Raw genomic sequence first — 144,179 nt, forward strand, 5'->3', positions numbered from 1 at the left:
CAAGGTTTCCTGTTTTTATTAACAGCATGGCTGCCCAGTCCTGACTTTTTTGTCTTAAATTCCTTCTTAAGGGAATCTGCCAACTTACCTATAGTTAATTCGAACCAAGGAATTCCTGCTTTAGATTGGATTTCTTCAGTTGGGGTCGACTGCTGGATTAGTTTGAACTTTTCCATATGTTCATCCGATATACAGGTTGTTAATCGTTTGGGATATTCCACATGGACCTGTAGAGCCCTCTCTCTGTTTTTGCATCTCGGTATGTATAATTCAACCTTCAAAGGGAAGTGGTCAATACCTGTCATTTTCATCACCTCAAAACTTTTAATTAGATCAAAACACCAGACCTGGCAAAACACATAGTCAATTGGACAAAATTGCTGGTCCCTCACAAAAGTCCTTCCCGCTGGCCTGTCTGTCTGAAATCTCCCATTTGCACATACCATGCCCAGGGACCCCATTAGCTGCGTGAATACCTTGGCCTGCTGTGAGAGCTCCCACCTTGGAAAGATTGCTACTTCAATATTATGGGATTCTAACAGTTCTTTATACCAACTACCCACCGTTCTGGGATCTAATCTATGGTTAAAATCACCTACCACCAATACTAAGTCCTTCGGTTGCTTAACACTAATGGACTTAAGTCTTCTTTCAGTTTACCCAAATTCTCCTTGTATTCGTGGTCCTTTCCCTTCTGTATACATACATTTATGATGCATATTCCCTCATAGCGGGGATCTACCTTCTGCAGTAAAATTCTGCAACCTAGTGCCCACTCACTAAGTAATTTTATCACTCACTCACTCACTCACTCACTCACCAACTCTCACACTTCATACAATCAACATACCCTTTTATGAAATACAACATTGCAATGGTTTAAATGGCTTACAGCCAAAATATAGTCTTTATTAAGTTGCTTTATAGACCGAAAAATTGAAAAAAAGTCAGTAATTGGAAGTTTGGAAATGCATTCACACAAAGGTAAGAAGAACTTATCTGGCAAAAGATATGAGGACTGTGCAACGTCTAACTACAGCAAGCTAAGTAATCAGACATGGTTAGCATGTATTGTTAATGGATAATGTTCATTTGGAAACCAGATACTGTCTTGTGTTCATCTCTGGTCTTAGGAATATGATGTATATTTTGGGAGCAAATATGCAGAACATAACGCCAGCACCAGAGGATAAGATGGCAAAAATCTCAACAGCTACTAGGAATTTTCCTTTTGTGCTGAGATAAGCTGGGATAAAAGAGAGCCAGACGCTGACAAACACCAGCATGCTGAAGGTGATAAACTTAGCTTCATTGAAGCTGTCAGGCAAATTCCGGGCTAAGAAAGCAACCACAAAACATATACAAGCCAATAGTCCCATGAAGGCCAACATGCAGTAGAACATCACAATAGAGCCTTCATTACATTCTGCTATCATCTTCCCATTTGTAGCCTTGGTGTTAAATTGAGGGAAGGGGGGTGATGTCCATAACCAGATGGTTCCAATTGATGACTGGACTGAACAAGAGACCAAGACAATAGAATAGGAAGCCTTGGAGCCAACCCATCTCCTTAAGGTACTGTTCGGTTTGGTGGCCTTGAAAGCAATGACCACTGTGATTGTTTTGGCCAATACACAGGAAACACAGAGGGAGAATGAAATTCCAAAGATCACCTGACGGAGCATGCAGGCCACAAGCATGGGTTGCCCAATAAAGATAAGGGCACAGAGGAAACACAGCATGAGGAAGACAAGTAGAAGGTAGCTGAGCTGAAGGTTGTTGGCTTTCACCACTGGAGTATTGCGATACTTTATGACAACACACAAGACCCAAACGGCAGTGAGGAAAAAGAAGACAGAGGTCAAAACTAAAAAAAATCCCAGCGGTTCCTCGAAGGAAAGGAATTCAATCTCCTTTGGGATGCAGCGATCTCTTTTCACGCTCGACCAGTATTCCTCTGGGCACTTCATACATTCTAAAGAATCTGAAGAAGACAAAGAATGTTTTATTTTCTTGATGCATTTAACGCCATTCATGACCTTAAATTAGTAAGGGCTTATAATCAGAAACAGTAGGCACAGTTTAAAACATTTTAATTTGGAAAGGACTTTGGAAGTTGTTTCGAATGTAGCAGAGCAGTGCAACGTTCCAGGTACATTATCTGACTTCACTTTGCCTTCATTGCAATAGTCTCTGCTCACTTGGCAGATGGGCGGTCCAACCCCACCCCCCCCAACTTTCAATTAAATGTCTTCCTCCATAACATCCATATGTTTGAGGAAATTCTACCAGTTGATTTGTCTCTTTAGGTAGTATCTCTTTAAGTAAGTGGGTTATTTTCCATTTCTGCAAAATTCTAAATCAGGTCAGAAGAGACTTGAGTTCCTGTTTGTCTAGTATGTTCTAGTAAAGTAAATGAACGATTATGCCATCATCTCAGGTTCTGATGTCAGTCGTGAGCCAAATCATATCCATTAAGTCTTGTGTCAAACATGTGGTTCAGGGAGCTCTCATTAATATAGCTCAGGCACTTATTCTTTGCCTTCTTGTGTGCCCAATCACATAATTTATCACTTCGAAGTAAAGCTTTTGTTTTCTCCAACCCTGACAAAAATAATTTGTTTCAAGGCTAATGTATTTAGAGTGATGTGAACATGTTTTGAATATATTTATAAAATTGCACACTGTAGTGTTTCCATCACAGGCAACAATAAAAATTGAGAAACACTTTAAGGTTGTGTTTATATATATATATTTTTAAGTTTTTGAAAACCTTTATTTGTGTAGATGGTTGCATACAAATACAGGCCTACTACCCAGAGGCTGGCCACAAAACAAACTGGAAAGCACCAATATCATTAAAAAGTACGGAGTGGTTGCGCAATACTACACAATGCTGCAAGTCCGCAATGCTAACTGAGTGGAACCACTCGGCACAGGATCAGAGAAGGTTCATTTTTTATATTAAGAGATTAAAGGATCGGTTGTATAATAGGCGTCCTGGCGCACATGGCGGGGAACAGAACCAGCAACATTATAATAGGGAATCCGTAAATCTGTCATAAGAAAAGTCCAAAGCGTGCAAGCCATAGATGCCCTTGCAATTCTTCTTCAGTAGTGTCCACCCGTTACCTCATGTGCCCAAAGACAAGCAGAACATCACTCTCATAACAGTCAAAACCATCAGAGAGATGGATAAAGTTGCAATCGCTATACAGCCCAACCCGGAAAGTAAAAGAAAACAAAAAAAAAACTATAAAAAAGGAAAAGGGGGACTCAACGTTACTGTACCCGCCCCACGGCGATAATGGCGATCAACAATCCAGACAGCAAACTTTCCTAGGGGCGGGGCGGCTAGGTCAGGATGAGCAGAACCTAAAAGTACCATATTATGTAGGAATACCCAATCCTCCCCCCCCCCCCAGTCACTCACCCCGCGGGAATCACGCACAGACATGGAGACCCAAGAAAAGGACACAAAAGAGCCATAGAAACAAATAACTATCTAATAGACCCTCTTCCACCCGCCCCACCCTGCACCCCTGCAGAAGGCTATGGCCTACCCCTCCCAGCAGCGTGCCTGTCGCCCTAAACATGAACCCAAAATATAGAATGAGATAATATAGGGAAAGGGAAAGAAAACAGATAAAAAGGGAAAAAGGAAAACCAGGGGGGAGGATACCATGCAACAGGGCGCACGGCCACCACCCCCCGCCCATACAAACAATTAGTGCAGCCCAAAACGAAACTGGCAAGTTTTCAGGTAGCCATACATATTAAGGATTCGACAAATTATCACAATTTGGGGCAGTCCAGAACTCCGTGCACCGAACAGCAGTCCTTCGGATTAAGAACCGGGCTCACCCCAGTCCTTTCTTAGCTATCGCCACGATGTATGTCGAAGTAGCGGGCATAAAACAAAGCGGTGAGAAAAGGCCGTGGAACAGCCGCTGAACGGCCATTGGAAGCAACCCATGAGATCTCAACCGCCGATGGTAGTGCAAAAGTTGTTCACGGCAGTCATGTACACCAGTGTCAATGATCACCAGCAAATCTTCCCGCATGTGAACCAAGACATCGCTTCCCCCATCAAAATGCGGGAAACAAACAGCAACCACCTCGGGCCCATCCGCATCTCTGAGGGATGGCCCGGGAGTAATGGCGGGCACCACATTGTCTTGCACACAAGAATCTCGGGCCAAGGTCATTTGCCAAATCTGCAGCGCTCGTAGGACGTCGCCAATCGTGGGTTCGCGCCCTCCAGTGCAGGCCCCAGCACAGTGCAGAGGTACAGCATCGACATCCCGGGGCGCTCCACGGCATACGGCATCAGCCACCATTTTGCGAGTTCAGCGCCGTCCCCTCGGAACCAAGTCCTGGGGTGGGCTCACAGGCAGGGCTCCTGCGGGATCCCCCTCAAGCACCAAAACAGCACCCTCGATGCAGAAACGAGAACCACCAAAAGAGGAGGGATCCGCCAGCGCCACCGCTCCGCTGGAGCCACTCTCCGCCACCGAGCGATGGGGTTCGGAATGGCCGGGCAAGGCAACAAAGGGGGGAGCCACCAACACGGCGTCCCCCACACACAACTTGCCACACCTCACCTCTGGAACACCGGACGGTAGTCCCAGGCGCGTTCAGTTGCCTCCGGCCTTTCCGCACAACGGCATCTTCCGGCCGGCCTCCATCCTCCACCCGTGGCCGCCACCGGCACCGTCTCGCCGGCCACTCGCTGAAGGCAAGGCCCTGGTCTTCACCCCACGGAGGCCGCACTTCCCGAGAGGACGCCGCTGCGGAACCACTGAACGCCGGATCCACCAGGGCGGGTGGTAAGTATCAGCAGACCTTCATCTGTAAAATGTTATCGTTTTTGGACAGGATGGGCGGCAGGATAGATGAGTTTGGGCAGGGAGGCCGGCGGAGCCGAGCTACCGTGCGGCCATCACGATGTCGAGCTTCCAAAATCCAAGGTTGTGTTTATATTAATCTCAATAGTTATATCTCCACCGAGGATGTGGTTCCATATCTGGCTACTTTGTGAGTGGTTGTCAGAGAAATCCCCTGAAAACATAGCGTCAAATTTAATTGTTGGCAGACGAAGAAATGTCTCTTACACATTTAGCAGGCTTAAACTATTCCGCATGCCAAATTTAGAAATTTTTTAAATGACCACCAAGTCAGGAGGTCATTTCTGAAGCATTGACAGGAACTGAAGTCACAGCGGTTCCTGTCAATGCTGTTTAAAATTTGGTACATGGCTCAGTCAACATGATGGTGTTCTGCACCAAACTGTTTCCTAATTAATTTTCAAAAACAGGATTTCCTTTTTAAAAAGAAAAAAACAACGATATATTTTTAATACGTAATTCCTTATTAGAAAGGAGTGGCAATATCATGTTTTATATCTTTGGAACTGTAATGATGAATCCTCTTTACTGGTAAAGTTGGATTTAACGTTACTATTTTAGAAATTCCACTTTTAGAAAGTGGACATTCCTCTGCTCTTACAGTTCTGTGTGCCTGTAGCCTTTTCTTCAATACACGCCTGGGCTGGGTGATAGATACACTTTGTGCATACCTTCTAGACAGCCACATACACAGGAATGTTATGTGTGTCTGAGAACTCATCTGCATTCTATTGGCTCTTCCTGAACAGGAAGGGAATGAGGGGCTGACACGTCGTACACCTGAATAATTGATGTCCTGTCGCTACACAAAGAGCTTTTTAACCCCCCCACAGATAGCTGGCAGGACTGTGAAGAAAGGATTTCTGATAATTTCAATGACTCTCCTTTGGAGTCACCCCCACTTTAAAGGCACAACTGGGTATAAGAGATAGGTCTATGACTCCACAATCAGACACCACTGGAACATAAAATGCTGTCAGTGGAACTGCTGTGCTGCATCATGGAATGATACTATACTGTACTGCTGGCCAAGAAGGACTGCTTTGCTTTTGTACTGCCCTGCTGCCTACTTTTCTAAGGAGAGCTGGACCCTGATTTCCAAGGGATTGTTGGCTTGCCTCCTGCTATTAAGACTGAGGGAAATCAAAGTCTCTACCCCTGTGCCTGGTTCACTGGGAGTGGACTAGATATTTGCACCAGCAAATCGAGGCATCTCCTGGCAGCTGGAGGCGGCAACCAACACATTGACCCTGTTGCAGGGGCATAAATTGGCTCATTGCACTTGAGGCCAGAGCAGTACCGCCGAGACCACCGCACCAACCAGCATATTGCCACCACCACAGAAGGAGACTCCTAACATCCCTTCGAAAAGTGTGGAGAAATTGTTGGACAGACCGAGTCACCCCTGAGATCACTGCATCGCTGCTGCAGCAGTTTACAGAGATTGCGGCATCCCTCAACTGCTTGGAGAAACTCAGGGTTTCAGTCTCTGAAGCTTAGCATTGGCTTCAATGGTTGCCTTAGGAAACCAACGCATCATCATCAACATGTGCGAATCATCGACACATCCCTCAACTGCAGGAGTTCCTTCGATGCATCTACTGATGCACCAACCCCGCATTTCGTGTTTGAAACCAGGATCAAGATACTCTTGTGTGTTTTGCTGTTCGCCCTATGTGGGAAGGGTATGCCCAGACGTGGGTCCCGTGCTCAGTAAGCCACTGGAGTCAAGCTATCCTGGCTGAAGAGGGGTGAAACCCCAAAACCGGTCCGAGGATGCTTGATTCCGGTCCAGGGAAGACATGGCTTGGCAGTTCGGTCTGGACTGTTCCCATGAGGCACAGGGTCAAGACTGATTTGCATATGGCCATGTCTGAACTGGGGTGGCTTGGTGAGAAAAATAACGAAGAATGAAACCCAGATCTGTGAATGGGGGTGAATGTTTTGCCAATGTGCAATATTCCGTCCATCATCTTGTGGGCCCTAAACTGGCAGGTAGACTGGGCCTGTTAAAAGTAGAAAAGGAGATTTTGTCTAGCTGTCACTTTTGATGCTGTCTCAACTTCAACAGACTCAAACCAATTATTGATTAGATTGGCCTTTGTATATATTAGCCATGATTCTTTGCTTTTTTTTACATAACTTTTATCTTTTGTTTCTACTCAGAAAAAAGGCAAAACACTATCAATTGTTTTTGTATTTACAAGCAAACTTAATAAATAGTTGTGACAATTCTTCCTGAATGACAAATCTCAACAGGATGTCAGCAGCTCCCCTTGTTCAAAAGGAATGCCGGCTCTCGCCGGAGGCGGGGAGTTGGCAGGGACTGCAGGGGCATTGCAGCTCCCCTGTAGTCCCCAACGTTGAGGCCAGGCCCCAGGGGATGGGGCCACTGGGCCCCTCCTTTTTAATTAATTATTTAAATAATACATTTTTAAAACTGGAAAACCGGCCCCAGGGGATGGGGTTCCTGGGGCCATAATTGGCCTGAGGAGGGGCCAAGCGGCCCCCCTCTAAATATAAGGCTGGCCAGGCCCTGGGGGATGGGGTCACCGGGGCCAGAAGAGGCCTTGGGAAGGGGGTCCACACCTCCCCCTCCCGTATTAATAATAAAAAATAAAAAACGGAATGGGGTCCCCGGTGCTGAAAACGGCCTTACCGTTTTTTTTTTTTAAGGGTCAGGCCCTGGGGGGTGGAGTACCCAGGGCCCACAAAATATTAAGACAATTTTTCTCTAACAAAAACACTAAAAAAAGAACAGTCGGCATCTTGCCGGAAGCTCCGCCTCCTCCCTGCACCACTCTGCAAACGCGCCAGGCATTCTAAGTTGGGGGATTAAGTCCCCTTGAATCCTTTGAGTCCCTGGGGGCCAACTAGCACACCAGGTACCTCCAATAAAACCCACACAGTGGGATTGCTGAGATGTCGTCAGAGGCCACGCCCCTTTTTTGCTGATAGGGCGAAGAGGCCCTCTTGTGTCTTGAGGACTTCAAGACTAAAGTGGACTTCATCTCCTGGGCAGCAGTGCGCCAGGAGGCATGTTTGCATAGTGGTGTAAAAATGGGGCGTGGCCTCGGACCACTCTCAGCAATTCAGCTGTGTGGAGCTTACTGGAAGTACCTGGTGGGCTAGTTGGCCGCCACAGATTCTCAGGATTCAAGGGGACTTAATTCCCCAACCCAGAAGGCGCCAGGAGCCGTGTTTGCAGAGTTGTGGAGAAAGGGGGCATAGCCTGTGTCCACCTACCAGCTATCCCACTATCTGGGGCACACTGGAGGTATAAGGTAGGCTAGTTGGCCCCTAAGGCCCCCCAGAAGCGAAGGGGACTTTAATCCCCAATCAAGAAGTTTGTTTGCATAGTGGGGAAAGAAGGTGTGGCCTGCTATGATAACTTAGCAATCCTGCTGTGTGGGACTTACTGGAGGAAACAGGAGGGGTAGTTGGCCCCCAAGGTTGACCTTGGGGGCCAACTACCCCTCCTGTTGCCTCCAGTAAGTCCCACAAAGTGGGATTGCTAAGAGGTCTTTGGAGGCCATGCTCACCTTTCTCCACCACTCTGCAAATGCACCTCCTGGCACAGTACTGGTTGAGGGATGAAGTCCAGTTTACTCTTGAGGGACTTTGGCGGATAAGTAACCCCTCCTGGTACCTCCTGTAAGTCCTACGCAGCGGAATTCCTGAGCGCTGGTCAGAGGCCCAGGCAACTTTCTACACCCCTCTGCAAACGCGACTACTACCTTATAGTTAGAAATTAGCATTAAAAAAATCTTTGATATTCATTGAAAAAAATCAGAGGTTTCAGGGACATTATAGTTAGTAATTAGCATTTAAAAAAAACTTAGAAATTCACTGAAAAAACCATAGGTTTCAGGGACGTTATAGTTAGAAATTAGAATTTAAAAAACCTTGGAAATTGACTGAAAAAACCACAGGATTTCAAATACAAAGGATATGGACCAAATACTGGAATGCTCTGAGAAAGGATCCAGATATTGGAGACGAGTTAGGTGAACCTCCACTAATAACATTTAGAAAAGCACTATCATTATCAGACACCTTGGTCAACAGTCATTTCGTATCAAGAAAACCTGATTCCTGGCTGCATACCTTGCAAAAGCGATTTGGAAAATATTACAGCTGCAAGGCATGCAAAATAGTTAGGAACTTGAAGTCCATCTGTGACCATCGTGGCAAACAATGTAACATTGATGACACGATAACCTGTTTATCGATATATGTGGTGTACCTACTCGAGTGCTTTTGTGGGAAGAGATACATAGGCAGCACTATTTGCCCTTTGAAAAAGTGAATCTTGGAGCACATAAGAGCGACTCAAAATAAAGATCCAACATATGCAATTGCTAAGCACATGCTACCTCATGAAGGAAAAACATGGCTAGATATGAACTACTCCGGACTAGCCACAGTATCACCGCATGAGAGGGGAGGCAATAGGATGTTGAAACTGAGACGCTTAGAGTCCAAACTTATCATAAGATTCAAGACAAAGATCCCATTGGGTCTCAATGGGGACGAAGAAATGTATATTCATCTCTAAGAACCCTGTTAAAGTAATTATGTCAGGAATAAGTTGTTCATTGTTTGATAACAGAGAAAAGAATTGTCCGAGTAGTACCGTGCTTGATGTAAATAGGAATGCTCACTGGTGTTAAAAGAAGCTAAGAACTATAGAGTGTTTGCTAATGATATATTAAGTTGGTAACATTGTGTTTTGGAGAAAGAAAAATTGTGTACATTTACAGGTTTTGATTTAGGTACTTTACCTAGGACATGACAAATGGGCACTTAACCTGAACCAACAGCTCTATGAATTCCGAGCTTGGACACTAAGTCCAGCAACAGTCAGTGCAATGCCCAACTTGTGGGCTGGTCAACATATTTTATCAACTGATGATAACGGCCGAAACAGAAAAATAGTGAATGTGACTAAACGCTAGTACTGTGATAAAAATCAAATAGTAATTTAATTATGAGTGGATTGTAACAAATGGTTTAAAAATTATATTCCTGATATTGAATACGCCTGTTGTTATCAGCTTTATTCATATGCAGAATCACAATGACCAACACAAAAAATAATTTTATTATGTATAAAAACTGCAGATCGCACAATGCCTCTCTATCGGTGGAGTGGTGATCATGTATTTAAATGAGAAAGTGAAAAGGGACAATGTGTACTACCGCGAACAAGACCGTGATGGTTGAAACGCGTAGGAGGAGGAGAGAGTTGGATTGATTTAATAAAACACTTGAAATCTCAAACAAGAGTGCTGCAAATTCTCTTTGATGATCAATATATATGTGTGTGTGTGTGTGTGTGTGTGTGTGTGTGTGTGTGGGTGTGTGTGTGTGTGTGTGTATTAAGCATTCTGCTCGTGTTCAAGTACAGAAACGGCACTCCACAGAGGTCTATAGTGATTTATTTTCAAGAAAATGAAATATATATGTATATTCACCAAAAAAACTAATGGTTACAGAGGCATTATAGTTAGGTCAGATTTCACTCTTATAAAAGCAGTGGAATTCAGCAGTAATAGTTACAAGCTAACTATAACTTATGCCCCCGCAATGCACTGCTTATGACGTCACATATTACATCACTCATGGCCTGGTAAGTGACATCATTGATGACATCACTGATGACTTCTCAAATGACATCACTGATTTTGCATGAATGAAATCTGAGCCTAACAGTAATGTACCTGTAACCTTTGTTTTTTTCAGTACATTTCTATGGTTTTTAAAATGTTATATAGTAAGTAAATGTTCTCTGTAGCTTTTGATTTTATTAGTGAATAACCACAGATTTTTTATTTTCATATCCTCCTGTAAGTTGTAAGTGCTGAGAGTGATTATATGACAGTATGTATTAGTGTGTTAGCGGGTGTGTGACTACGTGTGTGACTGTTTGATTATGTGCGTGAATGGGAGCGTTTTTGTTTAAATATATGTATAATTAAGCACATAGGTGTAAGTGGATTTGTAATGAGTTGTTTTAAATGCTACTCAATATGTTTTTAAAAAACAGTGTATTGTAAATTGTGTAAAGTGTAATGCAAGTTATTTTTTTAAATAAAAAATTAGGAGTTGTGTACCTTTTTTACATTAGTTTAAAGAAATAAGTATAGTTTTAGTAAAAATAAATAGTATAATATGTAAGATAATTTAGTATAAATAAAAATGTGATATATTTTACGGAATCACAGTCCACGCGCTACGGAGCAGCCATGGGGTTGCACATTCTATGTGACACAAGAATAAAATGATTTGATAGGTTGAACAGCCTTCCATCGTCCAGATCCACCCTTTTTTCTTCTGTATTTGGGCGTAGCTGTAAATAGTCACACTTAGTGAGAGAGCATCCATTATGCAGTGGTTCCAGTCTTTTTTTGCTTGCTTCACATCACCATGTCAGCTTCAGGAGACTTCCAGCAGTGTGAGGAAGACAATATGCAGGAGCAGGATGGAGAACCTCGCAAGAAGAAAAAATAAAGTGTCATCCGGGAGTTTTTTTACAATTCCAGAGGGCCAAAAAAAAGTAAATGTGCAGAAAGTCACTTGCACAGTGTGTGAAAACATCTTCTCATGTGGCTCAGAACAAAAATTACTCATGTGGTACATCATCGATTTACAAGTACTTAAGCGCCATGCAAAGCACTCGGTTTGCCAGACCAGAGATGGGGAGAATAAAAGAGCAGGACGGGGTGAAAGGTGCTGGAGATGGTCAGGCTAAAACATATAGTCAAGGAGGACAATGTCTCAACATGCTTCTAACTTTGCCTGACTTTGCAAAGGTTGGACTGTTCTGTCCACAGAGCACGTTGTTGCAAAGATGCTGGCGACTATCAACAGTCACCGTTGTTAAATCTTTTTTTGCCTGTTAAAGCAAATTTTTTATGTGCCTGCTTTTGTTTTATTCTTGAAGAAAAACAATAAAAACACCACAAAAACTTCAAAATGTTTAGAAAAATACAAAAAAATTACAAAATAGTTAAACAAGAAAACTGTTCTTCTAGAACAGCCTTTTCTGGTGGGTTAAAGAAAGAAAATGACTTGTTAAACATATGTTTGTAACAAGGTGTACTGTTTCTGTGAGTAACTATATTTGTTATTCTGTATGTGTGAGTGTAAGTGGTTCTATGGATGTGTGAGGGAGTATGGATTCTTACATGAGTGAGCGACTGTTAGAGTGTCAATATATGTTTGTGAGAGTGTATGTGTAGCTCTATTAATAGGTGAATGAATATTGACTGTTTCTTGAATAAATGAGTACTGGTTTCAGTAATTGTATGACTGAGTCACAAGTGCATAAGTGAGTATATTAATGTGTGAATAGTGAATAAGTGGATATATCAACAAATGCTAGAGTGTGTGCATATATGCATGAGTGAGAGAGTGTAAGAGTAGATGTTGTATAAGTTAGGGAGTGCATGTGTTATTGGTTGCATGTGTGTTACCAAGGTGACAAACTGAATGTGTGAGTGACTGGCTATGTGAGTGAGTATATGAGGGTATAGGTGGATGTTTATGTTTCAGTATGGATGAGTGTGTGGGTAGGTGTTAGTGGCTGTATTGCTGTGTGAATGGTGTGTAAGTGGCACTATGAAAAGATACATTTGGTGAGACTGATTGTATGGTGAGTAACCGGGTGTGTAAATGTATTGTATGGGTAAGTGACTGATGCTTTGAGTGGGAATTTGGTTAAGTGAGTTGGTGTGTGAGTGGTTGTACTGGAGAGTATGTTTGAATGGGTGTATGGGTGAGTGAGTGGATGTGTGACAACTTGTATGGATGTGTCAATGGGTATGTAAAAGTTGTGTGAGTGTGTGGATGTGCGAATTAATGTATGATTGGCTGCATAGATGAGTGGGAGGTTGTCTTGAAAGTCTATACGGATGATTGAGTGGGTGTGTGAATATTTGCATATGTGAATAAGTGGGTCTGTGAGTAGCTGTATAGGTGACTATATACTTTTGTGAACGGCTAATAGTGTGAATGAGTGGTTTCATGAATATCTAAATGGTTTAGTGACTGACTGTGTAAGAGGTATGAGTTAGTAAGTGGTGTGTGAGTTGGTGTACCGACAAGTGACTGGATGTATGAGTAGTTAAATGGATCTGTCAATGGGTATGTGAGTTGTTGTGTGGGTTTGTCATTGGGTGTGCGCGACGTTGTAAGGGGTGTGAGTTGGTGTGTGAATGGTTCTGTGGATGATGTCATGAGTAGTTTTTGAGATGATATGAGTGATGTCATTCGTGATATTATAACTGAGTATATGTGTCTGATTGCCTCTTGCGTGTATTAGTCAATAATCAGTTATTTAGCAGACTGTGTTACTATTTGCATTAGTGGTAGATCCATAAGAGTTGTGTCTGTACATTTGAGTCAATGTTTCAATCATTGTGACACTGTGTCGGGATGTATCAGTAGGTAACCCTTTTCTATGTGCTTATATGAGTTTTAAATCAGGGTGGGAGAGTGGATGTATAACTGAGTATATGGGTCCAGAAGTTTAAGTTACTGAAATGTCTAACTACATGTGTTAGCTTTTATGCACATAGGAATACACCCTATGATTTAGGTACAGACTACCTTAGATGTGACTTGTGAGTAGTAGAGCAGGAGGTTAAAGCTTGTGAAGGAGTTTTAAATACCAAGTCCAACTAGCAGCACAACTGGATGCACAGCCTGAAGTGTACCAGGCTTGACACATATTTAAAGGGCTACTTCTCTGGGTGGTTCACTTTGTAGTGTCAGTTCTTTTCTAGATATCTGAATGAGTATTTAGGTCCCTGTGTGAGGGGCTATCTTTCTATATGTAAAGAAGTTTCTTAGTACATCACTGGCTCTGTTTGTGCCTGTATGGCTCTGGAAATCTATATGTAAGGGCTGGCATGGATTGTCTCTTGGGGGTGTCAGTCACTAATGGTTTATTTAAGTGTATGTCTACCTGCCTCCATTAGTGCTAGATACATAGGAGTTGTGTCTGTGCATGTAAGGGAATTTTTAAAAGCTTGTAACACTGTTTGAGGGGTTGTATTAGTGGCTCTCTGCTTTTACACGTGCTTATATAGGATGCAGATGAGAGTGGGAGAGTGGATGTATAAGTCAGTATATGGGCCTGTAATTGTGGATGTAACTCACTGAAATTTCTAACTACAGGTGTCAGCTTTTATGTAGACCCTATGGCCTACCTACTGCCTATTTTAGGGATAGGTTATATGCAGAAAAAGATTAGGTTAAGGCTTGTAAAGGTGTTTTAAATATGAAGTCGGCCTACAGTAGAACTGGATAGAGAAATGATTGTGTAGCAGGCCTCAGACATGTTAGAAGGTTACTTCTCTGTATGGCTGAGTTGGTAGTGTGAGTTATTGTTAACCATTTGAGTTGATGAATCAGTCCCTATCTGGGAGTGTGCTCCCATTTGCAACTTACTTTTTTGGTACATCAGTGGCTCTCTTTGTGACTGTATGCATCTGTAAATGTATAACTAAGCGATGGGATGAATTCCTTCTTGGGTCTGTTACTTGGTGTTGTGTAAACTAATTTTATGTGCATCTGCCTTCATTTTTAGTAGATAGACAGGATTTGAGCCTGTGTGTGTCAGTGAATGTTTAGATACTTCTGAAACTGGAGGTGGATTAGTGATCTCTACTTTTGCACATGCTTCTATAAGATGCAAATGAGGTTGAGAGAGCGGATGTATAGTAGAGCATATTGGCCTGTAAGTGTGCATGTAGGTTACTGAAAGTTGTACGTATAATATATATATATATTAGCTTTTATATATGTAGGAGTATAACTTATAGCCTACATGATACCTGCCTTAAAGATAACTTATATGTGAGAGAAGAGCAGCTTAACTTATAAAGTATCACCATTTCTAATTAATAAATCTATGGTAGAATATGTGTTTTCAGGTATGTTAGAGTGTTGCACTGTAGCCACTATTAAAAACAAACATATATTAAAATACTTTTGTATGTGATTTTCAAAACAAAGCATTATAACAATACATTTTTGTTAAACACTGCAATGTAATGTGATACAATGTCTCTTTCCCTTTTTTACTGTTTTCAGCTTTCATACTAGTTCACCATACACAGTGCTCTGTATGTAGCATCATATTCGAACAGTGACAAAAAAACAATCGTATGGATTGTACAAAAAAAAAACAGAAGTGCACAGTACATCTTTGTAAATATTCATTACTATGCTTTACACTCGCTACAATTTCCAAAGGCATTTTTGATTTTAATTGAAGGTTTCTATAAGTTTGTTCAGTTGTTCCAGTTTTAACATTTAATTTCACAGTGTTAAATATAAATGATATATGAACTCCTTTGCAGAACATAAAAGGGCTGTTATATAGTAGAGTAATGTTTAAGAACATCACCCCAACAGACCAAATGATGTCCTTAAAACTTTGGTTGAAGAAACAAGAGGTAAGAATTTTTTTGTTTGGAAGGCAATTTAGCTTTGAATTTTAAGGTTGCCATCATTGCAATCTGTCTAACCACTGTTACTCTTTAAAAAAGACAGTGTAGTGTCCAGATGTTATATTAGCTCTTCATGAAAAATAATAGCCACTGCTCTGTAAGTTCTTCCAGAAATTGATATTTGTCCTGCTTTGAAGTTTGTAGTTTCGGTTTCTAATTTTAATCCATCTGGTCTATATCATTGTAGCATTAATATAAGGTATTTTCCACTTCTTTGTATTTGCAACGTAGAGATTACCTCTGATCTACAATTTGGGCAGGTCATATTTTGATGTTTTGTTTTAATCAATTTGTCAAAAGACACTGTTTTGAAATCTGGTAGTGTTAGTATAGGATTCACTCAGTATTTACTTCAGTAGTAATCAATATTTACTTCTTCTAAAATTTCAAGCATGACCAACATACATTCTTGTGTGTCTTGTTGTATGTTGAGACTAAATACTACTGAGTATCCAAAAGATCTTGAATGCCTGAAGTAGAATGTATTTAACTTCTGTCATTGAATACACGTTGGGTTAATGCTACATTGCAGAACAGAACCTTTTTTCATGTTGTTTATCATTAACAAGATGTGGTAACTGAAACACTACATTTAGAACCAAATTTTCATAGCAGTTGATACCCGATCTATTTTCCAACTGGAGTCATACAATATTTCCCTCAATTTCCACTTTTCTATTTTTAGCTTTTTTTGCTTGTTATGGTTTCCTTTCATTTGTTGGACTTCAGTTGACTATTTTGTATGCTTCCGTTTTGGACATATCATTGTTTCCCATAAATAGGATATTTACCTAAATTAGGAGCATATAGACTTCTTAACAGATTGTAATCTCTTACACAACTTTCATCGGCACTAACTTTTTTCTCATCAAATTCCTTTAAGTACAAACCAGACAATGTTCTTACTCGATACAATGCAACATGTTATTCCTTCTTTAAACAAACTACTACAGATATTCACAAAAACTAATTCTATACTTAAACGTTGAGATTTGTGGACAGTTACAGCATGAGCTAGGGACACTGGAAACTGCTGTCATCGGACATACAAGTCCTATACAAGCAAAAAAAGTACAACACAATGCCCAATCTGCTTTACCCCATCAATCCAAATATATTTTACAACCCAGAATTCTATCTGATCCCTGTTTTGAAAATTAAAAAATCAATTACTTTTCCCATAGCACCATTAGGTAATCCATCCTCTACATTCAAAGTACTCCACAAAATAACTACACAATTTACACATGTATAAACACTTTTCTAAACCTGAAGTCTTTTATACATAATTTTCCAAATAATCCAATTTTGTTTGCAGTTTTCAGTTAGTAGTATTGTTACTCCCTGGGGTTTCATTTTGTTGATAGCTGTAATCTCCAAAATATGCTGTTTTTCCGATTTTAGTAGTTCTTCATTAAAGTTGGAACAATTTTGTAGTGTAGGCATTAAACAAACTATGGACTTGTCTTCTGCAATGAAATTATGCATTATTTGTGTTGGTGTGTTGTGAGACCAAAACAGTTTCTTGATTAGTCGCCTTTCCAAAGCTTGTTTACCATCTTTTGTCAACACCCCTTTAGAATATCTCCATATTCCACATCAGATGCTTGACGCATATTCTTCACTAGTTTCTTGTATTCAAAGTTCAGCCAAAAATTTGCATTGCCAATGCTTCCCAAAAAATTCCTTGTTTCATTATGTAGAAGTGTGTTAAAACAGGTTGTCCTTTTACATGAGTAAGTTACAGTAGGTCTCCAAACCCAATTAAATGATTTCGTCCAAACAGCATGTCACACTCTGTTTTTAAAATCTGTTGCAGTCTCAAGTGTACAAAGGCAAGCATTAAGTTTGAGACCATGCTCACGTCATGAATAATGAAGACCTTCAGTTTCTACATTACTCTTGACACTTCATGGCAAGCTTCTCCAGATAATTTCTGGTATTCCAGTTTATTATTATGTTCAGCGGGTGGCATAAGTAGCTGATGTAAAGTAATTCCTTTAATGTTGTGTGCTGCTAATCCAGTTGGTGCTATTACCACAGAAGATAAATTTGATCCTGCAAGTGCTGAGTAGATAACTGATAAGAACTTTAAGAAACGTTTGCCTGTTCCAGCTTGACCACTGATGTAGAATAGAATAGGTTTAAATGATGAGCATTGCCATTCTCTCTTCTCGTGTATAAATCCATTTTGTATTTTCTCTTTTACTTCCATAAATATTTCTTTCTGTTCAGTGCTTAGTTGTCCTAACTGTTCAAAATCAATAGTACCCTGTTTTGCATGTTCCCATGGATTTTCCACTCCATTCATGGCTATTGCGCCTTCTTTCTCAATAATTGGTAGACCAAGAGGATCTTGAGTCAGTGGTTCAGTATTTTGGCTACTTTGTAAACTTTCTTTAGTTATTTCAATTTCAGCTGCAATGATTTCTTCTTGTACAATCTCATCATTTAACTTTTTCAAATAGATAGGAAAGATTGAACACTGAATACTGTCTTTTATAGCATTGAAAGAATCTTCGTAGCAGTCATAATCTCCAAGTAAATTCTGTTTCAGCGCATCAAGGCTTGAAGAGTTGTAGAAGTGCTAAATAGAAAAATTCTCTCTCATCAAGAGTTTGGCAACTGAGTTTTCTATAGTTAATAAGATTTCCTTTGGCATGTTTGTCCAAACACCTGTCACATGCAATTACTGCAAACTTTTCTTCATGTATGTTTTCTGTTACATTCCGTTTGTACCTGTAGTTTTGGAGCACATCATACAGGCACAAACTCCTTCATGGATAGTATGTATCCAACATATTTGTTTTGCCAATATTAGTACTTCGGGCTGAAACTCTGCATTGTTGGATAAGACTTCAACACTCTGCTCCATGTGCTGGTTTTACCTAGCTTACCCAAACGATTCCTCTTGACTTTGAGAACAAAGTGGCTGAGGTCAACCGATCCGAGCACTCATAGGATCCTATCTCTCTATGGGAAAACATCATCTAGCTGAAGCTGTACAATTTCTTCCTGAGATTCTTTTCCGTAGAAATCTCCTCTCACATATCTTTCATCTCTTCACAATTGAATTGTCTGCAACAAACTGAATATCCATATGCGCATTCTACATTTTCAAAATGACTGGATTATAGTCATTAATATACTTTGAAGTTTCTGTTCTCCTTAGGTTGTATGTGTTTTTGGGTAATTTCCGAGTTGCTGTAAGTCTTACTGCTGAGAAGTAGCTGTTTACCCTTCCTTGTGAAATGACAGATCATGGGAATTTAAATTGTCATTTTGTATAAGATTTACCTTTGTATCTGTATATTCGACTGCCGTATTTTCCACATCTATGACTTTGAAAATGTAAAACTTGTTGTTTCAAGCTGTTTTCACCACCATCTTTCGGGATTGCACATGTGACATACTGTTCAATTAAAGACAGGACAGCCTCATCAATATCTGTCCCAAATTTTGCTGCATCCTTCATCCATAATAGCATATGTATAGGAGGAGTACCTCTAGCTTGGTCCTCTTTTTGCCAAAAGAAATCAATTACTTTTCCAATAGGTGGATTTGTTTTGCTGCAGATAAAAGACATCATAGCTTGAAACCTATGGTTAAAATATCTGTAAACTCTGGCGGGATCAAAGGAACAAAGTTCTCCAGCTGTCTTGACTTCGATGCTCTTTATATTTGAATTTGCTTCTTGCACGAATTCAAGCAGCTCATCCCATGCATACTCCGCACAACTGAGTGTTAGAAAGCAAGCAGGTGTACCTGGGTTACTTAACATGCATTTGAGTTCACCATGACGGTGATAACAACAGGTCGAAGGAAATCTTCTCTATCGTTAACGAACTATCTAATGCAGAGAGAGTCCTACCTAAACCCACACCTACCCAAGATCTCTGTGACTCTCTGAATAACTAGTTTGTGGAAAAAATCTCTAACATTAAAGCTAGTATCCCAATATCCAGCCCCATTGAGACGCCCCTCACTATGATAAGGAATCCTTTTACCTTGGATCACTTTCCACCCATTTGTACCCAGTCCTTCCTGGACTTGTTGTCCAGAATTAAATCTGGCTCCCCCATGGACTGTTGCCCACCTCATATATTAAAAGATACCCTCTCCGCCTTGCCGTGTGCCATCATGACCTTCCTGAATAAGTCCCTCTCACAGGGCCATGTCCCTAAAGCATTCACAGACCAAGCGGGATTCCGTCCCGCTCATAGTACGGAGACAGTGATTTTAGCAGTACGGGAAGCCTTACGAGATAAAGCTGACAGAGGCACTCCTCAGGCCCTGGTGCTTTTAGATCTTTCGGCCGCATTTGACACAGTCGATCACAACGTTTTGATGGACCGTGTCAGGCAGGCCGCCATCCAGGGCTAAGCCTTCAGCTGGATTAGCTCTTTTCTCGAAGGCCGTACTCAAGCGGTACGCTTAGCCCCATTCACTGCACCCAAGCTAACTACTGCATGTGGGGTCCCACAGGGATCATCACTATCCTCCATCTGTTTAATCTGTACCTCTTACCTCGGTTTCAGTCCCTGAAGGAACGGAGGGTGACCACCTTCAACTATGCCGATGACTTACAGTTAACATTCACCATAGATAACTCCCTTAACTCAGTCCTGGAATTCCAGTCTACATTACTCCATATTTGCCATTGGATGGACCAAAACTATTTAAAACTCAATCCAGGCAAGACCAAACTAGTTCTGACAGGGAGCAGTCAGATCTTCTGGGGCCCACACTACTGGCCTGCGGAACTTGGATTTCCCCCCGAACCCTCTACCACTGTCAAGAGCCTAAGGGTCACCATAAACAACGACCTATCATTAAGATCTCAAGTTGGTGCAGTGGTCTCAACCTGTTTCTTTCAGTTACGAAAAATTAGAAAGATCAGCCGCCTACTCACTCATGCATTGCTGATACAGGTCGTGATAGCCACAGTACTATCACACTTAGACTACGCCAACTCAATCTACCTAGCATGCCACTTTTCCTAATCAAGCGACTTCATATGGTTCAGTACCAAGCAGCGAGACTAATCCACCAGCAACCCAATAAATTATCATCAACACTGTGGTATACACTGAAAATGATTAGGAAACTAATATCCTATATCCCTCTGGATTCAAGGAAACCAGTGGTTACCACATTAGCCTTATCGAGACTTGACTATGGGAATGCCTTGTTTGCCGGTAATTGCAAACAAAACAGATGATGGACCGAATGTGGATCAATGTCACACATTCAACCCAGTCAAAAGATCTGGGCTCAAATCCATCGTTTTTTTGCACTCCACACCACCCTGGGTTAGACAATGGCGATATGCAAATCAGCTCTGACCCTGTGCCCCATGGAACAGTCCAGTCCGAACTACAAAAGCCATGTCCTTCCCAGAACGGAATCAAGCATCCGAGCGTTTGCCGGTATGCAGACCCAGCATTTGGCGAAACTGCAACGCCTGCAAAATTCAGCAGCTAGGCTGCTACTAAACATCCCAAGGTCTGAACGCATGTCTCATCACCTGAAATCTCTACACTGGCTCCCCATAGCGAAAAAGGATTACATTTAAATCACTATGCCTAACATTTAAGGTGCTACAAGGCTCTGGATCTCTCTTTCTCAGAACACACCTGAAACCGTATGTTCCAACAAGAGAATTGCGCTCATCCCAAGCCAAACTAATTCAGGTTCCCTGCTTCAAACAAGTGAGGTGGGGTGGCAGACGTTTCTTACTACATGCTGCTAAGAATTGGAATCAACTCCCCCAGATCATTAAAAATTCTACCTCCTTGCTGTCTTTTAGAAAAATGACAAAAACCTGGCTTTTTAACTAACAATAATCCATTCCTCCATTAGCACCGCTCCCGTGTCCTCTGATTAGCGCTAAGACGCCCACGGGCATATGCGCGCTTTATAAAACTACAAATCAAATCAAATCAAATCAGATGCCAATCTGCCAGACCTCTTTTAAAAAAACTACAATGGCTCCATATCTCCCAACGCACAGCATTTAAGACGGGATGCCTAATCTTTAAGTCTATACATAGTCGGAGCCCCACATTTATTAACTGCCATCAAGGTACACCGCCTCCCGCAACCTGCGCTCAGTACACCTCCAGCTACTGACCACCCCTGCCTTCAAGTTACAACGTCAGGGAAGGTGTAGGTTCGCATCCCTCTCCCAGGCCCTGGCCTTGCTTTACTGAATAACTCTCTGAGTCAGGGCTGCATACCACAGGCCATCAAAGAGGCCACTGTGATCTCCCTCTAGAAGAAACCTGGGGCAGACCCCAAAACTCTGTCTAACTACCGCCCAATTTCAATGCTCCCTTATTTAGCCAAGGTACTTGAGGCCCACGTGGCTAAATGCCCATCCAACTTCCTAGAACCAGGTACTCTGACCCTCATCAAGCGGGCTTTAGTCCTGCCACTCCACAGAAACAGTAATTACAGCTGTTCTGGATTCCCTTCGGGAGAAGGCTGATAAAGGCATTCCCCAGGCCTTGGTGCTAATAGATCTGTTGACCCCCTTTGACACAGTCGACCATGGGATTCTGGCGGACCGTGTCAAGGATGCTGGCATTCAGGGCACTGCTCTTGGTTGGATCTGTTCCTTCTTAGCAGATCGCTCCCAGGCAGTCTGTCTGGGTCAGTTTATGGCCCCCAAGGTGAAAACTATGTGTGTGGTACCACAGGACTCCTTTCTTTCCCCACACTTGTTCAACCTTTACCTTTTGCTACTGATTAAGTCTTTAAAGTAAAGGAATGTGGTCACTTTTAACTACGCTGATGACCTCCAACTGCTTTTCACGATCGATAACTCACCTCAATCAATCTCCGACTTCCAGTCCACCATGCGATATATCTGCTATTGGATGAACTGTAATCATCTGAAACTGAATCCAGGAAAAACTGAATTGGTTCTGACGTGTGGCAACAAGAATCCCTGGGGCCCACACTATTGGCCTAATGAGCTAGGTCTCCCTTCTATTCCCTCTACTTCGGCTAAGAGCCTTGGGGTCATTATATCCCATGATCTATCCTTGAAATCACAGGTAGGCTCAGTGATCTCCTCCTGCTTTTTCCAGCTACGCAGGATCATAAAATTAAGTATGTTACTTACCCAAGCAGCTCTAATACAAGTTGTGATAGCCATGGTCCTCTCTCACATTGACTACTCCAATGCAATCTACCTTGGACTCCCTAACGGTCCCTCAAAGCACCTGCAGATGGTTCAAAACCAGGCAGCTAGACTGATTCACCATCAACCTAGATGGCATCAGGCTTCCCCTCTCATAAAGAAGCTGCATTGGCTTCCCATTCACAGCGCTGTGCCTTTAAAGTTGGTTGTCTATTATTCAAATCTCTTCACGGCCACGGCCCAGGTTTAGTAAATAGCCTTATATCACGCTATTCCCCATCATGCAACCTTCGCTCAGCCCATCTCCAACTCCTGACAATCCCCGCTTTTAAACTGAAGCGACTAGGGGGTTGTAGGTTTGCTATTTTGGCCCCAAGATTCTGGAATTCGATTCCTTTGGAAATCAGGTCTAGCACTAATTTACTGAAATTCAGAAAATCTCTTAAAACTTGGCTTTATACTCAGGCCTTTGAATAAACTGTGACCTTCCCAGTTACAGCCTCTCCTAGAATCAGCGCCATAAAGCCAACCGGTGTACGAGCGCTTTAGAAAACCTTTTTAACATTAACATTAACATCCCTGGCCCCAAGACTGTGGAATTATTTCCAGCTGGAGATTTGGTTATGTACTGATCTTCTGAGTTTCAGGAAAATGGCTGTTTGTACAGGCTCACGAATAACTCCACCCAATGGTCCCGGCATACTCTAGAGGTAGCGACATGAAACCTTTTGGTGTACGAGTGCTGTATACATTTTTTATAACATAACATTGGTGCCTCGTTGTCATGCAACCACATTGATTTGGCTACATTCCAAATTTTCATCCCTTCCTTGAACTTTGTCCATGAATTCTCTTGCAGAAAGATTTTGTAGATGAAGTCCTGTTTTCAATATATGTTTCACCACATATGAAAGTCCAGAAAAATCACTGTCAAACAGAAGATGAAATATATAGAGAATGTACTGCTGAGATCTTGGATCTTCTGAGTACAATCTTGTTGACCAGTATTCAGATGCTGGGATCTGTACAGGTCGGTCATCAAATCATCCGCCTTGTCCAGTGGGGAGCAGTTGTGGAAAACAGCAAACTTCTTAAAAACATTCCTATGTACTCATGGGAACTCCTTTTGCTTCTTCCATTAGAAATAATTCAATGGTATCACCAATTACTTCTTTTGAATGCAGAAGATGAATGCTGTAATTTTCATAAGTCTCCTCTGATCTGGATTTATCCACTTTTTCAATTTGCCCACTTCCTATAGATATGTTGTATATTCAAGAACATCAACATTTTTATAATAAACATCATTTTGTACCAGGTATAATGTTGCATTTCTAACTTTACTAATATATACTAAATCTTGACAGATTAATTTTATTCTTTATAGGAACAACATTTACCAAAAGAACCAGTGAATCATGATCCTCTCTGTCTGAACCAATAGTTTTAATACTCTGTTTGAATCCTAAAGGTAAGCACACAACTCTTTAGTTAAGGCCTTTTTGTAAGTCAGTTGGTGGGAGCTTCCCTGTCTTAGGCTCCATACGAAATATGTACTGGAATGGGAATAAAGATTGGATTCGAAAAGACTCAAACATTTAAATCTGTTAGTTCCTGAGGAATAGGTACCAACTCTAAGTTGTTATGTACTGCTTTACATGGCATTTTGTTTTCTTCTAATTTGTTGTAACTGTAGTCTCATATAAATTGGTTGTCAAGTAGTTATAAATAAATAAACTTTAAATTGTTGCCAATCAACGCTTTTAATATAAATCAACATTCCTAGTTTGACTATTGTAGTCAGTGCGTTGACATCAAATAAAAACACAGTTTGGTTTTTCAGAGGAAACTGTGCTAAACTTTGCGATCTCCTCTACAAAGTTATCAATAGTAATCTCTCTGTCCTGTTCCACTACACCTGCAGATATCTAGTCACCAGTTTCCTACGCCCCTGTTCAGGATCAAAAAAGTGAAACTGAACATCACCACAAACTTTTTGTATGTCGGCTACCATGCAAATGAGCTGTATTAATTTCTCCTAAATATAGTGCAGGGATTTTTACATAGTAAAGTCTCTTAACTGACTTTCATACTTCAGAGTAGTGAACCGCTAACATTCTAAAATGATGAAAGGTGTTTTGGCACACTTTCCTTGATAGACAAGCGAGAAAATGTCCCTTAAAGTTACTATACTTTAGAGTTTACATGGATCTAAAAATAGCAATCTTCTGTTTGATACTTCTATATGGAAATCACGTAAAAAATATGCAAATATCAATTGGTTCTTGCCAGATACTACAGATAGTACTACAATCCACTTATACACAGGAGCCTGCCTATGTCTTCCCTGTACTTCTTCAGCTATTACTTCCTCAACATTTCTAGGAACCATCTCCTCTTTTGGAATGGGACTAATATCCTTGACCTCATAACATTGAGCAGTTGTTTCAACGTCATGCACTGTGTTCTCTTGTAAATAGCTTTCTTCATTAAAGAAAGTCTCAGTGCTGGAAGTTTGCTTCCATTCATCGGTAAAGATGTTACAAAAGTTTCTTCTATTAACAAGCCTTTTTACTGGCTTTTCTTCTTCATAGACAGTACTATTTTACCCAGTATTTTCATTCTGTTCATTATTAAGATAAACAGTTTTCATACTAACGTATATGCTTTATCTACTATAATTTCTATGTGTTGCTTTTGCTTATAGGCTTATAGGCTGCTGATCTTCTTTTATACTGCTTTATGTTTTTACTAAATTTTGTATTACCCTAAGTATTACCCTAAGTCTAAACATTTTCTACTTATATCTTTGTACTGTTTATGCCTTGCTGTTAGACCACTTGCTATTTTACCATTCTTTGTAGATTGAAGTGAACATGAGCTATTCCTTTTAATTTCTGACTTGATATCAAAGTTGTCTTTTTCTTCTCATCATTTACCGAATGTTTCATTTTTTTTTATACTGTTTTAAGAAACTGATTAGTTCTCTTACCAGTAGATTTTTGTTTCTCCCAGAATATTGTGTCCATCATACATTTTTTCTTTTGAGTCTCGCTGAAGTAGTACTGTTTTTGTACTCTTCTCTTCCATTTCCTTCTTGTCATCTTTAAGTCTTTGTTTCAAGTGAACTAGATATCTGAAAAGAAAATAGAATTTCAATACTATGTTCTGTAATGAAATCAACTAAAATTATAGATATAACATTATTTTACTATTTTATACCTTTGTGGTGCTATAGCCTATTTACAGCTTATTTTACGAATCATTTGTATATACTCCATAAAAGGTTTTGAGTTTACAAAGAATTAAGAATGTGAAGACGGGTTAGCAGTAAAACTGTACTCATAGAGATCTAATAGTAAAAGTTATGTTTAAAAGGTTAGTTATCTGGACAATTTATGGGAATGTCCAATTGCTTCCATTAGTAGTAGATACATAACTGTTTTGTCTGTGCATATGACTGAATGTGTAGATGCTTGTGTCATAGTAGTTCTGCCCTTTCACAAGTGCTTAAATGAGATTCAACTCAAAGCAGAACACTGAATCTATAAGTCAACATATGCGCCTGAAAGTGTGCATGTTGCTGGCTGAAACGTCTAACTACACCTCTATGATTTTATGCACATAGCAGTTTAGCCTATGGCCTAGCTACAGGCTACCTTAGGGGTGACCTTTGAGTAGTACGGCAGCAGGTAAAGGCTTCTCAAGGGGTTTTAAATACAAATATGGTCTAGAAGTAGAAGTGCATGCACAGGTCAAGTGTACTAGGCTTGAGACATGTTGAAAGGGCTACTTGTCTGGATGGTTCACTTGGTAGTGTCAGAGCTTTACTACTTGTCTTCAATAAATGTCTTAGTTCCTAGATAGGTTTTTTTCTAAATGTAGTAAAGTCTCTTAGTACATTGCGTGCTCTATTTGTGACTGTTGGGCTCTGTAAATGTATTTGTAAGGGTTGCTTGGATTGTTTCTCGGGTGTGTCACTCATTAATGAGTTATTTAAGTAAGTGCCACTGCCTCCATTAGCGCTATGTACATAAGAATTGTGTCTGTGCATGGGAGTTAAGGTTTAGATGCGTGAAACACTTTCTGAGAGGATGTCTTTGTAGCTTATATGTGATTGTACTCAATGTAGAATACTGGATGTATAGGTCAGCATATGAGCCTGAAAGTGTGCATGTTCCTCTCATAAACCCCTTACTACATGTCTTTGGTTTTATCCGCAGAGCAGTTTCTCTTTGGGCTAGCTACAGGCTACTTTGGAGGTGGCTTTTAAGTAGTAGAACAGCAGGTTAAGGCTTGTGAAACAGTTTTAAATAGCAAGCCGGCCTCTCAGTAGTAGAACAGCAGCTCAAGACCTGTCAAGGGGTTTTAAATATCACGACAGTCTAACAGTGCAACTGATTGCACAGGCTCAAGTATACCAGGCCTGAGACAAGTTTGAAGGGCTACTTCTCTGGATGGTTCATTTGCTAGTGCCAGTCCTTTACTAGCTATCTGAAGGAGTGTTTCAGTCCCCTTGTAGGGGGTCTGTTTCTATATGTAAGTAAGTTTTTTACTACATTGCAGGCTCTGTTTGTGACTGTATGCCTCTGTAAATATATATGTAAGGACTGGCATTGATTGTTTCTTTTTTTTTAATTGAGTGTCTCACTGCTTCCATTAGTGCTAGATACATAAGTGTTGTGTCTGTGCATGTGAGTGAAGGTGTAGATGCTTGAAACACTGTGTGAGAGGATGTATGAGTAGCTCTACCCTTTCATATTTGCTTACATAAGATTGTCCTCAAAATAGAACACTGGATGTAAAAGTCAGCATATGCGTCTGAAAGTGTGTACGTACCTCTAACCACATGTCTTTGCTTTTATGCACATAGTAGTTTACCCTATGGCCTAGCTACAGGCTACCTTAGTGGTGACGTTTAAGTAGTAACACAGCAGGTTAGGGCTTGTGAAGCAGTTTTAAATACCAAGTCGACCTAGCAGTAGAACTGAATGCACAGGCTCAAATGTACGAAGCTTGAGGAATAGGACACTTTACCCTGCACACTTTTACTCCGCGTCCCATTACCCCACAGTTTTTACAATGCTAAATCTTTTACAGCGCAGGGCTTTACAATGCAATCCATTACAACGCATTCCCCATTACAACGCAATTTACTATTCTAACTCCCCCGGGGCATTACTTTGGGGAATGCGTTGTAATAGCTTGCGGTGTAAAGCCCTGCATTATAAAAGATTTTGCGGTGTAAAAAATGTGGGGTAATGGCACATGAAGTAACACATGCGGGGAAATGATGTTTCCCGGCCTGAGACATGCAAGCAGTAACGCTTCATACACATGCACTATATTACCAGATCCTACTATAAGTACCCGCTAAAGTACAACTTTACAAATAAATTAAATATATCAATTGCAGATAAGGTACCCAAACTATGTTTAGGACATAAAAGTATTCACTAAACCATTTACAAACTTTTCAATCATCTAATTCGCAATACACAATTGAGAACAGACGTTTTATTGCTGCTGACTCTTTCATTATACAAATGCCTATCTATGATTGTCGTCACTTGTATATATCAATCACTTGTCAAATAGTCGACTAGTTCCACATCCACTTCACTTCATCTATAAACAAACATTTCAAATAATTTACATGTATTTCATACATTATATAACTAGTATTTAAAATCTTGTACTTTAAAAGTATCACTTATAATAGTCTATGTATATATGTGTGTGTGTGTGTGTATATACATATATATACATTATGGGTCTTTTCATTATTAACATACCTATTAATTTGCTTTGTCGATTCTTAAATATTTGCAATGTTTCACTTCAGATTTCTCCTCCGAGAAAATGATTAGTATCTCTCTCTGGAAAAAAGAACCAGTAATGGCAATTTTTCCCTCTTCTTCCACTGATACTCATATACTTAGCAAATAAAAACATTCCGTTCATTCTTTCCAATTGTTTTACTACTTTTCATTGCTCAGTTTTTTTAAACCTTTATTGCCCTCTTGATAAAAAGCCAAATCTGATAGTGCCTGTGGGTGGAGTCGCAACTCTATCACGACGCCCTGCACGCCCCCGTGTAACTCCGCTATGGAGTTATAACTCTGTACGGAAGTCTGTTACAGCATTTACAATAATAATAGTACGTTTTTTTTATTGCATTTCCGATCTAGTCACAGCAGTGAGTTAGAAAATGTATTTTTGAACTACATGGTACCTCTAAACTAGTATAGTTTCAAAAATCAATCCACAGCCTCTATGGGGCATTTCCCCAACACTGGTTTGCTTCAGTTTCCATAGCAACCTGTTTTGAAATATTTTACTGTAACTGTAAGTCAAAATGTCATACACTTTTCAACCACAACATACCAGCTTCCAATTACACAGTAGCAGGTATGGCTGAGTGCTTGTAAAGGTAAGCTTATCCACAATAGAATAACTTGTGAAACATTTAAATGAGGCCAATCACAGACGCACTCTCATTACTAATTAAAATACAACCTATTTTTAGGGATCAAATTATTTACACCACCCAATCAAATACCTGATTTTGTGACATCAACTCCACTCCCCCATTTTAACTGCCCTTCAACCAACTCTTTTATTGAGCTGCAGCCTTCTCCTGAATGCCGCTGCTCCTTCCTTGAAAATTGTTAGAGTGTCGATTGCGGGTCACAGCTATGTCTTCTGGGTCAGAGAGTCTGCTAGAAAGTGTGGTATTGACAGGGACTTGGGTTTGCGTAATGTGGGTATTAAATAGATTGACCAGAAAGGGTTAAAGTATCAGCAATTGCTGCATTTGGTTAAGAGTATTGCAGATTGCGAGCATCCAGATCTCTTAATAGTCCACAGTGGTGGCAATGAATTAGGCACTCGTACTGGGGTTGGTTTGGAAATCACAATGAAGGAATCTTTTGGCCAATTAATGGCACTTTTCCCTTGCACTGTCTTGGTGTACTCCAACATATGCCAAAGGCAGAAATGGAAGTGGTCAAATCAATTCTCTCCACAGATTGACAAAGTCAGGAAATATGTTAATAAAGCTATTTCTGCATTCCACAGAGATCATAACATGGACTCCAACTACAACAACAATCTAAATTTTGACATGCATGGAATTTATAGAAGTGATGGACTACACTTTACAGATGAAGGCAACACGGTGCTTCTCAGCAACCTGAAACTCTGCATCCAGTCTTATATGTAGTTGACACACATTTACAATGAAAACAAATGCTACCCTCTTAGACACCCTATTGCCCATTACTAAATAATACTTATTTTAAATCCTTTAACTTAAAAAAATATTTTCCAGAGTTGCGACTCCGTCGCAGCTTCACAAATCAAAAGCACAAATTCAATGTACATTAAAATGTATAACTATTATTTTCATATTATACATATTACAAACACTTTGTGACTAATTTTGTCCATGTCTAACTCTGTGAATAAGTGGATGTCCAAGTTTGAGTAGGTCTATAAGTACATATATCAGTTCCTGAGTGAATATGTGAGTAGTGGCAAGAATCTGTGAGTGGGTGCAAGAGTATCTGAGTATGTGACTGCGTGCATGAGTGTCTGAGTTGGTCTGAAAGTGAGTGCATGAGTGTCTGAGTGCTTCTGTGAGTGGGTGGATGAGTCTCTCAGTGGGTCTGTAAATACATGAGGTTCTGAGTGGGTCTGTGAGTGAGTGTATGAGTCTCTGAGTGGGCTTGTGAGTGTATGTATTAGTCTCTGAGTGGGTCTGTGAGTGGATAAGTAAGTGTCTGTGTGGGTCTGTGAGTGAGTGTGTGAGTCTCTGAATGGGTCGGTGAGTAGCTGCATGAGTCTCTGAGTGTGTCTGTGAGAGAATTTGTGAGTGTCTTAGTGAGTCTGTGAGTGGCTGTATATGTCTCTGAGTGGGTCTTTGAGTGGGTGAGTGACTGTCTGTTTCTGTGAGCAGGTGGATGAGTCTGTGAGTGGGTCTGGGAATGAGGGCGTCATTCTTTGAGTGGGTCTGTCAGAGGATGTATGAGTTTTTGAGTGGGTTTGTGAGTGGAAGTATGAGTCTTTGAGTGGGTCTGGGAGTGGGTGTACGAGTCTCTGAGTGAGAATGTGAGTTGGTGCATCAGTGTTTGTCTGTGTCTGTGAGTGGATGCATGAGTTTCTAATTGGGTCTTTGAGTGTCTCAGTGGGTCTGTGAGAGGGTGTATTAGTCTCTGAGTGAATCTGTAAGTGAGTGCATGAATGTCTCTGTGAGTCTGTCCGTGGATGCATGAGTGTCTCAGTGGGTCTGTGAGTGGGTGTGTGAGTCTCTAAGTGGGTCTCTGAGTGGGAGAGTGACAGTCTGATAGGTTCTTTGACTGTGTGTGTGAGTGGGTGCATGAGTGACTGAGTGGGTCTGTGAGTGAGTGTGTGTGTATCAGTAGGTTTGGGAGTAGTTGCATGAGTCTGTGAGTGGGTTTCTGAGTGGGTGAGTGACTGAGTGGTTCTTAGAGTAAGTGTGTGAGTCTCTGAGTGGGTCTGTGAGTGGATGTGTGAATGTCTGTGTGACTGTGAGTGCATGCATTACTGTGTAAATTATTGTTTGAATATATATTTTTTATTTATTTAACCGAGGTTCACGATTCCAACACAATGTTACACGGGGAGCTGCGCTGAGTGCCGCAACAGGTTCGCGACTTCCTGCACATGGAAAAAACAGTTTATGGCAATTTGTAAATCACAAGGGATGCTTCAGAAACCCCTACAATACAGTTATGGGGTCAGGGTACCCCACCACAACCCCTTCTATACTTTTAAAAATATATATTTTTATTAAGCATGAAAACAAGCTTCAGATAATCATCATGTTCGTATTGACACATCAGGATAAACATTAGTCACAGGTAGCACAATACAGAGCGAATATCTTATCGCAATTACTGGCTGTTACCAGCCTCCTTCTCAGAGGATACATCATTAAAACACAATCCCTAGGCAGTTTGAAACACTCCTAATGACACTGTTCATTAGCCTCCATACAGTGCCCATGCACCCCAGATCTTTTCCCCTCCTTCTATACTTTTTAACATTTCGATTTATTCCCAAGGACCAGCTCCCGCTTCATAAAATGGTGGCACAATTTAATTTTTTTAATTTATTATGGAGGGGAAAAAAAATGATCCCGCCATTCTAAAACTCAAAGGGATCTGTAAGAGACCCCTACAATACACCCATGGGGTCAAGGTACTCCAACCCTGAACCTTTCTGTGCTTATTTTCATTTAAAACAATCCCCGAGACTGGCTCTGCTTCAAAAAGTGGTGGCTGCAACATTTTCCACAGCTTGCACACAGCCAATTAGAGCACTTCTCCTGCCGCGTGGGTTCATGTAGCCCCGCATCAGAGCCACAGAACCTCTGTGTCCCTATATATACGATTGAAAATATCTTTAAATAACTCCACAACTACTGAATGAATGTACACCAAATTACTAAAAGGCACTTCCCTGAACAGTCATCTATCTTTCTGCCAAATTTGGAGTAATTCCGTGTCTAAAGTTCCTATGAAAATTTACATAGGGAAACGCGTTTTGGGACCCCTCCTGTTTCTCGCCTCTCGCTTGACGGATCACCCCGAAACTTTCAAGACAGCAGCTAAACTAAGCAGTGAACTAGTTTTGCATATTTTGCGAGGATTTATCAACTGACGCCAAAGTCATTAGCAAATGAAAAAACGCTCTTTCTATGGAAACTACATTCTAATTATAACTACCTTCTAGCGACCGGGAGTAAGTATTGTGTGATCAAAACACCGCCGGGTGTCGAAACGCGTAGCGGTATCATGGATTAAACTGGTGATTATCAACTTCAACTCTGAGTGCGCATTCTTTCTTGATTGCTGAATTTTGAAAAATTTCTGACCGGATTGGGCTCTGCCGGCAGTGCGCCAACTGACAACGGGACTGATCTCAGAAGAACCCATTGTTTCGCCAATATATATATATATATGTATATATATATATATATATATATATATATATATTCACTGAAAAAACCATAGGTTATAGACCATATATAGTTAGGGATTAGCATTTAAAAAACCTTATTTTATTTGCACAAAACCATTGAAATTCCATATATAGTTAGTTGCACTAACTATATATCGCGGACCCGCAATCCACTGCTAATGATGTCACATATTACATCATTCATGACATGGTCAGTGACATCACTGATGACATCACTGATGACATCTCAAATGACATCACTGATGACATCACTGATGACAACACCCAGTGACTGTATGTTTCTGTAAAGTTAAAATATGTCTTACATATTGAAGAATGAGTGGATGTATAAGTGTCTGGATGAAGGATTTAGTAGGTGCATGACTGACTGTATGAGAGAATGATTAAATGTGTCTCACTGAGTGCATGGGTTAGTGATTAAAGTGTCTTAATTTGGCAATCATTATTTATGTTCTTCTGTAAACTGCTGCATGTTTAAATCAGTAGCTATATCAGTAACTATATGGGTTATTGAATGGTTGCCCAAGTATTTGTATGGGAGACTGAGTATGTGTGTGGGTGGCTGGGAGGTGTATAACTCTGTGCATAGATGTGTGAGCAGTTGATTCCCTAGGTGTATGGCTTCAAAAGTGCATGTAGAAACAGCTGTATGGACAGTTGACTGTGTGCATGAGTATATTGGTGAGTGAATGGATATCTCAGTTCTACATGTCAAAGTAAGTACATATGTAAAACACACTCCATGTGAGAGTTGACATATACAAATAACTGAACATAAGAGCCAGTGAATGTGAGAGTGGCTGTATGAATCATTGTGAACTTGTATCAGTGATTGTATAAGAGAGTAAATATGTGTTAGTATATGTTTGAATAAGTAAGGTGTGTATCACTGTATAGTTGAGGAAATGGAGGTGTGATTGATTCTTTGCATGACTGACTAGGTGTGTGAGTAACTCCATGGATGTGTGACAGTCTGTGAGTGCCTGTTTACACTGAGTGTATCTAAGGTTATATTTGAGTCTGAAGATGTATTATCACATAAATGATATCATCAGTGATGTAATCAGTAATGTTAAATGAGATGTCAGTGATGTCATCAGTGATGTCATTTGAGATGTCATCAGTGATGTTATCAGTGATGTCATTTGAGATGTCATCAGTGATGTCATCAGTGATGTCACTGACCATGTCATGAATGATGTAATATGTGACATCATTAGCAGTGGATTGCGGGTCCGCGATATATAGTTAGTGCAACTAACTATATATGGAATTTCAATGGTTTTGTGCAAATAAAATAAGGTTTTTTAAATGCTAATCCCTAACTATATATGGTCTATAACCTATGGTTTTTTCAGTGAATTTTCAAGGTTTTGTAAATGCAAATTCCTAACTATATATGGTCTATAACCTATGGTTTTTTCTGTGAATTTCATTGGTTTTTTAAAAGCTAATATCTATAGCTGTAAAATATATTCTTTATTAAGTGACGTATCACGTAGCCCGTGAGACGCCTCATGATGCATCGCATAACCGTGACGTATCGTCTCTGCAGCGCAAACCAAACCCAAAACGTAAGCGCGCCAAAACACGCTTAAAGATATATATATATTTTTTTAACCTTAATTAGACAAAATCCACACGTGCACATATCACAAACGTTCAAAAAACACAATATGTCGGACTCCCGTTACGCTGCCGGTTAGCTGCCCGGTTAACGTACCAGGAAGCACCTTTACCGCGAAAAATCGCATTTTTTTTTCACCCCCCAGGGAACTTTAATAACCCCCTCATCAATCCTAGGGGTTCAGGAGGGGTCTGCCTTACCCCTTTCATTCATTTACACCTTTTTTCCACCTCTTGTCTCTCGATCCCACAGAGAGACAAGATGGCGGCCGCTCCAGACTGTTTACAAAGATAACAGCCAATCAGCTTCTCCTCAGACTCCCGTTACACTGCCGGTTAGCTGCCCGGTTCGCATACCAAGACGCGTCTCTACGGCGAAAAAAATCGGAATTTTTTTTTTTTTTTTTTTGGGCCCAGCGTGGCTCTATAATATCCCCTCATCAATCCTAGGGGGTCAGAAGGGGTCTACCTTGCCCCTTTCCTTCATTTCCCCCTTTGTTTTGGCCTCCTCTTGTCTCTCGATCCTACCGAGAGACAAGATGGCGGCCGCTCCGAACTGTTTACAATGTTGACAGCCAATCAGCTACTCGTCAGACTCCCGTTACACTGCCGGTTAGCTTCCCGGTTAGCTGCCCGGTTCGCGTACCAAGACGCGTCTCTACGGCGAAAAAAACGGATTTTTTTTTTTTTTTTTTGGGCCCAGCGTGGCTCTATAATATCCCCTCATCAATCCTAGGGGGTCAGAAGGGGTCTACCTTGCCCCCTTTCCTTCATTTCCTCCTTTGTTTTGGCCTCCTCTTGTCTCTCGATCCTACCGAGAGACAAGATGGCGGCCGCACCGGACTGTTTAGAATGTTGACAGACGCCGGAGAGCCAATCAGCTTCGCTTCGCAAAGTTCCGATAAGCGAAAAGTACGCGAACCGGATCGCTGCCCGGAGCGCTGTTACAGATATATATCTTGATTTAAACGTTAATTTCTCAAAATCCACTGAAGCACATATATTGAGACCTAGCAAAGGCACATCGGGCTAACAGTCCCTACAATTTTGCCAAGTTTCGTGCAAATCCATTCAGCCGTTCGAGCTAAAAGTGAGTCCAACCGCCCTATGGAAAACTCAATGTTAAAAACGCGTTTTGGGACCCCCCTTTTTTCTCAGCCCCCCCTTGACGAAACCCCCCCAAATTTCCAGGAGCTGCTCAGAAACAAAATGTGCCATTTTCCTGAAAATTTCAGCCGATTCCGTCCACAAACGCCAAAGTTATTAGACATAGAATTTTCAGAAATCCCATAGGGAAAAAATCCTAACTATATATACCTACTGGCGACCGCCAGTAGGTAATATATATATATATATATATATATATATATACATATATACATATATATATATATATATATAAACTTTATTTTGACCATATGGCCATAAAAGTTGAAAATAACGCACAGCTATCACAATTAACAGCAGTATGTACATATCACATAGCTAAAACTTCCAAGTTACAAAATAAAGTGCATTGGAAGAAAAAGATCCTTAAACTAAAGTACATAGTGACATAGCACAAACAAACTGACTGTATATACATGATTAAAAAGTACTACAATAAAAACACACACAAATATTTAGAAAGCGGTTCTACAAGTAACACACAATTTGTGCAAAAATTACAATACCAAAATAAACCTAATACTAACACTATTAGCAAATTACATGCCCAAAACCGATAGGCTATAGTCCAAAATAACAAATGCTCAAGTAAGAAAAAGAAAAACAAGAGAAGAGGACAAAAACCTCAATTCAGGGTTCTTTATGTACCTCTACCTTGGAATTGCTTTCTCTAGATACTTGTGCAAATAGCAATGTATATATTTGTTTCGGCAAATGTACTATAGAAAGACACATCACAAGCAACAATAAATCCATACTAATATAATAAAGAGAGAGCCCAAACCTTTGAGGCGGGTAATCTCAGTAACCACAGCACCAATCACAACACCCAATAGAGCACTGGAAAGGGCAGTTGCAGCAGAAGGACATAGGCTATGCAGACGCCCACCATATACATTTAAAAGGTAAAAGAACCGTGCCAGCAAAGTAGTCCCTTGTGGGCGTGTCTGCGTTGTGCTGTGGGTGTGTGCTGGGGGCGTGACAAACACTGGGGGCGTGTGGTACGTTCCGCCCTTCATGCCATGTCTCATATTGTGTGCTAATCCCACCCTGCTCCCTTTAAATACCCCTGCACCCCATAATCATAACCCACCCTTACTCCTTAAAATACCCCAACACCCTTAAACACTAACCCATCTTAACCCTTTAAATATACCCTGTACCCCAAAACCCAAACCTATCCCTAAACCCTAAAAATACCCCTGTACCACAAAACCCAAACCTAGCCCTGAACCCTTAAAATACCCCTGTATCCCAAAACCCAAACCTATCCCTGAACCCTAAAAATACCCCTGTACCCCAAAACTCAAACCTAGCCCTGAACCCTAAAAATAACCCTGTACCCCGAAACCCAAACCTACCCCTGAACCCTAAAATACCCCTGTACCCCCAAACCCAAACCTAGCCCTGAACCCTAAAAATACCCCTGTACCCCAAAACCCAAACCTAGCCCTGAACCCTTAAAATACCCCTGTACCCCAAAACCCAAACCTACCCCTGAACCCTAAAGATACCCCTATACCCCAAAACCCAAACATAGCCCTGAACCCTAAAAATACCCCTGTACCCCAAAACCCATACCTATCCCTAAACCCTAAAACTACCCCTGTACCCCATAACCCAAAACTATATCTGAACCCTTGAAATACCCAAACACCCCAAAACATATACCTCAGTACCCCAAAACAGATACCCCTATACCCATACTTACCTTTTCCAAACATAAAAAAACACATGCTTTTACCATTCATGCATTAACAAAGAATTTCGTTGTAAATGTATGCGTGGTAAAAGCATATAAAATGTAATGCCATGAGTTATAATGGCATTGCGGAGTCATGGTACTTTCGTAATGAAAGTATGCGGAGTGATGGTATGCGGAAAGAAAGTTGCGAAATAATGGGTGTTTACCCTCCCCCGGTAAGTACATTGGTGGCAAGGCGGCCCACATCTCCAGCAACATACTCATATTTTTTCACCACCCATTTGAAAAATGCACAGGTCTCTCTCATTGATGGCCAGCACCGACATACACTTTTAGACACACCTCCCGCCACAAGTTCTAGAATTGCAAACTTTAGAGCTTGGGACCTACGTTCGAATCTCGGCATCAGCTCAACATCCTGTGATTCCAGGCAAATCGCTTTGTCTCCCCGTGCCTACCACAAATTAATGTGTTCTTCTGTAATGTAAATTGTGCTTGTGCCATGTTGTCGAATTCGCGCTATATAATATTGCAAGTAAAAATAAAGTAGGGAAACTCGAGTTCAAACACTACTGAATGCGCACCCTTAAGTGCATCAGCAGTGCACTGTGAATCGGAGCGTTTCACAGGCCTGTCACAGATAAGAGATGCTATCAAAACGAAATCCTACAAAACAATATACTACTGGCCGGCAGCAATTCATACCCGGACAACGTCGGGACGGGCTGCTAGTACATGTATAAAAATGAATGCGAACGTGCTCGTCTAAAGGTCTGTCAAACTTAAATAAAATCTAGTATGTGAAATATCAAATAAGAATTCCTGCATACAATTAAAAACCTATACAATATGAAACTATCATTCCCCTCATACAGGCCAGGATCACTCTATGGTCTGTTACACTCAGTGTCTAAACCAATCCAATAGCCATTTTAGAAGAGCTAATTTACAATATAGGGCTAATTTCTATGTATATATAATGTCTGCTGCCACAGCCAGCAGCAAAGGGGGCAGGCGGAGCAGGTCATGGAGCATAATTAAAGAAAAGAATGAAAATTAACTGTAGATTTTCTTTCTTCTGCTCTGTTTTTCTAGCTGTACCATGACAAGCAGAAAGGAGATATTTATGGCAACATGTTCATTTTTTGCACTCTTTAGGTAAATATTGAAAAGTTAAAATGTTTCTTCATGTTCCTACTCATTTGAAGCTACTGTGACATTTTATTAAAATACTGACTTGTATTATACTAAATCTAATATGGTGTGTTTAACTTTGCACTAGTGAACCTATTTTTATTCTTAATGTTTGCAAACATGTACTCTCTTTCATAATGAAAGAGCTATGCACCAAGTATTTAAGTGTTGAATAGGAAAGTAGATAGTGTGACCATCTATTATAAGAAATAAATTACCCCCTGTCGTTCATGATAATAATATTGGAAGTCACCGTGCAGTTTCATAATCTTATAAAGTCTTCAGCCTCGTTCCTCTCTATGCAGATGAGAAGATGACTGAACAGGGCATTTCTCATATAAGTGTTCTTTTGGGACTATTACAGGTACATTGTGAAGGGAAAACAAATGATTGATCCGTACTCATAGTTGGCTCCTGCGAATTTTAGGTGAATGCCAGGTTACTTTGCTGTATGGTAGTAGATATACCTTTTGTGAAATCCTAATGGTGTTTGCGCTGCTCGCACCACTATACGCCTAATTTGCACAGATCAACAGGGGATTAGCGTTATGTTTTGCACAGTCATTTTGGCGTGATCCCCCGTCAGCTATAAAGTGTAAAAAAGCTTGAAAAGTTCTTATTACCATTCGTGCAGGTTGAGTGAGAGCATCACAAAAGAAGAGCGAATCTGGATCTCTTCGTGAATGATCAGAATTTACTGGACAGTTCTGGCTTTTCTGGGATTAGAGAAACACCCAATCCCCAGGAAGCAAGCTCAGCAGTTTATGTCATGTATCACAATGTAGGTGAATATTGCTGCCTTGCTGTTGCTTGCTACACATTCATTTATTTTTGGCATTTCTGGGTCCTCAATTCTATATTCTATCTCATTGGCTTGCTGGGCTATCCACTCTTTGCCTTAGATGAATTTATGACTCATAGATACATTTTGGAACTGCTTTCCAACTGCTTTGTGCTGTTTTGGAAATATAGGGATGGAACTCACTTGTCTGATTAGTGATGCTCCCATCAGTGCAGGGTAAACAGTGGAAACAGCAGCTAGGACGTCCGGGGGCAGCGGATATCCTGTGTCCAAGGGGACATGTTTCACTGCAGACTGACCTTGGGGCCTGTGGGAGAGAGAGCAATGGAGTCTGTGTGAGGGAGAGACATTGAGACAGAGAAGTGGGGGGTAGATTAGAGAAAGAGAGAGCAAAAGAAGAACTGGTCAAGTGAGAAGCACAAAGACAGAAAGAGAGAGAGAGAGAGAATGCAATCACATTGTAACATAAATAAAAGGATAGATATTTGAGCTAAGGCAAGTTAGTGACCCCCAGGATCAAGAACAAATGTGTCATTTGAAACAGGATGTCCACTGGAGTGCCTAGATAGCATGTATTTAAATATAGTGCTCATACTGCCCTTTTGCCGCATCACAGTACTTGCAGAGGGTCATTGAGAAGAAGGAGCCACATGAATGGGTGTTTGCTTGAGTGAACCAGAAACATGGGCGGAACATGCAGCCAGCTGTGGCATTAGTTAGTAGCAGGTTACATATAGGCAAACGCAGCCAGTGTGTTACTATACTACCATGTGAATGGCATTACTAGGTTGACATGTACATATGGTAGCAAGACCTATATTTTGAATAGACAACCACTGTATCCAGTGGTGTAGTTAGGTTGAAATGGACCCTAGGGCAAGGAAAGTAACTGGGCCCCCTCACTGGAGTGACATTTCAATCTGTCAGCTGCCCCCGACACTCCTCAACCGCATTTGGTAGAGTCCACATCTGCCATATCAAACTCACAACAATTCTCATACACACACTATTATATTTCCACGTCCTGCACTGCATTTCTACAATTCAAAGCCATAACTCTAAAAGGCATTACCAAAGCCAATAGGTTTGGGCCTTGCAGGGACCCCACACTCACACCGATGCCCTTCCAAATGCACATCCTTCACACTGCACTCAGATCGACAAATGCCTCACTCTGCGCTCATAAAGGCACAACTTTCAACTTGTAGACTGCCTATCACTCACGCAGCACTCACGCAGGCACAACGTTCAACCTGTCGACAACTTACCCTGCACTCACAAAAGACAGTGTTAATATTCCATTCACACAGACACACCCCCCACAGTGCACTCACAAAACATGATGGCTGTAGTGCTCTCATTCAAGTCCACTGCACACACACAGGTCACTTCTCACTAGGAAGGAGAGACTTTGGACAGATGGTGGCTTAGGAGACACAGGCTGAGGAGCTTATTTACAAACCCTGTGTGCTGCCAGAGGATCAGCTCTGGTGGTGCACAGTGCAGACCCATATCTACGAGGCCACACAAAGTCACCCTGTGTGTAATTGGTGTTACTTTGGTTGTTCCCACGCAAAACACCTAAGGGTTTTGATACATTCCAAGATGTACACATTGCATAAATCTGGGAATGAGTCAAAACTGGGCATGTCCCAAGGGGGGGGGGGGGGTGTAACGAGGAGAAATGACTTTATTTCTCCTCTTTCTTTCCTCTTCCTATGTGTGCTGCACTCTGCAGAACACACAGAAAGAGGCAAATACCTCCATTGATTGTTTTTGTGCAGGAAGGTGTCCTTCAGTAAAAAAAGAAAAGATGAAAATTAAAGCATCACACTGGTCTGCCATCTTGGAACAGTAACGAATGATCGAGTATGCAGAATACCATTTCGAGATGGGGGCATGGTTTTGAAGCTTGAAGCAGTGATGCCTGGTGCTCTGTATAAGAAAGCTGTGTGTCCTGTAGCAAGGCCAGCAGAACTGCTGGTACTCCTTTTACTCAATTAGCCCTAGTCAACATTTGCAAGTGAGCTGCTGAGGGATGAACTATAGGAAATATCTCATGAATACAGAGTAACCAGGGGTGCAACTACCAGTGGTGTAGCCGGTGCAATGCACCGGGGCCCAGAGGTGGGAGGGGGCCCATCAACCATAACCCTTCAAGCCCTTAAAGTGCACCTAAATACCCTTTCTGAAGTTCCAAATGAGGGTTGGTTGGAATATTGCATTCCAGCTGTGGATGTGGCAGAATCTTGGTGACTCCACATTACGCTCAGAATGTGGAGTTCCGTCCAAATTCTTCCAATCGCCACACGGTGGGATTTTTTCTCATGCACAGCTCCACAACGGTAAGTTATTGCGAGATATTTGCATCCCCTAGCACTATTTGCCATTGCTAAGAGAACATCTGGCAAATGATTCCAATGCCGGTGGTTTTGGGTGGTCGCAATCAAAAGCAGCAGCAAAATCAACTCGAGTAGCTGTGTCCTCTGGTGCACCTGGTTGTGCAATTCATGCTCATTTCTGAGCATGGTACGCGGTACCGATACTAAGTCACAGCACGAACAGCGCAAAATGACTATTTCTGTCCATTGGCGAACGTCTGCGGAATCTCGTGGAGTTTGTATGTCACTCCGAGTCAATTTCTGCGAGTTCCGCCCACCCCTATTCCAAATGTGAACAAGAGGACTTTACATTTTGAGTTTTTCATATCACAATGGCTGTGTTTTCAAAGACAGGTGTCAAATGTCTGTCTAGTGTTCTGACAAATTGCTATTCTTTTCAATTGGAAACTAGTTTTTACTTTCTTTACTAACTGCTAATGTAAACAGTAAGGCTGTAGTAAATTGTTTTCTTTTACACAAAACAATATTTAAATACCTATGAATGAACTATGCAAATATTTCAAAACAATAAATAGGAAATCAGAAATGAAAAGTTATTTTTTAATTCTAAAGAGTGATGGAAACAAAGATTAGAAAAAGTTCATAAAAATCAATACACTTTACCGGTTGATTCTCAAATGACAAATATTCACTGAAATCCAATTTTCACATATTATCATTTGTGAGTTATATCGTTTTATTAGTAAAATCATATGTCTCTGCAAATGTAGTTGTCATTATAATGGAAAATATTCCGTCTGTAAAACACTGCGACTACCATCATATGTTTTAGTGATAGATTTGTGACGATGTATTCCTAAATGCAACACCAGCTCCACACTACACCCATACCACGCTTCTACTTCATATTAATCCTTCAGAGCCACTCGCAGTCAATCATTGAAGACCTGGCTTTTCTCTATATACAGCCTGATTCATCATAGTGCCGTTTTGCGAGTTTGAAATAGCGAATCATAAGGAATCGCTATTTCAGACTCGCAAAACGGCATTCATGTAGGAATCGCAAAAACAAAAGCGATTCCTACATATTCCTTATTTGCGTTTAGCAATTTGCTAATCCCAAATAAGATAGCGATTTAAAGGGTGTCCAAAGGACACCCTGTAGCACCCCTTAACAGTAAATACGAACTGGTGTTGCGCACACACATGTCCAAAGGACATGTGTGTGTGTAACATGCAACTTAGAAAAATGCTTCTAAAAGCATTTTTCTAAGTTTTCGCTATTTACCACGAGGTTTGACCTCGCGGTAAATAGCAGGCCGAAATTGCGAATTCGCAATTTTAAAATGGATGATGAATTGCATTTAAGGAATCTCAAATTGAGATTCCTTAAATGTAATTCATCGCAAAATAGCGAAATCGCTATTACCGATTTTTGCATTTGGGATGATGAATCCCAAATGCAAAAATAGAGCTCGCAAAGGGCCAGATTCTCAGAATCTGGCCCTTTGCAAGCCCATTCTGGCTTCATGAATCAGGCTGATAGACTCTCTCCCCTCAATATGGTCTGCGCCATTTTCCAGCATTTGTTTTCCAGACTGGACTAGCACTGGACAGCCCCGTTACTGGGGCAGCGATGCGCTTTACAAATTACATAACATAACAACCTAACATTCTCCTGCTGAAAGGGTGGGCTCATTTGTGAAACTTGTTCTTTGTGCAATTCTTTAATTTTGCCGAATCCCAACAAGTTCAATGATGTAACATTAATGGCTACAAAAAGGTGACGGGTGGAATGCTTGGATTGATCTCAGTCACTTCTAATTAATTAATCGAGACGCATCCCAATCCTTTGTTATTTTGCTAACCACGTCACCTCACTTTGGCCCCAGCCATATGCAAATCAGTCTTGACCCTGCTCCAGTCAGAACAGTCCAGCCCAAGCTGCCAAGCCAGAGCCTCCCTGAACCAGAACATAAGCAACCCAGGACCAGTTTCACCCTCGTATTAGGCTCATCAGCCAGGTACAGCTTGGTTGCAATGACATAGTTTGCACAGGACCCACATCTGGGCATACCTGTCTCACTTAGGGAGACACACTAAAGTGTACAAAAAAAGTGATGGTTGGAATGCTTGAATTGATCGCAGCCACTGGTCACCAAAACAATACTTGGTGATCCGTATCTGGCAGTGGGATAGTGCAATTTAGTTGACCCTTATTTCATCATATTAATGTATTGTGTATTAAATAAATTGTAACTTTTCAGCAGATATTTTTACTGCATCCCGATAAACAGAAAACTGAGTTTTGAGTTGCTCCTACAGGAGTCATTGTGTGTTATAAACTCTCTACAAATGGCATTTTCAAAATTGTAACCAGAAATCTGACTTCACCATAAGAGAGAACTTTTCATTACAATTCCAGCGACACTAAAATGAACTAGTTACCTGTTACCATTTGGAAGTTACAGCCTATTAAATGTAATAAGGTAACTCCAATCTTAAAAAGGTTTATTTTGCCAGGTTGAAGCAGCAGTTTAAAAATGAACACACACACACTGCAATGGCAGGCCTGATAAATGTTTAAAAGGCAACTTAGGTGGGTGGCACAATAGGTGCTGGAGACCACTAGTAGCATTTAATTTACAGGCCCTTGGTGCATGTAGTACCACTTTACTAGGGACTCACAAGTAGTTTTAATGTACCATATCCACCACATTTTAGTGAGCGAGCACAAGCACTGTAGAACTGGTTAGCAGTGGTCAATTCAATTCAATTCAAATTGACTTTATTTCGGATATATTGCAATCCATAAAAGTACAGTACATTATACATTTCATTTAAAAACATCACAGAGTTACAAAGTCAATAAAAAATAAGTACATAAGACATATGAATTTCTTAACAGAGTGAGTAGACAAGATCGATACGAAGAAAGTGCAAGTGCAAGTCGAGCCCATATACAAAAATGCAAAAAAGTACTTCAGGCAGAAAATCACAGTTATTCATCTAGGCATTTTCTTATTCTCACAGATAATTTTAGATATTCTAACACCTGGAGAACACAATCAGAGTGCAGTAGCTGTAAATATACAAGGGCGGGTCTAATTTGTTTAAAATTTAATTTCCTTAAAAGAGTAACAAGATACCGCCTACGGGGGTACTCATAAAATGTACATAAAAATATAAAATGCAGCATGTCCTGTGGAGACTTCCCGTCGCAGCCACAGGGTGCTGCAGATTTTTTTAAAATGTCCAGCTTTGGTCTGATTAAAATGTGATGAAAGATGTTGAATCTAAATCGAGTCAGCAAAAACTTGTCATGGGAAGTAAAGGAGCCTGTTAGGTACAATTCCATAGTGTCACATGTTCTCAACATGATATACTTTCTAACATTTGGTTTCAAAAGCTCAACTTCATCTCTAAGGGCACTACGGTTCATAAAAAAGGCCCTCTTAATTGCTGCAACATCACCCTTGACTATATCCCCCGGATTTTCAAACATGTTTGGGCGCCCAAGCTTCAAAAATTGGGACTTCAAATATTTGAGCCAGGGTACACACATGGCATAATCCATTGAAACAAGATCTTCCAATATCTGGTGGGTTAAGGGAATATCCTGGCTTAGCCATAATTTTGTCCAGCATAACAGTGGTTTCAAGCCAACAATATCTGAAATATACTGACAGCCAAGCTCTTCATGTGCAGCTAAATTCGGAGTACTACCTGGGACACACAACAGGCGCTTTAAGAAATTATTTTCGGTTATTTGTATTTGCTCACCATTTGTGTAACCCCATATCTCGCTGCCATATACTGCGGTGGATATGGATTTAGCGCTATATAGTTGCATCATGGCCACCATCTGCTTTTTCCCCAATTTACTGGCAAAATTAAAAATCGAGGCATTCACTCTGGTCATTTCACCCTTCTTTCTGGCCAGATGCGGAGCCCAACTGAGCTTAGTATCAAATAAAACACCCAAATATGAGAATGTATTAGTAACAGGGATCACAACATCATTTAATTTAAAAACGAACTTCTTTTTTGGTTGACGGCCAACATGCATAATGTAAGATTTCGAATTATTGACCATAAGGTCCCTGTCAAACATAAAATTATTAAAAGCATTCAGCAGTGCTTGGAGACCCTTCTCTGTTCGTGATATTAAAACTGCGTCATCCGCGTATAAAAGTAAAGGAATGCCCCTCGCTCCAGCTCTAGGACAATCTGATTTTATCTTTTGCAATTCAGACTCTAGGTCATTTATATAAAAGTTAAAAAGAAGTGGGGCCAAGATACACCCCTGCCGTACTCCTTTATTAGTACTAAACTTGCCTGTGGTTTCCCCATTCGCTGAGAACCTCACATTGGCTCTTGTGTCATTATGTAGGTCCGCAAGGAAATCCACAATCCCCCTGTCAACGCCTTTATCCCTCATGGTCTGCCACAGCCTTCCCCTGTTGACACAGTCGAAGGCTGACGACAGATCCATGAAGGCTAGGTGAATTGCTCCTTTTTGTACAACAGTATATTTATTCAAAATAAGAAACAAATTAAGGCATTGGGTTATGGTAGAGCGGCCTTCACAGAAACCATATTGGCAAGTCGACATAATATTATTATCAGTCGCCCAGCTTACTAAACGTTGAAGTAAAACTCTCCCCATAATTTTAACCATTGAATCGATCAGGGATATTGGTCGATAACAAAGAGGACTTCCCCTGTCACCTTTCTTAAAAACAGGGACTATGGTTGATAATCCCCACGTTCCCGGACAACCTACTCTGGCCGCAGCATTAAATACGGTAGCCAGAATTGGAGCCCAGAAAACGGGATCATATTTGTAAAGGTCCGGCGGAATTCCATCAGGACCGGGCGCTTTATTTGCTGTAAGGCCAATAATGGCAACCCGAACCTCGCTTATTTCAAATGTTATATTACTGCTTACCACAAGGGGGGCAGCAGCACTAGTTCCAACACCCTCTAAAAAATACAAGCTTTTAAAGTGACTTTCCCATTCATCTTTTGTTATACAACAAGCGAGTCCATCACACGGGTCATCGGTCAAAAAAGGTTTTTTAACCAGTGCCCAGAACTTAATGCTGCTCTTCAGGGTGGAGGGATCAAGTAATTCCTGCCAAGCCTCCTTCCTAAGGAGCTCCTTTCGGGCGACAGTAATAGCCTTATATTCTTTCCTACAGGCTTTTACCTCCTCCTGATTCCTCGGTGAGGCTGCCAAAGCGATCCTTAAATTGCGAGCAGCTTTGGTACAGTCATGGCTGAACCATTTCGGGCCTATTTTAGCCTGATTTTTATTAGGGACAGTAAGAAGCGCTGACACCTTCTCCGACACATTTTGATAGGATTCTAACACTAGCCTGGGGTCGCCCCCCTCAATCATGCAGACTTTGAGGTCCTCTGTACAGCTTTCAACAATATTTTTATAGAGGATATCTGCAGATTCCAATGACCATTTTAACCTCCTCCTCCCGTCAGTTGTTCCCAAACTGCCTTGACTAATGGTCTTATTTCCCTTCTTTGCCCAAGGGCATTTCAAGCAGATTGTTAAGGGATTATGGTCACTGAATTCGCTCGAGACAATGCAAAAAGAGTCTAAATAAATTTGCATCGTCTGAGAGGCCAGTATATGGTCTATAAAGGTACCCCTACCATGTCCCTTAAAAGTTGGGATATCAAAACAATACAAAGGGTCTTTAAAAGACATCGCCAATGAAAGGTCAAGATCATCCATTAGATTGTTGCACAATTCCCCCTCCTTAGTGTGTTCCATATGGAGATAACATGCACGTTCACAAGACATTTCTGGTAAGCATTTGTATAAAGGATCTATACAGGGATGCAAATTAAAATCCCCCATAATCAACAAATTATGACCTAGGTCCTTCATATTATTGGTAACAAAGGAATGTAGAATAAAAATGTCATTCCTGGCCTCACTGTCATAAGTAGCATTGTAGAAATTCACCAAACCCACACTGATATTTCCTCCAGATAAGACCAAGCCCAATACACCTGTGTGCTTGGCTTCAACTCTACGTACTCCGCAAGGTATTAATATAGAGATAAAAGTTACAAGGCCCCCCTTCGGCCTACCCCTTAAAGATGGCAAAGCGGGTACATAAAAAGCCTTGTATCCTTCCAGGAAAAGGTTACAGCCCACCTCCCAGGTTTCTTGTAAACAGATGATCGAAAACTGTTTGATATAAGTCACCCAATTTTCATCACACATTTTCACCGCAAGACCTGCAATATTCCAAGAAACAGCCTGGCATCCTGGGTTAGTAGCCTCCGGGATATCTGAATTTATATTTGTAAGTTCACCTGTAGCCACAGTATCCTGAGCCGCAGGTGCCATCCGTCAGTCGCACATCTCAAGGCCAGATAATGCTTCATACCTGTTCTGTGTAATTAGATCCGTGCCATAACGATAAGGACCAACACTATTACTCCTGTTATAAACATCAATGGTCCGTCTGACCTACAAGGATTCATGATGTTATAGAAGAATTGAGAATCTTGAACAGGGGTATATGGTTCAAACGCCCGCCTGGTTAAGCTCTGTTGTGGTGTACGTTTACAGAGATGCGCATAAAAGTAGCCTAGCGGGCGTACACAGATACTATTTTCATTATAGACCAGTGAAGAAGCTCTCAAGAGAACAGTTGCCACATGCTGAGGGTGTTTGAAATTAATGACTATACAGTCTCCAGAGCTAGATTTTTTAGAAGGTCCCACCCAATTTACGCGTCTAACTACCATTATCTGGTCTGAATATGCTATGGGAAAACCACAATTTTTGTTAAGCCACGCTACAGTCTTGTTTTTCAGTGAATTGTGGGATTCATCATAAGGAGATGCAGGATGTGTGCCGCAAGGAGGGACATTAGTTAACACTGCCACATATGGAGCACAGTCAGGTGGTAAGTTTAAATAGCGATTATGCCTTGGGTGACTAAGGGTTCTACTGTTTTGAGATGTTATAGATGGTTGTGACTGCGGGGCTGATACCACTGGGGCATCCAATATATTAGGTCTATCAGGCTCTACTGGTGCCACTATAACAGTATTCCCCCTAACTTTATTCTGTGTGTCTTTGACTTCAACAGATTCTTTCCCTTTCCCCCCACAGTGAGCTGTACCACCAGGTGTTGCAGTCTTCTGTAATGATAACAGACCACCCAGCCTTGTAACTTCCTTTGCTAAGTTATCAATCGTTTTAGTTAGAGGTTTGATAAGCTCTTCAATTTTTGATGTTAATGAAACTTCAAGATTTTTTATTAAAGAGGCAAGCAAATCAGAGTTTAGATGACCCCCATTACCATTAATGCCCGTAAAGACAAAAGGGGTTATAGCAGCAGGGCCACTAGTCGTCTTACCACCCTTTTTTTTAGCCTTGGAGTTATAAGGTTTACCATTATCTTTTTGAGATACTGTTCTACAGGTTCTCATGGGCCTAATTTCAGGTTGGGTTGTAGGTTGGGTCTCATTCAATACTTCGGTATCGTCAATTAGCTGCACTAGTGGGTCAGAATAGACCTCAGCACTCACTGTAATGGGCACTGGGGGGTCAATAGAGATGATATCGTTGGTATTAGCAACAAAGTCTATGGGCGAGGTAATATCAGGGGGTATTTCTAGTAAGTCCCCTGTCACAGTGGCCTTCCCCAACGATACACGTCTATTATTGTTAATCTGGTTTACTTTCCTAACCAAGAAATTATCCATAGACACTAGGCCTACCATAACCTTATCAGATTTGGGTTTAGACATCATAAGCAATGAGGCTATCAACTTACAAACTAATACGCACTAGTGTACTCACTCACAGTTAAGTATTAAAACATCAATACTAACAAATAATGATAAATAAGTCTTACGTGCACAGAGCACGATGACAGTCAGGTTGAGGCGCTACAGGGTCCCTGGCCCAGTCCAGTCTCCTCAGGCCTCTGAGGGCCACAGAGGGCCCGCCATTGTCCCGGGCTTCTCCCGCGCGCGACTCGCGTGGCGAGTGGGGTGTCAGCCGTTTTCAAGCGCCTCCTGGCGCTCCTGAGGGCCCGCCATTGTCCCGGGCTTCTCCCGCGCGCGACTCGCGTGGCGAGTGGGGTGTCAGCCGTTTTCAAGCGCCTCCTGGCGCTCCTGGCGCGTCACGGGCGCGCTGTCCCTGGGGCTGCTGGGGAGTGTGGTCCGGTAAGCTGTTCTGCCGGTCCGCTCCCGCCTCCGCCTCCGAGTTTGTCAAGCCGTTCCCGTCACGGCACCGCCCGATGGCGTCTCGTGCTACTATGAAGGCTCCTGGTGTTCCCCCTGAGCTTCGCGGGTGTCAGCCGTTTTCTAGCGCCTCCTGGCGCTCCTGGCGCGTCACGGGCGCGCTGTCCCTGGGGCTGCTGGGGAGTGTGGTCCGGTAAGCTGTTCTGCCAGTCCGCTCCCGCCTCCGCCTCCGAGTTTGTAAAGCCGTTCCCGTCACGGCACCGCCCGATGGCGTCTCGTGCTACTATGAAGGCTCCTGGTGTTCCCCCTGAGCTTCGCGGGGGTCAGCCATTTTCTAGCGCCTCCTGGCGCTCCTGGCGCGTCACGGGCGCGCTGTCCCTGGGGCTGCTGGGGAGTGTGGTCCGGTAAGCTGTTCTGCCGGTCCGCTCCCGCCTCCGCCTCCGAGTTTGTCAAGCCGTTCCCGTCACGGCACCGCCCGATGGCGTCTCGTGCTACTATGAAGGCTCCTGGTGTTCCCCCTGAGCTTCGCGGGGGTCAGCCGTTTTCTAGCGCCTCCTGGCGCTCCTGGCGCGTCACGGGCGCGCTGTCCCTGGGGCTGCTGGGGAGTGTGGTCCGGTAAGCTGTTCTGCCGGTCCGCTCCCGCCTCCGCCTCCGAGTTTGTCAAGCCGTTCCCGTCACGGCACCGCCCGATGGCGTCTCGTGCTACTATGAAGGCTCCTGGTGTTCCAGTGCACAGAGTCCTAAAAGCAAAAAAAACGGGTTCCGAAAACAGAAGGATGAAGGCAAAAGGTTTGAGGATGACCCTGAAGACAGGGCCAAGTCCAACAGATATGAATTGTCAGAGCTGTCTTTTAACCAGAAATGTAAAAGCCGGTGGTGATGTATGTTAAGATGTTTTGAACTGTGACTTAGGAAGAGCTTATGTAAGGTCCCCTCTGTAAAGAGTTTAATCTATGATATCGGTTACGTAGGCAGCAGTTATATGTCCTGATGACGAGTAAGGGTGTTGCTGTCCTCTTTAACTTTAACCCTTTCAAGTCATGTGTTCCACCTTCAGCTAGTTTTGAATTTTCAGACAATAGTACTTTGCACTCCAGTGTTTATAGTTCTACTTTTAAGAATGCACAAGAGCTCATAATTGCTAGCATGAAAGTGCTGTTGACTAAAAAGACAATATTTGGGAAGAAACTCACGCATGACAGACACTGCTAAGAGTACTCAATAAATGGCAAGTTGAAGATAGGAAGGATTTAATGTAGGCAGCTGTGTTTAAATTTCAGCAGGGAAGTGCCTTCATTTAGTAGCAGAATGCATCACTATGTGTTTGACACAAGTTAACCCAATGGGAAAAAATAAACTGTATGAACACAGCTGGCAAGCAACACTTTTGCTGTCTTTAGTTATCCAGCTAAGAGGGCACCTGATCTGTAAAGTATAGTAATGGCTTTGAGGTGCTAATAGCACAGACTCTTTTTGTAAACCTTGGACATTTCTATGTTGCTTTAATCCTTCTGTACCCTTTCATTCATATTATATACATTTGATTTATGATGAATACACACCCATTTCATTAGTATCTTTTACAGATCATTTTGGAAGAAATAGTAAATGGAATTATAGATTGTTTAACTACAGGTTACCAACTGGAATCTTGATATATCATTGTATGGATTGTCTAACAGAGTGCACCTAAATGAATCCCTTGTAGGCACTTTTGACCTGGTACTACTAGTGGACCTGCGGCACTGGTTGTGCCACCCACTTAAGTAGCACTTTAAACATGTCTGAGGCCTGCCATTGCAGCCTGCGTGTGTGCAGTTTTAAACCTCCCTTTCAATCTTGAAAAGTAAACCTTTTTCTAGACCCAAACCTTTCTTTATAATACATATAACAGACCCCTAGGGTACGCCCTGGACAGCCCTGGGGGCAGAGTGCAATGTATTTAAAAAGATGGAAATGTAGTTTTAAGTTTTACATGTCCTGTCACTACTGCAAGGCATACCTCTCTCTTAGAATAAAACTGTAATTATCATAGTAACTTTTATATGTGTTATTTCCAACTGGGAATAGGTGACCCTTTAACGTCTCTCTGATCGCAATTTAAAATTCTAAATAATGGAGAACTTGCAATTTTGAAAATGCCACTTTAAGAAAGTTGGTATTTTCTTGCCTTAGCCATTTGTTGCCTGCAGCCTTTGTCTGGGCCACATAACTGGGTGTGGGTGACAATTGGGTTTGTGTAGTCTTTCTAGACAGCCTTACACAATGGGGAGCCTAGGTGTGACTGGATGGGCCATCACTGGCAGGATGCAATTGAGTAGTCCAAGCCCAAATGAACTTGAATAGGATGCGTCCTGTCTCCACACAAAGGGCTCCATACCCACTGTAGTCTGGAATGAGGGCGATAAAGGCAGGGCATCTTTGAGCTTCAACTGCAAGTGTCTAGCAGCTTCTCCCCAGTTCAAAAGCACAACTGTGTATAGATACTGGACCTCAGACACCAAGTCTTCAGTACATTTCTGGGCTTGTGGGTACTCTGCCAGGAAGAAGGACACCTGTGCTGCTGCAAGGGATGCCTCTTTGCAGGACTGCAGCTCGGCGGGAACTGCTGCCCTGCTGTCCTGCTGTGCTGATCTGCTGACTGCTGCCCTTTTGCCTAGGTGAGAAGGACTGAACCTGCCACCTCTTGAACCCAGAACCTAGAGTGACTCCTAGGGCTAGTTGGCCGGCCTCCTGATCTGAAGCCTCAAAGACACAACAGGTTTACAACAACATTGCATCTGTACCTGGACACTGCCAAGGGGTGCCATCCCAGCCATGGACCCTTGGAAGTGGGTCTAAATGTAGTTACCAGTCTCTGTGGATCCAGCAGAACTGATGCACCTCCTCTGTTGCATGGCGAAAACTCAAGCAGAAGTGACGCATCGCAGCTGCTTTTTGGATTGGACCCATTGCTAAGACCTGTATCGCATTGCAGCTCATAGGAATTGCTGCATCACCCCGACTGCACAAGACATCCTCAGTACAGGTCCTCACATCCCTTCTCGACGGAAGCCTCAACAACAGCACTGGACTCACAATTCTTTGGAACTGAGGCACTTGCATCGCCTACTCACCACATTTCGGAACCAATGCATCGCTTTGGCAGCACGATGCATCTTTGACTCGGATCCTCGCAACGCTCTGCAAACCAGAATTTAAGGTAGTGTGTTCTGTGGGTCTTAACGGGTCCCTGTAGCCATCCCAAGCTCCATTGCAGTCGACCTGACCTCGTGACTATGTCCTGGTCTGGTGCAACCAGATATCCACAGTTGGTGCTTTGTGCTTTTTGGCGCTAATTTTACTAATATCTTTCAAATGTAATATCTCTGGTTCTACTGATTGGATTTTTGTCATTTTGGTTTTGTTTTATTTAATAAAGAAAGTGCTATCTTTCTACTAACCATGGGTGAATTTTGCGAATCTGGCGTTCGCGAATTTTGCGAATTTGCGAACTCGCAATCCGCAAAATCCGCGAATTCTCGCAAATTTGCAGATTTTTTTTTGTGTTCGCAAGGATTTCTGCCAGTTCGCAAGGATTTCTGACAGTTCGCGAGGGTTTTGTAACAGTTCGCAATTGCGAACTTACATGTCGGCTCGCAACGGTCACGATTATGTGTTTCTATGTCTGGTTCATCATCATAGGTTCCCAGCACCCTCTGTTTCACCCCTGCCACCCTCTGTTTTACCCATGCCACCCTCTGGTACATCAATGCCTTATGCCACCCTCTGGTTCATCATCACTGTAGATTATGGGGGGAAAAAGCAAGCACACCTGCCTGCTTCAACTGACACGAATTAATTTGGGGTTGATTTATTAATGTGTCACTGTTTTAAAATTCCAGTCTGGCACCTGCTTCCTTATCTGTAATTTGCTTTCTGTTGCAGTGCAATTTTTTTTCCAGGGCCTTTGTGGCCTACTTGTAGCTATTCTATGAGCCTGCTGTGAGGGTCAGAGCAGGGTCATACAATTGTTGCAACTAGCAACTGAACTGGGAATTTGCGGATTTTTTTTTGGTGTTCGCAAGGATTTCTGCCAGTTCGCAAGGATTTCTGACAGTTCGCGAGGGTTTTGTAACAGTTCGCAATTGCGAACTTACATGTCGGCCCGCAACGGTCACGATTATGTTGTTTCTACGTCTGGTTCATCATCACAGGTTCCCAGCACCCTCTGTTTCACCCCTGCCTCCTCTGTTTCACCCATGCCATCCTCTGGTACATCAATGCCTTATGCCACCCTCTGGTTCATCATCACTGTAGATTATGGGGGGGAAAAGCAAGCACACCTGCCTGCTTCAACTGACATGAATTAATTTGGGGTTGATTTATTAATGTGTCACTGTTTTAAAATTCCAGTCTGGCACCTGCTTCCTTATCTGTAATTTGCTTTCTGTTGCAGGGCAATTTTTTTTTCCAGGACCTTTGTGGCCTACTTGTAGCTATTCTATGAGCCTGCTGTGAGGGTCAGAGCAGGGTCATATAATTGTTGCAACTAGCAACTGAACTCTGGAGGGGCCCTTGTCAGGAAGCACTACAGGGAACGGTTACTAATGATGAGTTTGAACTTTTGAACCTGCTTTCACTTTTGCAAAACTCGTTTTTCTGCAGAGCAGCATTACAGCAACTTTAATGCCCCACCAAGCTTATATGAGAAAGTTGATTTCTAATCCAAAAGTTATCCAAAGAAAATCAAAAGGCCTCAAATCTAAAAAAGTGCAGGCAAATGTCAACCTGAGGAGTTATTCTGATAAAAATAATCATTTTCAGAAGGTCTATGCTGCTTGCTAGTAGATTTCTTGTGCAGAATTGCAATTTTTGTAATTTCGCGAGTGCAAGATTGTTGCTGCCCGCCGCACCTACATGTTCGCAATTGCGAACTTACACCGCAAAGAAAAAAAATACGCTGCGTGCGAATTTGCGGATTTTGCGGGAAATTCGCGAATCTCTCGGAATGCGAATTTACCGAAAATCCGCAAAATCCGCGAGCGTAACGGATTTTCCGCCCATGCTTACTTTCTACATTGGTCTGGGATTCTTTTGTGTGGTGTTTTCACTTTATTACTGATCGAAGTGTTGCACAAATACTTTACACATTGCCTTTATGTTAAGCCTAACTGCTCTGTGCCAAGCTATAAGAGGGTTGAGCACAGGACAGTGAATATTGGGTTGCTTGTGCCTCACCCTGACAAATAATGTAGTTGCTCCTTGAGCAGTGCCCACACCCTAGTCAACCAACTTCCTAGTTACTCACAATTTTTATTTAGCTGATATTTAATGAGCAACTAACAAAACTTTATGTACCGTGCACTGATTACCTCTAGCCCCTTCCGTGCTCATGACGAGCTCAGCTCATCATGAGGTATACCTCTAGGGTGCTCATGACGAGCTCAGCTCGTCATGACCACACTCATTTACATTAAGGTCCAGCACAGGAGAAGAATCTGCCAAGCAGCCAAGGTGTTAACCAGATTTGTTGACCAGAAATCCGGGGAGGTCAACACAGGGGCACGTGCATCAGCGATTCTATACAAGGGGCTGTCTAGAGCCTAGAAACGAATGCCAGCCGTATGTATGCTTCCCACATGTACAGTGTATGAACAGGAAACGCTTGCAGCAAAACATGTTGTCCCATAACACGTTCAGGCCACCAATAGACCGGTTTAGAATGGACGTGGGATAAGGAGTTTTGAAATAAAGCAATACTACATTATTCAGCAGCAGGCTCAGTAAACAATGTACCCGATAGCTTTAAAGAGGAAAATAATTTTAGCGGAATAAGGGTTTCTTTCTCTTGTTTGTCAGGGGGGAGGAAACGTCTAAGCATGCGAAAACAATAACAAAGGTTTGTGCGAATGAGTATCTGGGAACCCTATGGCACATGTCTACAACAAGGGCAGTGCAGATAGTCTGGGAAGCTTGGTCAGGGGCGGCTCCTCCTCGGGAACAGAGGATCGTCGCCCTGCCTGCTGCGAGTGCAGCAGGCAAACACAAACAAATTCAAATGGCATGTCAATACCATTTTATTTATTTGCCACCGCACTAGCTCACACTGTACAGTGAGAGGGTGGGGTGGGGGCGGGGCTGAATCCTGCAAATGCAGGATGGCCGCACTGGTCTACACTGCATATGTTGGATTGGTCGGCTATATGAAGCCATCCTATCTGACATGCGCACTGTAGACCCAGCAATCCAAAGGCTGTGGAACCACCTGGGGATTGCTGGCACAGGTCCCTAGTCTCAAAGTGAGTGCTGGGTGGGCCTGCTCCCACCAATCCTGGAGTTGCTTTCACAGCAAGAAACCAGCTCCAGGAGATGCGTTTCACAAGCATGAAGGAAGTCCTTCATTTTCTTGCTAAGGAAAGCGAAGAGGAGTGCACCGTTCGTGCTCCTGAATTTATAGTAAATCGGGTGACTTCACGGCCCACCATTTCTTATTCATGGTAGCAGCGACTGAGTTTGGTCCTGTAAGTGTGACCTACATGTGGAAATAGCTGTGGGAGACTGAGTATCAGCCTCACCCCCCACTTCAGCTAATGAAGCGGGGGCTCACAACGCCATTGAGTCCAGTCACCATTACAGAGAACTTTGAGAAATAAACTCATTATCTAGGTTGCTCAGGAGATGGTCGTCCTCATTCTCACCTCAGTGTTCTTTCCACCCCAGTGAATGGCGCTGATGTTGACATTGAGTTGGTGACCAGCGGGGGCCCTTCCATCATAGGTGCCCACCCTGACAAAGCTGCTGGTGTTGTTGGATGTCATGTGCCAGTACAGCAGATCAACGAAAGGTGGGGAGTCTCCGTTGGCATCAAAGAAGGCCTCGCTTCCTGCTGAGATCTTCCAGCGTGTATTCTTCACATAGTGCAACATCTGTGTACAAAAGATAACATGCAGTTAGGAAGAGCGATGCATGTGTTTTAGCTTTCGCACATACAACCCCTTATTTTTTAAGAAACAAAGAAAATATGGCTATGGCAAGTCGGCTCCGGTTGCTTTCCATAACTCCTCATTTTTTCCTTTTGATATTATATATATATATATATATATATATGTATATATATATATATATATATATATATATATATATATATATATTGAAAGAAGGCAAGTACGTGGCCTCAGTAATGTGCAGAAAACCTCATGGAAATGGTACAACTTCTCAGTGCTTCTAGACGGGGACCCAGTACCCTCTGCAGCAAGAGCAGTGAAGAAAGCCATGGCCTTCTCTGCATGCTCTTAGCCACTGATGGACAAGGATATTTTTCTACAGTTAATGACAGCCTTTGCAGAAAAATTACAAGTAATATCACTGAGGGTACTAGGTAATAGCAGCTCCGGCAGAGTGAAGTTTTGCGGGTGAAGCTAAAGGCCCAGACTAAGAGTGGATGTAATGCAGGACAGCAAGCAAAGTTGTTCTGATGAGTTGCATCAACTGGAAAGAGCAGAACTGCGCCATATTTACAAAGAAATTGTGCAGTTCAGTCCAAGGCACAGATTTACATGTTTATTGAGAATGATATGCAGAAACAGATGTTTATGTGTCCTTTCTTACATGATTCCCCCATTCACTGTTTGTGTTTGACATGGAAATAGTTTCCACTTATACTTTATGATTCCTGATAGGGCTGGTATCTTTTGTCACACAGCCAGATGAATAATTAAGAGTCAATCATTAAGTGGGTGTAAGAAATTCGGTTATTACTTTAGGGCAGTGGAAGCCCCACTCAAGCAACAACCCTAATCCTTGTCAGAGTTAACCATAAAAGTCACCAAATTATCCTGTGCTCAATTCACTGGTAGCTTGGCACAAAAGCAGTCAGGCTTAACTTACAGGCAATGTGTAAAGTATTTAAGCGGCAAACAAACAGAAATAAAGTGAAAACACAACACAAGAAGAATACCAAACTAATGTAGAAAAATATGCAAAATTTTAATAAATATAATGATACCAGTACCTTAAAAATTCAATCAGTGAACCAGTGATAATCAGATGTAAGGTTTTTTGTAAAATCAGCGCATAAAAGCCTAAACCGCTCCTTGTGGTCCTTTAGTGCCGGTAGACCAGGAAAAAGTTCAGTCCAACTGCAGTGGAGGGGGAGCCCAAGTCGATTATAGGGACTAAATTAGTCCAGCTGAAGAGCCACCTTTAAGTCCGGATGAAAGAGTTCTAAGTTGCGGTGGAGGAGGCCACGAGAAATAGGCTGAGCATCGCAGTTGGTCATTGGTGTGGCATGAGGGACAGTCGTCACTGTAGCATGAAGAACAGGCCGGTCAGGCTTTGTTAATGGTTGCTGCTCTGGATTGGCATTGATGGTCATCGTAGGCTGTCATTGATGGTCATCGTAGGCTGTCATTGCTGGTCACCAGACTGTCATTGACAGTGCAAAGAGCAGACTTCACCGAAGCTTCTCATTGGCGGTCCTGGTGGACGGCAGAGTCTTTATATGAATTGGCGGACATGAGTAGCCCATACTTCAGAAACTCCCCTTTTATTTCATGAGCGGCACACATTGGGCCCGATTCACAGAACTAACTTAAGACAAAATCCTAAACTTACTACTTTTGGTATTCACAGAAGTTAGGATTTTGTCTTAAGTTTGTCTTAAGACAGACTTAAGACAGTCTTAAGTTAGGATTTTGTCTTAAGTTTGTCTTAAGTCTGTCTTAAGACAAACTTAAGACAAAATCCTAACTTCTGTGAATACCAAAAGTAGTAAGTTTAGGATTTTGTCTTAAGTTATTTCTGTGAATCGGGCCCTTGGAGTCCAACCATGGGTCCAGAACATAGGGAGGGACCTCTAGAGGATCACAGACTCACTCCATAAGAGGCCAACAGGGTTCAGGCAGCTCCAGTTGCAGGTCCAGGGAGATCTAGTTGCAGAAGGTCAGCTGACAGTTGCAGGGGGGGCCCTAAAGCTTATTTTGTCCCATTAGCTTACATAGGTGGTCAACTAACTGAACCTGGAGTACTCTGGTGCGCCTGGGATGAAAGCAAGCAGATCCAGCAACTTCCACTGGTCCAGAAGAGCTCTGATGAGTCGCTCTGGGGGTCCACTATTTATACCTGGTACCAATATTTGTTTACATGAACTCTCTGTCCTACCCCCCCCCCCCCCCCATTTGGTTCTGGAAAGTTCTTCCTCATTCCCTGTCAAGGCTCCAACCTGTCTGAGGGTGACAAAGGGCTCTGACAGCTCCAAAGTCTCATTCTGTGGGCATGCCTGGTGTCAGGTTCCTTTGTTAGTGTAGGAGGCAAAGCCCTTTGAAGTGTAAGTGGGGCTGAATATAGCTCCTCTCCAGTTATCCTGCCAGAATAGCCCACCCTGTCCACACCTAAGCCCCTTTTGTGCTACTATCTGGAATCAATACACAAACCCCAGCAGCAGAGTCATTCACAGTCATGTGACCCAGGACACTGAATGAAAGTACAAATGGTTAAAACAAGAACATGGCAACTTTAAAAAAAAGTGGCATTTTCAGAATTGTGACCTGAAATCGAACTGTACCATTAACGGTGATTTTAATTTACAATTCATTTGAGTGAAAACAGCAGATCTCTATCTCCTCCCCATTCAAAGTTAGAATTTTTAAAGGTAATAAGGTAAACCAGTATTAGTCATTGGGAGAGATAAGTAAGTAATTTTATTTTGGTACAGTTAATTTAAACCAGTGCAATACAATCAAGTTTAAAACAGTAGGGTAAAATGCATAAAATACATAAAACCACACATTAAATAAAATGTATTGAGCAGCAGTTACATAGCGAGGGAGTGGATTTGTCAGTGTTCTGACTCTTTCTTGCATAATAGAAGGTGCCAAAAGTGTGGTGCATTCAAAGGGAGAGATAAGCTTTACAGTAGAGTAAAATGACTTTGGGATTTTTTCACTGCCAGGACATGTAAAATCTAAGAACACGTTCCACGTGTCCTGCTTTTTAAATACTATGCACCCTGCCTTATGAGCCTTTAGGGCCTCTTTTAGGCGTGTCTTGTAACTCATAAAAAGGAAGATTTGGGCCTTGAAAAAGGTTTATTTTACCAGGTCTAAATGGCAGTTTAAGTTTGCACTACGGGCTACAGTGTCAGGCCTGATACATGTTTCGAAGTGGTACTTTAGAGGGTGGCACAATGAGAACGGCAGGCCCACTTGTAGCATTTAATTGACTGGTCCTGGATGCATAGAGTACCAATTACTAAGGCCTTACAAAAAATTAAATGTGCCATTAGGGTGTAGTCCAACTTTGTCATATTTGAAGGGGGGAGCACAAGCACTTTAGGACTGGCAAGCAGTGGTAAAGTGCACAGAGTCCTAAAACCATTAAAAACAATTTCAGCAAAACGGGAGGGATGGAGGTAAAATGTTTGGGGGACTCCCACCCAAGGGTGCCAGGTCTACCAGTGGGCCTTTATGACTGTGGCCTCTCTGACAACTCCAAAGTCTCTTTCTGTGGGCACAGTTACTTGCAGTCTTTGTCCCCGCAGACACTATGGGCCTGGCTCACAAAGAGCCTCTGCATTCGCGGTGGAGGCCCGCGGTCATGGGGACTCTCCGCGTTCGGGGTGCAATCTCCGCAGTGAAAATTCGTATTGCCCTGATTGCGGAGACTCCCCATGACTGTGTGGCCTCCGCCATGGGTGCGGAGGCCCTTAAGGAATCAGGTCAAGTGTGTCTGCTTGTATTTTCTTCCTCTACCAGTCTCTTCCCGCTATCTTATTCTGTACTCCCTACCACTACTTTGTGCTCTGTTGGATTTTAAGTCACAATTTTGAAAATTACACTTTTAGAAAGTTTTCTATTTTAACCATTTGAATCATATGACTAGGAGTAGCTGGTAGTTGATCCCAGCCAGAAAGACACATGTAAATACGTGTTGGCAGGATGGGCCATCTCTGACTTGATGAGGGGGAGGAGCTGTCACCTACCACACCTGCACACCACACAGGCTCTGCCTCAGCACTTTCACAAAGGGGTTGACACTGGGGTCAGCACAAGGGGCAGGAAATTCCAATCACCTCTGGGGGTGGAAACCTCCAGAATTTTCTCCTACTTCAAAGTTGGTGCCAGGTACAAATCTTGGACCCTTCGACCCAGCACTTCAGTATACCTCTGAACCTGAGGAAAACTCAGAAGGACTGCTGTGCTGCTTTGCAAGAAACACTTTTACTCTGCTGCCCTGCTGCCTGAGTGAGAATGACTGGACCTGCACTGTGAACCCAGGATCATCAGAGTGACTACAAGGGCTAGTTGGCTGGCCTCCTGATCAGAGCCTCAGTGGCGTAAAAGGCTCCATCCACCTTGAACCCAGCACCTAGACTTTGCCTGCTGTGAGTCCTACCCCCCCCAAGTGATGCCATCCCAGTTCTAGATCCTAGGAAGGGAGCCTAAACATGCTCTGCCAGCCCAGTTGTGGTCCTGCAAGAAGGAACCACCGCAGTGCAATGCATCTCCTCGAAGCCGCATGGAAATCCCTGCAATGCGAGGCGTCCCCACCGCCGAGCCTCACATCACAGCCCACAATCCCTAAAACCAGCTGCTGCCTGATGCATCCTCGATGCAGGCCTTCACGATGCAAGCCCCCTGTCAGCAGCATCTTTAACGACGACTCAGGATTTTGCATCACAGCGGTGCAGCTTCTTCTAAACTACTGATGCGCGATGCAACATCGCGGCAGGATTTAGCATAGCAAGCCCATTATAGATGGCATCCTCGACGATAATGCAGCACTCTGCATTTCAGCCGTGCAGCTCCTCAGAACCGCCCCTGCTCGATACATCCTCGGTGCGGGATCTCGCAACACTCCGCAAACCATGATTTAAGGTACTTTGTTCAGGGTGCCTAACTTGGTCCTTAAGCCGGCCCACACTCCATCACGGTCGGCCTGATCTTGTGACTTTGTCCAGGTCCAGCGTGACCAGATAACCATGGTTGACGCTTGTGCTGAAGACACCTTTTCCACTTAAATCTTTAAAATTGCATATCTCCGGTTCTACCGATGAGATTTTTGTCAGTTTGGTCCAAATAATTTATTGCATTTTATTCCATTCTTAGAAATTGGTGTGGGATATTTCTTGATGTGTTGGTTTCACTTTATTACAGTTTGAAGTGCTGTATGAATACCTTACACCTTGCCCTTAAGTTGTATGTCAAGCTACCAGAGAGTTAAGCACAGGTTAATTTGGGGTTTGATTCTGTTTCACCCAGACAGAATTTGCCTGGTGAAGACATGAGGAAGTAGAGGAATCTCCCCAGACAGATATGTGTAATGCTGCATTCCTGTGATCTGGGTGGGACACACCGGAGAAATGAGAGAGAGACTCTCTTCGCTTGTGTGCTCTTTGATTCAGTGAGAGATCACACAGAAGATAACTAGTCACTCGTGTGTTGTGGGACTATCAGCTTCAGAGTCTTTTCTGCCATGACAGACGGCCTTTGAAGAGGAAGAGGGAGTGGAGAAATACATAATTAAACAGTAGAACCCCAACATATAACTTTAAAGACCTAGACCCTAACTCACATTTGGTGTCTGGATATTGAATATCAGATGGCGAGGTTGAGACCCCAAACATTGTCATCTACCAAGCAGCCAGATGGGCTGTGTGAGGAGGAGAAGGTCTGCAAGACTTTTGACTGTGATCAGGACTGTGGGACAAGGTCCCTGCTGGGTCAGGGGACCTCACTCAAGGGCACCAAGACCAACTGCTCTGGAGCACCAGCGCCTGGCTGCTTGCCAAGATCAGTGTGCCCTCTGAAGAAGAGGAGAGGGTTGTAGGGAGCAAGGTCTAGTAGGGAGAACTGTTGTGTGGACTTCTGGTGCAAGTTGTGAGGACATGGCTGCTGCACCGATCTTGTCATTGCCTGTGTGCAGATTCAAATTGGTGACTCCAGTATGCCAGAAGACGGCCACCATCAAGATAGCAATGGAATGTGTACCTAGTGGTGAGAGCAAAGCTGGTGCATCACCATTGTGGTGACCCTACATGCCAAGATGGGCTGCTGTAGTATGACTGCTGTGCGGTAATGGCCGGTGCCAGTGAGGCAGTGGAATAGTAACCCTGTTTGCCAGAAGAGGCAGCCAGAAATATTTGTGCTGTGAGGATCGGGCTAAAGCCTGAGAACTGTGAAGCCTTCATGACCTGTAGGTCAAAAGGAGCATCGAGGACTGCACCTGTCCTGACCCCGTGGGCTGAGTTAGGACACGGTGGACGCATCGCCCCCTAACTGAGACCAAGATCAGGAGCATCGGCAGCAACCCACCCCCTGTTGAGGAGCATAGAACTTACAGTGCAGAAGGAGCCTGGGAACACCTGAGGGAGATGACTGCGTAGGCTTGGAGGTCAGCCTGCGCTTGCCGAGTGTTGCCGTTCATCCTGTGTGCAGCCGACTCACAGAGCAGGACCGGAGCCTTGCAAGTGCCCGCAGATGGGGAACTCACTTGAGACGCTGCATGCTTCCTCTCTGTTGGAGAGCTCACATCTGGTAACCAGCCTACCAGCCCCAGGGGAATCGCTGCTAAAAGCTCTGCTGCACCAAGACATTTTGAGTGTGTTCTAATAGTCGAAGTGGACTCCTGAGTTAAGGCTAATTGTGAGCATTCCCTGTATGTTGCCGCCGATGAATAGGGAATAGAACCTCAAGGGGGGAATGTGTTGTTGTCTATAAATTCCGTAACCTACCTTTGAATGTATGGGGTTTGATTTAAAATACTTCTTTTTATAGTGAAGATAAGTATTTTACTGCACATTGATTTATGCATACTGCTGTGGGCTCTTTGAGTTATGAGTCGTGTTCATTAACCTGTATCCACACTTTCCCCCCCCAAGAGAGCCTTTGACTGCTCATCCAAATCTATCACAGACAGTCAAGTGCAGAAGAGGTACATGGCCCTGATGCTCAGGATCCATGGTAGGTCTGGCCCGAGACATCAGGAGTAAAAGGCCTCAACCACCACTGTTTAGCCCAGTAACACCTGCATGCCCCATGGTCCTCTGAAAGGGGTTCTGGTAACATCCATTTGTGAGTTTGTGTAAACCATGAGTAAAGTGTCAGACAGATATTCCATATTTTATGGATCCAAATGACCTTCTTTTAAAGTTAAGATACCATGGACATTTTAAGCCAGCAGTGCTAAACTAAACAGTGCTAACTAAATCAATAAACAAGCCAGTATAAATATACTCTAAATAAACAAACTTAAGAGGACTCTAAAGCAAAATCCCATTCATACAGTACATTATGCCCATACCTGCCAAGGTTGTAGGTTTTGAAGATCTGCACATGAACTGTTGGCAAAGGGACCTTCCAGAGGTTTGCATGAAATCAGATCATCCAGGGCATGTGCCAAAGCATAGATGGCGTTGTATGCAGTAAAAGAAAATCTAGCATTATAAACTGATGCATCAAGACTTTGTAGGCTTTCAGTTCCTGAGCAGAGTTTCTGTCCATTTGATGCATTTTCTGCATCTGTTCTGTTCAGCTCTCCAGCCCAGGTGCAGTTGAAGACCTGTTCCCAAAACCTTGTTAGGAAGATGTCTCCAGAAGTGTTAGATGGATGGATTCCATAAATGAATTCTTTAAACCCAGGGATTTCCCGGTTGGAAACTGCAATTCCCAATGTGCCATTCAACATTTCCCACAATTCCCTTGTGGTAAACATTGAGGAAGGTGTCAAGCTTGTAATGCTAATCCACATTTTGTCGGTATATCCCAGCATTGACATTTCTTTCAGCACCGGGACGATGTGAACTTCAAAGGCATAGCAGACAACCACAGCAGCGGTGGATCGATGCAGAATCCCTATTATACGGTCCAGGGATGCACGGCTGGAATCTGTTGGCAGAGTCTCAAAAAACTCAACACAGATCCGCTTTTTCTCAGCCTCTTGCTTCAGCATCTGACTGCCTTGGAGACAAATGTCATTGTTGGAGATCAGAATCCCTATCCATGTCCATCGAAATAGAATTAGAAGCTGAACTAGAGCCAGAGGCTGGATGGCATCGCTGATCACTGTCCGGAAGAAAGATGGGAATTGAGTTTTGTCACTCAAAGCAGGGAGAGCCGCTCCATGGCTGATCTGTTTGGGGGACAAAGTGAAATAATCATTTTTAACTGTTCAAGTTGAGTAGTCTAATGATAGGATTTTGGGGCATATGTATCAAATACCGTTATTGCGATTTTCAAATAGGGATTTTTAGAGAATCACTATTTGAGAATCGCAAAACGGGATGTAATAAAAAAGTCACAAATATTTTGCGATTCCTTGGCATTCCTTAATTGCGATTAGCAAATAGCAAATCGCAATTAGGGAATACCTTCCCATTCATTCCTATGGGCTAGAAAGCCCATAATAATGAATGGGAAGAAATTCTCAATTTGCGATTCGCAATTAGAGAATCGCAAATTGAGAATGCAATTTCAAGTGTGCCAGGGTGTCAAAAGGACACCCTGTTGCACCCCTGAAATATGTATGTGTGCACATGTGGAGCACAAACATGCCCTAAGGCCATGTATGTGTGGCACATGGCATTCTGAAAAAAGTATAAAAGTGTTCTTTTCAAAGAATTCGCAAATTACCACCAACTGTCAATTGGTGGTAATTTGCGATTTCTTATGTCAAATTCGCACAACTTAGGTGCTTTCTACATCGCATTTAAGGAATCGCAATTTGAGATTCCTTAAATGTAATCGCAAAATAGAGAATCGCAAATTTTATATTACCCAATATTATGACCCCTCCATAAATGCTACCATTTCTCTGTATTTGCCAGGGCGCCCACACTTTCTTTCATTGTTTTGGTACACCCCCTATTTTTATATACAGTTTCCTCAGCCCTTTGGCACCAGTCGAAGTCCTGCTTCCATTCATGTAGTAAACAAAGAGATTGTACAGAGTTCCCCGGTGGGAGCCAATGGATTAGCTCAGGTTAACTTTTCTCTCACTGATTATGAAAGGGTAAATGCATGGTGTAGACCCTTTTCGGAATATAGGGATACCTCACACAGGTTACCGGCAGGACAACTACTGTCATCCCAACCGGTGGCCGTCCAGCGTCATCATTGGTATCCTGCTCCTACGGCAGGCTGGCGGTGCAATGCCCGTCGGGCAGCATTGGGGGCTGCACTTTGGCGGAGATCTTTTATTCCGAGCCAACGGGTGTATGCGTGTGAGGGGCCTAAAAAAGTGCAATAGTGAGCGTGCGTGTGTGTGTATTAAAAAAAGTCAGTAGAGTCCATTAGAGATAATTTTAATAGTCAGGCTCACTGCTTTATTAAAAGTAAAGGGGTATTAAGGAGTGATGGGCAATGGGACCAATCCTTATTCAACCCTTAATGTGAATATGGTCGACATGTTTCTTGCCATAAGGGCAATTCGTCAGGACCTTAGTGCTCATATGATTGCTGGGATCCTCTCAAGTAGGAGGACTCCGGTATACGACCTGCACAGTGTCGCACAGAGAATGTATCGTTTGATGGACCTCCTGGGAACCGTTAGTTCCTTCTGAAGGTCTCACGAGCTGTCCAGGTGGGGCCAGCAGCGAGTGAGGAGTTCCTCAGAAGTCGCTGATGGCGGGCATCTAGGCACCTACCCCTCCCACGTGAGCTCCGAAGCCAGGACAGCCAGCTTCCATTCATCCCACTGCGGGGCGCCTGCACCCCCCACCTCCTAGGAATATTTCGTTTAGCTACTCCAGCAGCCAGAGCCAACCATATTTCCACATACCTTGACCAATCAGTGTCTCCCTTAATCAACAATAGCAGCCATTTTGGCTCCATCGGGACCGTCTCCCCTACCACCTGCGACATAGTGTCCATGCCCTTCGTCCAGAGGGGAATGATTTCTAGACACTCGCAAAGGATATGAAAGAAGGTGCCCTCCTGTTGACAACCCCTTACACAGTGCGCTGACTGACTTCTTCCCCATGCATAAAGGTGTGTGCGAGGGTAGTAGGTGCGGTGAAGAATTTTGAACTGCGCTAGCCTCAATCTTGAACGGATTACAATCTCTCTAGGACCCTGCATCGCATCCTGCCAGTCTTCATCGTCCAGACCCCCAAGGTCTGTGCCCCAAGCTGCTCTAAGTTTGACCAAGGGATCAGGTATATTGTTTATTCATTTTCAGTAGATAGTTAATGTGGGCTTCTCCGCTATGGGGTCAAGTAACAAGCGATCCTCCATCGGGGAGTGCTCTTGGATGAACGTGTCGCTCGGTATATGGGACCATAGGGCATGTAGGAGTCGTATGTGGTGATACCGCTGTGAGTGGTGTAGGTTGTACTCCTTTTGGAGGTACTCAAAGGAGTGGGGGCATCCTCTTTCGAAACATCCTCTAGGTACCCAATCAGCTGCCATCCCTTGAACCCTGTCAGAGCGGTCACCTCGCATAACTGGTGTTGAGTCTTTTTGTGTTGTTTTGAGTGTGTTTCTGTTTGATGTGTTGCACAAATACTTTACCCATTGCCTCTTAAGTTAAACCTGACTGTTCTGTGCCAAGCTACCAGAGGGTGAGCACAGGTTAATTTAAAGTGTGTTTTTGACTTACCCTGACTAGGACTGTGGTTCATCTTTGGACAAAGTGCATACCTCTGCCGACTAGAGACTCAATTTCTAACAGCAGTGTTTGTGAGTTTGCCAGGTGCATACGTGAATAGCACATACAGTTATTTTATTACAGGCAGCGAGTGTCAGAGCGTGAGGGCGGGGGTGTGGCTGATAGCAGGATCAGGATGACTTGTGAGGTTGGCATCCGGTGTGGAGAGCTCTTGTCGAATTGTCCAGCTGTTTTGTGACGTCCAGCCCGACATGCGCACTTCAGACCGCACTAATCCCAGTAGTGTTAAACTGCCTGGGCGTTGCAGGCACAGGCACCTAGGCTCAAAAGGGGCGTGGGTTGGCCTACTCAAACCAATCCTAGCGCTTCTGTTATGCTAAAAAATAGCATGAGAGCAGCTCATAATTGTTTAGGTTTGCGTTGGCTGTAGGAAGTCAACCAACTTTCAGTTCTTCCCTTCACTCTAAATCCCTATCAGCCCTGAGCGCATGCAGCACACACTTCAAGCCTCTGCCGGCACTTCTAGCCAGACTAAGATGCAGTGGCAGCTGCCACATACAAAACGTGCTGCGGCAGGGGGGTGCAGAGAGAGCGAGAGAGGGGGCACGGGGGACAAGGGACCATCTATAATAATTATTTTAAAAACAATGTTGAACCTACCAGCTGCTGGCCGCCTCCCGCGTCACGCTTCAGTGCTGGGACTTCCTTGTCCAGACTCTCTATCCAATCCAGAGTGGGTATTGGACTGAGCGGCCTGGAAATACCCTCTGCTCAGGTCAGGGAGTCTGTGGCGTTTCTCTAACCTGGTTGTTCAATACAGATGGGTAAGGGAAACCTAAGTGCGCATGTTTATTTTGGTGGGCCTGACACGGCCGGCCACACATACATGACCCCTTAGGGAATGCACGTAGCCCTCCTCCTCCCCGCTCCTATGCCTCAGCCCCACCACTCCCTGCACACTCTGTCTGAGCAAGCGGCTTAAAATTTGAAACGATAATGAAATATTGCTTTCGCTTTTTGCTGCTGGCTCTGTGCCACTGGGGCGACACTCCTCTGCCATTGCGGATGAGCCGCCTCTGCTAAGACGCAAGGTATGCACAATTAAAGAAGCAGCTGTATGCATGTTTACAGTGCTTTTAACTTTGTTGGGGTGGGGGACATTGGTGGGTGGGAGGCAAAACATAGGAGGAGTGATGTAAACAAAAGGCTGACAAGGCCCTCAAATTCATTGTCAATAATTCACTGCTCGATTAGGGTCACCCAGCTAGTAGTCAAACCACCTGCCGTTCTTCTTACAGCTGTTGTCCTTCGTTGTAAGAAAGCGTGTGGTCTTCTGTGCTCTGTGCTGTCGATTTCTTGTATCTCTTGTGTGTCCTATGTGGTCCAGGCGTCAAATGCCATGTACTATCCATGCTTTTAGCTACTTCTGCTGTTAATTCGTAGGGTTGCCCCAACTTGCTGGTCATATGCGTATCTTGTTGAGAACAAGCATTGAGCACCCTCTGCGGATTCTCCCAGGCATACTTTGCACAACCCACTGCCTGCGTACCATGTGAAGTTCACCTTAGATGTGGTCTGTGCTATACTCCTGTTATTGGCTTGTGCTTTCCAGCATGGTTCTGTATTGCCCTACATTTTGTGTCCTGTGTGTTCCATGCCTTTTATACTTAGTGCTGTTCCTGCACTGTCTGCCCTAGACTTAAGGTTAACAGATGGACACCATCTGCAAGGATCTGGGCACCTAATGTATTCGGGGAATTATAGTCTTTGTTCAACTCAAATGCACCTATTGGAGTAGCACAAATGAATACAACATGTTTAAAAAGAAAATCCAAGAACTTGAAAAAATTGAAAAGATTGGACTAGCTGATGTGGACACCACCTTTTCAAATTCCTCCATCTTGGTTTGGATGGGATTAGCCTTCTAGGTTCAGGGTCATGCTCACTTCCAGAAGTGTTCCTATAGAGGGTGTAGACATCCTAAAGCTAAGTAGCCCATTGGCTACTACCTGTCACTACCCTGTAACGCCCCTAAAGTGATCATTTAGGTGACACCCTGTGGTATCTATGGTTTAGAGTTTTGGGTTGTCTGTATTTCTTTGTTACTCTATGGTTATTGGAATGCTATTATGGTTCTATGGTCTATGTTCTAACTGGTGGCAGTTACTGCCTGACCCTTGTTCCTGGCTGACGTGCTTTGCATTTGCTGTGAAGGATCTGCATTAAAGAACCTTTCTACTCTTCAAGTCTTCTCTCCGTTTCTCTTAAGAAGACCTGATTTAACATTTGGCGACGTTTGGGATTCGTCCTTCACTTTACCAGCATTTCCGAAGCACCGGGAGGTGTTCTCATCTGTGTGCGCGCCTGAACTGAACTTTTGCCGTGAAGAAGCGCTCTATGACATTTGTACGGTCGTATGAAATTTTTATTTTCTTCTGAAACTCCTCATCTGTCTAGCGCTATTCTGTCTTCATTGCGCACTTCAGTTAACAGCTCGAGCGAGTTACTGCTCGAGCGCCAGCGCCACAAAGACTCCACGTTCGTACAGCTCGAGCGAGTTACAGCTCGAGCGTTCCATCGAACTCTCACCTCTGAGTCTTCTTCTCCTGCCATCTTCGTCTCCTCCTCCCGATCAGCCTCTGTCGTCACAGTCTTGACGCATTTTACGCTGGTTCGTGCTACGTGCCTCCATCTTGGTACAGTTCACAGAAGTCCTTCAAGCCAATTTGAATGCGCAGTCAGTTTCATACGCTCGATTCTTAAAGACTGTCATTTTTTTCCTACTCTTTACGATTGACAACGTTTTTCAGCGTATTTCATTTTTACCTTGCGTTTTCCACTGCGCTATTCTGGATTTCTTCTTCAAGCAGTCTGTACCATCTTCAGGTTTGGCCTTCGATTTTTTAAGAACTTTTTCGTTTCTACATTGTCTACTGCACATCTTTTGTGAACCTACTCGATGATGTGCACATCCTGCAAAGTACTTTAAAAAAAACTCAGGAAATTGGGAGAGACAATTTTATCTTTGTGTTTTCTTGTTACCTTTGATTTTTTTTTTTTCATTTTCATTGTTCACATTTAGTACTAATATGTCACAAAATATTGTTACTCCTCCCTACTTTCTTCCTGATCCAGGTGTACCTAAAACTAAATGGAAACAGTGGTTCAAAGGTTTTGGTAGTTATATTATTGCCTTAGATGGTCAGAAATGTGATCCAGACAGGAAATTGGCCTTACTTTATAACAGTCTCGGAGCTGAGGGTCAACGCATTTTTGACCATTTACCTATTTCTCCTCAATCTCATGAAACTGATTGGGATTGTTTCCAAGAAGCTGTTTCCAGACTAGCCAAGTATTTTATTGATGAAACCAGTGTAGTTGTCGAACGTCACAAGTTCTATACCAGACATCAATTTGAATTTGAGTCAATTGACACATTCTTAACAGAACTTAGAGTTTTAATTGCTACTTGCGAATTTGATGGTAACATTGATTCTTATCTCAGAGATCAAATAATTGTTAATTGTTCTAATAAAAAGGTTCAAGAGAGATTGCTATGTTGCAGGGACCCATCTTTTAAAGAAACTCTTGAGCTTGCGAGAGGTATTGAGAGATCTGTCTCTTCTCAAAGGGTTTTGAACAAAAATAAAAGTGAAGCAGTTGCTGAAGCTGTCAATGCATTAAGCATTAAACCAAAGTCTTTCCAATTTAAAAACAAAGATCCTAAAGAGCCTAGGAAAAATGTTGCGTGTTTCAGGTGTGGCTCTTCTTCACACTTAGCCAATTCGAAAAGTTGTCCAGCTCTTACCAAAACCTGCCTTAATTGTAAAAGAACCGGACACTTCACTAGGGTGTGTAACAGAAATCCTGTAAAAGTTAACACGATTGAAAATATTGATCTTTCTGAGCCTGAGAATGTATGTACAGTGGTCTCTTCTAAAAAGATTGTTTTGTACATAGATGCTGAGTTGGATGATGGGGGTCCTATCTGTGATGTCACCATTGGTGATACAGTTATTCAAGTGACTGTGGATTCTGGATCTCCAATCACCTTTGTCACTGACAATTTATTTAACTTGTATTGGAAATCCTCCCAATTATTTCCTTCTGATATTCACACCATTTCATTTTGTGGTCATTCCATTGACATGCTAGGGTTTTTCAATGACACCATTAAGTTTGAGGACAGGTGCATTGCTACTAAAATATATGTAGCTAAAAATGGGTACAACATTTTGGGATGGAAAGATCAGGGCAAGTTTGGTATGGTTTTAAGACCAGGGACTTCTTGCCCGATTTCCTTGGTTGATGTTTGTGCTTCCTCTAATTTGGCTTTACACCAACTTCTTGTCAAACATAGTGCCCTCTTCAAGGACAAGCTGGGTCTTGTTCATGACTTTGAGCATCGCATTGTTCTCAAAAAGGATGCCATTCCTGTTGTACATAAAGTAAAAAATGTCCCTCTTTCTGTTAGGTCCCAACTCAAGCTACATTTAGAGCAGTTATGTCATGACAAGGTTATTGAACCTATAAATTCTTCAGAATGGGTTGCCCCCATTGTTATCGCGAAGAAAAAGGGTAGCAAGGACATAAGATTATGCATTGATTTGAGATCCTTGAATAAAAACATTTTAATTGACTGCTTCCCCCTTCCCAAGATCCAAGACATGTTAGCTCAACTTGGTGATGCTAAAGTTTTTTCGTGTTTGGACTTAAGATCTGCGTATCACCAGGTGGAACTCTCTGAGGACTCTCGTGATTTGACATCCTTCAATACCCCTTTTGGTCCCTATAGATTTTTATGCATGCCTTTCGGGCTTGCGTCTGCTGCCTCAGTTTTCCAGAAACTCATGTACAAATTGTTTGGTAATTGTAGCAACGTTTTAGCTTACCAGGATGACATTTTGATTTATTCTAAATGTGATGATGATCATCTGAAGAAACTATCTGAAGTGTTGCATATTCTTGAAACCAATGGCTTTACTGTAAAAAAAGAGAAGTGCAAGTTCATGGTTGACAGCATTGATTATCTTGGTCATCACATTTCCAGTAATGGCATTTCTCCCAAACAGGATCTCATTAAGGCCATTGTGGACAGTCCTAGTCCTGAGAACAAGGATCAACTCAGGTCTTTCCTCAGTGTTTGTGAATATTATTCAAGATTCGTGGATTGTTTTGCCTTGCAAACTGAACCTTTAAGGAAATTGCTTAGGAAAGGTGAAAAGTTTTCTTGGGATGATTCAGTAAATGAGGCTTTTGTGCATCTAAAGAAACTCATTGTACAGGCTCCTTCTCTTCATTCCTTTAGAGATGACATACAATCAGTGGTCACTGTGGATGCAAGTGGCATCGGTTTAGGGGCTGTTCTTTCCCAATTAGTTGATGGCGTTGAACAGACTGTTGGATTTGCTTCCAGATCCCTTTCACCTGCGGAACGGAGATACATTACCATTGAGAGGGAGGCCCTGGCTTGTCTTTGGGCCACTAAGCATTTCGAAACTTATCTTTGGGGTAGGAGATTTGTTTTAGTGACTGATCACAAGCCTTTAGTGTTCCTTCTGTCAAAGAAAGATCACAATAATCTCAGTCCTAGATTAGTCAGGTTACTTTCCAGGATGTATGAGTTCAATTTCTCCATTACACATATCCCTGGAGGTAAAAATACCCGTGCTGATTTCCTTTCTAGATGTCCTCTGAGTTATTCGGAAAATTCCTCTTCCCTTTGTGAGGATTCGGAGTGTGTTGTTGGTATTGTGGATGGATTGATGTTCTCGGAGAGTATCATCAGCAAGGATGAATGGTTGGATTGTGTCAAACTGGACAAGGTTCAAGACTTAGTCAAGGGTCATATTATCAAGGGTTGGCCCGATGATAGGAATCTTGATTCTGGTTTACGTTTGTTTTCTAAAGTCAAAGATGAGCTTACTGTAGAGGATGACTTTTTGATGAGAGGCTCCTTATTAATTCCTCCTAACGAGCTTAAGATAAAATTGTTGAATTTGGCTCATCTTGGTCACTTGGGGATCACTGGCACTAAGAAAAGGCTAAGGTTTTATTACTGGTGGCCAAATATGGATGTTGACGTAGAAAATTTTCTCGGGAGATGTTCTAGTTGTTTTGAAGCAGACAAATCTCTCAAGCTGCGGAATTCTCCTCTTCTTCCTGTTCCTTATCCTCAGGGCCCCTGGCAGAAACTGGGCATTGACTTCATTGGCCCTATGTACAACTTAAAACCCCATTTGAGGTTTGCCTTAGTCCTTGTGGATTACTTTTCTAAGTGGGTTGAGTGTAGGTTTATGTCTGATCCTTCCACTTTTGGTGTTATTGATTTCTTGGATGACCTTTTTCATAGAGAAGGTATTCCTAAATATCTGGTATCTGATAATGGTGTCCAATTCAAGTCCCATGTCACCCAAAAGTTTTTATCTAATCTTGACATCAAACATTTGACTGTTGCCCTATACAGTCCACAAGGCAATGGCATGGTCGAAAGGGTCAACAAAATGTTAAAGGACACTATCCAGTTAGCCTGTATGCAGAATTTGGATGTTTCTAAAGCTGTCCAAGAAAGGTTGTGGAGCTATCATAATACTCCTCATTCCACAACTGGTGTTACCCCTTTTGTCTTGTTAAAGAAACGTTTTGGTTCTTCAAAGCTTAGTCCCTTACGGGTCCTTGACAAGACAAAAGTTCATGAGAAATTACCCACTGCTGATCAGGTTCGTGACAGAGTGGTTTCTGTGCAAAACAAAATGAAAGTTGCTTATGATGACAAATTCAAAACTAAAAATGTTCTTTTCAGTGTGGGTGATTTTGTCAAGGTCAAAAGACCTTTAAAAAACAATAGTCAGAAATCTAAATTTTATCCTGCTTCAAAAATTATCAGGGTTTCTAAGAATGCTGTGTTACTTGCTAATGGCAAATGGTGGAGTAAGAGGAATGTTGTTGTCGTTAATCCTCCTGTTTTCAGAGACTGCAAAAGCCTGAAGGACAGCAATTTTTCGGACAGTCTTACTCCGGATTTGCAGCTTTCTTCATCTTTTCTTCAAAGGGATTCTTTCTCTCTGCCTGGAGCTGGTGATTCACAACCTCCTGGTCCCTCTTCTGCTTTGACGGAGCACTGTTCGCTTCCTGATGTCATTGATGATTTCAGTGCTCCCAGCTCTTTACCTGATTGTTCTGTTTCAGCTCCAAATGATGTGTCTTCCAATTCTTTACTTGATTGTTCTGTTTCAGCTTCAAATGATGTTCCTGTTGTCCTTAGGCGGAGTAGTCACAACACCTGTGCTCCTGCTTATCTCAAGGATTTTTATCTTTAATGTGTTTTTTTGTTTTTGTTTTTGTTTTGGGGAAGGGAGATGTGTGGTATCTATGGTTTAGAGTTTTGGGTTGTCTGTATTTCTTTGTTACTCTATGGTTATTGGAATGCTATTATGGTTCTATGGTCTATGTTCTAACTGGTGGCAGTTACTGCCTGACCCTTGTTCCTGGCTGACGTGCTTTGTATTTGCTGTGAAGGATCTTCATTAAAGAACCTTTCTACTCTTCAAGTCTTCTCTCCGTTTCTCTTAAGAAGACCTGATTTAACACACCCCTGAACCCAAGAACTCAGATTCGATGGAACTTGAGAAGAAGGACAAAGAAGAGACACTGCCTGATGAGAAATGCAGCAGAGCGTGAACTTTTGGTGCTAAACCATTGCCCACCTACCTACTCCCTTGACAATCGCTCAGAGTGGCTCATCCTGCAAGCTGGAGATCTACCGCAAGCCTGGATGGCCTACCAGCAATTTAAAAACCCCCTGAAGTCTCCCTTGGAGTAGAGTATCTACTCCCCTGCAGCTGCAGGAACCGAAGAAGCAGAGTCTGGTCCACCGCCTTGCAGCACCTCGGCCTGACCAATGCTGCAGACAATCAGAAGAAGGTGCCCGTGCTCTGGAGGGTCAGATCTATCTCCCCACCTTGAGAGAAGACACCAGGACCAACCGGAACGGTGCAGCACCAATTCACTGGGTACCGGACACCCTGCACCAAACACCAAGAGCCCATTCTAGATTCTCACTGCACAGAGACAAAGCAGCCGTTGAGGGATATCAGCGTCACTGAGACCCACTTTGTGAGTGGCCCAGCGTCCTGTTTTGCCCCTCCAAGCTGTTTGCCTCTAACTGCAAGGAACAGGGCGACGTGGCTTGACGCCGAATGTAGGGCAAAGGTTGCGGCACTTCCGGCCGAACTTCACTGCCAGGGTGCATCCTGCCCAAAATTCCCCAGAGCCAGCCTATGGGAGCATTGATCCGTGACCCCTTGCATTGGGGTAGCCCACTGGGCCGTTTGGTTTGCTGCCTACTTTCCTGGGGACGGTCTGATCGATGGACGAGCTCGGGGCCCGGGGCTCTAAGATGGCGGCGTGCCGGCCTTGATGGACCTGTGTTGGGGAAAATGTGGACCCCTGGGGCTGATGAGAGTTGCAGGCAGCCACCCGATCGTCCTGGGCAAACTACATCAGACCCCATCTTCTGTGGGGCTTAAGAGTGGCCGAGAGCCTTGTGCTGTGCAAATACAGCTGCGTGTACAGCCAACTGCGTGGACCCTTGAGGAACAGAGTGGGGCTGTGACTTCCCTTTCCACATGCTAGTGGACCTGTGGCTGTACAGCCAAGGCAGCACTCCGTCACCTGGCGCCCCCTGCACCACGTACCTGGGGTCCACTTGATTCTCCCGGCTTAGACGAGATCGCTGCCGGAGCCTCCTCCAACGTCGTGCTTGACTGTAGCACCGTGCCAGCACTAGCCATCCCTATGGGTACCCACTGGTGTCGGGGGTGAGGTGTGCCGATGGTGCAGGCCAGCTACTCCTAAAACTGAGATGATTCCCTAGATAAGGGCAATATACGCACTCCTGAGCAACTTACATTATTATCAAGGTACCGGCAGGGGCGATCTGTGAGCATGAGAGGTGGCTGACTTTCTTTCTGGGAACCACTTGTGGGACCTGCAAGCCTGAACTTGGCACTGCACCCTGTTCTGGGACCCACTACATGAAACTGGGAGCTTATCGAGCCCACTAGACTTGACTGAATCTGGGGAACACAGTTTCAGCAGTATTGTTCCCTGAATCCTTTAGCTGTTGAATAGCAGCCCTGCACCCGAGGCTGATTGGCCCCAAAAGTATCGATAGCAACAGTGTCACAGACTATCCTGCAATCACTAGTGGTCCCAACAAGTACCTTTGCTTTTTGCATGACTTACTTGCGAACTCTCTCTATCTACTGTTGCTGCAAAGACAGTGGTGGTGGCTGCTTCCTCCCCACCCACCCCCTCTTTTCTTTCATTGCTCCAATTCTCCTGGTCCTTGTGGTTGCATGGGGGCCGCGCAGCACTGGGGAGCCCTCCAGATCTCTACATCATATTGGACTCAGCTACTGGTATGGGCTGGAATCGCTGTCATCCCTATAAGGTCTTGCCCCATCTCCACCTGGAGGTCCCTGGGGCACCGAGGCCCAGACGCTCTCTACTGCAAACTTCCCTTTGTCCACCTCTAGACGCCAACACCCAAACTTAAACTATACTTTCCAGACCTGCGCTTGGGAGGGCCTGTAGGAGGGCCAGAGAATAAGCAAATACACAAAAAAGAATACACTATTGATCCTGGCTCCTATTGGGACACAACTAACCCCAGGTGGAGTTGGCGTAGTGCCACTACGCGGAGTTGGATAAACCTCTGTGGAACTCTGCTCTGCTCCCCTCCAGCCTCCCTAATTTAATGATAATTTAAAAAGGCACTTACCTGCTGTGGATGCCTCCTCCTCACCATGGTCTCTCTTTCCTTCCTTGTCCTCGCCGTTCTCGTCCATGGAAACCCCTACGTTGTACGTCTTGCGCGTGCGCACTGCGTTCTCAACGGAGCACGGAGTAGGCAAAACTCTGTAAACTATGCTGGTGGAGCGGAGTTACACGCCCAGGCTTGGACACGACCACTACCATCATGGATGTGTCGGCATCTGGGGCTGCTCCTCCCGCTGGAGTCCACCCTGAACCTACCCTTGCCACTGTCCTACAAGCTATAGCAGCCACTCGGGAAGCCTTGGAGCTTAAGATTGACACTGTGACTACCGACATTGGGCTCCTCCGAGATGATCATCGCCGCTTGGCCAAAAGGGTTACTATCACTGAGTGCATGCTCGAGGAGGCCTTACTGAGTGACGCAGGTGGGAGGCAAGGTGAAGATTCTTGACAACTGGGCAGAGGAGGCCGAAAATAGGGCCAGAAGAAATAACATCCGAATTGCAGGGTGCCAGAACGAATTGAAGGCTCACATGGGAATCCTGGAACGCGGGCTCTGAGGCACTTTAGGGGAAGCGGCACTCACTTACTTTGCAGATAAGGTGATTACAGCCACCTCACCCTTAATTGAGTGTGACGCTTTTAAAGTATTTATCAGAGGTTGATGCATAGCACAGGTCGTAGGGGTACATTAGTGAGGGAAGTGCAATCTCATGAAAGAGCGCCACTGGAGCTGGAGATAGCCCGGCCGGTAATCCAGACGTACACCAACAACTCCTAGACACTAGGGAACAACTAGCGGTACACATTGAGAAACTTTGATGTTTCGACCATCGTAAATATGTGGTACGTGCACATGCAGAGTTCAATAAAGCAATCACCTTATTGACCTGTCTGGCAAACCCCACATCATTGAACTTTGATTCTCAAAATAGAAAACAGGTGAACACCTATATACCCAAGATGCTATAAATAACAGGTTTGCCAGGTTTTATACTACACCATACTCCCACACCGGGACAGGCCCCTCTCCCCTCTGGTGGAGGATTTCATAGATTCTGCAGCCCTTCCAATACTCAACCGGGAGTAGGCTGATGCACTTGGAGGCGCCATCATGATACAAGAGGTGAGAATCGCCATTGAGATCATGGCCAGAGGTTAAGTCCCAGGGTTCAACTGTAATCCTGTTGAATTTTATGCTGCCTAAGTCGATGAGCTGGTCCCAAGTTTGGTCACTCTATATGCTGCAGCTCAGGGACTAGGCCGCTTTCCGACAACTATCAATGAGGCCTTATTCTCCCGTTAGTGAAACTGGGATCCTCCCCACAGGATGTCGGGGCCTACCGTTGATGAAAAGCAGCGAATCTCCTAAGACCACCAATGATGCCCGGTGCAAACACCTTCAATTCACCTTACGATTATCTATCAAAATAACGAGGCCGGTGCTGGTAACTGGAAGGCAAGGAACAGGTTTATTACTCCAGAGGAGAACACATCACTTCAGACACCGGGATATCGTCATGAAGGTGCTCTAACTGCATCTCTGTGGTTCGGTCTTTTATACACATTTGCATCAGTTTATTGGCATTGTTAAACATCCTTGGAATCCCTGCCTTAGGCTAGTTCCCACACAAACCTAGCAGCAATCATCCCCCCACCCAGATCTAACAGATTATCGCTATCTCACAGCTGGACATTCCGACAGGATCTAAAAGTTCGTGGGATCGGTCAGATCCAAGGGTTCGTGTCTTTGATTAAATCAGGCCCCTTTGTTGGTGAAACAAGCCCTGCTGTGTGTGGGTAATAAACTATGTCCGCAGGGGTCAGTTAGTGCCTGGTACCGTGTTGAGTAGCCAGGTGCAGGGAAGGAGGTTATCAAAGGGGCTTGTCCGTGCATGTCGAACTCCTGAGGCGGAAAGCCGGGAGCGAGGCACCACTATTTTTAAAATATTATTGTCACAGATTGCTTGTGTTTTTAGGAAATTTAGTGTCACAGATTGCTTGTGTTCTTAAATTTCACCTACCTTAAGAAACAGTTGTTGCACGCAGCGGAGCCAGCGCTGACGCTGCACGCTGGTCGCATACTCCCCCTCGCGCCCTCCCGCCATGAGCGGAGGCCATGCCCCTTTCAGGCCACGCCCCCTCGACCCACAACCCCGGAGCAACATAAATTATGTGCATTTTTCGGTTGCGCAGCGGGCGTGACGTTTGTGCGCCGAAGGCGCGCCTAAGGCAAGCCCGTCTGCGCCCGTCCGCGACCGACCGGGACAAGGGGCTACACCCCCTATCGGCCCCATCCTAACCATGCCCACATCTATCTGTTATTCACGCAGTAAACTACTAGCCCTCAACAAAGTCACTACGGACTTCAAAACTCACCGGTGTATCCAAACCGGCCCCAGCTTATCTTACGGACCTATCTCCTGTCTCGCCTGCCGCTGGTCCAGTATGGATCAATCCCCTACAGACCAGCACATAATCCCCGAAAAAAATCACCTTGCATTGAAATGTTTATACCTTAACGCCAGATCCCTACCTAAACACGCCCTGGATATCTGGGATCTGCTGACATCCAGGACCCCAGACCTGGTTTTTATCACCGAAACCTGGATATCGGAAACCAGTGCTCCAGACCTAGCTAATGCCCTTCCCCCCGAATATAAAATTATTACACAAAACAGACCAGGCAATAAAAAAGGAGGCGGAGTCGCTGTGATCTTTAGGGATCACCTGACATGGCTCGCCGAATCCACAACTGTCTACTCTGAACATGAGAACTTCCCTTTCAAAATTCTCTTTGAGGGCCTTACCATTTTAGCCGGTGCGGTCGTATATAACCCCCCAGGACAACAAGCCAGTTTAGGCGCTAAATTACTGAATCAACTGCTACCGTTTTGTCTAAAATACAAAAGCTATATGGTTGTCGGCGACTTCAACATCCATTATGAAAAAGCAGACGCCCCCGGATCCTCCCAGCTGGAATATGACATGGGAATTTTACAACTGAAACAGTGGGTAGTGGGCCCCACGCACTTAGCTGGACACACCCTGGATCTACTCTTCACCAACATTGAATCGACCACCATAAAAGAAATCCTACCCCTGTCATGGTCCGACCACTCCATGCTATCCTTTTCATTCAAACTCCCTGGTAAACCTTTGAAGCTCAGAACTACCCCTCTCATTACCAACAGAGCCTGGAGACTGATTAATGACTCAAATTTTCAAAATCACTTTCTCGAGACAGACATCACATTACTGGATGACTCTCCCATCTGTAACAATGTCACTCTTTTAGATGCCGGAATACGGCAAACGCTAGACAAACTAGCCCCCATGCGGAAATCAAAGAAAAAAAAACCCACAACTGAGAAATGGTATACTCCCCACCTCAAAAGCCTTAAAAAGGAATGCCAAAAAAATGAACACCTATGGAGACAAACGAAAGACAGTGAAGCAAGAGCAAACTATGTCATCAAACGAAAACAATACATCTCAGCCGTTAAAGATGCAAAAAAGGAGTTCTTCACTCAACGAATTCATGAGAACCACAACTCTGCAAAAGAACTGTTCAAAATAGTGAGGGAGTTTAGCAAACCATCCAGCACTTCACAAACCCTCACCCCCTCAACTGAGGATTGTGAACGCATTAGCACCTTCTTTTCCGACAAAATCAACAAAATCTACTCCACCTTCACTTCCCTAAATACTCACATCTTGCCAGACAATTCTGACAAGCATACTTTAACATCAGACAGATGCAATGTCCAATCAGACTCAGGCACTACACCGCGTCTGACTAGTTTTCAACTATTCTCTGAAGAAGAGGTATTAGCGGTACTGAACACAGTCAAATCTGGCTCTCCCGCGGACCCCTGTCCCCACTTCGTGTTCTCCAAAATCGCACCCACGCTCTGTCCCCTCGTCACCCAACTCTTCAATAGATCGCTTACCACCGCGTCTTTCCCAGAAGCCTGGAAACACGCATCCGTGACCCCCCTTTTGAAGAAAGCAGGATCCGACATCTCCAATCCGGAGAATTACAGACCGATCTCCCAGCTCCCCTATCTCTCCAAAGCCTTGGAGAAACTGGTCAACATACAACTGACCCGGTATCTGGAAGATAACTCCCTCCTGGATCCCTCCCTACTGGCTTCAGAGCCAACAATAGCACCGAGGCAACGTTGCTGGCAGTGTCGGACAGTATCAGATGCACCACAGATCTAGGGGGATCGGTGGCTCTGATACTGCTTGACCTGTCAGCGGCGTTTGACACGGTATCACACGATTGCTTACTAAACACACTCCTGAGTAAAGGAGTGCAATCCACAGCACTAAATTGGATTAGATCTTTCCTCAGCAATCGTACCCAGGCAGTGCATATGGGTCAGTTCTACTCAAAACCCTACCCCATCGGCTGTGGGGTCCCACAGGGGGCCTCGCAGAGCCCCACTCTTTTCAATGTCTATATTTCATCTCTTGCTGACATTGGAAGGAAGTGGGGCATTGGCATATGCTCTTATGCCGATGACACACAGCTGATGGTGACAATGTATGAAGGGCCTGGTGGTGGTCCGTCCGACGTCTAGGCTGCGGTCGGACTGCCGCATAATGATGCGGTTGGTGGGAGCGCAGCTGGAGGAGGGACCGACCCACACCTTAGATAAGCTCAAGGAGCCCTTCGGAGCCTCGGCCGGAGTATAATCCCTACAATGGGGGCGGTGCCTGCGGAGGCACGAATGTTTGAGAACTGCCCTTTTCCACTGCGGCTTGTGTTGTGGCCCTTTTCTAGGGCCGCAGCACTAACCATAATGGAAAAGAGCAGTTTTCCGACCGCCTGCCCGGTGGACGCATTATAATCGGGCCGGTGGAACCGCAGACATGGAGTCAGTTGGACACCTGCCCGAGCGATGGCGCTTGAACGCTCATCTGACCGCCATTGTAATGAGGCCCTAGGTTTCGGATTAATTTTATGTCCCTCATCGTTCCTTCTAACGAACAGCTTAGGAGGCTTTTATGCTAGTTCACACATCAAACAACCAATTCTCTGATGCATATTCTGGTATTTACTCAAGTAGTCTGCATGAAGATGGCAAGTCAGTGACTTTCGGGATACTTTATGAATCTTCAATGGGAACTATTTCATAACTAACAATGCCAAAAAGTTGCTTAAAAGAATATTTGAGATCCGAGCACTCCTTGATCTGCTGTCATTTTATAAAAGAGGCAAGCACTTTCATCAGTGATGGCCCACCTTTGTGAACGTTTGTGAATTTCCAAAGGTTGTTATCTGCTTAGTTGAGCATCTTTCAGAAGAGAGAATTGCTTGTGAGATTTAAAGTTGTTCTTTGCAGATGCATCAGATCTTTGAAATCTAAACTGATGCCCAAAGTCGCTCCAGCTACAGCCGCTTGGTTTGATCTTTTAACTCATAACTGTCAGAAGCTGTTTCGACCAAGACATCCTATTTATCACAATTGGGGGAACATGAGAGAGTAACCGTGGCAAGGTGGGAGAGTTCATTTTGGAACACACATTGTGCCTGCTGCATGCCTTTTACCAGCAAACCCATAGTGGGTCACTCAGAGCTGAGTAGGGATTGCCACCAGTGTCAGAAACATAACTTGGAGGCTCATGTGCATAAGGCTGTGGTAGCACCAGGATCATTGAAATCATCCTTCTCTGAACCCCTAATGGCTACAATTATTTCCCTCAGAGCATGATGTGGATGTGAAAGCAGCATCTGTACTTCAGTGTGGAAAGAGGGTTCCAGTGGTAGCAGGCAGCTAGAAAGCCTGGGCCAGAGAACAAAGGACGTGAGGTGACCTGAAGCTGCCAGAACCAACCGGTGGGTGAGTAAGGAGGGAGAAGAGCAATACATGGAACACCTGGGACAGGGATTTGAGGTGGAATCAGAGCACAGAAGAGGGCAGGAAAACACATACACTCCCATGGAGGGCTGAAAGAAAAAGAACAATTCAGTTCCCTGTTGTCAGCCATGGAAACATACGCATTCCAATCAAAAGTTTGGTAAACGAGCGATACTCAGGGGAGCGATAAACACAAAACGGGGAAGAAAAGCCATTGTTAAAGAAAATGCAAATGAGATAGACAAGAAAACCACTAATCATGAGCAATGGGCAGACCCAAAGCCTGATCCAAGTATTGTTATTGTACTCAATAGATCTTTCGACATCAGCTAAAATTGATAGCCGGGCACAATTAGAAAATATCGGGCTGTGAGTTGAATGTTACTGGATTTGCTCTAAAACCCAGCTCTACTGGGGATTGTTCCAAACCCTATGCTTCGCATGGTGTTGTGGTGAATGAAGAATGTATTAGCAAATTAGAGATTTGCCCCATACCTGAGGGATCCTGTTGACCCCAAGGACTCTGGCCATAGACACAGCTCCTGATGAAGGAATATCTCCGATGAAGGCAACCGGTTTGAGTGACGAGCTACAGATGTAGTTTGGGATACTCTTGTTCCTGCTTGAGAGCAGCCATTGCGTCACTTCGATGGTCTCAGCCTCTGAATGACAAGAATCAAATATTTGAAACCCCAGCGTTGTTTTGGGCAAAAGTTTTTTATTTTCATTGACTTCTTTAGTTGCAAAGACCATGGCCAGGACGGTTTGATAGAAGTCAACAGAAATCCTGAAGACACAAAAGTAAGGTAAACAAACATGAAGTGAGATTGCAGTTAGAATCTGCCTACTAAAATGAACAGAGGTAAAATGTTGATTTCACATGAAGTCTTATGTCTCTTAAAATGGAATAGAATTATAGGCAGTTTCAAGAGAAGCTGAAAGCTTGCATTTTTATTAGCAAAATGGTCTGTAAAGCATTTGTAAGATAATAAACTTACAACATCTATGTATATCTTTAAATGAAAATAAAAAAACAGCTTTCTAGTAGACTGGACTATTGCAAAAGCTTTATTTTATACAGTCTGGACCATGACTAGTGCAAACCACATGCTGCCTAAAGAGGTTGAGCTTTTCCAAGAGGCAGTATACAAGACTTTGAGATTACATCAGATGGAGGGGAGATTGTTGGTGGAATGTTGTTTCTAAGCCAGTGCCTGATGTGAGTTTTACCCAGGAAGCCTTTGGTTGTAGTCTTAGAAATCTGAAGTCTAAGCTTAAATCATTTGCTGGCTGTCAATTACAGAGGTTGCAATATGTGGATGTTATGCGCAGTCTAGTTTCCAGGAACTCTCTAACTGTGCATAGATTATGGGGTGAATTCACAGCAGCCACCAGAAGAGTCTCTTCCTTGCATACTTTTATAGAGGGCCTGGCATCTCTTCTCTTCTAATTAAGGAGGTCACATGCCAGATCTTTGTCTATTTATGAACACTCAACCAACAGGATCTTGTTTGGCGTGGGAGAAAAATTACAATCTCACAACCTTGCAAAGTTTTATTTAAAAATTCTGGGGAGCTTATGTTCATTAGAACCATAAGGAGTAATACAGGGGGTTTAAAAGGGGTGCTTTCTGTGTACCTGATTTTTCCCCCCATGCAGGCCTGGCAGTGTCAGCTCTGCAGGTGGTAACCTTTGTTTCCCGGGCCCTGTGGTTTTCTCCTTTTCCACTGCTGGAAATGTCACTGGGGAGCTTCTAGCTGCAGGGAAAGGAGATGCAGTCGCCAAACTGTGGCCCTAGAGGTTTCTGCTGCCACTCAGGAAACAGCTGGAAACACCCTTGCCTGATGTTGTCCAGGTTATGTTATGTTATGTTAATATACACTTATATAGTGCATTATCACCCAGAGGTATCTAAGCGCTATCAGCGGACATACACAACCCACGAGAGATGTAGAGCCACCAAATTTAGAGGGGCCCCCAGGCTTCCAGGAAAAGCACAGTCTTCAGAGTTTTCCTAAAAGGGAGTAAATTAGTTTCCTTCCGAAGTTTAACTGGAAGGCGGTTCCAGGCCTGAGGGATGGTACTAGAAAAGGCTCTACCGCCCATGGACGCGAGGTTAAACCGGGGGCAGACCAAATTGCATGCATCGGCTGGGACATTCATCGACAGAGAATTCTGGGTGGGCAATCAGGTGCACATTGTAAAGTGCGAGATCTCCAGAATCCACCCAAATACAGGGGTGTACTTAAAATACTGCCCATCTCATGTTTGGTGTTTAATGTCTCATTCCAGAGTAACTTTAGTTACATCTAACTTGTTGATTTAATTAGGTTTCCAATGGCATATCTGATTTATTGCTTCTAACTGAGGTAATTATAAATAGAAGAGTGCTTAGTTTTCAGGAAGGGAACATCAAATGAAAGTATTCAAATAAAAGGGGGTCATTACTTTTGGCAGAGTCTCCGAGCTGGGGGGCCTTTGAAATGCAAGTTGGTAGCAGGGAAGAAGCTCGCCAGATGAAAGGGAACAACCCCCCCGAAGATGACGTCTCCCTCCGTTGAGTACGCCTCCATGTTAGGGCTGGTAAGCGCGGGGTTGTCCACTGTGGTTGATTCCTCTGCACAGAGGAGAACTAGAAGAAAGACTTCAAATACCGCCATCTCTGTATTTTCTTTTAAGCAGTCGGTAACTCCGGATCTAGGAATGAAAAAAACAAAAGTAATCTTACTGGTTTACACATTCAACAGAGGGCTGAAGACACAACTGTGCATATTACAGTCAGTACTCACAAACTGTGCTAATTCCACTGAGTTTGGTCGTGGGCCGGGAAGGCGAAGAAGGACCATATAGGGGCCAGCGATGAACGTCTACTGGGGGGGTTCTTTGGGAGCTGGAGAAAAAGTCTGCGAAAACGCAGAGCAGCAATTGGCTGCCATGCTTTGAAGCAATACAGAAAACAAATGATGGATGGAATGCTGACAATGCAAACATTCTCCCCCAGTAAAAAGATCTGGGTTAAATCCCTCGTTATTTTGCCCACTATGCTACCCCAGTTTGGACCCAGCCAAATGCAAATCAGCCTTGACTCTGTGCGCCATGGGAACAGCCCAGATCAAACTGCTAGGCCAGGTCCTCCCTGGACCGGAAACAAACTTCCTGGGACCAGTTTCAGTGTATGTCACCCTTCTTCAGCCAGGCTAGCTTGAATCCAGTGTTGTTTTTGCATTTGTCACCCGGAGTGGGAAGGGTATGCTCAGACGTGGGTCCGTGCTCTCCATGCCACCAAGGTATCCTGGCTGAAGAGGGGTGCAACCCCGAAACCGGTCCTAGGATGCTTGTTTCCAGTCCTGGGAGGACCTGGCTTGGCAGTTCGGGCTGGACTGTTCCCATGAGGCACAGGGTCAAGACTGGTTTGCATATGGCTGGGTTAAAACTGGAATTGCATGGTGAGCAAAAAAATTGATGGATTTAGGCTCAGATCTCTGTACTGGGGTGAATGTATGACATTGTTCTGCATTCTGTCCATCAACTGTTGTTTTTGCATTTGTCACCCCGAGGGGGACGGGTATGCTCAGACGTGGGTCCCGTGCTCTCCACGCCACTGGAATCAAGCTATCCTGGCTGAAGAGGGGTGAAATCCTGAAACCGGTCCTAGGATGCTTGTTTCCAGTCCCGGGAGGACCTGGCTTTGCAGTTCGGGCTGGACTGTTCCCATGAGGCACAGGGTCAAGACTGGTTTGCATATGGCTGGGTTCAAACTGGAATTGCATGGTGAGCAAAAAAAACAATGGATTTAGGCTCAGATCTCTGTACTGGGGTGAATGTATGACATTGTTCTGCATTCTGTCCATCAACTGTTGTTTTTGCATTTGTCACCCGAGTGGGGCGGGTATGCCCAGACGTGGGTCCTGTGGGGGCACAGCCACTACTTCTCTTAAATATTTTCCCTGTAGTGTATGGGTCCTTAACTAGAAGCAAAACTTTACATAGGTTATTTTGTAAGGATAGGAGTGGAACTTCTAACATGGTAAGTCCTTGTGGTTTAGGTAATAGGAAGAGATGCAAACAGATTTTTGAAAAATGAAAGACAGGCTATAATCTGTCAAATAATCAAGCAGTTGAGTCCACATATTGATTATGTTGCTGAGTTTCCTTCTACCTCTAGACAACTTTGCCAACCTAAATAAAATCTAGGGGACTCTGCAACCTTGGTGTAATGACAGCTGAGACTTTTTTAATCCAACTCAAGCAACCTTATTGGAACAGAGGGAAACCCCTATATGGGAATGTGTTGACCTTCAACCCACTACCCCACCCATATCCTGTCTAGCAACTCCCCGAAGATGTCAGCCATATTGTAGTTCTTCTACCAGAAGCCTAGCACCAACTTGTAATATTTGGACACTGTTCTATGTGTACAATACCTCATATCATCTTTATAATACTAAACCGAGGCAATGTAACTACCTCCAAAGGTTGTTATCTAACAAGGAGGTTCACAGCAGAAGCTAAGTTAAGCTGCATTAGAGTCAAAACACACCCAATGTTATGTCTGATTTTAGCAACAGTTTCCTGCACAACACAGAGTTCTAATAAAGATCTAGAGTGCTGACCTAGCTCACAGAATGTGCCAGCACTGGGGCCATGCTGCTGGAGAAGGTAGCGTCAGAATACTTAACTTCTCTGCAAAAGAGGGTAAATATGTGCTTGGAGATGGCTCTCATCTCTATTGCTACATCTTCTAGAAAGGAATCCCTTTTTGCAGAAATTAATAGCCACAATATTATGTAGCTTTCCATGGGATTCCCTTATACATTTGAATCATTCTGTTACTGTTTAACTTGTTTAAAATTGTGCAATCAAGAACACGTTTGACTCTGATTTTTAAATAGCTGCCTGCGTACTAAAGATAATCATAGAAATTGAATATATGGTTTATTAGCAGTATGTGTACTTGTTAATTTAAGCATATTGAAAGGCCTACACCATAACCTTTGGAAATTGAGAATTGGTATCCATTTGCGAAGCCGTTCTAGGAGTCAGCAAAAGTGTACCAACTCCTAAATGGGCATTAGTACAGTCAAAACAGCTGTTTTAACATTCGTAAATACAAAATCAGAGTGTGTGTAACTGTTAAAATGCTTAGCACCCCCTTCACGTCCAAACAGAAAGTCCTTGGGAGGTTCTGACTAACTCTTGGAATTCACAATTATTCATTTACTTTCAAATGTGTGTTTTTTATCTACAAATAGCTTGCTCCCCCCTAAAAATGCACTCCCGTGTTTTAAACTACAAGCCAAAAAAAGCCTTCTTTGTCTACCAAATTGTTATTATTTTAATTATACAGAGGTATTTAGTGCCAGAGAGATGGATGATCTGAGGAAACAGGTGTGGAAAGGCTATTCTTTTTCCTTAAACATATGTTATGCTATAGGTGAGAAAAAAACCATATTTCCCTACACATTGTTTGGATGTGGCAACTCATGTTGTGCATACATTAGCTCTAACCAGTGAAATGAATGCAACAGGTCACCCATTGAATGCAGCCTCTTACGCGGAAAACACATTAAATTCAACAGTTGCTCTTGCAGGAAACTGGTGCTCAGGTGAGTCTCGCTTTTGTCATGAGCATAGAATGTTAACATGTCAGATGTTCATTAGAACTCTGTGGTGGATGGAACACATTTGAATGAAGGCACTGGAGAGTTTCAAAGTGACACATGTCATCCTTTCTATTATATTACCAAAATAACTTTACCAATTATTGAGCTTCTGCAATGGACAAAGAGCGGTCAATGTCAGGATCCAGATGTTCCTGAAAAGTTTTATCAACAGTTGGATGAATCATGGAATCCACTCTGTAATCTGTCATGGAAGTACGCTGGAGCCCTTACCGCTTGCAACAAGTCAGTCCTAGTGCGTAGAATACTTGGTTGGTGGCCGTTCAGAGCAGGACTCAGCGCTTCATTAGAAGGCGTGGACCTTCAGCAGAGACAGATTCTGTCAATAATTGAGGAATAATCTTAGCACCACTCTGAAGACAGCTTTTATGCTAAGTTCCTCACCTCCCCAATCAGCTCACAGGCACATGATTAGAGTGATATCTTGTCATGCTCCCTAGACAGATCCTCCCCCTTACAGACCCTAAAGAATTGTTCTCTCCTTATAATTGTAAGTTACTATTAACAACAATTTGACAATTATCATAGTAGTAATTACAATTAAATAGCTGTTCTTGAAGATATGATTTGCATATGGCAGGTGTGTGGTGATTTGTGAAAAACAGCACTTAGGTCGGTTACCTTCTGTGGACCTCATATTGCAGAGTCCAGTCTGACTATTGCTTAATTATTTCCCATGCACCTTTTAATCCTACACCATATTAGTTGTCTAGCAATATTCAGTGAGCACAAGAGAGATGCCTTCCATTCTTTCTCTAGAAGGACCAACCATCTGCCTGAAGCCTCCCCCTGGGAACCAGTCCTTACTAATTTCTTAAAGAAAACTGTGGCCTCGATTTTGAGTAACGCAGTGAAGAATGTTGTATTTACTGCACATGACAAATACTGTCACGTAGAGGTGAGATACTTACCAGGTATAATATATACATCCTAATATGAGTTTAAAATGGAGAACAGTCTCCAAAACTGGAGCTTACCACATGGAAATCAGAATGTATGGTCATTTTTCTGTGTCTTCTCTGCTGACAAATGTTGGCATTGTTGACTTATTGAAATCTGTGAGGGGAAAACTGTAGATGTACAATGCTCACCAAAAACCCAGAATTCAGATCCCCGCACAAACTGCCTTTTGCAAATGGATTGTAACTTTCCTCCACCTTCTCAATCAGGGCCTCTGGATCTCGACACTTTCTCTACTCAGGATATGAGCCAATGGCACATGCCGAGTGTCACTCATCGCCACATTGATAGAAAATTCTTTGTCTCTATCTCTGACCACAGTATCTCAGCTGCCAATGCATGTTAGTGGTCTTTAAGTGTCCCTCTCATCTTTATGTGTGCATGAATGTACCTACAGACCATCAAGGGTTCCAATTTGAAAGAAGATGAGTTTTACTCAGGCTCGCCCCGCCCTTTTGCACTTGCAGTTGCTGAAAGAGGACTGTTTACCCTTCATTGTGGGATATCTAAACTCCACTCTGAAAACCAGGGCTTGTTTGGATGTATAGTTAATGTATGCATCATTAGGATTTTATTAAGTTATGACTGGCTCAGACTACATTATAAGGTTAAATCCTCAAAGGTGTGATGAGTTTTAAGGCACATTGCACTTTGTGATTATGGATTAAACTGAGAGGCTGTGTAAGTTATTTTAATTTTAACCTGTATTTTTAATGGATTACGGTTTTTATGTAATTGTATGTTTGTAACTTTTATGGTTCTCCTCTGTGAAACCGCATAAAGTTGACTTGACTTGACCATCAAGGGTCCTTTCGTTTGTCTCTCTGGGGTCCATCTAGCATGGATGCTGAGCTTAGCAAGAATTCAAGGAAATATCATTCAAGATATTCACTCTTAATTTATCTGGAGGAGTTCTTCTTCACACCTCTCTTTTGCTTCATGTGTCTCTCAGCCTCACCTCTGCATTTTCTTCTGTATTTATCATGCAACTCTCAAAGATAATTTTATCTGATCTCTTGGACCTTTGTTTTAAGGAACATTAACAATATAGTTGTCGGGATAGTCTTGTATGGTGGACTATGGCCAGCTGGGGATTCTTCTGCGCTTGCCTGGGCTCTTGCGACTTATTTGTGTGGAAGTGGGGGGTATTTTTTTCCATTGAGGTGTTGTTTGTTGCCTTAAAGATTAATTTTGTCTCAGAGTTATTCTCATTTATCATGCCTGTGTTCCTGCTCTTGTGCATCAAGTGGCTTCACATTAAGATTGAGCCCTGGTTGTTCTTTCCCCTCTATGAGTGGAATGCTCCTAGTATTAGCCATTTCAGCGATAGCATCCTAAAGGCGCGTAGAGTTGTAAAGGGTTACTGTGGATGGTATGACTATAATGTTTTTATATTCTTGATATGAGCATACTTATCTTGTTAGGAGCGTTCTAGACATTTGCCATCAGTTCTTGTGTGTGAATTGATTGACTGGTTTTCTTGCCTCCTTGTGGGGAGTTTGTTGGTGGCTCTTTCTAGCATCTGGAAAATAATGTAAATATTAAGCGGGAGGGTGACAGGAGCACTGATGTGGGTCTGGTGTCTAAACACCTTTTAACGCTTGATTCTGTTTTTTTCCAGCACCCATCCTTAAAGGATATATTTGGTTGTGATTCTCTCTCATCAACTCAATCATTGAGGCTGCTTAGATCGCTGCCATATTATTTCTCTCATCGATATTTCTTCACTCCGCCTATAATTGGTTCCAGTCATTCCTAATCTCATCCTATTACATCCTGTCTTATTCTGAAAGTCTCTCAAGTTCCTCCTGTTAGGCAGGCAGGAGGTCTGTGCATGATGCATTATGTCGGGTCTGTAGATTGTTGATAGAGTATGCCCTGCACATTCCTTGCCCTGTTTAAGATGATAATAGGGGATGTATGACGTTACAACGCATACTTTTACAATGCCTACCTTTACAACGCATTTTTTACACCGCAACATCCATTACAACGCATACCATTACAACGCATGCCATTACAACGAATTCTTTGAAACTACCTTTACAATGCATTCCACTACAAAGCATTCTACATTTACAACGCATACCATTACAACGCATAACATTATATTGCATGTAAGGTAAGTATTGGATAGTGTAGGGGTAAAAACTACTATTCTAACTCCAGGGGTGCAACAGTAGGGTAAGTGTTGGATAGTGTAGGGGTAAAAAATACTATTCTAACTCCAGGGGGTGCAACAGTAGGGTAAGTGTTGGATAGTGTAGGGGTTAAAATTACTATTCTAACTCCAGGGGGTGCAACAGTAGGGTAAGTGCTGGATAGTGTAGGGGTTAAAATTACTATTCTAACTCCAGGGGGTGCAACAGAAGGGTAAGTGTTGGATAGTGTAAGGGTACTATGTGTTGTATTGCTATGCGTTGAAATGGTATGCGTTGTAATGACTGCGTTGTAATGGCATGCGTTGTAGTGGTGTGCGTTGTAGTGTCATGTGTTGTAATGGTTGAGTTGTAAATGCATGCGTTGTAATGGATGTTGCGTTGTAAAAGTTGCGTTGTAAAGGTTGTTTCCTGATAATAGGCTGTACTCTATTTCAGCTTGCCAGTGGAAATGTCAGCCCTGCTTGAAGTTGTCATTCCTCTCCTTCACCCATTGTGTAGTCACTTCCCCCTGTGTGTTGCTTGGTCAGCTCTGAATGCATCTCATCATCATCATCATCTTTGCAAGCATCACTTGGGCTATCAGTATGATCAGAGGGCACCTATCTGCCTCATGCTGAGTACCACTTGGCTTAGATTCCCGTGGATGTCAGTGGTAGCAGCTCCATACTCCACTCTTGCTCCACCATCCATCATGCTGACTGTGAGCCCCTGGTCCTCCTGGCGATTTCTGCCCCATCTCCAGTCCACAAAGCTGCTGGAGCGTAATTATCTGTGGGCAACACAATCACTGCAGCAAATTGCAATGTTCCCATCCTTGGTGCTACACAGACTCATGTCAGACCGTTGCATTTCCTTTATTTGCTGCGTTCCTTTCTACTACTTGCTCCAGTAGATCTATGCAAGGCAGTCAGGCTACCAGGGCACCATCCTGTTTTTCAGTGGCTTGCAGGCCTCTCAAGTGCTGACAGGCTCACACATATCTGTTTGTGTCTGCTTTCTTGTTTCATAGTTCAGACTCACAACAAGTCAGAGGAGTCCATTCTTACTGCCCAACTTACACAGAGTGCTGCCTCCTGCAGCACTCCAAGGTAGCCATGTTCCCTCTGTTTTGGCAGGCGAGCAGTGTGCATGCATAGGCAACAGTCTCCCACTCCAGCAACGCACACAACATATAACTCTGCCTTTGACCAAGCCAAAGATGATGATACAGTGAAATGAACTGCAATTGGCAAACAAAATAATACGCTAACTTCAAACCGCCAAAGGCGTTTAAGCAACAGCCGAAGAACTTTGCAGATAGCAGATTACTTTCAATGCTCTAGTTCAGAATCAATACGCCCCACTGCTGCCGCTAGCAGGTGACCAAAAAGACCCCCATCTAAAACACTAACAACCATTTGTACACATGTATTGTTTTGTTGTGTCGAAAAATAACTCCTTGGTAATGCTTTTTGTAAATCTCTAGTGCATTATGGGAGTTGTAATTGTGTATATGTGGAAACACGTGTACATTGTTTTAGCTTTAAAATAATTCCATTCTCATTCAAAGTAGTCAGTATTGAAGAATTTGATTTAACACAATTGTTTTATCGTTTTATATTAAACAAAAACAGTATATTCTGGTACATCTATATGTTTCTCACAGATGTATCACAACAGATAGAGCATGTTAGTGAGCAAGATGTCGCTACCGAAAGGCCTTGTGACATTGAGGATTCCATAGAAAAAGCTGATCAAGCACCATCCAGAAGAAGAGCTCCAGTTTTACCACTCCCAGAATCTGACCATGTGGCAAATGAACCAACCAAGGGCAGGGAAACCAGCCTAGTATCTTTGAAAGCCAGACAGGTGTGTTGCATGGTGTTACAGTGTCATCGTGAGGCTGCAGCTCCTCATAATACTGGTGTTTTTTGCTGCTGCTGATGGTTTGGAGACATCTCAATTGTTTGGGGGAGAGGGTTAGAAGCCTCAATGCTTTCTGTGCAGCACCTGCAGGCAAGAAATATAAAAACTGTAAATCACCAATTAGTGTATATGAATCTTACAATATCACAACTGATCAATGGCTTAGAACGTTTTAGGAAAATAGTTGAGGATGGCCACGTTATGATGAATCAAAACTTTGCTAAGCTCACAGGTTCTGCTGAGAAACTAAAAACAACAATACACCACCACCATATAACGCAAAGGCATCACCAACCCCTGTTGTGGTTGGTATTAGGCAGATCGATTAACCGTCTGGCTCAGGCTACTACCACGTATCCAGGCGCACTGTAAATATACAAACTGAGAAGAGGCACTGCTGTAGGGATGCAGCATATGGCTTATTGAAGGTCACATCTGCCTTAGAAATTATGCAAACCAGAACTATAGACTTCTGCTATCATTCCAAATCCAAATAACTGACTAACCTATCCACCACTTAAAATGTACTTGCATGTTTCACTATACTAATTCAACACTAATCCTCTATGCGTCCCGGAGTAGCATGCTACTTGCCGAAAAAGCGATTTGACACCTTGTCAGGGGTAGTAAACGCTATATAAATGCAATTACAATACAATACAATACAATATCTCGGCCTGCAGTTTCAGGGGGTAGGTGAAAGTGAAAAGGCATCAAGCCTAAGTAGCCGCTCAGTGCCTGATGTATCCAACCTCAGGAACACACACAGACATAAACCAAGTAGAGATGTTAATGGTACTCCAGAGGCAGGTACTGCTGAGAAAAGTAGAGCAAGCAGAGCAGGAAGAAAGCACTGGCATGATTGTTGTCTTTTCCATATGCTGTTCACGTATGAGTATTTTTTTGGCATATCAGAAAAAAATATATAAGACTAATTTGTGTATGAATACTTTTTTGCTTTAAAAAATAACAATACGATTCCTCAATAAAAGGCATGCATCTTTGGAGATAAAAATGTATAACAAACATACAAACATGTATTTCCGTGATTTTTTTTACCTTATTTTCTTTTTACTTACTTTAAAAATAATTGTCAGTTATCTCTATATGACGTGTTCTACCCTCAGTAGTATGAGAGCCACCCTGTTGGGGTTTCATTTGTATTTTTTCTTCCTCTGGCTCAAATTCTGAATCAGTCTCCACATTGTGAACACCACTCCTCGTACCAAGATTATGCAATATTGCACATGTAGCAATGGTTTTGCAACATATTTCTGGCTCCATCACCCATTCAGACACCTGAAGCTTCCTTTTAGTATTGCAAATGTCTGCTCTCTATTGACACGTGTACTTTTGTGAGCATGGTTGTCTAGCTGCTCATTCCTCGTATGTGGGTTTAAACATGGTGTTAAGATCCAGAGTCGTAATGCATATGCACGGTCTCCAAAACAGTTCGAGAAGCATATGTTAGTATGGGTTATTACTTTGGATGGTAAACTGGTTGTAAACTATTTTATATAGGCTTACCAAGTAGAAAAGCATCACCAAAATCACATTGAGACAGCCTATTATATATATTCCACATTCGGAACATATAGAAATCATGTGTGATGTTTGCAAATCAGGCAACAAGGTAGGGTGTCATACAAGAGGCCTCACACACAACCAGTATATTGAGGGAATGGCTATTCTTGTGGTTTAAAAAAATGTATTTATCTGCAGATGGCGGGCAGATAACAATATGTTTACCATCAACACAGCCTATAATATTTGGAAAATGTGCCAGATGATAAAATAAAAATTTGGTATGTTTAAGTCTTGCTGAGATATAGGAAAATAAACGTAATCATTCATTTTGGACAACAATACCAATAAACCTGTTGAAGAAAATTGAACAGCACTTTGGAACACTCCCCCTGTTACTGCTATTACTCCCTAGTAACTTCCAGAAGCTAAAAAGTGTAGGCAACACAGAACGCAGTACCTGCACATGTAGTGGGATAGCATTGCTTCTGCCCATTGGGGTCTGTAGCCACGGGTGTGAATCAGGTATTAAATCCAAAACCAACTGTCTATTAACCCTGGACTCATCAAATGTCTCCTCCTCACTTTGATCCAAAAGAGCTACCCTAACCCTAAAAATCCTCTCCTGTCTCCTTCTCTGCATACCAGCCAAAATGCTAACATACAAAGCTGCTATTGTGCAAGGCCCTGATTAATTTTGGGCCACTTTATATAGGTTGCACTTGATTAACACCTGATTTGATGGTAATTGCATTTCCTAAAACTGCAATTTATGACTAGTCACAATTAGGAAATGCTTCATTCATAATATTTACAAATCGCAATTTGGAAATTCCTATTTGTGATTCCTCATTTGGAAGCACAACAATTGCGATTACCAAAATAAATAAATCACAAATTAGGCCTGGTCTTCCTAATAGAAGGGGGTTTTGCATTCACAAACAGCCAAAATAATGATTTGCACCATTTGAGAATGCAAAACTCTTTTATTCATCTGGCCCGAAGGGTAGTAAAAGAGAGTTGATATTTCAAACCTCGTAAGGTTCACAAAATGCCCTACCGATAGGAGCTCTAGTGCAGATTTATCTGTTCCTCCAATTACCTTAACTGCACAAGACTCCCCATCGGACACAGAAACAGAGTTAGAACTTGCAACTGATTTAATGCCGCAATTTGGAGATAACACCAAGTGAGGTCTGCCTGCAAACAGGACAGATTCAGAAAAGGGGGTGGTGATGAACAGAGTGTCTGAATTAAGCAGACCACTCTTACCCAGTCCAAAGATCAGGGCTTGATCCATCACCGTTATTTAGCTGACTGCACCATCCCAGCTCAGAACCTGGCTATATGCAAATTAGTCTGTCCCTGGCCCAGTGCATCATGGGAACAGGGCAGACCAAACTACCAAGCCAATTCTTCACCAGAAAGGAGACAAGCTTCCGGGGACCGGTTTCTGGCATTTCAGCCGTCGTCGGCCCGGCTTGCTTGAATCCTGATGGTGCAGTGAGCAAGGGACTCATGTCTGAGTATACCCTGCCACCCCTGTTCCCATCATGCACTGGGACAGGAACAGACTATTTTGCATGTAGCCAGGTTCTGAGCTGGGATGGTGCAGTGAGCTAAAAAACGGTGATGGATCAAGCCCTGATCTTTGGACTGGGTAAGAGTGGTCTGCTTAATTCAGACACTCTGTTCATCACCACCCCCTTTTCTGAATCATTTTGTCCACCATAAGCGTGGAAGGGTATACTCAGATGTGAGTCCCTTGCTCATTGCACCATCAGGATTCAAGCAAGCCGGGCCGACAACGGCTGAAATGCCAGAAACCGGTCCCCGGAAGCTTGTTTCCTTCCCAGTATAAGAATTGGCTTGGTAGTTTGGTTTGCCCTGTTCCCATCATGCACTGGGACAGGACCAGACTAATTTGCATGTAGCCAGGTTCTGAGCTGGGATGGTGCAGTGAGCTATAAAACGGTGATGGATCAAGCCCTGATCTTTGGACTGGGTAAGAGTGGTCTGCTTAATTCAGACACTGTTCATCACCACCCCCTTTTCTGAAAGCAAACAGGACAGGCTCACACTCATTCTCCCTATACACCTACTGGCAAGGAGAAAATAGCATCTGGATCACAACCAACAATGATCTAGTAGGTGAACACCACATAAGAATAGTCCTAAAGCACAGTCAACTCAAGAAAAAGGCTGTTGAGGGTGTAGCCCAACATTAAAATGATGAAAGAGGAACATTTAGCTTAACCCTTTTTGACATACTTGGCTGAGGAACAGACCAAGCTGGAATGACTAAAGGATTACAAGAGAACCACTCAAACTTCAAACGAGTTGGCCCAAAAGAAACTCATGGGAAAAAGAAGGGATCTGGAAAACTGCTCTTGTATACCTAACTTGAGATGCGTAATCTATTTAAGATTCCTAGTCTACTTCCCGAATTTCATGAAAAAAGAACACATCTGGAAAATCCATGTTTAACCAAAGCTTACACTGCTGCAGATGGCTTTACATTCAGCATTTTCTCAGAAATGGCAGTAGAGACAGCTCAAAGGCACAAAAAAATGAGAAGCACCTGTTATGTTATGCTATGTTCTGTTATGTTTTGCTACGCTATGTTATGTATATTTGTAGGGTACCCTGGGACTTGAACAGGTGTATGTGACAGGCACTGCCAATGGTAGGTTGGATAATTAAAATGCCAGGTCTTCAGATTCTTGCAGAATTCAAGAAGAGAGGAGGAGGCTCGGATGTGGAAAGGGAGATCGTTCCATGCTTTAGGAGCGATGTAAGAGAATGTCCCCCCCCCCCCCCCCCACCTGATCTGGCTCTGTGTACATGTGGGGTGTGTGTGATTAGAAGATGCAGCTGTTAAGGTAGGTGGGGCCTGAGCTGTGCAGTGCATTGAATGAGTGTGTGGGAAGTCTGAATTGGGCGAGTTTGTGTGTTTGGAGCCAATGTAGTTCCTTGAGTTGGGGTGTGATATGAGTTCTGTGTGAGAGGTTGAGAGTGAGTCTGGCTGCCAAGTTCTGGATGGTTTGAAGTCTTCTAGTGAGTTGCTTGGTGATCCCGATGTAGAGGGCATTCCAATAGTCAAACTTGCTGGTGACTAGGACATGAGTGTTACTTGGGAGCCATTTGAAGATCTTACTCAGCATTTTCAGGTTGAAACGAATAACCCAAATAGTATCTTGGACAAAATACTGCCTCTAACATGGACTGATCATAAAGCTATTCTCTTCAAACTCCTTCTTCAGGAGAGAAACGCGTCCTCCCCAAATAGACTGCTACAGTGGGACTCCAGAAATATATTTAAATCAACATGGCCATTTCTCCAAAACCTCAGAAACACACATCCATTCAACAGTGGGGCCCACTACACTGCATACTTACTCTGGTCATTTAATTCAGCTTCAAAAATTTGGCCAAAAACCCAAGAGTCCTACTATAACATTGGCGGAGTGTCTTAACCTATTTAACTAACCAAGCCCCTATCGGACTTTCGGGCTTATTGACACCCTATGTGCCTGGGCATACCTTGAGACCTACCAATTGCGGGTTGGTCTGTGTCCCCCGAGTAAGGAAAGCGAGGGCGGGGGCCGCTCGTTTGGCTTTTTGGCGGCCAAACTCTGGAATTCCCTCCATGCGAACATCAGAGCCATATCTAATTTGCTGATGTTTTGGAAGTCCATAAAGACATGGCTGTTCCCTGCAATTTAACAACAAGGACGCTGCTGTATCCCCCTGCTCCCTTTAGGTTTCTGGCTGCGCTGAGACGCCTCGTCGCTGAGGCAGCCATGCGCATTATAAATCCTTTATAAATAAATAAACATAACATTCCTCCTTAACCCACACAACCAAAAACAAATACAACATGAAACAAATCATGAAGTGAAAATACCACAATAAACAGCCAAATAGAACATATGTAAGTTGCGAGATAAGACCACAGCTGCATTACACTCAGCGAGCACCACATAAAAGAAGTAAGGCACACAACAGGATCCACCTGGCTACAATAGAACACATGCCCTCAAGTCAGAATAAAACCCTTCTAAATTGTAGAAACAGCAAGGCGATGCCTCAAATGATATCTTGCCCTGCCAACAAAAACCAGGACCCACTTCGGGGAGCCCTCTAGCTGCAACTGTCTCTCACTCCAGCATCAGAATGGATGCACAGAGATCTGCCAGCTCAGACATGTCTCTGCTTCCGCACACGTCACGTGACCACGCCGTACGTTACCGTCACGTGACGTGAACGTCGTTGCTAAGGGCTGCTTCCTTGGAAACCAACCGCTGCCCGTCGCGGCCCGTGCGGACGGGGGCGCTCTGGCAGAGACTCCCCCGGGGCAGGGAGCGCCCTCCGCCGTCAGAGAGAGGGGAGAGGAGGCCAGGCAGAGCCCAGCGGGCGCCCGGGGTCAGGTCAGTGTCCATCCCGGGGCAGCGACTGGGGTAGGGTGGAGGCGCAGCCGTGCTCACGAGCTGTGCGGAGGGGCATGTAGGGGGCTGGGGAGGGGTAACAGTCTGTGTTTACATGGTGACTGGGAGTAAAGAGGCGCAGCACAGACCCCTTCAAGGAGGGGAAACTGTTCCACTCGGGTAGGCAGTACTGTGTTTACAGAGCTGTAGGTGGGTCGGGTCCTGCCAGGTCTCAGACCTAGAAGCCTCTTAAAACTGTCGTTGAAATGCCCCCTACCGACCCTGGCTTCATGCCCTTATCTTTACAAGCAAGAGCTCTGGTTTCTTTTTTCGTTAATAATGTGTCCAACCCCTAAGGTTTTTGTAGTGACCACATCATACACAACACAGGCAATGCGATTCCAGCATCCATATGAATATGTCCAAGCAGAAGAGATTACAACGAAGGCTTCTTGGCCGAACGTTTTATATGTGTACTTCAAGATGTTACTGAGGACTGAGCCCGTTGTAAAGCACCCTCTCTGGCGCTTGACCACTTTCTGTTTAGCCTGCCATCGCCTGTACGTGTGCACTAATTTCTCAGGGTAAGGGCCAGGGCACAAGTCCTGAAAAAAGAAGTGGGGGACTAACCTAGTTGGGCAGTATGCAAGTGACATTACGGCGCGCAACATCACGGCGAGTGACATCACGGCACACGACATCACGACACGTGACATAACAGTGCGTCACATCGCAGCGTGTGACATCACACATGGCATCACAGAAATTGACATCATATAAAGTGGATAAATTGGCATCACTAGCCACAACTTTACAGGAAGTGGCATCACAAGAAGTGACATCAGATCTAAAGCCATCACATATATGTTTAGCAGGTCTATCATGTGTACATTAGAGGCATTGTGAGAATAATAGCACAGTGAGCTATGGAAGATTATATGTGACTTCTACACCTTGCAATCCCCCAGTTTTATGTAGCACATCCTGTACATTCATTAAGAAACATATATAATTTATTGTACATGTAATATGCACGTGTTGATGTAAAGCGCTCTGACACTCAGCATTGGAATGAGTAGGGCTATACAAGAAAAATAAATGGTACTTAAATTATTTCAACGCCTCCTGGAGGGGAAGTAAGCTCTATATAAATGCAATTTGTTTTGTGTAAATACTGGGAAAGACAAACACATCTGACATTCTTACACTGCATGCATATCTCCAGGACGGGACGGAACAAGGTGAAAAACTGCCTTAAGTATGTGTGATGTGCTATCCTTTGTTTCCCCTCCGCTTCATTGCATCCGGTATGAGGTTCCTGATTGCTTCCAGCCAAGAGACTCGAACAAAAGGAGGCCTCATGACCCCTCAAATGTGGCCTTTGTTATGGGCCCAGCAGGAGTCTTAAATAAGAAAGCCCCGTCCGCGCCTGCAGACGGTTGCTTGTTACAGTAAGAACAAAGACAACGTGCAGGCACTGCTGAAAGTGTCCCGGTGTTTGGAAATTGCACCGGGACAAGTTCAGCACATTATCCAGCGGGCCCAAATTGTTGGCAGGGTGGACGGCGTTCACTCTGTGAAAGAAGTGAGTGGACGCTGGCCACCCCCATGTACCCCCGACTCTTGCCCTGGTAAGGGTGGTGTTCCCTGCGCCTAAGATGTAACACCCAGGTCAGACAGAAGGCTGAGCAATATATATATATATATATATATATATATATATATATATATATATATATATATATATATATATATATATATATACATACACACCCCCACCTCCACCCCCACCCCTCTTTCCGGAGGTTTCACAGTTTGTCAAGGTGAAGACGAGGCTTGTGAGGAAAAAGCATATGAGGAGGTAGAGATAATGAAGATGGAGAAGGAAAAGAAGTCAATAAGATCACAGAAGAAGGAAGAACACCACATTGTGACTCCCGGTCGCTGTCAAACATGGCAATGTTGCTGTTATGTTCATTGATGGCCCAGGAATCAAGCGCATCCCCCCTTCTTCTGACATCCTCAATGGGCAGCAATTCACAGGGTTCACCCCAAAGGTCATAATATGACATATTTCAGGTGATGAAATGACTAGTGTGCCATGCAGCTATCATGGAGACTGTGTTGAATTTTACATTATAATAAGAGGGGCCACTGGAATTTTGCGGCAGAGGAGAGCTGAGTAAATTGTGCTGCAAGAAAAGGTAAAATATGCAGCTTAATGCGGCACATTTTATGACGGCGTTACTTCATTATTTCTTACGTTTTACACTTGTTCCCCTGTACACAGGCATTGGAGTACTTTGCAGAAAAGAAAGTAATTATATACAGAGTAAAACAGAGAAGAAAACATTATACAACAAAAACAGATACAATTAGTCTTAGTGCTTTAGTCAGAGATTGATAGATGGGAAGCTCTCTCAAAATGTGCAGATATCCCATCTGCCTTTTTACAAGTGGCATAGGCTACAATGTACTTGTAGTATGCTGGACTGGGCACCCATCACATTTGTGAAGGAGCATCCTATTCACCAAACTTTAAATAGGGCTCTTAGTTGGGAATCATTAGAGAAAGACTACAAGAAGAGGCAGAAAAGGTGAGCTTTTAACTGTCTTCTGAATGTGTGAATAGTGGGTTAAGTTTTGATACCATCAGGTGTAGGGTTCAGCAGTCAGTTGTAGCTTCAGTGACTGATTGTTTTGAGCTTCTGGGTTTTTGAAACTCCTTGGTTCCAGATATAGGGAGTTTTCACTTTGGAAATCTTTGACTGCCAGATAAGCTGCGTAAATTGGCCATGAAGGAAGAATAATTTAGGTGAATCACTTTACATGTAAGACTGCAGATTTTGTATTGGATTTCGGCTACTTCTGACAACCAGTGAAGGTTGCTTAGAATTGAGGTCTTATGGTATATTGTTCAAGTGGAGGAGAGAAGTTGGGCACAGAGTATAGCACAGACCTGAGCAAACAAGTGAAGATGTGAGGCACCAGTCATTATGGCCATACCATGCCCCAGTCCAGAGATAACTTAAGCTTGAACTTCCACTCTCACATAGCCATGTGAAAATAGGTGTGGTTACCTTATGGAGAGCAGAAAAATTAAAGGTAGCCAATAGTTCCATTCAGGTTGATGTTTGATTTTAAAGTGAAGCCAAGTAATTTCACTGTGGAAGAAAGCAATGCAAAAAGGTATTTATTTAAATAACTTTATGTTGGTTGAGTGGACTGTTGGCTAGCCAGGTTTGAAACTTAACTCTCAAGTATTTCTATGTAAAGGAGACCACCACTGTGTGTAGAGGTTCCTCCATCAGGAAGACACAACACTTTGAGAGGAAAGAATTATGATAGCCCTGTTGTTATATGCAGTCACTCTGCTCTTAGGATTTTGCCAGTTGGAAGAATGTGTTGGATGACAGAAGAGCCATCCTACTGTGCGAAGATTCTAACACAAGCCTTGAATCTTGCTGCCTTGGCATTGCACTGAAAGTCTCAGGCAGTGGAGTACTATTTGGTCGTGTGAAAACAGTTAATCCCCAAAAATGTTTGTTCGCTTGAAAGGGGATAATACACCAAGATTGTCTCGTCATACCTACAGCTAGGAGTTTATAAACTGCTCAATACAGTTTGACTGCTCTGGATCCAATAACTTAATCTTTCAAACCAAGTATTTATCGTTTACTCTTCTTCTGTTTCTTCTCTGTAGCACCCCCATCTCCTGAGTTGGTAGCTGTTGGCTCATCCTTCCTCCATGGATCAGTACAGCATCCTGGGCCGCATCGGGGAAGGAGCTCATGGAATTGTCTTCAAGGCCAAGCACATTGAGGTCAGTATACTGGTGCTTTATGAGTTTGTTTATGTGAGAAGCATTTGGGATGTTGGTTCTCACTTGACTGGATCACCGTAGGGTCTCCAGGATGTCATTGAGCTGCCAAGTGGAAGGGCCACATGCAACTTTTTTTAAGGAGCAGTGTTCAGTGAGTGCTGATTCCATTAACACTGAAATCACACCAGGTGAGAACAATGTAGAGTAGAGGGATTGAAGGAGTGAAGTATTCAGTGGTTCAAGAGAGACTGCAATCCATTTATCTAATTCCTTGACATTTCCAATTAATAACATACTGATTAAATAATGAGCGTTATTACTGGCTGAAAACAAGCAGCAACATTATTTATATATAAATAAAAAATATTCTCGCATTTTGGTAAAACCTTTGGGCCCACATTTTCAACAAATTAGGGTCATGTAAAATCCCAGATAGCTGACAAAAATCCCTAATCATACCAGGACTAAATAAGGGAAAGGACTGAAATAGTCCCAATCTCTATCAGCTCATTTCATTTTTGCTTGAAATTGTTTGTGAGCTGTTGAGGACGGGTCAAACACCGTATAACCAATCCCAAAGGAACAAAAGTGATTTAGACCCAGTCCGTTGACATTACATAATCTATTTGCTATATAGTACCTTTTGCACAATGTATCGGAGACATGGAGGGACATTATTTATTATGTATATTTTAAATCTTATTTTGATGTAGTTGATACATTTTTTTCTTTTTGGGCTAAACTAAGTGCCATGGGGATTCCTAATTCAATCCTATCACAGGCGAACCTGGGACTTTATGGGAAATCACCAGCAAAAGTTCCTGTGCACAATGGTTTGAGACAGGGATGTGTACTGGCTGTACTGTTAATCGCCCAGTTTATTTATGAGTATCTTGTGTCAATTTGCTGTGTGAGAGCTAACCTTCAAGACAAAGCGAGACCCCTTTAAATATTTTGCTGTGCGCTGACAATTTGCTATTTTGGAGTATCCTCCAATATCATCTACTTACCTTGGAGTCTTACTGCACACTTAGTAGATTAATGCTTAATATAAAGAAGACTTGAGTTATGCAAGTGTGGGGTAGGAAAGCCTCTATTGGGTGGTCCATAAATAATATGAAATTAGAAGTAGCTAACTGTTACAAATACCTGGGTTTTGCCTTCAGTAACTTAGTTTTGGTGACCATCTTAAATAGGAGCATGATAGCACAAAGGATGTGAATACAGCTATGCTAAGTTTTAATTGTCAGTACTGTGGCCGAATGTTGGAATGCCTATTAGCGCTATAACATGCAACAACTATGCCAGTTCTCTTGAATGGATTGGCTGCGGAGGGTGTTTGTTATTTTAAGACATTTGAGGTTTGGGTGTGGCATCACATTTTAGGGCACCATCCAGTGTGGACACATAAGCTATTTCTTTATAATTAGGGCTGTATTCAGTTCAAAATAAGAAAGCGATTGCATGTGTAAAGTTTTATAGTTTCCCTGACAAGTGAAGGTAGCTATAGTCTGCCTCAAAGACCTTCTACAGAGAGGTAACACCTTTGGAAAAAACACAGAACCAAAATTAAACTACTATTTGAAAAGTATCATATGAATTTTGATTACAGACCAAAAACTGCAGGTACCGTAGTGCAAGCATGTAGAATTACTTTGCGGGAGTGAATGAAAGAGAAATAGCTCTTGGTGGATAAGTGCTTTATGAACACCAGAACATTACTGTTCTATTATAACATGGTAAAATCAGTGCCTCCAATGGCTGGCTATTTAATAAATGGTATCAACCCAAGGTTACACAGTCTTTTGTTATATTTTCATCTCTGTGGGTTCCAGAATTATTATAAATTCAATATTTGTATGAAACATCTACGTTAACACTGTGAATGACACCTTACGCATGATTTAGCACATCTAATGCTTCTTTGTCCATGAGACTTAGAGGCGCGTAATATCTATCTTAAACCTTTATAATGGAAATTCGATTTCCCTAAGTGCATGTGGCATTTTAACATTTGCTGGTTTTGAATCAAAGAAAGTGGCTTTTTGCTGTAGATTTGTGTTTCATTAAAATCAATTAGTAAATAAATTGTCATTTTATAAATTAGATTTTTGGTAATTGTTTTAATAGGAGTTCTGTGTGTTAATGTTTTAAGCGTATTTATTATTGGATAGTTATGTTTTTATTTTTATGAATAAGAAGTCTAACAAACTATGTTTATTATAATAATAGTAATAACAATATACAGATGTGGACCTTTGGCAAATGCTTAGAAATGGACTGTCATCAATGAGAAGGTATCTTGCCTTCTTTAGTCCCCAGAACAGGTAGCCAGGCACTGTGTTTTTTTTAAAATCATCATTATTTCTGGGGTTGTTGTGTTTAAAGAAAGCAGCTTTTCCGCTGAAATGTTCTCTAACTCAGTGAAAGGCTATCATGCTGACTCAGGTTTAAATACAACAACTCATTGGTTTTATTCACCTTTTGGCTATGTTATGCATTTCTCTGTTAGCATATTTCATCACATCTCGAAAACGTGCTGATTTGTGTCTGCTCATGTCTTTAAGGGTTTTTGAAATAAATGCAATGTGGTTATTGGGACAGAAATGCCCGTTGCATGATATACAGGCGTGTACCCCCGCCCTGAATACTGGAGGGCATGTGAAACTGGTATCCTGTTTTTTAGGTCTCGCCTAGCGACGCAGCGAATGCGCTGCTCACTCCTGGCGAGATCTATTATCGTGGCTTTAGCTTGCGAAGCGAGGGTGGAAGCTCCCCCCACGCTTCTAACTGGCACGCCTGCCAAATGGGTGCTTTCTATTAGGAGGGAAGCATGTTTTGTTCCCTCCCTGTCTTCATACGGCGTGCCTGCCCGGATAGGGCATGTGCACGCGCCTGGACAGGACATATGCACGCATTTGTGGTACGAGCACAGCGTGCTGCTTTGCTTTCATTCTGCAAAGTTCCCCGGGCGTTTCGTGTCATTACAACGTCTCAGGAGAATGCACGCATGGCGCGCTTTCACTTTCTTTACTTCTCGTGTTTCTACTGCTTTTAAGCTGCAAATGCAAATCAAACATTACCCCACAGTGTACTTCTGTTCACTCCTCACGCAGTGATTTAAAACAACTTCCCGCACACACTTTAATCCACCTCCGTTTGCTCCTTCTCTCCCACCCACTCCTTTTCCCTCCATTCTGCGCCCATGTTGGTTCCATTTTAATGTAACTATTAGCAAACGTTATAAGGGTCTCAAGCCGTTCCCTAAAAACCACTGCACAATACATATAGCATACGCACAATTTTGCATCCCCTCACTATGCTACCGCAATCATCTTGCACAGAACATTAGCCCACGGCGTCACACTACCCATTTACTAATATGCTCCGTACTGCCTTTCTCTCGCCGTCGGACCTATAGTCCCTTTATTGTATGCAAAAATATAGGTACGCTCTACAAGTTAAAAGCTTCCACCACAACAATTCATTAATGTTTAGAACGCACGCTCTGCCGCTCTACAACAAAGCATGTTTACGCAGACGCAGTGCTACAAGTTTTTTTATATAGCCCATTAGCCCACAAAGTAGAGTATTCCCCATTTGCTTGCACACTACTACACCTTAACTCCTGCCCTTCAACATCATTTTGCTATGCATAATTTCCGCAGCCCACACCCAGTCCTTTTTATTCCTTTCTTATTATTAACACAAGCTGATTTGTACTGCCTTACCACACGTATTCCCGTTTGCCTTCCACTTGCTTTCTCCCTTTCCAAGCCAGACTCTTATACTCAACATTATCTGCTAGTGCTAGTCACACAATATTTCAAAGACTCCGTGCTTTCTCCTTATCCCTTTCCCCCTCCCCTGCCTGCTACTATTTATAATTTTCCCCAAGGCCACTGCTGCTTCTCTGCTCTCACTGGCTGTATATACTCCCCATATCCACTCCTGTTTGCCTACCTAATTTACAACTGTCTCCTCTGTATGCTTTCTCTTCTTCCACCGTCAAATCAAAAAAAAAAACATCTGTGTACACAAACTAATCTACGGCAATTTTGCTCATTGCTATTTCCCCTTACCTACATTTCCCACGTACTAAAAAACCTTTGTACTTACTTTTCAAACATACTCATTTGGTTGCTTCCACACTTACAGGCAATTGTACGGAAGTCCAGCTCCATAAACTGTGGACAATACAACGCTGGAACCACATATCTAGCACACTCTCCCTCCCCCCTCCCGCTCTCTCCCCCTAAAAAAACCCAGCTTTTGCAATGCAATAGGTCTCGCAGTTACCCAAGTTTAAGCTAATGGCATTATAAATGACATTGCCTTTTATTTATGTTTTTAAACGAAAACAAAAATAAAAGGCATTGTTATTTGTAATGTCAATAGTTCAAACTCGCATAAATGCGAGACCTATGGCATTGCAAATGCTTGTTGTTATAGCTAAGCCATCAAGCTACGCTATTATGTTCATTAAGGCCTAGGCCTGTCCACTACAAAGCCAACCCTCTGTAGCAACATGGCAGTACTGTTCATGTCTTAGGTTGTTGGTGTACAACAGAGGTGGCAGTGCCCCAGATTTTAAAGGATTAATAGATGGAGCCCTTTTATCTAACTCAGAGGAGTGCAGCCTACTGGCTCACTCATATAAAGTTCCTCTGGGATGTGACAACCTGACCTTTGCATGCACATAGCATGCGTGTGTCAAGTGCATATGTCCATAGTGGATGTATGGCACGTGTTTTAGCAAGACTCCAAGTTAGGTGTGAGTATGGTTACTGTGACCAGTGGGATCCATTTTGGACGACACCCTGTTGCAACATAACACAGAATGGAAGGTAAATGAAGTGTGTTGCCTGCATTCTTGTGACTGGGGAGTGGAGAGTCTGACACTGAAGTGAGGAAGGCTGGAGACTGGGCTACCCTTAGGAATTCTATTAGGACTGAAAATCCACGAGGAACTTTTTGCACAGGATTGCTGCTAAGATTTTCTGAACACTGCCATTTGGTAGATGGTAAGGGAGATGGGGTGATAGAGTGTAGGATTCTGTTGTTAAAGGTGAGGAAGTGTCTATGTAGGGACTGCATTTTTGTGTCTGCCACTGAATGCCCCTTCAGGAAGGCATTGACAGCCACGTGCAGCATTGGCTACAATAGAGCCAGAAAATGACATGTGAAAGGGAACCACCACAAACCTGTTTCATAGCCTTAGACAGCGGAACCACATCCCCTGTCAGGAAAATAAGTATAGAAATGGAACCCAAACTACCTCACTGTGTTCCAGTTACAAGTTCTTCTTGACCAAGGAAGGGAATGCACTACCGAGTATTCAAAGAGCTGCTGTGTGACCAGGGCTGGTGTCTGCCTGAATGCCTTCCTCCTAGCAGTGAGGGGGCCATCACTTGAAGTCTGCACAGCTTCAAAGAGAAGCTGAGGGTCTGATTGGCACCCTAGAAGCCTGCATGCATTCTCACAAAGGGGAGGATTATGCCTAGCCTTGCAGGAAGAGAGATTGTGCAGGAGGAGAAGCACAGTCATGTACCCAGTGCGATAACACACAGAAGAAACTGAGTGGTCTGTGGGAGTGCACCTGGTGACAACCCAAGCTCAGCAAGGTCCACTCTGACCTCCCTGCGTGGTACATTGAGTGAACTGTGTGAAGCTGGGTCATATTTAATCTTCTGTTTGCCATCGAGCAAATCCTGTATGACCAGAGGGCCCTGCCTGCTGCCAAGCTGTGTGCCTAGACGTCATTGCCACTGCAGGGTAACTGCCAAGGAGAGACGATAGCTGATGCCAGCCCACTTACCAGCACACCACTGCTTCAGTACCTGATGACTTTCCTGACAGACCACAGGCTACATCTGCCAATGAGAGTAGACTGATGAGTCTGGACGACTATGTCGTAACTCTGACATGACTTGAGAGGGGGGCTGCCACATCAACCTGGTCCAGCTACTGAAGAATTCTACTGTATGACCACTGAGCGTGTCGGGCAACTTCTGCAGGACAAAGCAGTGCTTCGCCTGTGAAGGTAACACAAGACCATGTCTGAGAGATTGTATATTGCCTGAGAACTATGAAGTAAACCCCGCCAGTGTGCCGGTAGAACTGTAGCAAGTTTCAATACTGAGCATGCTAACCTCTTTTGCATCGGGCCATTGATAGAACTGACATAATAGTGTACTTGCACCTGAGCCAGTTCCAGTGACACCGATGAAAAGGTTTGGTCACAGCTATTGATTTGCAAAACACGGTATGCCACCACCACTACTACTTTATGTACTAAACCCACAACAGGGACAGTAGTCTCCTGTTTGAATGTTAAGGGTGTACTTGTTGCAGCCCTCCAGGTCACTGACAGGGGTCCAGGCACTCATTCATGTCAAGGGACAGGCCTAGGCTTCTGTTTACTCACTAGAGTGGTGTGAAGTTAGGAGCAAAATAAAAAATAGCAGGATACCAGATACACACACATTTGGGCACTCAGGGCAGAGAAATATTATTGTGCATTATGCAGGGGACTTTCCTGTCCTAAAAGTGATTCTGGCACAATTTCTAGATAATACGCTAATATGACATAATTGATCATGCCGACTACATTACACAACCAAAACCCAAATATATTTGATATTGTTGTACTCTAGAGATATAGGACAACATTTTCTTGGCTAGTGTTTTGGGATTTATGTTTGTTAATTTGAGAAATGCCACCAAGTATTGAGCATATTTGTTGATTTTTTTTAATATCTGTGCGTTTTTCATTGTATCTTCAGACCGTAGAGAGACATTGATGAGTGGATTGCACCAATACATAGCCTTGAATATGCTCAAAAGTATAGTTTGTGGGTGCCCAAAGAGGCCGAAAATGTATTTGTTTTAAACAACCTAACGCCAAAAATGCTTTTGCACTGAATGTGTAAAGAAGGAGACAAGCCTGTGATGTTGTGACGGTGATTAAATGGTTCGTAAAGTCAAGTCCTTTGCTCAGCATCACCCAGGTCTATAGCCTGGAGCGTATGTTTTGGAATGTATTGATCTTCGTAAGGGTATGAATGTAAACTTGATTTTGAGGGAGGTTAGAGTGGAATCTCCAACAGGAGTTTGTTTAAAATGTCCTTTTTTGGGAGATTTAGATTGTTATTTTTTTAATTATTGACATTTTACCAATATATATTTAGAAAAAAATGTAGGATATTTTATATTTTATATTTTAAAGCATACCAGGTTAAAACCTTTCGTGAATGGAGGATAGAATTTTACAAGTGGGGGTTAGGGGCTCCCCTCAGAAATAGATGTGAAATGTGTGGTAAAACTGTTTTAAAGCGCCAGTTTGTGAATCTGAAGGTCAAGATAACCTCTCTGCTAGTGTCCACCACTGATAGGTAGTGGTCTAGTTGCACTGTTTTAAACACTTGTGGCAGTGGGAGGCACATGCATTGGGGGCATTTAATAATGCATTTGCCACCCAGTCACAACTGATAGGGTGAAGGAGGAGGGCATTTGCCTTTAAGCAATGCTAATGCTGGAATGTGGGTGGTACCTCTTTGTACTTATTTGCACCTCTTGCTTGAGAGCCACTAAAGTAATTAATATGCTTTTCAGCTGTGACACTTGGCTGTTTAAATTCATGTATTATTTTTAATTGTATTGTTTCATAGAAATCTACTTTTTAGGTCTCGGCTAGCGTAGGCTGCGCACATGTGCAGTCTCGCTGGCGAGATCTAATGTCTTTGAGTAGCGAGGTTAAGCCCCGCCCCTCTTCTCCATTGGCTGGCCTCCTAAATGGCGACCAGCCATTGGAGAAGAGGTCCCAGTGACGTTCTTCTTTGGATCTAAGCCCCGTCCTTTTCGGATTGGGGGGGCGTGTTTTTGACTTTCTTTCTACCTTCTCAAAAACACGCCCCCCAGTCTGAAAAGGACAGGGCTTACAGTTTCTTACCTTCTTTATGGGGCCATCTGTTTCGTCCCATAAGGAAGATAAGGAACCTTTTACTGCAGCAGTAAGTCGGCAGGCAAAGAGAAAATGACGACGTCACGTCCAGCGCTTGTTTTAAAAGTGAAAGTGCTTCCCTTGATCCACAACCTCGAAGAAAATGAATATTAGGTGTTAGCTTTATTAGCCGTTGATTTTATATTTGATATATGGTGCCTCTGATATCTAACGTGACACCAGAAGCCCTTCTTCCATTCGACCCCCCCCTCACCTGTCAGTCTCCAGCTATCTACCCAGACCGTCGTATCTGGTAGCAGCTGTGCCGCCGCCTCCCCTGGGGAGTGCGAGGATGCTTTGTTAATTATTATGCACCTCCTCCCCTAGCAACCTGCCGTCTCTTGGGTAATGTGACCCCGGGGGACTTCCGGCCGACCTTCCCGTAAGCCCTTTCCACCGGATGAAAAACGGTAGCCTCAAAGAAAGCCACAGCCTGAACTCCCCTCCCCCTTAACTGTCCAACATAGTGTGAAGAACATGGGACCGAAAGGGGAACTCGTCCCCAATCGTCTCCCCAGCCGAGCCGAGGCTCACATTTCAAGACTGTTCGAGGCTACCTGCAACTTCTTCTCAAACACAACGCACACAAATGTAAAATGTGTGTGTGTGTGTGTGTGTGTGAGAGAGAGAGAGAGGGGGCACTTCTAACTTCACTCTTTCTTTGTCTCTACTGTTTTCTGGAAATGCGTCCCTTGGCCTACCCTGGTTCCCATTTTCCTGTGGCGTCTCCAGAGGTGGGCCTGATGGGGTCAGTACCCTTGTTGTATATTAAATGCCTGCGCACCCTTGTACCCCATCACAGCAGCTGTTGAATGTGTCAAGAGGCAACACAGAAAACCAGCATTGGCAAAGACCATTCCAGTTTTGCAGGATGTGCTGGGTTCCTTATGCTAAAAACATTACGGAATAAACGGGCAATTCTACAGGTTTCAGAACCCTACTCAGACGCATGAACGCATGTGTTCATCACCTGTGCGCGTTAAGTACTTTACGACATGAGTAATGTACTCGTGAATCATAAGGGAATGAATGAGAATATCCAATAAGGTGTCGACCTCAGAAGGACGAGTGGCTGAGTAGACGTGCCGAGATTGGACCCTGTTCCCACGAAGCAAGGCGCTGTGAATTACTTCCGCTCGAGGTTCAGTTCAGTCCACGTCTCTCCCTCAGTCCCTGCCCCCGGAAGTGCAGTGTCCCCCGCGTCGCCCCCCGCCAGGGCGTTGTATGTCTGTCCCTTCCGGGCTGGCTGCCCCCCTCTTCGACGGGTATCCGGCTCAGACGGCTCCCAAGTCGTCCTTTCTGGTTCCTCCGGTTTTAGAAATGCCGCCTCGTGCTGAATTGATAAGCGTGGCGGAGAGCTACAACACCCCGAGAAAATCCTAAACAAAGTTTGATCACTTCCATGAAATCTCAGCCTTTTCTTACTTCCACTCACGATTTTAGGACAATTTTCACACGCCATGACACTTTAAAAAAAAAAACGCTATGCCGCTGGGCGCTTAGATACTTTTTTTTCGCAATACAACAGTATTCTTCCAAAAAGCTGCATTACTAGAAGATAATTTATAATCATAGGGGTTTGTTCACCAGTTTGTTCACCAGACTACTTTTTTGTTTTAATTAAAAAAGCGAATGTCGTGCTTGAACTATTTTTATGTTGAGTTCTATGTTTAATTATATCTGTTTTTTATTTGAACTTTCTAGAACTTCAGTCTGAAGTCATCTTTAATTTATTTATACCGAGAACTTACATTTGGAGTAGTGTTTATGCTGTTGCCGACTATTGTAATTTAATACAGGTAGCGTAGGATAAATGAACTTTATCTAGGAAGGACTTCAGATGTGAAAGCGATAGCTGCATAAAATTAAGTTTTTCCGTACAGATAGGGGAAGAAACCTTTGACCACACAAGTAGGGCGGGACATGGGTAACCCACCGTTCTAATTAATATAGAGGTTATACAAAGTTTACCCGCAAAATAATGGATTTGGCCTAATTTTGATTATAACGCGAAAAAACGTTTTCAAGCAAACAGAATTGAGACTCCTTCAATTATATATTGAAAAATAATTTCAAACTTAATTCATAACATATGTGAGCTATTTTCTACCTGCTCGGTTATGAGAACTGCCTGGTTGAACGAGAGAGAACTCTCATTGAAGGAAATAATGTGGCCATTGCTGAATAGTGAAATAGTTAGCGGGCTGAGCTTCTTGCCAGTACACTTCCGTGTAAGTAACCAGCTTGAATCCTGCAGGGCAGGGCGCCTCAGGAGAGCACGGAGTACAGGTACCCCACCTGTCCTCTCCGGTGTGACTGCTCACTCCTGTCCTGCACTTCGAGGTACCGGGCGGATCTCTCGACAGAGCTGTGGCGGCCACCTCGCCCCTGAGGCGCCGGCCATGGATGGCATGATGGAGGGCAGTGGGGTTTACTTTGAGAATGGCTATGGAACTCAGGGAGACGAGCTGGAGTGCTTCCGGCAAAGCCTCCCAGCATGCCTGTACGCGCAGACACGGCCCATCTGCGGGGGAGCGCCTCGTGCGTCAGAGGGGGTAGTGTGCACAGACACTATGAGCTGACAGCTAGAGAAGGGTTCGAGGCCTCCCACTTCATGGCCTCTGGTTATGCCTCTGACCCCCGCACGTAGTGTTCCCAAGGCATGCTGTACACCTGGATGCGGAATACTAAGGCCCAGCAGCCCCTGCGAAGCAGATGCGGAGCTCCGTACACAGGTGAGCACTGCCCGGCTGCCACTCACTGTCACACAGCCGCCTCTCGCCTCACTGCTACACGAGCACCAATCACCTCACCGCCCCCACAGCACTCACCTCAAAGCCACTCAACCACCACTCACCTCACTGACAAACAGCCACCATTCACCTATCTGACATACAGCCACTATTCACCTTACTACCCCCGCAGCATTCACATCATAGCAACGCAATCCGCAATCATCACACTGACACACAGTCACTATTCTCCTCACTGCCATGTAGCCACCGGTTAGAGATGTGGCTTAACGGCTAGAGCAGCCGACTTTGAAGCTGGAAAATAAGATTTGAGTCTGGCAGAGGCTCAAGCATCCTGTGACTCTGGGCAAATCACTTAACACTTAATCTCCCCTCGCGTAAAAAAAAAAAAAATGAATGTGTACGTCTGTAATGCAACTGGTGCCCCTGTAAAGCGCTCTGATATCGAGTTTGCGCAATATAAAACTGCAACATCCAAAAACTGTCCCACAGCTATCTAAGCTCACTCATTCGGAGCCACCACTCTCATCCCTGCCATACAGCCCTCACTCACCTCACCGCTTCAGAGTCCTTACTCATCTTACCACCACAGAGGCTTCACTCACCTTACCTGCACACACACATCGCTCATCTCACTGGCTCGCCGACACCACTCACCCCACTTTGTATTGCAGTCACCACGCACCTTACTTACACACAGCCACTCCTGCCTCACTGCCACGCAATTAAAACTCACATCGCTGCCACATAGCTAATACTCACCACAAGCCATCACTCACCTCACTCCCACGCAGCTTTCTAATGTGGTACAAGAGAGACGCTCAGAGCACAGGTCTGTGATTGTTAGATTTGAGAATTTACTATTGACAACTGTACATTTTAAAATATTAAAAACTGGAATTACAAGTTAAACAAAAAAAAATTCCAATGCAACTAATTAAACTGTAAGACACCTCACGAACATGAATCAAGTTGATTGTAATATTCTACTGTTAAAGCCTGACTGTTCTGAGAAGCTCATAACTTGAGGCAGGAGAAGTAGCAATGGAAATGCAGACAAGGCCTCAGTTCCTCTGCAGGCAAAATGCATCTTCTCCGCAGAATCTCCAGTGCAGTATCACCTGGCGGTGAGCGAACGCCGTGAATCTAACAGCTTCTTGCTCAGCAGCTCTGCTCATTTCGCCACACCCTGCTACGTTAAGGAGATTGCCTACTGCCATATTGCCTGTGGCGCGGGGATATTAACTAATTTGCACAGAATCACTGGGCAGTGAGCAAACGTTGTAACTAGATTCAAAACTATTGTAAACATATATAGGCTAATTTCTTATTCTTATCTATACCACAATCTATTGTGCACCCTGAATTAGGTCCTAAAAGCAGTGTGTTGTGGTTTGTGTGTGTGGCTCTGTGTGTGTGTGTGTGCGTGTGTGCCTCTGTGTGTGTGTGTGTGTGTGTGTGTGTGTGTGTGTGTGGCTGTATGTGTATGTGTTTGTGTGGCTCTCTGTGTGTGTGGCGCTGTATGTGTGTGTTTGGCTCTGTGTGTGTGTGGCTCTGTGTGTGTGTGTGTGCAAATACAATAGGTCTCACATTTGCGAGAGATTAAGCTATTGCCATTGTAAATGACAATGCCATTTATTTATCTGTTTTCAAAACCAACACCTAAATAAAAATGTTGTCATTTACAATTCCAATAGCTCTAACTTTTGCAAAGGCGAGACCGTTGCATTGTAAATGCTTGTTCTGATAAGCATTGAGTTGCCATCAAGAAGGAAATTTCCATATTAGTAATGCCTGCATTAGCCCTCAAATCATCCTTACAATATTTGCAGAGCGTGCATTTTCTGCAGCTAAAATTACTGCTGGATAAGACTGCTGGCGACATTCTCAGAGTGTGACTCGGCACATCTGTGAACAGATTTCTCATGCATGATCTGATATGTTCTGCTAAACTGGAAACATATGAGGATTTATTTCCAGTTTCATCAGATTATTCAAAAGTTTCCTGCAAAGCAATCATTTGTTTTTTGAGATATCATCCTAACAGCCTGAGCTGCAAACTCGCGAACCAGGTTCGAGATCCGCCATTGCTCAGCATCCTGTGATAATAAGCACATCACCTAATCTCCCCGTGCCCCCCAAAAATCTGACCTTGTGTAACAGAATCTGGTGCTCATGTAAAGCGATCTGATGACTGTATGTCAAGTGTGCTCTAAAGATCGATAACTTAAAAGAAGATCGATTTTTACAGATCACATAACTCACTCAACATGTATTATAAGTAGTTGTATACAGTCAACGGGCATCAGGGAAACCTAGGTGCCAGTACTGGGCACCCATGGAGCTGTAGCTTCATATTTACTGCCAGCAGTATGCACCTGGAAGTCCATGCATGTTGAGTTCTGTTGGTTGACAATCCAAGCTCTTGATGAATACCATATCATAGGGCCAGTGGGTGGATGTAATATGTGCCTTTAACTTGCTGTAATTGGGTATTTCTCTCACTACAGGTAACTCTTTGTAAGTACTTTCTACTATCGGTTCATATTTCTTATTCAAAAATGTCAGTTTTAGTTCTCTGGGTCTGCCTGGAGAAAGCAGTTGTTTATTAGCAAACTAAAGTGGTTCTCTTGGAAGCCCCTCCGAACCACGGACGAGTTCTCAGTGCTAGAAGAGGGCTCACTGGATAGACAGCTGTAGGTAAAATCCAAGCCAAAGACTGCTACATCTGGAATGTTTACCATTATCTTATTACATGCTTAAGGATTCCACAGACTTTTGCAAAACCATAGAGAAATGAAGATTGAAAACAACCTCAGCCTTTTACAAATATTTCTCTGCAAAAATCACAACCCTTTTTAAAGCCTAAATGTAGCAAGACTCAATTGACTTCTATTTTAGGACTAGGCGCATTTACTATTCCAGCGTCTTTACTAGCATATTTGCGTGGCGAGTACTTTGATGTTTTTGCCACTTCAGAAGCAGATGCGACCCAAATGTTGATACCCTAAATCCTATGGTAAAGTGCAGATTTAGCCAGTTTACCTAGCCGAGCCTGGGACTCTGGCGGACGGTAACCCACAAACAGCCCAATCATTACTTTAGAATGATGCGTACAGGGCAGCTAGTCCTGAGGCTAAAGGATTATGTGTTGTATTAGTCAGTTCCTAAGCTCATTTCACCCTCGACAAACATACACAAGAAACGTACACTATGTATTTAAAGGGTCTTAGTAAAAATGAATGCCCCCATCTGCTGCAGTTTATATGAATAGATGTAACTATCCAAATTGAACATTGGCAATGAAAGTAGTTTAAATACAATATATTAAAAAGAATTGCAACATTGTTGATGGTATTTATTGAATGACAAAATATTCATTCATAACCAACCTCTCCCTTCTCTGTTCTAGCTAATTCCTCGTAACATGCCCAATTAAAGTTCTTAGCTGGCCTCTAACCTGCATACCTTTGCTAAATAACAGAATTATTTGAATAAGTGTCTGTTCTCTGAGAAGGTTTCAGTGTGTCTCCGTTATGGAAAATGTAAAGCAGATGGAAGGCTTGGCTCAGAGGAGCGGGTGGCCTTTGCTGAAGATGGCTGTAGTCCACAGTTCCTAGGAGTGTGCGTCTGTACTAGAACCAAATATCATTTTTTCTTTAGTATTAAGCGATCTATATCTCATGATGAATGTTGTAAAATGCAAGAATTAGCTTATGATTTCAGATGCACATTTACTAAAATACATTGCACATTACAAATAATAATACATATACATGAGGATTAAATGCGCTTTCAATCTGTGATAAAGCAGTTTGTGTAGGATGTGCGTAATTAAGACTATATGAAGCACATGTTTAATAATAAAAAATGTGCACAGGAGTACATGAATGTACCAAAAGCAATGGGGGTACATAAGCAGAAAAGGCACAGCACACATCAGCGTGATGATGCAGCTGGAATATTTTTTAGGGAACTATGGGCCAGAAGTAGGAAGGCTATTACCGGTCTGTAATGGTCGAAATTGTTCGTTACCGACCGGTAATAGGCTTTTCCTATGTAGGTGGTAAGTTTACCGATTCAGTAAATAACAAATCGGTATTTACCGATTCGGTATTTACCGAATCATCATTTACCGATTCGGTATTTACAGAATCGGTAAATGACATGTAGGAAGCACTTTAAAGAGTGCTTCTGTGCTTTAGGGATTCATTATTTGCCACCTACTATTAGTTGGTGGTAAATAACGAATACCTCTGTAAATGCAAATCTGAGCATTTACACCTGTGCCATGTGACAGACATACATGTCCTTAGGGCATGTATGTGTGCCACATGGGCACACAAGCACTATTCAGGGGTGCAACATGGTGTCAAAGTGACACCCTGCCACCCTTGGCTCTTTCCTTATTTTACTGAATCAGTAATTACCGATTCAGTAATTGACATTCATTCCTATGGGCCTCCAGGCCCATAAATACTATTTACCTGCATCTAGCCCTTAGTATGTATGATACCGAATTCGGTGGACTACAGTTTGGAGTCTTTTTGTAAAATACGTTTTTGTAGTCTCAGGCGTCATTTACGGTCCAGTGGCGGCCCACAAGCTCCCAGTGTGGTGAGAGACAAAGGCCTCTGACTGCCCGTCTGTGAACTGCCCTCGGATTTAAAGAGACTCACTGCATTAGTTTTTGAATTATTAGCGGACCCATCTCTGCAGCAGAAGCCCCGTCATCGAAACATACCTGCCAGTCATTCGTCATTCATAGAAATGACCGTAGTAAGGCCTCGCTCTCCGGCCTTATATAAATACATATTTTAGCTGTCTTTCCCAGCGTGGCCTCGTGCTCTGAGCTCAGCCACCCCATCCTGAAGATACTGGACTTTTAATGCTACGTCTCTCTGCACATTTGAATATGTGGTATGTTTTCTAAATGTAGGTAATTTCCTTTGTGGTGAGCACCCTGAAGGCTCTGGGAGGCAACTGGTGGTATGTAAATATATCCTTTCATGCAAGGTCAAAGGAACAGGACAGGTGTATTATTCCGCTTCAAAGCGTAAAGCTCACACCATGTGTGAAGATCTTAGCGTTGCTGGTCAAAGTTGGAGCCGATACCATGAATCTACAATAAATATTCACCCCCAGCATGAGAGCTCTAATATTCAAGCGCCATCTTGGAATGGGCCTCTCATCCAAAGGCTACTGGTTGCTCCTGGCTAGTGTTGTGCATAATACATCCTCATCCATTGCTACCAGGGGGAAGTCTTTCTCCAGAGGCATCTCATCCATTCTTAATGGGACACTCAGTGCATCTCTGATCTATGGCTGTAATTAAACACACAATCCCCCAGACATCGGGCTGGATATGCGGACACTTATTTCTGAACACTCAATTGTTCATAAAACAAGCCACCCCCACCCTCCCACGGGTGACCTCATCATTGTGGGAGGACGGAGCGCAACAAAGATCTAGGGACCTCATCCGAAATGACGCCACTTTCCACTCACACGAGTAGCTGGTTGGCCAACACTACTATAGTTATATCACTGGCACTTTTGATATGTCTCGCTGTTCATTTGCATGACCATCCTTTTAAGACAGTGAGAGGTGTTCATTATTACCAGATTTCACCATTGTTTTAAGCTTTATTGTGATTGTACCTATTTTTAAAATACTTTTAAAGACATTCTGTTTGCCAAAAAGCCAATTAAAATGCATTTTATGCCCTTCAGTTTTCTAAAACATTTGTGCATTGTTTCCAAAAAGGAGGCGGCACTCATAGGTTAGAAGACTTGGTGCACTATAGAGCAGTCGGTGTGGCATGGAGCATATTTTACACGCATCACGTCCCTCGCCCGACATGTTACAAAAACATCAATGAAAAAGAAAGTTTTGATGCAAAAAAATAATACCTCGGGATATCATCAATTAACATAGGAAGTACTTCTGATCCCACTGAGGAACTGAACAAGGGCAAGGATTTTAGCAAGAACTGCAGTAGTTGTAGGTGTAAACTCTAGATAGTTTGAGGAAGGCTTCAGAATTCTTGCAAATGTTGCTGCTAACTGTCTTGCCGGAGTTTGACCAACAGCATTGTACAACTACAGAGGAGTCAGTTAACTAACGTAAGCGGAAAATCTTGGGGTTGATCACATCTAACCTTGCCAATTTTTTTGAAATTATGTAGGATATGTGGATTTAATATTGGTTTCTGGTTTTTATGCAGAGGTGCCATACGCTGGTCTAGCAGAATCTGTTTTTCAGATACTGAGTATCTGTAACTTGCCATGCAGAGTCATTGTATGTGCATGTAGGGCTCTATTGAGCATCTGCATTGGATCCAGCCTGTGCGGGCTGATGCTGAACACCTGTGATATTGACAGCGGGAGACTTTCATGGCAGATCCCTTTAATTCACCCTCTGTGGATGGGGGAGATATGGCTCATTTTAAATTGGGGAGATTTGAGGGTTAGACAGCAGGGTGCCTTTCGAGAGGGTGCAGTGCCATCTCAATGTAGTAAGGACGGCGATTAGGAAAAATGGTACTGGGAAGTAAGGAAATGTACTTGCTTGATTTGTATTGAGAGCTCTGGTGAGTGTGTCTGCTCACCGAAGAACCTTATTTGTATTGAGAGCTGTGGTGGGTGTGTCTGTTCACCGAAGAACCTTCTTTGTATTGAGAGCTCTGGAGGGTGTGTCTGCTCACTTAAGAACCTTATTTGTATTGAGAGCTCTGGTGGGTGTCTGCTCACAGAAGAACCTTATTTGTATTGAGAGCTGTGGCGAGTGTGTCTGCTCACTGAAGAAACTTCTTTGTATTGAGAGCTCTGGAGGGTGTGTCTGCTCACTTAAGAACCTTATTTGTATTGAGAGCTTTGGTGGGTGTGTCTGCTCACAGAAGAACCTTCTTTGTATTGAGTGCTGTGGTGGGTGTGTCTGCTCACTGAATAACCTTATTTGTATTGAGAGCTCTGGTGGGTGTCTGCTCACTGAAGAACCTTATTTGTATTGAGAGCTCTGGTCGGTGTCTGCTCACTGAAGAACCTTCTTTGTATTGAGAGCTCTGGAGGGTGTGTCTGCTCACTGAAGAACCTTATTTGTATTGAGAGCTGTGGCGAGTGTGTCTGCTCACTGAAGAACCTTATTTGTATTGAGAGCTGTGGCGAGTGTGTCTGCTCACCGAAGAACCTTATTTGTATTGAGAGCTCTGGTGGGTGTCTGCTCACTGAAGAACCTTATTTGTATTGAGAGCTCTGGAGGGTGTGTCTGCTCACTGAAGAACCGTATTTGTATTGAGAGCTCTGGAGGGTGTGTCTGCTCACAGAAGAACCTTATTTGTATTGAGAGCTGTGGCGAGTGTGTCTGCTCACTGAAGAACCTTATTTGTATTGAGAGCTCTGGAGGGTGTGTCTGCTCACTTAAGAACCTTATTTGTATTGAGAGCTTTGGTGTGTGTGTCTGCTCACAGAAGAACCTTCTTTGTATTGAGTGCTGTGGTGGGTGTGTCTGCTCACCGAAGAACCTTATTTGTATTGAGAGCTGTGGTGGGTGTGTCTGCTCACAGAAGAACCTTATTTGTATTGAGAGCTGTGGTGGGTGTCTGCTCACAGAAGAACCTTCTTTGTATTGAGAGCTCTGGAGGGTGTGTCTGTTCACCGAAGAACCTTATTTGTATTGAGAGCTGTGGTGGGTGTGTCTGTTCACCGAAGAACCTTCTTTGTATTGAGTGATGTGGTGGGTGTGTCTGCTCACCGAAGAATCTTATTGTATTGAGAGCTCTGGTGGGTGTGTCTGCTCACTGAAGAACCTTATTTGTATTGAGAGCTCTGGTGGGTGTCTGCTCACTGAAGAACCTTATTTGTATTGAGAGCTGTGGTGGGTGTGTCTGCTCACCGAAGAACCTTATTTGTATTGAGAGCTGTGGTGGGTGTGTCTGTTCACCGAAGAACCTTCTTTGTATTGAGTGCTGTGGTGGGTGTGTCTGCTCACTGAAGAACCTTATTTGTAATCTGGGACCTCCTCGACAGCACCACCCCGGACATAGCATTCTTTACCAAAACCTGGACCTACACCTCCTCTAGACTGGACATCGCCATCGCCATTCCCCAAAGATACAAGATCTCCAGGAAGGACCACCCCACCCGCCCGGGAGGAGGAATCGCCACCGTCCACAAATCACCCTCCGCCTGAGCACACTCTCCGACGAGCCCACAGACCTGATGGAACACCTTCACTTCAAGATACTGGCCAGCCTTACCTCCACGCTCCGAGGAACCCTCATCTACCGACCCCCTGGACTCCGCGGACTTTTCATTAACTACATCACAGATATCATCTCCATTGTGTCCACCAACTACACCCTACTGGGAGACTTCAACTTCCACCTCGACAACCAACTGGACCCCAGCACCACATCCCTCCTGAACAACCTCCACAACATTGGACTCCGCCCGTGTTCGTGACGGAACCCACGCACTCAGCATGACACACCCTCGCCCCCCTCTTCACAACCGGAAACTCCATCACCTTCAGCGACACCACCGAACTCCTGTGGACTGATCATCGATGCGTCCACTTCACCTTCAGGACACCCACCATCCAAAGACACCAGCACTTGCTCCCACAAAGAAACTGGACCAGAATCGACGACCAGCTAACCTAATCACTCAGCAATTCCACCCCAACCATCGCAGAAAACGACGACCTCAACACCAGAACCCGAACCCTGCACAAATGAATCTCCGAGGGCACCAACACCATAGCCCCTCTCAAGAAAAACAACAACACCCACGCCAAGAAAGCTAGATGGTTCACCACCGAACTTTGAGAGTCCAGCCGCACTTGCCGCCGCCTCAAAAAGGCCTGGAGGAACACCAAATCCACAGAAGCCCACAACAACTTCAGAGCCGCCACCAAGGCCCACCACCAACTCATCAGAAAAACGAGGAAAAAAGCGATTGAAGACAGAATCTCCCCTCATGCACACAATAGCAAAGAAATCTTCAACATCATCAAGGAGTTCGCCCCCCCCCCCCCCACCAGCAAGTCCACCGACATCCCTCCCTCACAAGACCTCTGCGACAAACTCCGCATCTTTTTCCATCACCAAATCAAGAGCATCTATGACCACTTAGATGAAGACAACCTACACATTGAACCCTCACCAACCACCCTGACACCCTGAAGCCAGCGATCGACAACTGGACAGCCCTCACCACCGAAGATACACTGAAGACGATGAAGACAATCCACTCCGGGGCCCCCATGGTCCCCTGCCCCCACCACATTTTCAACAGAGCCGCCGACACCATCGCACCCATGCTCTGCCACACCATCAACTGCTCCCTGGCAACCGCCTCGTTCCCTGACGACTGGAAACACGCTGAGATCAACACCCTCCTGAAGAAACCCTCAGCGGACCACACCAACCTCAAAAGCTACAGACCCATCTGCCTGCTCTCGTTCCCAGCGAAAGTCCTCGAGAAAGCCATCAACAGCCAACTCTCCACATTCATCGAAGAGCACAACATCCCCGACTCCTCCCAATCCTGCTTCAGAAAAAACCACAGTACGGAAACCGCCTTCCTCGCCGCAACAGACGACATCCGCACCTTACTGGACAAAGGAGAAACAGCAGCCCTCATCCCTCTCGACCTCGAAGCGGCGTTCGACACAGTCTCTCACTGCACCCTAATGTGCAGACTCCACGATGCAGGGATCCAAGACCAGATCCTCGACTGGATACGCTCCTTCTTCTCCGGCAGAACGCAGCGGGTCAGACTCCCCCCCTCTCCTCTCGGACCCTACACCTACGCCTGCGGAGTCCCCCAGGGGTCCTCCCTCAGCCCTACCCTCTTCAACATCTACATGGCTCCGCTCGCATCCATCGTCAGAACCTACGGACTCAACATTGTGTCATATGCAGACGATACCCAGCTCATCCTCTCCCTATCCAACGAACTCAACGCCACCAGACACAACTTTCGAGAAGTCATGGAAGCCGTTGCCAAATGGGTGAAAAACAGCTGCCTACAACGAAACACCAACAAACTGGAAGTACTCATCATGGGCCCCAAACCCGGCGCCTGGAATGACACCTGGTGGCCCCCTGCTCTCAGAAGCCCGCCCACCTCCACGGACCACGCACGCAACCTGGGAATCATCCTGGACTCAGCTCAAAATGGACCACCAGATCAACTCTGTCTTGTCCTCCTGCTTCCAAACCCGCCGCCTCCTACGTAAGACCTTCAAATGGATCCCCCTCGAAGACATAAAGACCGTCACTCACGCCCTAGTCACCAGTAGGCTTGACTACGGCAACGCACTCTATGCCAGAATAAACAAAAACCTCACCCACAAGCTACAGAACATCCAAAACGCAGCCGCAAGACTAGTCCTCAACCTGCCAAGACACTGCCACATCTCCCAGCACCTGCGCACACTCCACTGGCTCCCTATCGAAGCTAGAGTCGCCTTCAAGATACTCACCCACGCTCACAAGGCCCTCCACAATACCGTACCAGCATACCTCAACAGCCAACTCAAATTCCACGCACCCCAAAGGACCCTTTGATCAGCCCAGCTCTCCTACGCAGTGGTCCCCAGCACCAGAAAGACCAGATTGGGAATTCGCTCCTTCTCCTTCCGCGCGGCCAGAGCCTGGAATGACCTTCTGCTCCACCTCAGACAGACCACTTCGCTCCCCATCTTTGCAAGAAATCTCAAAACCTGGCTCTTCGACAGACCCCCTCCTTGATGGACTGAAACCTGTGACCCCCCTCCCACCCCACAGCGCCTTGAGACCCTTACGGATGAGTAGTCACGCTTAACAAACACCTGATTGATTGATTTATTTGTATTGAGAGCTCTGCTCACTGAAGAACCTCTGCATTCAATAAATCATGTCCTTGACTGGCATTTTTTTCTGAAACGATCTTGTCCTCTTAGGAAGTCGGCTATAAATGATTTGTTCGCCAGGCTTCAGTGAGTGGTCATTGCCAAAATGAAGCCTAACAGGTGGGAAGGCGAACTGTTGTTGCTGTCAGAAATGATGGTACAGCATTGGTGATGAAAACCAGGAGACTATCCATACCCATAGGTTGCCAACACCTGGGGAACTAGTCAGCACAGGGGAACAAACTCTCCTCACTCACTTCCTAGTGATGACGATCTGAGTGGGGAGGAGGTAAAATTGAAGCAGTCACTCCAAGGAGGTGCAGGGTTATAGGCACCCCGCAGCCGTGATGGAGTATAAAAGGGGCTAATCTTAGCTCCCTGAAAACGGAGACAGAAGTTTGTGAAATGGGTGGGTTTTGGACTTGGTTTGGGATGAGAAGAAGGGCTGAGGTACTCTGGTATGTACAACCCAGTAACTGGCCTAGATTTCCTCAAGACTCGGGAGGCCTTGCACGAGACACGAGGAACACTGCTAGAGAAAGCACAGGAAAGTGCACAGAGGGTGAGAGGACCAGCTGCGACATCGCAATGTGGTGTTTTCCCTCAAATCATCTAGGTTCTTTAGTTTGATGTGTGTTTTCTTCACTCTTGATATAAAGAAAGCAAAAAAGTCCCAATCTATGCCACTTGCTGTATTGATTCCCAAAGGGCCCTGATATTTATACTAAAGTAGAGTTCCCACGTAAGACTTGGGGGGTCATTAGGATGACGGGCGGACTTAGTCCGCCCACCATCCTATCGGAAATCGAGACCGCCCACCATAAGGGCGGGGGTCCCGTGGGGGGTATTAGGATGAGCCCGCCACAGTGGCCGACACATCCTGCATTTTTATCATTGTGGCAGGCAGTGCTCTCAGCACCGCCCGCCACAATGATAAAAATGCACATTTGCATTCACATGAACAAAGCGGCAGGCACCGCGCGGTGCCTGCCGCTTTGTTAATGTAAATGCAGGGGGGTACCATAGGCACGCCCCCCGTGTGCACCCCCCAGCTGTCCTTCACTCTGGGGGCCCACAGGGGGCCCCCCGAAGTGAAGACTGCATGCCTTTCCGTGCTGTTTTGGGCAATGCTAATATGGCTGGCGGTGTCTAATAGACACTGCCACCAAAATCAAACCTTTCCGTCCGCCGCGGTCACCCCCGCCATGCTAATATGGCGGGGATGATTAAGGGTAGGATGGCGGGCGGATCGCCCCCGCCATGCCGGCGGTGGCTACCGCCAGCCTGGCGGGGGTGATCCACCCGCCATCCTAATGGGCCCCTTGGTGTGGAAGAAAAACAATATGGTAAAAAAACAAAAACAAAGAGAAGGTAGTTGGGAAAAAATTAAGAGATGAGAAAGGGAGACAACATCAAATGGAGAATGTAAAGGGAAGAGAAAAGTAAAGGAAATGGCACCTCAGGAAAAATGCATGGAAATGGGAAAGAGAAATGCAAGCACACAGGAGCGAGAATGGAGACTCCAGTCATAAGAGGTCAACCTGCGGTGCTTTCTGAGGGATATAGCGCAGCTCTAGAGATGATCGTGGCACAGCATAAGGAACCACATGGGCTTCATTCAAGTAGAGGAATGGGATTTACTCCAAATCCATGAAGACGTTCCAAAAGTATCACATATTCAAGATGACTCTGGTTGTAAGGTTGAAGGACATGGCCCCCTCATCTTCATGAGCTTCATGCAGCGGGTGGTCCAAGGAGAGCCCGGCCCGGAAAGATGGATGGCGCCTAGAAATATCCTAGCACAACAGACTCCTACCCATCATGTCCTTGGTGCAGAGAGTGGCAAAGGAGTTAGATAAGGAAAAAGACCAACTATTCATTCTTCCTTTTTACTCTGGCGGAAGAGTCTTCAAATGTTTGTAGGCCATAGCTATTGGCCATCAAGGCCAGAAGGGATTAACCTCCTTTCACGCCTATGCCATTTTTACTCAACATTAGCAGAAGCCACGTATAGCTCACAGCATCCGTAGGAAGACGAGACTGCCTGATCATGGTATGGTCCATTCTACCAGATGAGGAGTGTGGTAAACAGTGAACAACTCTATCTCTCGCGTGTATGATGGAACTACAAACAGCCCCACATTTATGTTTATTTGTGAGGAGATTCGTTCCCTGCCCAAGAAAAGGAGTCTATGAAACCAGGGAAGCCCTGTCATGAACACCCCAGCATGCACTTGATTCCATCAGAATAATAAGTTTACGCATTTTCCATTTGAGACAGGCCAAAGTTTACATTCGAAACACCCCTGCAAATTCTGGTTAAATTCCTGATATCCCCAAACGGGCTGACGCTGACTCAGGAGTTCCTTGTGCTGCATTCTAACATAAACAAGCATTGGCAAAACAAATAGGTGTCTATTCGGCAAGCCTGTCGATTTTTTTTATTTCTTTTTTTACAAACGTTTTCAAAAGTCTTTAAAAGTAATATGTCCAAAGGTGGCATGAATACGTTTGCAAAAAATAAGTAAAAATGCCCATCACAAAAATGAATTGTAAATAAATATGAAATGAAAGCTTAGAACTAGTCCAGGATGAAACCTGAGAGTAACCTACCACTTATGTACTGAAGAGGACTACTTTCTAGGTGGATCTGCAATAACAAAATGCTATCTTCATATTGAAGAAGGCCTGTGACTGATTTGGCCTGAGCCATTGCCCTGTGCTGTAGACTGAGGTGGGCGAAAGCAAAATATGAATGACTGTTTAAAATACCAATGGGTGAGGAGGCCTGCTCCAAAGACCCTCTATGTTTACATGAATATATTTTTATTATTTTGGGGGGAGGGGGCAATGAGGTTGTCAGGACTGCAAGGCCAGACGTAACAAAAAGAGTATATACAGCACCATTTGGAAATGGACTCCTTTCAAGAAGGTACTTTTGAGAGAGAAAAAAAATCGTCGTTTTGAGCTAGTCGTAGTTTTTTATTTTTAAATGTTTACTTCTCCTTACTTCGGCCTGCATTAAGAGTTATAGCTGGGGGCAAACTCACCAGATTTGTTGAAAATCCGAGTTAAAAGACCCAGGTCCTGCGTTCTGTTCCCCATTTCAGGGAGCTTTATTTTTAATCCCCGTCAACTCCCAGATAAATAACATCTAGAATCGTTCATTCCTCCCCTGGTATCCCACTGCTGAGTTGATTGAAAGAGTCAACATTGACGCTCCTTTACCTCTTCCTGCATTTACTTAACTTACCTATCCTTATTTAAATTACATTAACTCTGTCTGTCCTGCATTTACTTCTTCCAACTGTCTGTGTCACAGAAATTATATTCACTTGGAATTATCTGCACTTTGTCTCCTGTCGTTAACTCTCAACTTTACGATAGTGCTAACCGCCTCTGTAATCTTAAATAAAAGTAGAATTCAATGTAGTGATCTTACATTTCTGCTAATACCAGCCTTTACCGTTGTCCTATTTGTAACCAAATTATTTTTTTAAATGTAAATACAATAAGTTCTTATTTTTCAGCTAGTCCTAAAAACCACCCTATTGCAGATTAAATTAATTCAAATTGTTGTAGTATATTGTAAATGTAACATGTATAGTAAATTAATACTAAAGCAAACACCTTTTTTATTTAAATTAATTAAATGAAAATGCATAACTTAATCATAGTTTAAATGTAACCCTAACCCTGTAGTGAATTAAATTAGTTATATAAATCAACTGTATTTAATTTATTTCAGTAAATTAACGTTCATACTACCTCTGAATTAAAAAATGTTTAAACCTGTAATGTAATGCTAATGGAAACCATGTGTTTTAATAAATACATGTATAATTAATCCAGTTATTCAGAGCTTAGCCTACCTGGAAGTGTTATTGAATTAATTAAAGGAAATATAATTAAAGTAACCAGTAATACTTTTTTAGCACTAACACTAAAACAGTTTTTAATTAAACAGAATAGCGCTAATGCTAACCCTGAATTAAAATTCATCAGGCTGAATTTTTTTACAAATAAATAATGTGCGGCGATTGTATGTCTTTGCAGCTGCTTTTGGGATGGGCCCCTAAAACCTGCTGTGATCAGGATTAGAGGTTGGGCGAGCCAACAAATGAACAGGGGGAGCCGAGCCAAGGCCCTGGCTGGTCTCCTAAAGCCCATGCACGAGCCGAGCCCTAAAAATGTTTGCTTCGTAAACCGAACAACAAACCACGTAAATTATGATGAAGTCTCTTCAAACTTCAAAAAAGTGTATTTCTTTTAAATCTGGACCCTTTGATGTTAATACCTCACATTATAGCACAGCACTGAGAAGTACTTATTAAAATGACAGTTTTTAAACATGAACCATTAATGAACTAAGAGGCAAGACACTGTACGTGGCCCAGATTTTTATAGAGCAAGATTATAGTCTATTAAATCAGACACAATAAATATTCTGAGCTCACATATATTAAAGTGCTTCCAAAAGCGTTTTGGTTAATTAAAATATTCACCCAAGATCACACAATTTAAGTGGGGAAAGCAGCAATTTTATCCGGGTTTCTGGTTGTCCTTTATTCAAATCAGCCATTAAGTGGGTATCTCTTTGTCTTTTCTTTTTTATGTAATCCCTTTGTTTTTACCTTTTTGTGCTTTTGTATGCAGTTTTTATATAGGGCAAACTCGACCAAAAGGTATTGGAGCGCTTTACATGAGCATCAGTTACATCTAAAGGTCACATTTTTTTAAGGTAGGGGTAGATTAAGTTATTTGCTCAGAATCACCGGATGTTGAACCGACCTCGAGACTCGAACCTGGTTACCCAATTCCAAAGATGGCAGCGCTGGCCCGAACGCCACATCCTGGGTAGCGGCAGGGGAGCAGGCAGTAGCCATATGAAAGGTCCGCCCATTATGTGCTGGAGGTTCCAATAGGACATCAAGCTGAGCCACAGCCAGCCTTCTGGCTCTAGCTTTCAGTGGCTCGACCACCCTTATTCAGAATTAGGCCTTGGTGAAATTTCAGCAACATTTTGGGAATTGCACATTATGTTTAGCATGCAACATTCATGAAATGATGCCACATGACGTAATTGTGCAAAGTTCTCAGTAACATTTTAGCACAGGAACACCACGAATGCCCAGCACAGGAGCAGTAGTTATTAGCACCACTTGTATTTTTGCCAATTCATTTTTTTACTGTCAGGATGCATTTCGCTCTAAAATGTAGCGGCAAATGCTGGGTCTGCATTTCACATACGTTTTCGTGGCATTTCGCCTAATTATTATTAAGCAATTTTACATACATTTTGCCCACCTCTCCTCAGGATGTTGGCCTTCAGATTAACGAGGCCAAGCTGTTCCCATTCTGTAAAAAAACAAAAACTAGTGGAAAAATTGCATTGTGAGGTGTGTGTATCTGTTGCCTGCATTCCTTGTGATTTAGCAGTGAAGTGCGTTTTGCTTGCACGAGTAGGCACATATCTATCCATTTTTATGGCTCGCGCCCTGCGTTGCAGAGCGCAGCACTGCTCGCGCAGGCGAGAGCCCTTTTGTAGGGGGTTTAGAAACGGAGCCTGGAATCGCACACGCTTGTGCGTGTGCTTTTCCTTTTGGCATCCGCGATTGGCCTTTGAGTGTGTGTTTTCCCAAAGACAGCACGCAATAGGCCAAAGGCGGACGCATTGCTCCGCTCATGGCCTATTGGTGTCTATTACATGCACCAAAGGACATGTGGTTTCAATTATCGTGCCCAGACACAGGCGCGATAATTGAAAACACATGTTCGCTGTGGCGTGCGTGCGCACCACTCACAGACGTGTGTTTTTTCCAGTGCCGCTTGTTTTCTTTCAGGTCATTTCAGGGCAAAGCAAAATGTGTGATCCTAGGCGATTATCACATTTGAGAGCACTTTCAAGTACATTAGTTATTTCTTTTTTATTCGCACGCAGTGGCGTCTTACTGTAATGGGGGGAGCTGGGCTGCAGAGCATTGTGTGATTTGTGCGGATACAGAGAGAGGCTCGACTTGCTGTGGAACGCGCAGCTACCCCCAGTTTGACATACGGGGCACGAAGTCACAGCCTCAGTGCAGCGAGTCCGGTCTGTGTCCTAAATTAACAGTCCCGGTGTCTCCCTCAATATTTGTTTAATGGCACCAACATGGCATGTGGCTCATAGCCGGCCGCGTGAATCTGTAATATTTGAGAATACTGCTAGCTGTCACTGAAGATTAATCTCCAAGATGTGAACATGAAAGGTTCCTCACTGAGAGGCCATTGCGTGGTTGCCAAAGACACGAGTCTTACCAATCTGTCTTCTTTCTATTTGTATCGAGAAAAAAAACAACCGCTGGCAGTGTATGCTGTCACTTGGAATGCGTTTTTATCCATCCCTTGCATTAACACCATTTTACTTGGGATTGTAATTCAATTCATTATTGCTGCATCCTCAAGGCGGTTCATGAAAACACAAGCGATAGCCAGGTCTTCCAACCATTTCGGGCCAGAGAAAAGCGCCCATGCAGATGGAAATAGTAAACATTTTTAGTTTTTGGGATTGGAGCGGTTCTCCCTGGTTCAGTAATATGGCGTCCACTGCTGCCTGACTTCGGATGTTAAGACCCCAGTTCTTCATTGTGCCTGTGGGATACATACGGATGCCGTTTTGGAATATGAATTAATAAGTTACTTTGAGGAAGAAATCAAGCGAAAATAGAAGTTTAGCAGGGTTCCAGTCCTGCAAATAGGCAAACAATCTTCATACTTTATGGAGGCAACCGAAAAAAAATGATTTCGTTCTTGCCTAAATAGGATTTCAAGTAATACACAGTGTTGGGAAATATATCAAATAAAACGCAGAGCATTCAACTCCGCAATGAGTTCAGAATGTATATCGCGTAGAGATCACAGATCAAAGTCCGAGGAAAGCCTATTATCCAAGATGAGCGCTATGCAAAAGTGAAAAGCTGGCATACAACTCCAGATGTTGTAAAATGCTGCCTGGTTCATCTGAATAACATCAGCATTAACCTCTCTATAACACGCATCAAGAAAAAGTGTTTACTGATTTTCGAAGAGCAACCCGAACTTTGAATATCAATTGGAGGATGTTTTTTTAAATGTCGCAACGAGACCCATTCACCAAAGTCCACCCACCAGCCTTGCGAAGATTCGGTGTGCTACATTGCTCCTCGGGGTAATGTTTAGAGATGGGGTGTTTCTCGCTGAAGTCTTGTTTTAATAGATAAAGAATTTTGCTCATTTTATCGACCTCGGAAGGATGAACATCTTGCCTCGAGGCTTCAGTGAACAGAAAGGCGAGCCTCCCCCTTTGTCAGGGTGTGCACAAGCAGCAAGGGTGTCATTTGTCTGCAGCACACAGACCCCTGGAGAGCAGGCACGAGGCCTCGAGGCGGTAACAAAGGGAGCGCTCAGGCGGAGTTTACTCGGAGAGAACATTGTTGGAAGGAAGAAAGCACACTCCCAGCACAACGGCCATTTGTGTACTACACTGTGCAGAGAAAAGGCTGTGTCAACACACGATGTGCACGGTATATATGGGCACACCCTATTGTGCACCAGTGAGGAACGTGCGGGACCCGCGTGTGGACGGACACCAGCAGCTAATCCCCAACAGGTACTGGTGCGTGTGTGCACGCGTCTGTGTGTGCCTGTCTGCGTGCCTTTTTATTAGTGTGTATGCATGTGTGTTTGTGTGTGTGTGTGTGTGTGTGTGTGCGTGTGTCAGTGTGTATCCATGTGTGTGCGCTCGAGTATGTGTGTCTTTATACTTATTACAGCGCGGACCAGGGCCAAAACGCCAGCATGAGTGCACACTCGTGAAGTTATTGCGACTGAAAACTGTCCTGCTTTTAAGAAACTACTGCAGATCCCATTGGGCGACTCTGAATACATGTGTGTGTCTACACAGTATATTGCATGTAGTTTTAAAGCGCATCTTCACGCAAAGTAGCAGTTTTTTTTATAGATGAAGAATTGTGCTCATTTTATCGACCTCGGAAGGATGAACATCTTAGTGCTGCTAGTTCATTTTAGCGCTCTGTCAAGTAAACAGCAGCCCAGTGCTGCTGTTCAAAGTGGGCCCTCATATTAACGTCAGTTGGGCTAAAAGTAACCCCCGGGCCATACCTTGAGAATCCAAGTTATGTAACACGTATTCTCAAACAAGCATGTGCAATGCAATAGGTCTCGCATTATTAAAGTTTGAGCTATTGGTGTTGCATTATTTAGCAATGCCAATAGCTCAAACTTTAATAATACGAGACCTATTGCATTGCAAATGCTTGGTTTTTTTTTAGAATAGGACTCGTCGTCTCCAATAAGCAATCCTCTGCCTCCCTCTACTGGATAAATGAAGTAGTACTACTGTGAAGCAGAAATATAATGTAGATGAATTCACATAAAAATTACCAACTCGAACAGACTTTTCCAATGAGTAGCCTGTAATCTGCGGGTAGCTTTCAGCTATCTCTGGAAGTAGCTCTCTGTGCATCCCAGCCAACTAAGTTGGAACCGTTTACGTGATTGAGTTTTTCAAGACAACAATGTGTGTGTTTTCAAAACTCATAAGCTATCTGCTGACTGAATTTCCAAAATACTTTTAAAGCTGACTTTTGAGTGATAAATCAAATGGGGAGACTTATTACTAATAGTATTACTTTCCTGCCAGGGTTACTGCAGCTGTCACTGGCCTGTATTACATAACATACGGGCATTCCAAATTGAGAAAACCTTTTTTACATTACTGCTAGCAACCTTGCTGGATGCACTGAGCTGATCACGGCTGGTAATCTTGCATCTGGTGGCCACCAGTGTAATCTTGTTGTAATAGTGACCACATCAGACACTAATAATTTTAGTAGCTCGCAATGTTTTCAATTGAACATAGGTAGCTCTTCTTACACAAAAGGTCGGAGACCCATGAACTAGACGTTTTCACTGGCTTTTTAGGTCTTCCTAGAGATTGCTGTTTTTTGCTTCATGTTATCAAAAACATTAATCAAAAACCGCTTTAGGCAGCCCTTTGCATCTATTGGTCAGTTCAACTATGATTAACACAACTTATAACTGTTGTCTTTCGTGGACTGTGATTGACGCATTTTACCTGATCGCTTGCACACCGTCCTTAAAAACAGTACCAGGACTGAAGGGCTTGCACTTTACTTTGCCGATGCTTTATTCTCATTCTTTATATTTTTTATTTTTAGTAAGCCTTTGTTTAAACTACATGTTCATGTTACAGTAATTAAAAGCCAATAGTACATTTTCTTTATGTCAATAAGAATCCTATTTTTCAGTGATGTGCTTTAAAACTACAGAGGGTTTCTGTACGCGTTGTAGAAAACCCTGTTTGGTATGAAGCACTCATACTGCACTATTAAAATTAAATGCAATGGTTACATTTTTTTAAAGGAACATTTAGTTCGGCCATTAGGAGTACTTGTTCTGACCTGTGCCTAGATTGGTTAACTTTTGTGGATTTTGTTTTTCTCTTTGGAGATAGTGCTAAGCCATCTCTTTCATGTGATCTTAAAACGTTAAACCCCACAAACTGATGTAGCAATGGGGCATTCCTCACTGACCCTAGATCTCCACAAATCTATTCAGACTCCTATGTGCAATGCTAACCTGGTAGCGCTTGGAACCATCACCTAGCTACAATGCCATACTAACCAGTTGACCAGTAGGTCAAAACAAACAGAATACCCTGTATGAATGCGTTTAGTCTCCCGTTTAATCCTTCACATTTCTTCATGCACACGATACCATCACCGGAAGTGATGTCACCCCACTGATGTTAATGGGAATAAAAATTACCTATCTATCAAGAAGGAAAGTTTTAGTTCTATTAAGCACCCTGAGCTGAGTATTATGCATATGTTTTTTTCATTTTATTAAAACAACAGTCTTTTAAAAAAGCGCCATTTCATATAAACAAAAAGTAAACCAAGCAACACTTCCCAGCAACTTCTGGAAATCAGCAACCAATAGCAACAGTCCTCCAGTCATATCACAGGTCCTTTTATATAAACCTCTGAAATCCCTTTCTGTTCCTCTTCTTCACACATGGAAGTTATCCTTTGTGTCTTTCATTGTTCATTCTTCTGTTCGTTACCTGGAGGATTAAATCGAAGCGTTATCGAGATCGTCCTTGCAAATTTGTGTTCTACTATAACATACACTAGTAAAAATGCATGATATCCTAATGTCATGTACATCATATGGAAAAACCTGCATAATCACTTCAGCTACGAAACTGAAGCATCATTTCCCAATAACACATTAACATAGAGCTTCAGTAAACTCTCTGCGTACTGTCAGCTAAATAAAAACGTTTCCAAGTGATAGCTATGAAATTGTATATTCTATGTCTGGATCCAAGGTGTGGATTATGCATGTGTAAAGTTTACGTGCCACCAAACCTGCTTCCTCTGAAAAGTGTTTAAGTAGAATTTCTTTAAGTGAAAATTAAACAATAAAAGAGAAAGAAAAAACTGAAAAAAAAATGTTTTTGGGATATGGACAATTTATTTGCTCTTTTTCATAAAGCTTTTTTGCGTGGTGCACCTTTTGCTTTTTTGTAAATAGAATTTCTTAAAGGTTGACTCTGACGCCCCATCTGTAGCATGCATAATGTCCTCCAATCTACCACCTACCTCAGTTGCCTAAGAAGGCATAGCACCTCTTGTGGAGTGGGCCCCGAACTTCTCGACATCAATTTCTGCTTTCACCATGATCCAATTTGCCCATTGTTAATAGAAGGGGGTGCAACAGCCATGAAATGTTTCTTTACCGAAATAGGGATTTGCAGTTCTCCTGCCGGCTTTACCTCTGCTGTCATGTCCTCTTAAGCCTTGATACAGCTAACTACACATACTTTGTGAATATCATTGAAAGCTGGATGCAAAACTTACCTGGTATTTGTTTTAGTAGTTCTAGATATTGTAAATGTTACTCTCTCCGGTTTGAACATGCTTTCAGATACATCCAATGCTCTCCTATCAGAAACTCTTGCATGTTGTCAAACACAGTGGCATCACTAACTTCACTGATAATTCCTTTAGGTGGAGATTCTGATTATCCTGCCTGCTGAAAAGGAGTAGTAGAACAAGATTAACATCCCACGGTCTGGAATATCTGAGTTCTGGAGTTGTTTCAGGTGTATTCCTTTTATTAGTTTACAAATCCAAGGATGTTCTCCCACCCGCATGTAAATAATGGGAAATGGCCTGCAGAGATAGCTGGCCTGAAGGAATTCACCATGCAATAGGCCAGGCCTAAGTGAGCTAAATCCTCCAGAAAAATGTAAGACCTGAGTAACCTCTGCCCCCATGGGATCCAGGTGTCTCTCCTTGCTCCAGTGAGCCCATCACCTTCATGATACACAGTATCTTTTGATGCTGTCAGAGGTCCACGTGTGTTAAATGAAGTTCACAGTGACTTCTGAAAGCCGGTTTTCTTTCCAACGACCCTGAAATCCTCCAGGCCATGAGTTTGAGATGTCCCTTTAGAACCAGAGGATGCAGGAAGACTTGACAATCCTGCAACATGCTTGGTGATGACAGCAGCTCTATTGGTAGGTCCCATTATAATTCTATCAGGACTGAAAACCAGTCCTGTGATCTTAGCATTACTAGAACAAGAGATGCTTTCTGACATCTAACTTGATTCACTACTCTGGATATCATCATGAATCGAGGAGAGGCATACAGCTGTCAGTTCGACCAGTCCTGTAGGATGACATCCACCACTTTCGCTCCGGGGTCCAGCCTCCAGCTGACATAGACCAGAAGCTGATTGTTTATCCTGTAGCCAAACAGATCCAAGCGGAAAGGACCCCACCTGGCGATCAGGGCTATAAATGTATGTTGTCCATGATGTATCTGGCGTTCCAGTCCCATGTACCATGGTAGATTTCTGGGCCCGGAAAATATAGACGGGCTGCTACTCTATTGTTTTACTCCTGATCACGTCATTGGAACGAACAAATTACTGCACATATGTACAACTCTCCATTGTTATTAATGACATCCGTGTCAACATATTTAGAAGAATGTATAAACTTTAAATCTGTTTTCCCCAAAATTGACTAATTTTACCAGTTTTACGCATTGATCTACATAAAAACACTGAAATGTTTATTAGTTTTACTGTTAAAAGTTTTGCAAAAGTAACTTACAGTTTCAACAATGCATAAAGACGAGATTCTAACAAACAACTAGATATTTCTCATACTATAAAGCTATATTTTAATATGAATAAGCATTTAATTTTCCTTTTTTACTGTTCTCGGCTGCTTTACTCATGCATCAGAAACTATGTACTTTTTAAGAAGACATCATAGAACAGTGAGGAAAAAACAATCTTAAAGGCTGTACATAAAAAAAATCTGCACACTATCTTATCGCAATTAAGTAACACTGTGGATTGCACTCACTATAAATAAACATAATATAACTTACTTAACTATTATCAACCATTATTAACTATTTACATATATAGTTTTCTACACATTCTTTTCATAGACATGCATAAATATCTCTACAATACCACAAAAGAAAGTGATGTTTGGAACCACTTTAGTATACCTTCTCGAGAAAAGAAGGTGACAGCTAAATGTGTGCAGTGTAATATTTGCAGCGCTGACACAAAGTATTCACATGTGACAAGTTCCAATTGGAAGCACTGGAAAGCAATTTCATGAAAGGGTGTACAACTAAGTTATGCGCAAGAAAATAAGTGCACCGGAATATTCCACAATCGGTGCACCATTGGGAGAACATTCATCAGCTGTGGTAATCAGAATACCAGCACCCGGTGAATATTTGAGTGAGAGGATTACTCACTATTTGAAATGCCACATGTTTGCCGCTATAAAAATGTCTTATGTGGCTCTATTGTTCCTACTGCTGTACCTATGTGAATGACTGTATAGGTGTGTGAGTACATGTATGAGTACCTGTATGGGTGTGTCGGTTACGCTTACATTAACTTAATAATAAATAGATGTAGAACTGTACAAGTATATTTTGTTAAGATGTTACAATACCATTTAAACCAAACAATTAACAAACCAACATAACATAACTTATTTAGCTATTTACAAATAAAGAAACACACTGAAACTCGAACTTTTACAACAAAAAGTAGCACCGTAGAAAAAGAAGAGACGATTCCTAGAAATTTAAAAGAAGAAATCGATGAAGAGGTACAAGGGAGGCGCAGACATGCTCCTGTGTATAGATGAGAGTGTAGTAGTATTTGTAGGATTTGGCTGGAATAAATTGATGCAGTAGGACCTCACCAATGTGCTTGCAGTGCTGTTGTCCATATACTTTACCTTTGCAAATATTGGGATGAATAAGTACTGACATCGTCGTCATGTTGAGCTTAAGTACATGTTGCGAAATTTAGGAACATTAACCTGGTTTCTAACTCTGAGTTGATCCATTACTTTCTCAGAGAAAACACTCTAACATTAAAGGTATCATCCACTGAGCTTTCGAAAGGAAAGGACTTAAAGGTACTGTTGTGTATTTTCCTTTACATGTGAAATGCTACATTGAAACTATAGGTTTAGAAGCATGTTTCGAAGAATCAGATATTATTCTAGTGAATGGTGTGCCCACAAAAATCAACAAAATCTGGCAGGAACTAGTGGATGTAAATAAGGTGAAGAAAGCTACATTATATCTTAAACACAATAATGTGTACTATAAAGATGTAGATGTTCTCTAACATGGAATTTGCATGATGGAAGAAATGTTGCCTAGAAGTGGACAGTTTGACAAGTGGATGGAAGATCTGAAGACCTATATGAGCATTACAGTAGCCATCTACTACATTCAAAAGAGATTCTGGGGATTGAACGGTATCACATAAACTAGCTAGAAACACTCCAATGACTGCCTGAAGGAAATGTTTCTCAAGTTGTGTTTTCTCAGTCCTATCTGAAAAAAAGAAAAAGTATCAAACTGTTTGAAACACCTTCTTAAAAAACAACAGTACTTTTAACAAGCATTTCTAAACTCCCCCTCAAAGTCCTGCCAGCACTAGTGACATAGTTTCGAACACTGAATTTCAACCTCCACTCCTCTGGGGTTAGTTCATAGTTACAGACAAGGACCTGCTTTATAGTGTGCTACCTCAACCTCTTCCCCTTCTCTAGAACAACTATGTTGTCCCTCCCATCACCACGAATCTATGGTGATCCTAATGCACATATACTCTGCAGTGGTAGCCTTCTTATTTCTACCCATTCTGGTAATACGTCCTCACGTCATGCCAGCTGGTACTGTAGTAGCAAGCCTCAGCCAGGCCTACTATTGCAAGGGATTTGCCCTTCTGCTTAGAGTCCTTAGACCAATGGTAAGAAGTTGGCACAGAAACTGGAATAGAAAAGACAGAGTTTATTAAACCTCTTGAGGTGGAACTACAATCGCACAACACCTTTCGGTATAGTATGAGGTAGCACACTGACTGGAAGGAGCTTGGTCCTTTTATACCCACACAGGGGCTGAAATGGAGGTGGTACAAGGCACAGAGTATTGGTTTCAAATACATATAAGGTCATACAGAGAGTGTGCTAGCAACAAGTGGGAAGGGCTGACAGTAACCTAATTCTGGTGGACATCTCTTGACCATTACAAGTTAGGAACAACTGTAAGTTTTACTGGGCATGTGCAAAGCAAAGGAGACTAAACATATCTTGTCTCTAGGCAGATTTCAAGAGCAGTTGACAAGAAGGTAGGACAGAGCACATGGCATACAAAATGGCCGACATAAATACAAAATGGATTCCGTAAAACAGGCAAGACAGTCTTGAAATACCGAATGTCTTCTGCTAATGCTTAAACTAATTGCTGTTAATTTACTACAGTACGATAAATCCTGCCGTCATTAGGATCACCATAGAGAAGTGGGACTAAAACGGTGCCTATTGAACTCAAAACTGTAACTGGAGTGATTTCAGAATCAAGGTGACAGATTGAATCTTATTGCTGCGAACGGCCTGTGGAGTGGGCATCTCTCCCACGCCACAGGCAAGTTCTCAAAGGCCATAAATTCCATCCTTGCCTTACCTCGGCCAAAGAGGTCAGAAACAACCGGGGCAATTATGAAAATCTACAAATTGCAATGCGTTCCGGTTGCAACCTATGGAGCAGAAATTTGGGGGATAGTGAGCCCTTCTAGCCTGCAGACAGAAGAAAACCGGCTGTGTAGAAAAGTTTTAGGAGCTCCTATTTCCTCTTCCGGGTACATCTGCCACGCCGAGCTCAACTTGCCCTATATAACCGATTTCATCGCCACGCGACCCGCAATATTTTGGCTGTCGATTTGGGCTAATGAACGTGCTACCTTAACGCAGGATATTGTGTCTGAATGCCTAAACTGTGACAAGGGTATGAACATCCCGTGGCTTCGGGCAACAAAGGAAACCCTAGACAGCATCGGTAAAATCCATCTTTTTAACGATCCTGCCCAGATTAAGAGTTCGGATAAGAAGGACATACAAATCGAACTTTATGCCCTCTTTAGGGAAAAGAGGTTGGTGATAGAACTACAAAAACAAACTGTTAAATCTTATGTGACTAATATAAACAATGATCTATCCCCACAACAAATACCTTTATACCTCAGACTCCCTCTGACCAACTGGGAGAGGTCGCTGTTATTTCGCCTAAGAGCTGGATCTACAAAATACTCACTTTGCTTTCCCATGGGCCATAGCACATCGAACTTTGGACACGAGTTAAGCCCCTGCCCCTGTGATGGTCACAGTAGACAAAATGAACTACATTTCTTTTTCCACTGTAAATTTTATATGAAATATATTAAGTGGTTTTTAGCTCCATATTTTAAAAAACAAAGGCCAGTTTCCCTAATCCAATCATATCTCATGTTTTTAAACTTAGACAATGATGATCTGGTTTTTCGTGCAACCTCATTTTTGAAAGTCATATTTCATGCACGGAAATCTATGGAACCTCCCTGAAATGCTCATGCACCCAAAAAATGTCTCCTATGCAACAGCACTTTGGTTACCTGTAATGTACATTTGAACGCACTTTAATAATCTGATCTTGACTGTTTACATTATCACTGCTGCTTTCTTTTAATTATTTTATGGTAACTGTGTAAAACTATTTTTAAAGATGTCTTTTTATGTAATATGTGACTTTTATGGATTTTTTGCAATCCGAATAAAGTTTTCTTTGAATTGAATTGAATTGAATCTTATTTGGGACAGATGAAAGCTGTATTGGGAAAATTGGGAAGAATACCAGTCCAAGTTTAGGGATTTATATATTTTTTCAAATAGGATCACATCGTACGAAATCTAGGACTTCTTGGGAGTAATTGGAATCTCAGTGAGAAAAATGGAACAGATTAAAAACTCATATTGTATTAAATAGGTATTGATCATTAGGATTTGGAAAACACATTGGTAAATAGAACTTTCATTTTGCGGTAGATATCATCGACCAGCATTGTGAATTGGAGCCCTGATGATGTTCCCTTGGGACGAAACGCGTAGGATATATATAGGGGGCGAGGACACAGGCCACCTAGTATTATTGGATATATATATATATATATATATATATATATATATTCTCGCTCCCAGGTTGTCCACCTGCTACACTTATCCAATTTCATATAACTCACCCGCCGATGGGAGGCTCCAATGAGACTTCTGGGAAGTGTAGTGCGGAAAGCACACAATCAAGTCCTGTATGGACTCCACAAGTGGGCCCGTCCTCGATCCCATGTACGGCTGCTACTTCACTGCCGTGACCCCCACGTTAACTGGGTGGTGCATTCTCTGCGGCTGGACTGCCGCATATAGATTCTCGCTCCCAGGTTGTCCACCTTTGAGTAGCACGCAAGCAGCAGCTTTATTTATGTGTAGGTGAGGACGTGGATCCGCTTGTAGACGCCGCTCCGTAATGGATCTGCCCGACGCGTTTCGAAGCTCCATCTGCTTCTCTTCAGGGGCTTTAACGGAAGCGGTGTGCGCACCCGCTACACTTCTCCAATTTCATATAACTCACCCACCGATGGGAGGCTCCAATGAGACTTCTGGGAAGTGTAGTGCGGAAAGCACACAATCAAGTCCTGTATGGACTCCACAAGTGGGCCCGTCCTCGATCCCATGTACGGCTGCTACTTCACTGCCGTGACCTCCACGTTAACTGGGTGGTGCATTCTCTGCGGCTGGACTGCCGCATATAGATTCTCGCTCCCAGGTTGTCCACCTTTGAGTAACACGCGATATATCACGCGATATATATATATATATATATATATATAATCAACATTGCCGATAGTACCTGGATCAGGGACCATATACATATATACATCATTCCCCTTCTTGCGGGTAGCCTGTGTCTTCGCCCCGTGTCTTCATCAGCTCATAATAGTAATGATGGAAGTAATAACCCTTGACAGTCTCATTTGATTTTGAATACATGCTGATGCCTGATGGTGCACCAGGCTCAAACGACCTGCCTGCTGTCCTTCCAAACACTATATTTTCCGTTGGGCAGGACTTCTTGCCTCCCTTTTCTATTCCTTGGAGTCCGAAGTCATACCAGAGTCTTTGCCTAGTTCCATACGAACCCTAAAGATACAGGCTTATAGCTGCATTGGATGTGGAGGCCCAGTGCTGCCTTCAGCCAGGCTTGCTTTCAGTCGCCATCAGGCCCATCTGACAATATTTTGTGTGACTCGATCATTGTAGAAAAAATCCTTAATTGGCCATGTGCGCAGATGTGATCCTCACACTAATTGTTTCCTAGGATGGTTGTCTGGACTAGCATTGCAATGGTGAGACCTAGATGAGACCGTATTAACTAACCATGTGCCAAGTGCGGAAAACACACAGCTAGCAGGTAAGGAGACACCCACCAGGGTGGGTTAGCTAGGCAGTGGGCCTAAAATGAGATGAGATTAACCACCCTGTGGCAAGCTCTTCAATCACACTGCATGTCCAGGGTGGAGCCAGCAGGGGTAGTTGGCTGGACCAGTGTTGCACTGGTGATCCTGAGATGAGATGATAGTGACTATTCCGATGCCGAGCGTTAGGATTACACTACATGTCCAGAGAGCACCCACCAGGAAATGTTGGCTGAGTTGGGTTTCACTAGTGAGCCCTAGATGAGGTACTATTATGTAACCCTGTGCAAAAGCATTAAGCTCACACTACACATCCAGGGAGCGCCCGCCAGGGGTGGTTGGCTGGGCCAATGTTGCACTAGAGAGCCCTGTGCCATGCACTTAGATGACGCACATATCCAGGGAGCGCCCGCCAAGGGTGGTTGGCTGGGCCAGTGTTTCACTAGTGAGCCCTATGCCATGCACTTAGATGACACACATATCCAGGGAGCGGCCGCCAGGGGTGGTTGGCTGGGCCAGTGTTTGACTAGTGAGCCCTGTGCCAAGCACTTAGATGACACACTCATCCAGGGAGCACCCGCCAGGGGTGGTTGGCTGGGCCAGTGTTTCACTAGTGAGCCCTGTGCCATGCACTTAGATGGCGCACATATCCAGGGAGCGCCCGCCAGGGGTGTTTGGCTGGGCCAGTTTTGCACTAGTGAGCCCTGCGCCATGCACTTAGATGACACTACATATCCAGGGAGCGCCCACCAGGGGTGGTTGGCTGGGCCAGTCTTGCACTAGTGAGCCCTGTGCCATGCACTTAGATGACACTACACATCCAGGGAGCCCCCGCCAGGGTTGGTTGGCTGGGCCAGTGTTTCACTAATGAGCACTGTGCCATGCACTTAGATGACGCACATATCCAGGGAGCACCCACTGGGTTGGTTGGCTGGGCCAGTGTTGCACTAGTGAGCACTGTGCCATGCTCTTAGGTGACGCACATATCCAGTAGCACCCACTGGGAGTGGTTGGCTGGGCCAGTGTTTCACTTGTGAGCCCTGTGCCATGCACTTAGATGACACTACACATCCAGGGAGCACCCACTGGGTTGGTTGGCTGGGCCAGTGTTGCACTAGTGAGCACTGTGCCATGCTCTTAGGTGACACACATATCCAGGTAGCACCCACTGGGAGTGGATGGCTGGGCCAGTGTTTCACTTGTGAGCCCTAGATGACACTACATGTGCTTAGATGACACTACACGTCCAGGG

The 144,179-nt window shown here is 43.4% G+C and overlaps 2 protein-coding genes across 4 annotated transcripts in view; one reads left to right on the plus strand and one right to left on the minus strand.

Annotated features, from left to right (window-relative positions):
• Positions 1 to 1,088: 1,088 nt before the first annotated feature.
• Positions 1,089 to 90,843, minus strand: LOC147684436 (extracellular calcium-sensing receptor-like). The gene is made up of 7 exons (XM_086942309.1): positions 90,746 to 90,843; positions 85,332 to 85,580; positions 83,379 to 83,670; positions 63,931 to 64,758; positions 56,331 to 56,558; positions 39,260 to 39,383; positions 1,089 to 1,984 (listed from the first exon to the last, which is right to left on the minus strand). The coding sequence occupies exons 1-7, from the start codon at positions 90,841 to 90,843 to the stop codon at positions 1,089 to 1,091; spliced, it is 2,715 nt and encodes a 904-aa protein (XP_086798435.1).
• Positions 90,844 to 99,374: 8,531 nt separating this feature from the next.
• The window catches only part of CDK20 (cyclin dependent kinase 20), a 93,891-nt gene continuing 49,086 nt past the window's right edge, over positions 99,375 to 144,179 (plus strand). For 2 of the 3 annotated variants that reach the window (XR_015300646.1, XM_086940366.1), the window contains exons 1-2: positions 99,375 to 99,545; positions 103,246 to 103,365. Coding sequence is in view for 2 of the 3 variants with exons in the window: in XM_086940366.1 (XP_086796492.1) it covers positions 103,291 to 103,365 (75 nt within the window). In the remaining variant the exon portion in view is untranslated. The remainder of the gene's footprint in view (positions 99,546 to 103,245; positions 103,366 to 144,179) is intronic. The other variant, XM_086940367.1, reaches the window with a different exon arrangement.

Source organism: Lissotriton vulgaris, chromosome 10, assembly GCF_964263255.1.
Source record: "Lissotriton vulgaris chromosome 10, aLisVul1.2, whole genome shotgun sequence".
Classification (NCBI taxonomy): Eukaryota; Metazoa; Chordata; class Amphibia; order Caudata; family Salamandridae; genus Lissotriton; species Lissotriton vulgaris.

Excerpts from the sequence above, each read along its gene's own strand:
- LOC147684436 (XM_086942309.1), bottom strand. The coding sequence starts at position 90,843 with ATGGCTAATACTAGGAGCATTCCACTCATAGAGGGGAAAGAACAACCA. Across the intron at positions 85,581-90,745 it reads GCACAAGAGCAGGAACACAG|ATCCGGAGTTACCGACTGCT; the intron begins GCATGATAAATG and ends TTTCATTCCTAG. Across the intron at positions 56,559-63,930 it reads AAAACCTACAACCTTGGCAG|ATGTTGCACTATGTGAAGAA; the intron begins GTATGGGCATAA and ends TTTTGTACACAG.